At 40.7% G+C, this 141,818-nt stretch overlaps 4 protein-coding genes and 1 pseudogene across 9 annotated transcripts; 1 reads left to right on the top strand and 4 right to left on the bottom strand.

Moving 5' to 3' along the window:
• Window positions 1-35,601: 35,601 nt before the first annotated feature.
• LOC149990513 (protein BEX3-like) lies at window positions 35,602-36,196 on the bottom strand. Its single transcript, XM_090264616.1, has one exon. The coding sequence runs from the start codon at window positions 35,994-35,996 to the stop codon at window positions 35,658-35,660; it is 339 nt and encodes a 112-aa protein (XP_090120742.1). The 5' UTR covers window positions 35,997-36,196; the 3' UTR covers window positions 35,602-35,657.
• Window positions 36,197-43,338: 7,142 nt separating this feature from the next.
• TAF1 (TATA-box binding protein associated factor 1) lies at window positions 43,339-117,415 on the bottom strand. Of its 5 annotated transcripts, none has more exons than XM_090264885.1 (39): window positions 117,258-117,415; window positions 115,971-116,085; window positions 115,741-115,857; window positions 111,016-111,138; window positions 109,680-109,921; window positions 108,956-109,174; window positions 107,253-107,471; window positions 106,708-106,915; window positions 105,037-105,213; window positions 104,564-104,691; window positions 104,359-104,466; window positions 104,059-104,232; window positions 103,188-103,361; window positions 102,855-102,959; window positions 100,775-100,975; window positions 100,467-100,608; window positions 99,940-100,070; window positions 99,218-99,298; window positions 93,239-93,388; window positions 92,928-93,047; window positions 92,466-92,641; window positions 91,679-91,857; window positions 89,736-89,949; window positions 89,096-89,261; window positions 86,207-86,418; window positions 85,158-85,266; window positions 84,838-84,936; window positions 84,355-84,532; window positions 77,998-78,065; window positions 76,479-76,601; window positions 75,626-75,718; window positions 75,463-75,547; window positions 52,235-52,302; window positions 51,784-51,900; window positions 48,306-48,431; window positions 47,151-47,255; window positions 46,727-46,883; window positions 45,720-45,897; window positions 43,339-43,659 (listed from the first exon to the last, which is right to left on the bottom strand). In XM_090264885.1, the coding sequence occupies exons 1-39, from the start codon at window positions 117,372-117,374 to the stop codon at window positions 43,443-43,445; spliced, it is 5,721 nt and encodes a 1,906-aa protein (XP_090121011.1). In that variant the 5' UTR covers window positions 117,375-117,415; the 3' UTR covers window positions 43,339-43,442. The 5 variants fall into 5 exon arrangements, with proteins under 5 accessions (XP_090121011.1, XP_090121015.1, XP_090121012.1 ...); XM_090264889.1 differs by having other exon boundaries at window positions 111,016-111,135; XM_090264886.1 differs by lacking the exon at window positions 47,151-47,255.
• Window positions 52,771-53,826, top strand: LOC149990512 (heterogeneous nuclear ribonucleoprotein A1-like). The gene has a single exon (XM_090263966.1). The coding sequence runs from the start codon at window positions 52,779-52,781 to the stop codon at window positions 53,679-53,681; it is 903 nt and encodes a 300-aa protein (XP_090120092.1). The 5' UTR covers window positions 52,771-52,778; the 3' UTR covers window positions 53,682-53,826.
• On the bottom strand, window positions 107,690-108,097 carry LOC149990511 (small ribosomal subunit protein uS8 pseudogene; annotated as a pseudogene).
• A 3,663-nt stretch (window positions 117,416-121,078) lies between the features above and the next one.
• On the bottom strand, window positions 121,079-132,725 carry LOC149990509 (rho-related GTP-binding protein RhoG-like). 2 transcript variants are annotated; one of them, XM_090264947.1, is made up of 4 exons: window positions 132,593-132,725; window positions 127,566-127,658; window positions 126,602-127,060; window positions 121,079-122,282 (listed from the first exon to the last, which is right to left on the bottom strand). In XM_090264947.1, exons 2-4 carry the CDS (start codon window positions 127,566-127,568, stop codon window positions 122,277-122,279), a joined length of 468 nt encoding a protein of 155 aa, XP_090121073.1. In that variant the 5' UTR covers window positions 127,569-127,658; window positions 132,593-132,725; the 3' UTR covers window positions 121,079-122,276. The 2 variants fall into 2 exon arrangements, with proteins under 2 accessions (XP_090121073.1, XP_090121072.1); XM_090264946.1 differs by lacking the exon at window positions 121,079-122,282 and having other exon boundaries at window positions 126,307-127,060.
• Window positions 132,726-141,818: the final 9,093 nt, after the last annotated feature.

Here is a 141,818-nt window from a genome sequence, read left to right as displayed (position 1 = left end):
CTCACCCTGATGCAGGACAATTCAGTTCCTCCCTGTATGTCTCTGGCATCTTTTGAGCTCCTGACCCAGTGTTGGAGCTCAGAACAAGTGAATCTAAGCCCAGGTGCAGGCCCTTTAAGAAAACTGCCTAGGATTCCAGAAGCCTCATTCCCTGCTTGTTTTTACAGCCAGAAGTTATGGAATCCTGGGCTTGGAGCCTGGCATAAGCCTGGGACCCCTCACTCCTCAGGGAGGACCTCCTCAGCCGAGGTATCCCTCTTAATTTTTATCCGCCACATGTGGGTGTGGAACCAGCATGTTCCACATCTCTGCCCCTCCTACCAGTCTCGAAGTGATTTCTTTTTTAATTCCCTAGTTGCAGGACTTCCATTCAGTCAAATTTCAGGTGTTTCTGAATGATAGTTGTTCTGTAGTTTAGTTGTAGTTTTGATGTGGTTGTAGGAGGAGTCAAGTGCCACATTTACCCACACCGCCATCTTGATTAGAAGTTCAACCTGACCCCTCAATTATTTTAATTTCAATTTTTATGTATTGATTTTTAGAGAAAAACATCAATTTGTTGTTCCACTTATTTATGCATCCATTGATAAATTCTTGTATGTGCCCTGACCAGGGATTGAACCCAGAACCTTGGCATATCAGAATGACATTCATACCAACTAAGCTACCCACCCAGGGCCTCTGTTTTCAATTCCTTTGGATATATACCTAGGAGTGGAACTGCTAAGTCATATAGTAATTTTATTATTAAGAAACATTTGTAGAGACTTCTGGCCAAGATGGAGGCCTAGACTGACACGCTCCGTCTCCCTCCACAACTAAGAAGGGCTACAACTATCGCAAAACCAAAAATAACCAGAAGTTCCAGAAAATAAAGCTACATGGAAGTCCAATGTATGAAGTTATAAACAAGTGGTGCACGTCCAGATGGGTAGGAGGGGCGAAGCCGGGGAGGAGAGGTTAAGTGTGCTGGCAGTGGCAGCAGCAGCGACGAGTGGCAGGACGGCGATAAGCACAAACACCCGTATTTAAGGGGAGGTGAGAAGCGCCTGGGGAGCACCCCTGGATACAGACCAAACCCGTCAGCTCGCGATTCCAACGCCGGGAAAGGCAGACCCCATTGCCTCTGTGAGGGCCAGAAGGCATCGGGATGGAGGAGGAGGCTCCCAGTCTCTCAGCAGAGAGTGAGCAGCAGGAATCCATCTTGGACCTCCGTCCCCACACAAAGCGCCAGTGTGGTGAGAAGGGTTGACCAGTAGAGACGAGTGCACGGGGCTCCACCCCTATAGCATAAGAGGTGTGACAGCCACATCCAGGAAACCAAAGTAAACACGAACTGCCAGGAAACAAAAGTAAACACAAACTGTCAGGATGGCAGTGATCATGATAGAGATCCCAATCATGCAGCTGACCAGACAGCAAATATATGATCTATCAGACCAGCAGATAGGATATCTTTCTGAGGCTCAGTTCAGAGCTCTGGTTATAAGAAGGCTTACAGATCTAACAGTGGATCTTAAACAAGACAGGGAAGGAATGAAGGCTAGCCCTGCTGAAATGAACGAAAATACATACGAAACAAGTGGTGAGGGAAGGAAAACCAGAAATCAAATCAACAAATCAGAACATAGGGAAGGAACAGTCAACCAGTGCAGAAAGAGAAAACAAAAAGTGGGGAAAATGAGGAGAGGCTCAGAAACCTATGGGACAGCTATAAGCAGGCCAACATCCAAATCATAGGGTTGCCAGAAAGTGAAGAAGAAGAACTAGAAATTGAAAAATTATGTGAAAAAATAATGAAGCAGAACTTCCTGAACTTGGGGAAGGAAATAGACTTACAGGTCCAGGAAGCACAGAGAGTTCCAGAAAAACTGGACCCATGGAGAAACACTCCAAGACACATTATAATCAAATTGTCAAAAATTAAAGACAAAGAGAGAATCTTAAAAGCAGCAAGAGAGAAGAGAATTACATACAAAGGGGTCCCAATTAGACTATCAGCTGATTTCTCAAAAGAAACTCTGCAGACAAGAAGGGACTGGCAAGAAATAGTCAAAGTAATGAAAAGCAAAAACCTACAACCACAATTACTCTATCCAGCGAAGCTGTCATTCAGAATAGAAGGGCAGAGAAAGTGCTTCCAGGAAAAAGTAAAACTGAAGGAGTTCATCAGATCCAAACCACTGTTATATGAAATGTTAAAGTAACTTGTTTAGGAGAAAGAGTATCAAAACTATGAACATTAAAATGAAAACTGTATCACAACAACCAACAACAGAAGCTATGGAACCGAAACAAAGGCAAACTAAGTAGGCAACGAGAGTGGAAAAAGAATTATAGGTATGGGGAACATTATGGGGGGAGGTCAGCAGGGAGGAGGAAGTGGGAAAAGGGAGGGAGATGGTACAGGAATTAAGAAGCATAGAAGGAGGGAACGGAGAAAACAGGAAGATGTTGAGAAGAACTATATACACAACCAATGTGCATAGACTAAGGGGGGGGGAACAACTGGAGGAGGGGGTCACTGGGTAGAGGGGAACAAAGGGAAAAGAAATTGGGACAACTGTGACAGCATAATCAATAAAGCATATTAATAAATAAATAAAGATGTAGGAATACAAAAAAGAAAGAAAGAAAGAAACATTTGTAGAACTGTCAAACTGTTTTCCATAGTGGCTGCTCCATTTTACATTCCCACCATCAATGCAGGAAGGTTCCAATTTCCCCACATCTCACCAACACATGTTCCTTTAGAATATATATATATATACGTCCCTGGCTGGTTTGGCTCAGTGGATTGAGCGTCGGCCTGCGAGCTAAGTGTCGCTGGTTCGATCTTCCAGTCAGGGCACATCAGAGAAGGAAAACTCTGACTCCAAAAAACCTCCGCTGCCTTGCGGCATACCTCTTCAGGGGAAAGGCTAAGGGAGTAAACCCCGACAGAAAATCCGGAGCCGGAGTCCCTAAGGCGGTTTGACGTTGTAGTCAACACCGGCAACTCCTGCGGCGCACCTGAAACCAAGCTGTATTGACTCCGTCTTTCCCTTGGATCCTTCAGCTGCGAAGAGAGGGGGGGTCTGCTGCATGGGCAACAGCACACCCTCCATATCACCCTGCCCAGGCTCTGTAGCTTCAGCTCCACTGGAGAGGACACTCCAGCGTCATCGCAAGATGTCGATTCAACACGGGAGGAGACAGATACCGTGTCACTCCCGAGTCGGACTGCACAGCCATTCTCGGCGGTGCAGATAGACTCTTAAGAAGCTACACCATCGTCTCTCGAGACGGACGGCTGCCGCCGATATATATATATATGTGTGTGTGTGTGTGTGTGTGTGTGTGTGTATATATATATATATATATAGCCATCCTAGTGGGTGTAACGTTGCATCTCATTGTGGATTTGATTTGCATTTCCCTAGTGACTAGTGATGTTGAACATCTTTTCAGGTGTTTGTTGGCTGTTTGTGTATCATCTTTGGGGAAATGTCTACTCAATTCCTTTGCTCATTTATTTTAGTAGACTTCATTTTTTTAGTACAGTTTGAGATTTACAGGATAATCAAGCAGATAATATGCAAAGTTCTATATACCCAACCTTCCCTCTCCACGTCCATCTACTTTTATGACATGCAGTTTTCCCAATTATGAACATCTTGCAATAGTGTGATACATTGGTTATAACTAATGAACCAATATTAATGCACTGTTTCAGTATAATAGTATATAGTTTACATTAGGGTTCACTCTTTGTGTTGCACATTCTATGGACCTTGACAATGACATGTGTCCACCATTACAGTAGCATATAGTATAGTTTCACTGCCATGAAAACCACCTGTGCTCCACCTAGTCAAACTTCCCCCACCTTTCCTATGAACCTCTGGCAACCACTGCTCTTTTTATTATCTCCATAGATAAACTTTCCTTTTTCAGCACTTTACTATTTACAGAAAAGCTAAGAAGATAGTACAAAGAGTTCCTATACATATACCCAACACTCACTTTTCCTATTATTAGCATTTTATACTGTATGGTACATTTGTTATAATTAGTGAACGAATTTTGATGCATCATTATTAACCAAAGTCCATACTTTACTCAGATTTCCTTAGTTTTCAGCTGTCTTTTTTGTGTTTCAGAATTCCATCCAGAACATGACATTACAGTTGGTCATCATGTCTTCTTAGGCTCCTCTTGGCTGTGACGGTTTCTCAGACTTCCCTTGTTTTTGATGACCTGAGGAGTGCTTGGTCAGGTATTCTGTAGAACGTCTCTCAATTGGGGTTTTTCTGCTGTTTTTCTCATGATTAGACTGAAATTATAGGTTTTAGGGTAGAAGACCACAAAAGTAAAATGCCATTCTCATCATGTCCTAGGTACGACATAGATTATCAACATAACTTTTCACTGTTGATGTTGGTCTTGATCACCTGCCTGAGATGGTGTTTGTCAGAATTCTCCACTATAAAGGTACTCTTTTTCCACCCTTTGCAAACTGCAGTCACTGGAAGGAAGTCACTGTGCACAGTCAACTTGGGGATGGCAGAGACACACTCATCTACATTCCTAATTAGTCTCAGTCTGCTGCCCAGTAGCACATCATTCCAGGCTCACCACCTGTTCTGAGCCCCAGGGCTGTTATAGAACAGCCTGGGCCTCCTCCAGAGCTTACCTTACCATGGGCTAACTTTTGCCCTGAGGCCCCATTACTGGACTACATCAACTCTTAAAAAAAATTAAATAAGCTTCCTTCTTTGTTGCTTAAAAAAAGAAAAAGAAAATAGAAGTAGAGTAATGCTCTACCTCCCTGAAGGCAGACTCAGGGGGTGTCAGTGACTGAGTGGCATGGCTTTGGGGAGGAGGGCATTCCCCCGAATTTCCAGTGAACCTGACTAGCATCACCCCATCACAAAAGATGACTAAGCCCCACTCTCTGGGTCTTGGTGGCCACACCCTCTCAACTCTCAGTGGCTCCACCCCGCCAAGGTGTGGGCAGCATCTGAGACAGACTGAGCTGTACTGCTCTGGGGCAGGGGAAGAGGGCACACCATCCTATTTCCTCCATGCCTGGCCAGTACCACCCCTCAAGGGAGATCCATTAGCCCCGCCCTCCCAACTCCCAGTGGCCCTGCCCTGCTGAGATCAGCTCCTGGCAGGATCTGGAACAAACTGTGTTGTGTGGCTCTAGAACGGGGGAAATTTTTTTCTTGCATACCCGACCAGTGCAGAGCCTTCCCTTCACATGGCCAAATCTTGATCTGCCTGGGCCTGATAAACTCTGCTGGCCTTGCCCTGAGTACCCCCTGAGACCCTGCCCCACCACAAAGGTGTGCAAGCATCTGGTGGGTGGCAGCTAGACTTTATAAACCTTGAGACATTTGCTGAGTGGCCTCAGACCCAGCATTGCCACCAAGTTTCAACCTGTATAGATCTGATGAACACCTCTTGCCCCTACCTGGTGACTCACTGAGAACCTGTTGCATGCAACTCTAGTATCGCCAGAAGATCTTTCAGTGACTGAGCCTAACAGCATGCTGGCAGACAGAGGCATGTGGAGTTGAACCGCTAGGTTCCTAGGGAATTTTGCTGACATGCCTCAGGCCTGCTGCTGGTAGATGCTGGCCTTGGTGCACACCTTGATCATTCCTGTGCACACCCAAGCCCAGCAGAAGAGTCACCAACTGCAGATCACTATGTAACTCCAAACAGGTTGCCTAGGGCTAAGTCACAGGCAATGTCTGAAACAGGGCTGCACCAGAGTCCCTCTCAAGAGGCCCTAGAACCAACACACCCAGTGGCCAGCTTCAGACCATATCAGAGCAGGATCCAATTAGCTTCCCAAGTGGCACATCCAAAGGGAGATCTCAACAGGCACCAGATCCTGCTGAGGCAAATTCCACTCTGTATGGTCAGCCCCAGTAGAGAAGCTCATGCAATGAGGTATGGGTTGGTCAATCCTCATAGTCAGCCAGCCTGAGGGTTGACCCTACACGTGAACAGACCAATAGCAATTAAGACCCAATTACAACAGGAGGACCCATGTAACCCACACAAAGGACTTTCCTGGAGCTCCCAGTGCAGGTGATCAAGGAGATTGTGCCACAGGGTCCGACAAGACACCTACTACATAAGGGCACCCTTCCAAGACTGGGAGTCATAGCAGATCTACTTAATACATAGAAACAAACACAGGAAGGCTGCCAAAATGAAGAGAAAAAGAAACATGCCCCAAATGGAAGAACAGGAGAAATCCAGCAAAATAGCTAAGTGAAATGGAGGCAAGAAATTTACCAGATATACAGTTCAAAAGAATTGTTATAAGGATGCTCAGAAAACTTAGGCAAAGAATAAATGAAATCCTTGAAAACTTAAACAAAGAGATAGTAAGCACAAAAAGAACATAGAATCCATACAAAAGAACCAGTCAGAAATGAAGAATACAATATCTGAAATGAAAAATATACTAGGAGGAATCAGCAGTAGGTTGGATGAAGCAGAGGATGAGATCAGCAATTGGAAGAACAAGGTTGAAGAAAACACCAAGCAGCAAAAAGAAAAATCAAATTTTAAATACAGTTTGTTTAAGGGACCTTTGGGAAAACATGAGGAATAACAACATCTGCACCATAAGGGTACCGAAAGGAGAAGAGACAGAAAAAGTGTTTAAGAACCTATTTGAAGAAATAATGACTGGCCCTGGCTGGTGTGGCTCAGTTGGTTGAAGAGTCGTCCCATAAACTGAAAGGTTGCAAATTTGATTCCCAGTCAGGGCACATGCCTGGGTTGTCGTTCAGTCCCAGATCAGGGAGTGTACATGAGGCAACTGATTGATTTTTCTCCCTTGTATTGATGTTTCTCTCCCTCTCTCTCTCCCTCCCTTTCCCTCTCACTAAAATCAGTAAGCATGTCCTCTAGTGAGGATTTAAAAAAAAAAAAATGAATGACTGAAAACTTTCTTAACCTAGTGAAAGACACACAAATCCAGAAAGCAGAGTCCCAAACAAGATGAGCCCAAAGAGTCCCACACCAACACACGTCATAATTAAAATGGCAAATATTAAGGACAAAGGAAGAATCTTAAAAGCGGCAAGAGAAAGACAATTACTTACCTAAAAGGGAGCTCCCATAAGACTACCAGTAGATTTCTCAAAAGAAACTTACAGGCAAGAAAGGACTTGCAAGAAGTATTCAAAGTGATGAAAAGCAAGGACTTACAACCAAGATTAGTCTGTCCAACAAAGCTATCATTTAGAATGGAAGGGCAGATGAAGTGCTTCTATACAGAATTTATAAAGAACTTATAAAATTCAGCACCAAAAAACCAAACAATCCAATTAAAAAATGGGCAAAGGGCCTGAATAGACACTTATCCAAAGAGGATATAAAGATGGCAAATAAACATATGAAAAGATGTTCAACATCAGTAATGATCAGAGAAATGCAAGCTAAAATCACAATGAGATACCATCTCACACCTGTCAGAATGACAATCATCACTAAATCATCAAACAACAAGTGCTGGCGAGGATGTGCAGAAAAGGGAACCCTAGTGCACTGTTGGTGGGAATGCAGATTGGTGCAACCACTGTGGAAAGCAGTACGGAGTTACCTCAAAAAATTAAAATTGGGCCCTAGCTGAGTAGCATATTTGGTTGGAGCATCATCCCAAATACGTCAAGGTCATGTGTTCAATCCCCAGTCAGAACACATACAGGAATTAGCCAATGAATGCATGAATAGGTGAAACAACAAAATCTATGTTTCTCTTTCTCTCAAATCAATAAATATAAAAAATTAAAAATGGAACTGCTTTATGACCCAATGATTCCACTTCAGAGTATTTATGTGAAGAAACCAAAAACACTAATTTGAAAGAATATATTCACCCTTATGTTCTTGCAGTATTATTTATAGTAGCCAAGATATGGAAGCATCCCTAGTACCCATTAATAGTGGCCATAAAATGAATGAAATCTTTATTTTTTTATTTTTTTTATTTTTGGTTTTTCAATTACAGTTGTCCCCTTTTCCCCCAATTTCTCTCCCCCACCCAACCCACCCCCTCTCCCGCAATCATATCCCTCCCCGTTGTCCATGTCCATGAGTCTTTCATACAGGCTCTTTAATTAAACCCTTCCCTTACTTATCCCCCTTCTCTCCCTCTCCCCTCCCCCCTATTGACTGCTATTCTGCTCTTTGTTCTATTTAGTTCCTTTGTTTGTGTTGTTCTTTAGTTTCCTGTATTAGGTGATATCATATGGTATTTTTCTTTCTTTGCCTGGCTTATTTCACTAAGCATAATTCTCTCTAGTTCCATCCATGTTGTTGCAAATGGCAGGACTTCCTTCTTTCTTTCTGCTACATAGTATTCCATTGTGTAAATGTACCACAGTTTTTTGATCCACTCATCTACAGATGGGCACTTAGGCTGTTACCAGCACTTAGCTATTGTAAACAGCGCTGCTATGAACATAGGGGTGCATAAGTTCTTTTGAATTGGTGTTTCAAGATTCTTCGGGTATAATCCTAGTAGTGGAGTCTCTGGTTCAAAAGGCAGTTTCATTTTTAATCTTTTGAGGTAATTCCATACTGTTCTCCATAGTGGCTGCACCAGTCTGCATTCCCACCAACAGTGCAGTAGGGTTCCCGTTTCTCCACATCCTCGCCAGCATTTGTTGTTTGTTGATTAGTTGATGATGGCCATTCTGACTGGTGTATAATGGTATCTCATTGTGGTTTTTATTTGCATCTCCCTGATGGCTAATGATGTTGAGCATTTTTTCATGTGTCTATGGACCTTCTGTATGTCCTCTTCGGAGAAGTGTTTGTTCAGGTCCTTTGCCCATTTTTTAATTGGGTTGTTTGTTTTCTTGATGTTGAGTCGTATCAGTTCTTTATATATTTTGGAAATCAGTCCCCTGTCTGTGATGTCATTGGCAAATATGTTTTCCCATATAGTTGGTTTCCTTTTCATCTTGCTGATGTTTTCTTTTGCTGAGCAGAAACTCTTTAGTTTGATGTAATCCTATTTACTTATTTTTTCCTTTATTTCTCTTGCTTTAGGAGATGTATCCATGAAGAAATTGTTACGTGAGATATCTGATATTTTCTTGCCTATGTTTTCCTCTAGGACTTTTATGGTGTCACAGCTTACATTAAAGTCTTTGATACATCTTGAGTTTATTCTCGTGTGTGGTGTAAGTTGGTGGTCTAGTTTGAATGAAATCTTACTATTTGCAACAGCATGGATGGACCTAGAGAGTATTATGCTAAGTGAGATAAGTCAGACAGAGGGAAGACAAATACCATATGACTTCACTTATATGAGGAATCTAAAGAACAAAAATAAATGACCAACAAAACTGAAATAGACTCATTGACACAAAGAGCAGACTGATGGTCGCCAGAGGAAAGGGTGTTTGGGGGACAGAGTGCAAAAGGTGAAGAAATTAAGAAGTACAAATTGGCAGTTACAGAATAGTCACGGGATGTAAGGCACAGCAAAGGGAATACAGTCAATAATATTGTAGTAACTGCATGGTGCCAGGTGGGCACTGGAAATAACAGGGGGATCACTTTGTAAAGTATATAATTGTCTGACCACTATGCTCTACACCTGAAACCAATACAAAATAATACTGAATGTCAACTATAATTGAAGAATAAAACTTAAAAGTTATTTTTTAAAAAGAGAGATTTATTTTAATAAAAAGGCTTACATAATTGTGGGGGGCTGGCTAGGGAAGTCCAAAATTCGTAAGGCAGTCTACGAAGAAGAGCAGGCCGGAAGTCGCAGGCACAGGCTGAAGCTACTGCTCACAGCAGAACTTTATCCTTTTTCGGGGAAGCCTCGGCTCTGTTTGTACGGGCTTTCAACTAACTGGATCAGGCCCACCCAGATTATCTAAATAATCTCTCTTAAAGTCAACTGGTTATGGGCTTTAATTTCATCTACAAAATACCTGCACAGCAACACTAAAATTAGTTTGGTTCAATAACTGCGGTCTGAGGTGTCTAAATTTTATTGGAAATAACTATCTAACAATAAAATAACATAACTGGGCCCTGTAGCCTAGCCACGTTGCCACATGAGAAGACCATCACACAGGAGAAGGAAGAAGAGGGGAGAGAAGAAAAAAGAAGGGAAAGGGAAATAAGCAGGAGGAAGAGGAGGACAATAAGAAGGAGGAAAGGGGGGAGAAAGAGGTGTAGGAAAAAGGGGTGTAGGACAGAGGAGAGGAAAGAAGACAAAGCAGCAGAGGGTTTCCATAACGGAAGCCATGATGATAAGTAGAACGTGAAAAAGATAAGTTGAACCAGACACATTTTGCCACAGATACAAGGCATTCTCCCTGAAGGATTTATATAGACTCACTAGACAAGATGTTTTATCACATCCTCCACAGAAGAAGAAGGAGAATTCCGTAAGCAAAACAAAGAGAAGTAGAAAGAGTTGCCCTTGGCAGCAGTAGCAGAGGTGGATGTGCAAGTGAATGAGCTGCTGCAACAGTGTTCAAGTGATCGCTGGATACAGCTTCCTCATGGCCACTCAAAAGTCATAGTGCCACCAGGCTGCACACCTGAAGCTAATACAAAATGATATTGAATGCAAACTATAACCTAAAATTTAAAAAAAAAAAATTAAATCATAGTGCCATAGTGTTTGACCTAGAAATTCCACTTCAAGGGATGCATTCTGTATTTATTTATTCTCTTTATAGTATATATATATATATATATATATATATATATATATATATATAATTCTTTAGATTCTATAAATATATTTGAATAATGACATGTGTACAAAAATATTCACTGAAACAATTGTTTCCAAGAGCTAAAAATTGGAAGTAACCTAGAACTCCACCAGTAGGAAATTGATTTAAATAAACCATGGTACAGATAGCAGTATAATACTATGTAGCCACAAAAATAATGAGCAACTTGCCTTGGCTGGTGTGTCTCAGTGGATTAAGTGCTGGCCTGTGACCCCAAAGCTCAATGGTTTGATTCCCAGTCAGGGCGCATGCCTGGGTTGTGGGCCTGGTCCCCAGGTGGAGGTGCATGAGAGGCAACCACACATTGATGTTTCTTTCCCTCTCTTTCTCCCTCCCTTCCCCTCTCTCTAAAAATAAGTAAATAAAATTAAATAAAAATAATGAGCAAGTCTGTGGGCTAACTTGGGAAGACCTCCTGCACATGCTGTTAAGTGAAAAAAACAAGGTGTGAAATAGTTGGCATATAATGCTACAATTTGTGTTTTTTTCAAAGAGTACATGGATATATGTTGCTAAATGAATCAAATATTTCTGAAAGAATATATAAGAAACTGATCATTGCAATTACCTCCAGGGAGGGAAGATGAATTGGGGGATAGAGAGGGAAGGGAAACTTACTCTTTACTCTACCTTTTTGTAATGCTGGCTGGTGTGGCTCAGTGGCTTGAGCACTGGCCTGCGAATCAAAAGGTCGCTGATTTGATTCCCAGTCAGGGCACATGCCTGGGTTGCTGGCCAGGTTCCCAGTTGTAGGTGTGTGAGATGCAACCAATTCATGTATCTCTCACATGTTTCCCTCTCTTTCTCACTCCCTTCTGCTCTCTCTAAAAGCAAATAAAATCTTTAAAGAAAACCATATACCTTTTTGGAGACTTTAGTTTTTATACTATATATTATGTATACAAAAATTTAGATACTGTATGTAAAGTAATAGTGAAAGGGGGATGAAGTGCTGTCTTCCCAAACTGAGAATCTGGAAGATGTCGTAGAATTTACAGAGGTGGATTTAACGGGGAGCACACCGGGCGCGCACCCTGGGCTCTGACTTCTGAAGGGCCCTGCAAAACCCCAACTTTACACTTTCTTCTAATGACACCAAGTTTGGTTTCACATGTGCAATTTTAATTATGTACAAGTTTATGATCGGCAGTAAAACCTGATAGTACCTTTATATTCGCTTATTTTCATTATTTCATTACTACGCTGCATACTATACACACACTACGCTGCATAGACCCCGCGCAGCTGCATTACCGCTCATCGGAGCAATAGAATCATATTTGCTGCTTTGTACTTACAAAGGTTCTCCTGCAGGGCAGACTTACCATGTACGCAGGGATGTAAATTAGTTTGTGGATATGTACTTGTTTCATTTACGGTTTTAAAAATAGTTTTCCGTGCGTATAAATAAATATTCAGGTAAATTGAAATTATATTAAAATTAATTCCTATCATTGAAATTATATTAAGATAAAATTAATTCCTGTTGTTATAGTGGCAAGAAAAAAATTTATTTAAATATTTTCACATTTGTAATTTTAATTTCAAGTAAAATTCTATGATTTTTTTTGTTCAAATTCCTGATTGTTACTCCTATTATATGTATACTATCATTAATTATAATTATACTTTTACATATGCTCAACTATTAGTTCAAAACTTTGTGATTATTATGCTATCATTAATTATATTATACATATATTATATTCAAATTTTATTGGAAATAAAACATTAATAGTACATAATACTTTTTATTTATTTAAAAATATGGTTAACATGTATTTTTATTTTCCCTGTCTCTCTCTTTTTTTTAAGGGGCCCAATATTTTCTTCTGCTCCTGGGGCCTCAACCAACCTTAATCCGCCTCTGAGAATCTACCAAACTTTCTGACCCCCGTCTGCTCCCAGTGCCTCAGACACAATTGAATAGCACTTGTACAGGGAACTTTCGAAGCCTGTCTATGAAATGATGCCTTGGCAAAACCTGCAAACCTTGGGCACATTGGGAGGCATTTCCATTTTGGCCTCTAACCGAAAGCAGGGGTTTGGGAAGAGCAGGCAGCATATGAGCAGGGGTGCATGCATAGCTACGTGGTAGGATCAGAGAAAACAATGTGGCCTTTTGGACCATGACTTGAGATATTAGAATGACAGGGTTTTTCTGCTACAGAGAGAGCACAATTCATAAGGGCTAGAGAAAGTATTTACCTAGAGACATTATAATCTGATTCTAGGGATTTTAAACAGAAAACAAGGAGTTAGAAATATGTTCAAGTGAAAATAATATGGATTGTAATAGAACACATTAAGAATGGGATTTGCACTTTCGGATTTCAGCTCTAAGGAGGCGAAGGTGCAACTTACTTTGGTCGTCCTGAATCTGGGTTCATCTGACACCAGCCACCTCCACCATGCTGCTGAAGTTCAACCCCAACAAGATCAAATTCGTATACCTGCGTGCACTGGTGGGAAGTGGGTGCCATATCTGCCCTGGCCCCCAAGATCGGCCCCCTGGGCCTGTCTCCAAAAATGATGGTGATGACATCGCCAAAGCAACTAGTTATGGAAGGCTCTGAGGATTACAGTGAAACTGACCATTAAAAACAGACAGGCCCAGACTGAGGTGGTGTCTTCTGCTTCTGCCCTGGCCGTCAATGCCCTCAAAGAACAGCCATGAGGCAGAAAGAACACAAAAAAAATTAAGCACAGTGGAAATATCACTTTTGATGAGATCGTCAACATTGCCTGACAGATGTGGTGCCAATCTTTAGCTAGAGAACTCTCTGGAACCATTAAAGAGATCCTGGGGACTGCCCTGTCTGTGGGCTGCAATGTTGATGGCCACCACCCTCACGACATCATAAGACACCATCAGCAGTGGAATGCCCAGCTAGTTAAGAACTACAAAGGAAAATATTTCAATTAAAGATCATTTGACAACCAAAAAAAAAAAAAAAAAAGGCATTCGCCCTGGCTGGGTAGCTCAGTTGGTTGGAGCATTGTCCTGTACATTGAAAGGCTGAGGGTTTGATTCCCGGTCAGGATTAATCTAGATGACCATCTGACTCCTGGCTCCCCAATTTCTTGACATCTCAATTGCCATCAATAAAATATGGAACAGCCTGATAGCTATGGGGGAGGGCGGATAATGATGGAAAGAAGGAGAAGGAATTAGTCAAAGAATGTGTATGAATGACCCATGGACATGGACAACAGCATGGGGGATGACTGTGGGAGTGGGGGTTGGGATGGGCGGAGGGAGCCAAAGGGGGAAAATTGGGACAACTGTAATAGAATAACAATAAGAAAAAAGAAAATACCCTAACTTCTTAGTATGACAGGTAGCATCCTTCAAGTATAGTCACGAGCCTACTCTATTTCCTGACATGGCTTCTTAGGTACTTCATATTCCAGCTATAGGAAGTACTTCGCAGTTCTCCAAAGCCAATGCTAACTTGTTCCCCCGGCGCTATACTATTCTCATCCCTCTGTAATGCCAGTTTCCACCCTCACCTAATTCGCCTGTTGAGCAGCCATATGAATGACACATTTAACACTCTACATGTCCATTTCCTAGTCTGCCTTTACTCCAAGAACTTTTAAATTTTTTAAATTTTAATTTAATTTTTGATTTTAGAGAGGGGGGAAGGGAGGGAGAAAGAGAGGGAGAGAAACATCGAGGTGGGAAAGAAACATCGCCCTGACCAGGGATCGAACCCACAAACCAGGCATGTGCCCTGATTGGGAATCAAGCCAGCAAGTTTTCAGTTTGCAGGACACCACCCAATCAACTGAGCCACACCGGCCAGGGTTTTACTCCAGGAACTTTGTTCTCCAATCCATTTCACCCTTCATTCTCAGAGGCCATCCTGTACTTTACTACCCAGAAAAATATGATATATAAAATCTTTTTTTAAATCATTTATTTATTTTTTAGAGGGGAAGAGAGGAAGAAAGGGAGAGAAACACCGATGTGTGAGGGCTTCCTTAATCAGTTGCCTCTAGTGTGCCCCCAACTGAGGACCTGGCCTGCAACCTCAGCATGTGCCCTGACTGGGAAGATATATAAAATCTTAAACCCCAGTCTCACAAAAAGCCAAAGAAGACTTTCCTTTGTGGCCAAGATTGACTAATTTACCCTCCTGCTTGAAACCACAACAACAAATGGACAAACTATATGCAACAGCAGTTTTCAGACATTCAACATCAGGCAGCACATGATACTGATCTAAGAAAGAGGAGAAACCAACAAGATGAGTTTTATGATAGCTAATCTGAGATAGATTCTAAGCCAAAGGGCAGAGAGGTGAAACCCAAGTGAGCCCAGCAGTCTCTCTGAGCTGGGAAGAGTTAGAAGTCCAGGGAGGCCAAGGTTTCTAAAGTTCACGAGGCAAAGTGCTAAAGAATAGAGAGCTGCAAAGAGAGAAACTTCTGGAGATCTGTATCTTCAACTGAGTATTGGTTAGTGAATGTATGAAAAGAAACTACCTAAAGTTGGAGAAAGAACCACCTGAGCGGATTAGAGAAAAATGCTCAAAGCTCACACGGGGACCAGAGTTTGTGTTCCCACCAGCCCAGGTGAGAAAACTTTATAATTTGCAAAACACTGGATGGAATACTGAGAAGGGTTTTTGCCTCAGTAGTGGAGCGAAATTGGCCCGAGACTAAAAGGCTGTTTTGATTCCGGCTTTAAAAAAAGCTTAGGACTTCTGGCCAAGATGGAAGCCTAGACAACCATGCTGCATCTCCCTCCACAACTAAGAAGGAATACAACTACCTCAAAACTAGAGACAACCAGAAGTTCCAGAAAATCAAGCTGCATGGAAGTCCAATAAGCAAAGATATAAAGAAGAAATACTCATCCAGACAGGTAGGAGGGGCGGAGCCGGGGCAGAGTGTAGTGGCGGCAAGAGCAGTGGCGGTGGCAGTGGCAGTGGCAGCGGCAGGCCGGCAGAAAGCGCAGTCAGACGTTTTAAAAGTCAGGAAGGACACCTGGGGAGCGATCCCAGCCCCAGACCAGACCACACAGCTCACGGTCCCAGCACCAGGGAAAATTAAGCCTCATTGCTTCTGACTGTGCAAACCAGTGGGGGTTGGGGCAGAGGCAGAAACTGCCGGTCTCTCAGCAGAGTCTGCTTATTTAAAGGGCCCCCACGGTCCTAGAACGTCCGCATACCCACCCACTCTGAAAACGACAGGCAGGGAAACAGCTGGACAGGCGCCAGTCCCATACGGAAGTGGGAAAAGTGCCTGGAAAAGGGGCGAGTGCTGGGCAGGCGGTATTGTTCCCTCTCAGACCCCTCCCCCACATACAGCGCCACAACGTGGTGAAATGGGTCACCCTGTACTGATGAGTCCCTAAGACTCCACCCCCTATAACGTAAGAGGTGTGACAGCCCTTGCACAAATCACAGAGGCAAACACAGAAAGATGAGGAGACAGAAGCAGGACCCAGAAGCTGGGGAAGATCAAGCTCCCAGTAGTACAACTAAGCAATGAACAGACAGCATGCCTAACGGATGAAGAGATAGATAACTTAACAGAAGCACAGTTTAAGGCACTGGTGATTAGAATGCTCACAACTCTAACAACAAAGATTCAAAAGGACGGGGAAAGAATGAAAGCTATCCTGGCTGAAATTAAGGAAAATCCACATGAAACAAGTGGTGAAGGAAAGGAAACCAGAGTTCAAGTCAACAAATTGGAACATAACGAAGAAACAAACAGTCAACCAGTACAGAAGGAGGAAATGAGAATTTTAAAAAATGAGGAGAGGCTCAGGAACCTCTGGGACAGCTATAAAAGAAGCCAACATTCGAATCATAGGGTTGCCAGAAGGTGAAGAGGGAGACCTATAAATTGAGAAATTATGTGAAAAAATAATGAAGGAAAACTTCCCTAATTTGGGGAAGGAAATGGGCATAGAGGTCCAGGAAGCACAGAGAGTCCCAAACAAACTAGACCCAGGGAGGACCACACCAAGACATATCATAATCAAAATGCCAAAGGTTAAGGATAAAGAGAAAATCTTAAAAGCAGCAAGAGAGAAGAGGAGAATTACTTACAAAGGAGTACCTATAACACTGTCAACTGATTTCTCAAAAGAAACTTTGCAGGCTAGAAGGGACTGGCAAGAAATATTCAATGTGATGAAAAGCAAGGACCTACAACCAATATTACTGCATCCAGCAAAGCTATCATTTAGAATGGAAGGGCAGATAAAGTGCTTCCTAGACAAGGTAAAGCTAAAGGAGTTCATCATCACCAAGCCATTATTATATGAAATGTTAAAGAGACTTATTAAAGAAAAAGAAGATCAAAACTATGAACATTAAAATGACAACAAACTCACAACTATCAACAACTGAATCTAAAAAATAAAAACAAAGTCCTACTAAGCAAACTAGAATAGAAACAGAATCATAGGTATGGGGATCACTGGAGAGTTATCAGCTGGGAAAGGGAAGGGGGAGAAATGGGGAAATGGTGCAGGACTAAGAAGCATAATTGGTTGGTACAAACTAGACAGGGGGAAGTTAAGAATAATATAGGAAAGGGTGAAGCCAAAGAACTTATATGCACAACCCATGGACATGAACTAAGGGGGGTGGGATTGCTGGACGGAAGGGGGGTACTGGGAAGAGGGGAGCAAAGGGAAAAAAATTGGGACTACTGTAACAACATAATCAATAAAATATACTTAAAAGAAACAAGCAAAAAAAATTTTTAAAGTGTCCTGGCTGGGTGGCTCTGTTAGTTGGCATACCATTCCATGCACCAAAAGGGTTTGTGGGTTCAGTTCCTGGTCAGGCACATACCTAGGTTGTGGGTTTTGTGGGTTCGATCCCTGGTCGGGGAGCGTACAGGAAGTAACCAATCAATGTTCCCCTCTCACATTCTCACATCAGTGTTTCTCTCTATCTCTCTCTCTGTCTCTCTTCCTCACTCCTTTCTTCCCTCTCTCCCTCTCTTCCTCTCTAAGGTCAACGAACATATCCTTGGGTGAGGATTTTTAGAAAAAGCTTAAAAGGTAGCCCCAAAAAGGGTCAGTTTCTTTTATTTATTTATTTATTTATTTATTTATTTATTTATTTATTTTTCATTCACACCTATATACCTTTATTTTTTTTAGCCCATAAATTGTTATTTTATTTATTTATTTATTTTTTCTATTACAGTAGTCCCACTTTTTCCTCCATTGCTCTCCTCACATTCCGCCCACCCCCTTCTCCCACAGTCAGTCCCCACCCTGTTACCCCATTGTCCCTGTCCATGGGTCATTTATACTAGTTCCTTGACTAAACCCTTCCCCTTCTTTCCCCCTTCTCCCCTCCCCTCTTTCAAACAGTTTCTAAGTAACTTAACTTTCCAGAACAAAGCTTAAGCACATGTATAGTATATAGTACAAAAATATCCAGCAACCAAAAAGGTAAAATTAACAATGTCTGGCATCCAATAAATTAAAAGGCATGCAAAGAAGCAGGAAAATGTAACCCACAATGAGGAGAAAAATCAATCAATAGAAACAGACCCAGAAATGGCATAGGTGACAAAGTTAGACAAGGACAATAAAACTGTTATTACATAACTATATTTCATATGCTTAAGATGGTAGATCAGAAACTGAGTATATTAAGTACATCCATAGAAGATATTAAAAAGTACAAATCAAGCTTTTAGAGATGAATAACAATATCGAAGACAAAAAATACACTAGATGAGATTATCAGCAAATTAGATACTGCAGAAGAAAAAGATTACTGAACTTGAAGGCCTAATAATAGAAACTAAGTAAAACAGAGCAAAAATAAAAGACTGAAAACAACAAACAGAGCAGAGTATCAGTGAGCCACAGGGCGATGCCAAGCAGCCTTCCATGCATGTGATCAAAGTCTCTAAAGGAAGGAGGATGGAAAAAAATATGATGAAATAATGGACAAATTTTACCCAAATTTGATGAAAACTATCCCAATGAACTCCATTCCAAGTACTAGAAACATGAGGGAAACTACACCATGAAGAAGAGCAAACTAAACCCAAAGCTAGCAGAAGGAAATAAAGATTAGAGAAGAGATACATAAAATAGAGAATAGAAAAACAATAAAGAGATTCCATGAAACCATTAGTTGCTTCTTTGAAAAGATCAACAAAAACTGACAAAACTTTAGCTAGACTAAGAAAAAAAAGAGTGAGAAGGCTCAAATTACTAAAATAAGAAAGATGGGACTTTGCTACAGACTTTGAAGAAGTAAAAAGCATTAAAAGAGACTACTATGAGACACTGTATGCCAACAAATTGGACAATCTAGATAAAAAAAATTGATAGAAACACACTATCAAAACTGAGTCAAAAAAAAAAAAAATCTAACGAGATTGAATCAGTACTCAAAACTTCCCAACAAAGAAAGCCCAGGACCGTATGGCCTCACTGGTGAATTCTAGCAAGTATTTAAAGAATTAACAGAAACACTTCTTAAACTGTTGGGGAAAAATTGAAGACTAGGGAATACTTCCTAAGTCCTACAAAGCCAGCATTACTTGGATACCAAAGCCAGAGAAAGACACTACAAGAAAACTACAGATCAATATTCCTTATGAATATAAACTCAGAAACTGTAACAAAACAATAGAAAGCCAAATTCAGCAGCATATTAAAACGACTATGCATCATGACCAAGTGGGATTTATCCAAGGAATGCCAGAGTGGTTTAACATATGAAAATCAATTACTGTAAAACACCACATTAAGAGAATAAAGAAATAAAGACACATCATCCTCATCTCAATTGATGCAGAAAAGATAATTTGGCAAAATCTAACACCTTTTCATGATAAAAACATTCAATAAATAGAAATAAAACTTCCTCAACATGATAAAGGCAATATTTGAAACACCCACCACTAACATCATACGTAACGGTGAAAAACTAAAAACTCTTTCCCTGAGATCCAGAACAAGGCAAAGATGTCCACTCTCACCACTTCTATCTAACATAGTACTGGAAGTTCTAGTCGGAGCAATCAGACAAGAAAAAGAAGTACAAGGCATTCAAAGTAGAAAGGAAGAAACAAAACTACCTCCATGATAGATGACATGATTTTGTATGGAGGGAAAAAAAAAAACCTAAAGAATCCACACACAAGGTCTCTTGCTGCAGCAATGCGAGTGGGAATCGGGAACCCAATTTGGGAGCCAAGGCCAAGGATTGTTTTTAAGAAAACGGCACACAAGCGGACATATGGGAAATCGCCAGCTTCGATAAGGCCAAGCTGAAGAAGACGGAGACGCAGGAGAACACCCTGCTGACCAGAGACCACGGAACAGAAGCAGAATGGAATTTCCTAAGAACCTGGAGGATTCCCCATCCCCATCATCTTTGGGACCCCAGTTGTGATGCGGAGAAAAAGCTACTTGCAAGATGGACACAAGCGACAAACTGCACTGTGAACCTGGACACTCCGCACCCATGCCGTCGGCCTATGGGATTCTGAGAGGACCCACCCCCCACCAGTTGAACTACCAAATTCCCCGGTTTGCCCTGGGATATCGTAGAAAATTATTTGTATGATTAATAAATACAAAACACACACACAGAGAATCCACACACAAAACTTAAGACATTATGCTAAGTGAAACAAGCCAGTCACAAATGAACAAATACTATAAAATCCTACTCCTAGGAAGTCATAAGAGTAGGCAAATTAGAAAGACAGAAGGTAGAATGGTTGTCACTAGGACCTGAGGTCAGAGGGAAACAGGGAATGATTGCTTAATAGGTACAGAGTTTCTACTTCAAGTGATAAAGGACATTGGAAACAGATAGTGGCAATGATTGCACAACATTCTGGAAGTAATTAGTGCCAGTGAACTGTTTCACTTAAAATGGTTAAAATGGCAAACTTTCTCTATGTGTGTGTATATAATATTTACCACAATTTTTTAAAACCTATGCACCACAACACATCATAATTACATAGCTTACAACCAGTGACAGAATCTTAAAAGGAGCCAGAGGAGTAACGATGTTATGTGCACAGGAATAAAGATAAGAATGACAAGAGATTTCTTGTCAGAAACAAAAACAAAAACAACGCAAACCAAGTTAGTGGAGAAACATCTCTTAAGTACTGAAAGAAAGGAAACACCTGCCACCTAGATTCCATGCTCAGTAGCTATACAAGGGTAGCACAGATCTACACATGATAAAATTGCATAGAACTAAACACGCATACACACACACACACACACACACACAGGAGTATATGTGAAGTGGTGAAATCTGATTAAGGTCTGTGAATTGCATCCAAATCAATTTCCTGGTTGTATAGTGCGACATAGACATTATACAAGATGTTACCATTGGAGGACCTAAGTGAAGGATATTAGGATTTCCGTATTTTTTTTACAACTGCCTGTGAATCTATAGTTCTCTCAAAATAAAAAGTTAAAGCCAAACCATACACTTATTATCTTACTGCTCCTATGGGTCAGGGAACTGGGCACTTGTTTACTTAAGCTCTACAGCTCAGCCTCATCAGGTCGCAGAGTATCAGCCGGGACTGTGTTCAGTTCAAGGTCCAATTAGAGCAACATCTGCTTTCACGCTCACTCCGTGGTTGATAGCAAGATTCAGTTCCCTGTGGACTGTTGGACGGAGGGGCTCAGGTACTTGCCATTTTGGCCTCTCCATAGGGAAGCACACAACAAAGCAGCTGGTTTCCTCTGAGTAATCAAGCAAGAGAGTGCTAAGCAAGATAGAAGTCATGGTCTTTTGTCATTGAGTCTTGGAAGCAACATCCCATCACCTTTGCTGTATTCCATTTGTTAGATCGCTAGGTCCAGCCCACACTAAAGAGGAGGGAATTATACAAAGACAAGAATACCAGGAGGCGGGAATCACTGGAGGCCATCTGTCTACCACAGTAGCTGAAGAAAATACTTTAAAGAATCAATAATAAGGTCATTTGACCCACCAGATATAATTAAATGCAGTAATTAAAAGTTTTATGGTGGTCCAGAAAGAACCCAAAAGATTAAATAGAGTCCAGGAAACGCAAACATTGCTAAGAGCAAAAAATTGGAAAATTCAGTGGCCATCAATAGGATGTTAAAAAATGAGGCAAATGGGAAATGTGAATAAACATTGCTGGATTATATCAATGTCAATATCCTGGTTGTGATATTACAGTTTTGCAAAGTGTCACCGCTGATAGAAACTGGACAAAATGTACAAGAAATCTCTATTTTTTTCTGACAATTATCTCAAAATTTTTTCAATTAAAAAGCAATGAGGGCCCTGGCTGGTGTGGCTCAGTGGATTGAGCGCCAGCCTGCGGACCAAAAGGTTGCCAGTTCGATTCCTGTTCAGGACACGTGCCTGGGTTGTGGACCAGGTCCCCAGTTAGGGATGTGTGAAAGGCAACCAAACAATGTTTCTCTCCCTCTCTTTCTCCCTCCCTTCCCCTCTCTCTAAAAGTAAATAAAGTCTTTTTAAAAATGATGTGTGTGTGTGTAGAGACATTAACAATATTTTAAGTGTAAAAAGAAAGTTGCAGGATAATATGTATAGTATGGACTCTTTTTGATAAAATATGTATTATCTATTACAGAACTTTTATAAAAAATGTATTAAGACTCAGTAAAACAAACATTTATTTCATAAAGTAGAAGAAAATGTCTATTTAAATATCTCTCTACAAACCCCACCAAATCTACTTCGCTTTTGAGGCATAATCATCTCCTAAGATATAAAAATCGGAGTCCTTCTCTACCTTCTCCTCACTCCCATTATTCATTTGGTTACCAACATTCCTAAAGATCTAGTGAATATTTTCCCTTTGTTCTTTATCCTCATTCATTGTTTCTCTCCTGAGTTATTACAACTTTCAAGTTGGTTTCCCTGGCTTCTTATCTGTTGAGATAACTCAGATGTGTGCAGGGAAGAAAGATGTGCAACACCAGGCAATGAGCCATGCTGGCTCTAAATCTGTTTCCCTTTGTCAGATTCACACCTGTGCACTCTCCCTTAAGTTGCACATTGCTATCTGATCCGGTATTGATCAGGAGGCCAAGTTTAGTGTGTTGATCCTGGGAGAAAGCTTCTGCCTTCAGGACATAAGGGACAGCCATAGCGGGTGTCACTACTTCCCCCCTTTTCCCTTCCCCCAACGTGAATATGACTGCTGGAGCTCCAGCAGCCATCCTGTGACCATGGGGCAACAAGCAGGAGGACAAAAGGCCAAACGCTAAAGGAGGGTTGCACATACAGATTGAATTTGTGATGCGATTGCTAAGCCACTGACTAGATAACCAGCAAACAACTACTTGTCCCTGGACTTCTTATGTGAGGATAACAAATTCCTACTTGTTGAAGTGAAGTGGTTATTATGCATTGCCACACAATTTTCACTTTCCTACATAAAACTCACCCATTTCAGGATAGAACCCACTCTTTATGGAATGGCATATGGTGTCCATCAATATTTTGTTCCTGTCTCTTTCCAGATGCACCTTCCACTATGGTCTCAGACACCCCGAATCACCTGCAGAGCCACAGTGAAATATGTTCCCAGGCATCCATTTCTGTGGATGGGCAGTTTGCTCTAGAATGCCTTCCCTGATTTATAAAATTATATAACTCTTTTTCTCTTTCAAATATTAGTTCAATGGTTATGGTCTCTAAAGTCCTCTGAATTTCCCCAGGCACTGTGAGGTGACCCCTCTTTGTCACCATGGTATCTATTCTAAACATTTCACTAAATTAACCTATTAGGTTGTAGATTTTTACTTATCGCTCTCCATTTCCTAGACTAAGGACTACTTGAGCATAAGAATGTTGCCCTAAATGCCAGCATCTAAAGTATATACCCCATGTAACACACACACCCCTTGAGATGCTATCTCCTATCTCTGCTCTCCTTAATACTCAAGTCTCTACTCCCTGTCTTCCCTTCTCACTACCATTCTCTCTTAAAGCAACTTTAATTAGGCTTTTATTGCCACTGAAACTGTTCTTGTCTGTAACACTCTTACCTTTCTTTTGCCCCAGTTCTCAGGCATCATCCTACTGGACCTCTCAGCAGCATTTTACATGTTGATCCTGACTTCTTTTTTGAAATTCTTTATACTTGGCCTCTGGGAAATGTACTCCAATCCCGATTTTCTTCTTCACAGTCTGTTTATTCTCGGGCTTTTTTTTTTTTTCCAAATATATTTTATTGATTATATTGTTACAATAGTTCCGAACTTTTCCCCCTTGCTCCCCTCCGCCCAGCACCACCCCTCCCCCAGCAATCCATGCCCCCAAGTCCATGCCCATGGGTCATACATACAAGCTCTCCAGCTTCACCTTTTCCTATATTATTTAAGTACATTTTATTTATTATATTGTTACAATAGTTCCAATTTTTTCCCGTTTGCTTCCCTCAACCCAGCACGCCCCTCCCCCAGTAACCCCCCCCAAGTCCATGCCCATGGGTCGTACATACAAGTTCTCCCACTTCATCCTTCCATATATTCTTTTAAATAAATAAATGATTATTTTAACAAAGAATAAAAATCCCTCCCTCTCTCAGACTTAAGACCCTTTATAATCTTATAAAGGACAATGGGCGAAGGTCTCGAGCTCCTCTAGCTGCTTCAAGCTGGACATGGTCGTCATCCTACCTACCTTTGGGTCCAGAAATCCCTAATAAGAGTGGGATTGTGGAGGGGAGGGTGGCCTTCCCACATGGGGAAGGATCTTGCAGACTCCAGGTCAGTTCTTCTTGGCCTCTTAAATGAGTCCTCTGCAGCTTCCTGACCTTTATTATTTGTTCAAATTCCCCCAGGACTCGGTCCTTTAACAACTCTTTTTGTCTTTGCACTCAATTCTTAATGACCTCACCTGGGTTTTATTCATTTTTTAAATATTTTATTTATTTACTTATATAGAGAGGGCAAGGCAGGGGTAAAGAAAGGAACAGAAACATCAACGTGCAAGAGAAACATCGATCGGTTGCCTCTTGCGTGCCCCCAACCGGGGACCTGGCCCGCAATCCAGGGCATGTGCCCTGACTGGGAATTGAACCAGTGACTGCTAGATTTGTGGGATGACGCCCAACCCACGGAGCCACACAGGTCAGGGCTCATGTGGTTTTTAAACACCATCCACATGGTAATGATTCCCAAATTCATATCTCTAGCCTCAACCACTTCGACTCCAGACTCATTAGCTGATTGCTTATTCAACATTCTCCACTTGGATGTCTAAGTGGCACCTAACCTTAAACTGGAACTCTTTATTCCCCTCCTCCCAAACCTTCTTTTCCCTCAATGGTCTCCATTTCATTACATAGAATCTCCAGCCTTCGAGTGTCTCAAGCCTGAGAGTCATCCCTGACTCCTCTTTGTCTCATACCTCACATCCAATCCCTCAGCAAATCCTTCAGAATCCATCCATACTCACTTCTCACCACCCCCATTGCTACCAACCTCATCCAAGCCACCACCCTCTCCTGCCTGGATTACTACAGTACAGCCACCTACTAACTAGTCTCCCTGCTTCCATCATTGCCCCCTAGTATTTAATACGAAGCCTAAGTGATCCTTTTTAAAACATAGTCACGTCACTGCATGCTTAAAACCTTCTAATGGCTTCCCATGCCACAAAGAATTACGGAATCTGGTTCCTGGAAACTACTATGAACTCATCTCCTACCACTACCCCCTTGTTCCCACTGCACCAGGCACGATGGCCTCCTGGGTCCTCCTCTAACACACCAGGCACCTCTTCTGTCTGTCTCAGTGTCCTGGGGCTTGCTGTTCTCTCCGCCTGGGATGATCTTCCCCCAGGTAGCCACATGATTTACTCCCTCACTTCATTAAGCTCTCTGTTCAAATGCCACAGTCTCAGAAAGGCCTTCCTTGAACACTCCAAAACATTAGCAACTTGCCCCGCCGACTCTATTTGCTTACCTTACCCTAGTTTTCTTCATAGCATTAATACTTATCATCACCTCCCACATATTTATTGTCTCTCTCCCCCTTCCCCCATAAGAGGAGGAATTTTATTTCATTCAATGCTCTATTCTCAGTTAGATCACTGACTGGCACACAGTTATTCACTCATTTGGTAAATATTTGTTAAATGAATGAATGAATTCTAGTTCTTTGAACAGTGAGTAAATGCATAACTGAATAAATGCATAACTGAGTAAATGTGTATCTCTGTACCCCAGGTACCAATATAGTACCGGGTTCATAGTTGGTAGTGAGTAAATGTTTGTTGAATGAATGAAGTTGAATAAAGTCTGTAAATCTTTTTTTTTAAAGATTTTATTTATTTGTTTTTTAGAGAGAGGGTAAGAGAGGGAGACAGAGAGGCAGAGAAACATTGACACGAGAGAAACGTCAATCGGTTGCCTCATGTACCCGCTCCAACTAGGGACTGAACCCGCAACCCAGGGAATCAAACCAGTGATTTTTCACTTTTCGGAGCAACGTCCAACCAACTGAGCCACACCAGTCAGGGCTGTAAGTCTTTTAAAAATCTTCTTATGATCTCATTTCTCCCTCTAGTTATTACTAACATTCTCATTCTTTCCATAGCCTTTCTCACCTTCTGATCAGTTTTTTACCTTAAAAATCTTTTATGAAATGTATCAGAAATACAAGAGTATATACATACATACTTTTATAATTTAATTATTTGAATCATATATGAAATAATAAAACCATATGAGTATGTGATTCAAAGAACAGTAAAATGAACAGCCATGTATCCACCAATCAACTTGAGAAACAGAATATTACCAGAGACTATGAAGCCCTCTGTATGCCCTTCGGAATTGCATTTCTCTCCTTCTCCATAAGCCATAACTGCTATCAGGAGTTTTGCTCTCACTTGGGTTTTTGAACTTGACATACACTGAATCACACTGTATAAATTTTTCTGAACATGCTCTCTGCACATTTTTTTTTCCCCATGGGATTCACCCATGTTGATATTTGTAGCTGCAGGCATTCCTTTTCACCAATATGTAGTTTTCCGTTTTATGACTATACCACAAGTTATTAAGCAAAATGTCTTGCCAAGGGACACTTGAGCTGCTTCCAGCATTTTGCTATTAAGATCAGGGCTGCTATGAGCGCTCTTGAATTCTTGTATGTATCTTCTGGTACAATTTTGCAAGAACTTTTCCAGTGAATATAGCTAAGGGTAGAATTGCTGAGTCACAGAGTACACAGGTGTACTGCAGAGATACCGTGGGCTCGGTTGCAGAACACGGCAATGAAGGGAGTTGTAATCTTTTTGCTGGTGGAGGATCTTGCCTTCAATTTGTCAAAACCACAACCTCTGTGAAGCGCAATAAAACTAGATATGCCTGGAACCCTGTTCAGACTTACTAAAGGTCAAAATGCATCCAGAGTGATGGTACACTTCTGCAGCAAGCTTTCTATTGCACAACCTCCTCCACAACACTGATATTATCAGAGTTGTTAACATCTGTCAGTGAATCTCCTTGTGGTCAGACTTTGCATTTCCCTGATTAGTGATGAGACTCTTCATCTTTTCATTGCTTATTGGTCATTCCTGTTTCCTCTTTTGTGAAATGCCTGTTCCTGTCATTTGGTCAATTTTCTATTGGGTGGCTTGTCTTTTTCTTACTGATACACAATAGTTTAAAATATATATATTGTTAACCTTTATCAGTTTTATGAATTGCAAATATCTTTTGCCAGACCATGGAGCCTGTTTAAATGATGCCTTTTGATGAGCAGAAGCTGGTTTTTAACATCATCAGATACATAACTTTCTTTTATGGTTTGTGCTTTATACATGTTTGGCCTAAAAAATCCTTCCCTAAACTGAGGTTATAGTAATATTCCCTCATATTTTGTTTTAAAAAGTTAGAATATTTTGCCTAGCACATCTAATGCCTTAATCCACCCAGAATTGCTTTCTGTGCATAGGAGACAGCAATTGCATTCCATTTTTTTTCTTTTTAAAAGATTTTATTTTTATTTTTTGAGGGAGGAGAAGGGAGGGAGAAAGAAGACAGAAACATCAATTGGTTGCCTCTCTGGCGCCCTCAACTGGGGACCTGGCCCGCAACCCAGGCATGTACCCATGACCAGGAATCAAACTGTGGACCTTTCTGTTCTCAGGATAGTTATTCATTCCACTGAGCTACACCAGCCAGGGCCATATTTTTACTATATGGATAACCAGCTGTCCCAGCTCTGCTCACTGAGTGGTCCATCCTTTCCCCAGTGACCTGCAATGTCGCTTCTATCTTCTAGGCTCTCTATTTGGTCCCTTGTTACCTTTGTCTATTCCTGTACCAATGCCAAGCTCTGTTGAGTCCTGCCTCCCAACAAATCTTGATATCTGAAACAGGAAGTTTCAGTCCCTAATCTTGTCTTTTTGGCTATTTTTGGTCCATTTCTCTTCCATACAAAGTTTAGAATTGTTTTCTCAAATTCTATGAAAACCCTTATTGGAATTCTGATGGCAATACATTGGAATACATAGATCAGCTTAGAACATCTTTATAAATTTCCAATATTGGATCTTCCTATGCATGAGTCTGGAATGTCTCCATTTATTTAGGTATTTAATATCTTCCAATAAAATATCATTATTTTCTTCATAAAGGTCTTAAAAATATATTGTCTAAATTTATTCCTAGGTATTTATTATTTTTATTTTAAGTAGCATATATATTTTAAATTATATTTTGTTTGTCCAATAATTCTTCAATTCAGTGCAGCTCTACTTCCTACTCCTACCACTCTACTGATCTCCCAATTGCCAAATTCAATGGATACTCTTTAGTTCTTAGTTGACTTCTCTGTTGCATTTTAAAAATATTTTACTTATTTATTTTTTAGAGAGGGGGAAGAGAGAAAGAGAGTGAGAAAAACATCGATCGGTTGCCTCTCACACGGCCCGAACCAGGGACCTGGCCCTCAACCCAGGCATATGTCCTGTTGGGGAATCAAACTGGCAAGCTTTTGGTCCAGAGGCCAGCGCTCAATCCACTGGGCCACACCAGCCAGGGCTGTGTTGCATTTTAAATACCAATTATTCCTTCATTACTCACACTCTCTTCCACCTCTAGCTTTTTATCAGTACACTCTGAGCTACTCTAGCAATACTTCAGTTCCTGCAACACACCAACCTCTTTTCTGCCTCAGAGTCTTTGTTCTTGCTGTTGCCCTCTGCCTAGAATGCCCTTCCTGTGGCTCCTTGCAAGGCTGACTCTTTCTCACCTCCAAGTCTTAGCTAAAATGCCATCTCCTCATCAGAGGCCTTTCCTGTCTATCCTATCTCAAGTAGGACCATCCGCACCCCAACCAAGCCACAATAACTAATATGTATCACCTTCTTTTATTTCTAACATACTTTATTTGGGTTATTTGTTTACTCTATGTCTCTTTCGCACTAGGATAGAAACTCGATGAGACGAAAAATTTCTGTTGGATTCAGAAATCCCATCTGGAAACACATTTGTTGTGGGGGCAGTGTATCAACCACAAACAACAACTAAACTGGCATTCAAGAGCAAGGGTCCTGGCTTTGAGTTCAAGATGGCGAAGTAGTAAGATCCTGAACTCACCTCCTCTCATTGACACCGAAACTACAACTACATATAGAATGACTACCTCTGAGAATGACCTGAAGACCAGCACAACAGCTTTTCTACAACTACGGATATAAAGAAAAAGCCACATTGAAACAGGAGAGGTAGAGACTATGTCTAGTGAGGACCTACGTGACACCCCACTCCCTATGCAGTGACTCACAAGTGGGAGGGGCATCCAAACTGCAGAGGTCATTCCTGAAGAACAAAAGGTCCAAGTCCTAGCCTGGGGGACCTGAACCAGGAAGAGGAGCCCCCATAACATCTGGCTTTGAAAACTAGTGGGGCTTACATCTGAGAGAGCCAACGGGCCATAGTAAATCCAAGTTGCACTCTTTTTGAGCCCCAGCACAGAGGCAGCAGTTTGAAAAGCACCTAGGTCATACATGAAGGTGATACATTGACTAATTTTAGGGTGTGTACTGAAGGAACAGGGATCTGTTGAAACTTTCTCCTGAGTTAGCAGTGCTGGCAGATGCCATTTCCCTCCCTTTCTTTAACCTAGCTCTTCTGACACTGGCAGGTAACACTTCTGACACTATCCATTAACCTTGCTAACACTGTTCACCCCACCCTGGTATTTCTCTGAGGACCCACCCAGGCTAGCACCCCTCCAAAGTACCTCTTGCCCTGCCACAATCAGTGGGCGGCCTCACGCAGCACCAGCAAACAGAGTGTATCTGCAACAGCAGGGATGGGCTTTGCAACCAGCTGCATAGAAGACTTGCCCTGCATACCAATGAGCCCCCAACAGTTGTGGCCAGGCCTCAAAGCCAGCAGGCCAGGGACCAGCCTCACCTGCCAGTGTGCCCATAGAAGTTGTGGCCCAGCCACAGCAGGAGGCCACATTAGTCCAACCTCTGGAGCACCTAGCTCTGGGGACAAGGGGCATTCCACTACTGGGCCCCACAGGACAACTTCTAAATAAGGCCACTTTTTCAAGTCCAGGAGACCTACCTTATGCACAGAAACAAACAGGCAAAATGAAACAAAAGAATATGTTACAAACAAGAAAACAAACAAACAACAACAACAACAAAACAGGACAAAACCTCAGAAAAAGAACGAAATGAAACTGAGGTAAGCTGTCTACTAGATGAAGAGTTCAAAGTAACAGCCATAAAGATCCTCATCCAACTCTCCAGAAAAATGGATAAACTCAGTGAGAAACTTCAACAGAGATAAAAAATTGTAAGAAAGGACCTATCAGAACTGAAGAATATAACAACTGAAATTAAAAATACACTGCAGGTAATCAACAGCAGATCAGATAACGCAGAAAAATAGATCAGCAACCAGGAAGATGGGATAGTAGAAATCACCCAAATGGAAGATCAAAAAGAAAAAAAGAATTAAAAAGAATGAGAATAGCATGAGAGACACCTTTGGAACAACATCAAGCGTGCTATCATTTGAATCATAGGGGTCCCAGAAAGAGAAGAAATAAAGGGACAGAAAACCTATTTGAAGAAATAATAGCTGAAAAATACCCTAACCTGGTAAAAGTAACAGACACATCCAAGTCCAGGAAGCACAGAGTCCCAAACAAAATGAATCCAAAAAAGACCCACACCAAGACACATTATAATTATAAAAGTTAAAGAGAGAATCTTAAAAGCAGCAAGAGACAACTAATTATATACAAAGAAATGCCCATAAGACTATCAACTAACTTTTCAACAGAAACTTTGCAGGCCACAAGGGAGCAGCATGATATATTCAACATGAAGAAAGGGGAAAACATACAACCAAGAATACTCTACCCAGCAAGGTTATCATTCAGAATTGAAAGGCGATATCAAGATTTTGCCAGACAAGCAAAAGCTAAAGGAGTTTATCAGCACTGAACATGCATTACAAGAAATGTTAAAGGGAATTCTTTAAGGGGAAGAAAAGGCCAAAACTAGAAATAAGAAAATATATGAAAGAAAAACATCTCACAGTAAAGACAAACATATAGTATATAAGATAGGAGACCAACCACTTATAAATGATGAAAACAAAATGGCAATAAGTACAAACCTATCAATAATTACTTAAATGTAAATTGACTAAGTTTTTCCATTAAAAAAAACATAGGGTGACTGAATGGATTAAAAACAAGACCCTTACATATGCCGTCTAGAAGATACTCCAGATGGAAAGACACACACAGACTGAAAGTAAAGGGATGGAAAAAATATTTCATGAAAATGGAAATGAAAAAAAAGCTGGGGGAGCAATACGTATATCAGAAAAAATAGACTTTAAAACAAAGGCTATATCAAGAGACAGAGAAGGACCCAGCAATTCTATTTCTGGGCACTTATCTGAAGAAAATGAAACACTAGTTTGAAAAAATGTGTGCACCCCTATGTTCACTGTGGCATTATTTACAGTAGACAAAATATGGAAGCAACCTAGTTGCTCATCAATAGATGAATGGATAAAGAAGTGGATATATGAGGTCCGTCCAGAAAGTATCCATCCATGTACTATGAAAACTAAAGATGCTTACTGAAGAAGATACAAGATACAAGAAACACTGTAGATAGGAAAATGACACCTCAGACCCCTTCAAAGTAGGCACCTTGGGACCTCACACAGTTCTCCCAATCGCCATCAGCTGCCTCTTCATATTTTCCTGAATCTCATCAACAGTCTGAAATCTCTTCCCTTTTAGAGGTGATTTTAGTTTTGAGAAAACCCAGAGGTCACAGGGCGCTAAATCTGGGCTGTTGGGGGCTGAGTCACCTGGGTGATTTGATGCTTCACCAAAAAACTCTGCACAAGATGTGATGTATGCACAGGAGTATTGTTGTGATGAAGCTGCCAATCGCCAGTTGCCCATAGCTGCGGCCTTCTGAATCACCCAAATAGTTTCCACAAAGTAGAAACCTTACATTTATTTTAGTATTTATATATATTTTAAGGCTTTATAAACCCTTCCCACACGCTTATAAACCGTTCCCAGTCCCTTATTAACCTTTTCCACACTTTTATAAACACTACTTATGTTCCTAAACATATTCCACACTCTTAAACCTACGTAACTTTAACAACATACGTATACAGTACTGCAAAATTTTATATGGGTACTCACCAATGAAGTATACTACAACTTGAATGATGAAGATGATGAATTAGCTGTGCAGTACTGATGACGATGGTGATGAAGATGAGATGAATGTACTGCACAGCAAAGAAGAGCATTACAGCTCTTCTAAAGGCACCACTAGTATCTTCGGGCTCGTCCGTAACTTCTACTTCCACTAAAGGCATAGGCGTAACCGACCTACTCGTTCGAGTAATGAACACAGTTATGGGGAGTTGCTGGCGCTGCTTCTTCTCCTGATTGAGAATGTTTTTGTAAACTGACATGGCACTGTTGACTGAATTTGCAAACTGCAACGAACGAACCATATGCGGGTCCCATTCTTCAGCCACTCGTTGAAGTTCTTTGGCTATTCTGACCATGGTTGCAAGATGATCAAATGTTAAGCCAACCTCTTCTTCAACCCGTTGTTTGTCTTGTTCCTCATCCCCTTCTTCACTTGCTTAGTCAGCTCCTCCAGGTCTTCGTCCGTCAATGATTGAAAGTGCACATCGATCAGGGTATTTACGTCTTCAGTAGTCATGTCACTGAAGCCCTCTCCTCCCAGTATTTTTCTCAGATTCACGGACTTATCCACCGCAGAGTAATGGATTTAATCAGGAGAGAATCCCTTGTAATCATGGACCACTTCTGGCCACAATTTTTTCCAGCTGGCATTCAAAGTCTCACTCTTCATCTCCTTTATGGCCTTTTGAATATTTTGGAGACATGATGCAATTGTGTACTCATGCCAGTACGCCTTTAGCGAGAAGTCTTCATCTGAGTCCATAGCTTCAACGAGGTTTTTGCAGGGTGTTTCGGGTGTAGGGCACCTTAAAAGCGCGAATAACACCTTGATCCATTGGCTGAATGAGCGATGTGGTGTTCAGCGGCAAGAAGTCAATCTGGACGCCATCATACGTCAGGTCGACAGTATGGCCTCCAGCATTGCCCATTATCAGAAGCACTTTGAAATCAAGCCTTTCTCTGCCAGATAAACCTTAACCTCCGGGACAAAACATTGATGAAACCAATCAGTCGTGAGGAGTTTTGTGATCCAAGCCTTAGGGTTGTGCAGCCAGTACACAGGCAACACATTCTAATTTTTGTTTTTTAGGGCCCTTGGGTTCTTGGACTTATAAATAAGCCCTGGCTTTATCATAAAGTCCGTAGCATTTCCACACATGATTAAAGTTACCCTACCTTTTTAGGCCTTGAAACCAGGGGCTTTTGCTTCTTCCTTCATAATGAAAGTGCGAGACGGCATCCGTTTCCAGAATAAGCCCGTTTCATCCATGTTGAAAACTTGTTCAGGCTTATAGCCTCCTTCCTCGATGATGTCTTTGAATGTATTGTTCACATATTCCTCGGCTCCGGCTTTATCTGCAGAGGCAGTCTCTCCGTGCAGAGAAATGCTCTTGAGTCCAAAGCGTTTCTGAAATTTGTCAAACCAGCCCTTGATGGCACTGAATGGGGTTGGTCTGGTTGGAGAAGCACTTGAAGGTCCTGCTTCAGCGTCGTTGTCATCTTCACTCTCATCACTATCGCGATCTTCCCTTTTTGCTGCTAAACGATCGTACAGTTAGTTGCTTGGCCTTCGTCCAGATGGTGTTTGTATTCAGCGAGATATTCTTTTTTCTGCAATCATTTATCCACACGGCTAATGCAGATTCCATCTTCACAATGATCCTATTGCAGGAAGTAACCACCCTCTTTGCTGTTTTGTTGAGTCACTGATGCCGTAGACCTGATATTCTTCTCGTCCTTCTTTATATAGCAAATCGTAGACGCGTTGATCCCATAATGGTGGCCAACAGACACATAGCTTCTCCCTTCCTTCAACATGTTGAGAAGTTCCACCTTCTCTTTTATGGTAAGCATCTTCCTCTGGCACTTAGGTTCACTGCCAGAATCCTTAGAAGATGCAGAATGTTTGGGTGGCATCGTAGGACTTGCAATAAATTCAGTCTTTAAGGAAAATTTCACAAAACACAACAACGCAGAGCAAAACTACCCACAGCGATCAGAGATAGGAGTGAAGTGGACAAGGCGAGATGCTGAACATATGCGCACAGTGCGGGATAGCAGACAGACTGATACTACAGTTACTGAGCCAATCAGTGCCCAGGATACACAAGGCAATGCTCTGGTTGGTCACCTTCCATCAATCAGTCAATCGTGTGCCGTGTACAATCTCATACAGGCAAACGAGCTCAAGCATACATCTCGTTTTTAGTGTAATGTATGTGTTCGTCCGCAAAAAAAAATACATACTGTAAACAGTATACAGTATTTTATTTTGATTTAATACTTTTTATGTTAGAATCATTTATTATATTTTTAAAATATTTTTTGCAAATGTTTAGGCAAAAATCATTAAAATCATAAATCGTCGTCGGCAGCCGTCCGTCTCGAGAGACGATGGTGTAGCTTCCCAAGAGTCCATCTGCACCGCCGAGAATGGCTGCGCAGTCCGACTCGGGAGTGACACGGTATCTGTCTCCTCCCGTGTTGAATCGACATCTTGTGATGACGCTGAAGCTACAGAGCCTGGGCAGGGTGATATGGAGGGTCTGCTGTTGCCCATGCAGCAGACCCCCCCTCTCTTCGCAGCTGAAGGGTCCAGGGGAAAGACGGAGTCGATACAGCTTGGGTTCAGGTGCGCCGCAGGAGTTGCCGGTGTTGACTACAACGTCAAACCGCCTTAGGGACTCCGGCTCCGGATTTTCTGTCGGGGTTTACTCCCTTAGCCTTTCCCCTGAAGAGGTATGCCGCAAGGCAGCGGAGGTTTTTTGGAGTCAGAGTTTTCCTTCTCTGAAAATCATAAATACTATGCATATAAATACATATACAGTAGTACCGCAAAATCCCGCGATACAGCAAAAAATGCAATAAATTAAATATATATATATATATATTTTTTTTTTGCTTTTTCATTGCTTTATTAACTTCACATTTTTCCATGCAAATGGGTGAAACTACTGTTGACAGAAACTTAAAACTGTGTCCCAAGGTAATCTCCAATTAGAAGCTGGTAACACAGAACCCACTTAACACATGGAAGTTACACACAGTTCAGAGCAAACGGATCAGTAAAGGCGTATCAGGAAATGCAAGAAAAAAGAAAACAACAGTAGGAATCACAGTATTAATCTCATGGAAAATGGCAGATATCAAGGCATAAGGCAAAATTCATCATGATGGTCATTGTGATTAGAGAGCTCCCCCATAAGGATACGCAGGCAATTCCTCAACTGCAGCTCCCTAAGTTTTCTCCTGATTTCTCTCATCTCCTCCATGAACACTTCCATATCATCTCCATCTCCACCCATCCCATCATTGACCTGCCTGTTGGGTATGGCCCATCGGAAGTTAGGGGCCAGTCGGCGAGCTTGTCCCCGTCTATTATTTCCTGCTGGCTGGTGGCCTTCATCCCTTTCCAAAGGGCGGTCTTCCTCTCCATTCTGCAGGGGCTGCTCCATTTCTTCATTCTCTTGGTGCATATTTGCCATGACGATATTTTTTTCCTGGTTGTTTTTCTGGGCCTATCCTTGCTGTCTGCTCTTCTGATTCTCGCCTCGAGTGCACCGCTGCGACTCTTGGACCCGCAGACCTGCGCCGCTTTCACGGGCCCAATGCCAGCCCGCCGTGCGTAGAGTAGCGGGGAGCTGGTACCCAGAAGCGAGTGACAACTGCACCGAAGGCTGCGTCGCTCTGCCTAAATATAATATTTTTTAAAATCCCGCGAAACAGTGAGGCCGCAATAAGTGAACCGCAATATAGAGAGGGACTACTATATAGCTTTTTCCTCCCCTTAAAATATTCCTTATTTCATAAGAAAAAAACAAAGGAAGAGTGATGATTCTGTGATTGCTATAACATACCCTCCACCTACTAAAATGTAAGTTTTGCTTACTATTATTTGACCACTCTTTACATATGCAAAGTAAAGCAAAAGTAGGTTTACATTTTTTCTTGTATTATTATTTATTAATTACTGTATTATTTTCCATATCAACAACTGTAAATCTACGTTTGCCCGACCCTGTATTATAGATAGCTGAGTCAAATTTTTGGTTGATAGAGAGTCTTACTTGGACAATATAAGTGAGAGAGAAAACACAAATTTAGAAAAAAAAAGTTTATTTTATTGTAAATAAGAATGAACAGGTATTTTATGAATTGAAGGGCTGTAACATGAAGTTGATTGAAAACACTGGATTCCAAGTTCCCCAAATGTGGAAAATCCAAACCTAGACAGAAAAAATTTAAGATAAATTATTTATAAAGTCTTACATCTATTTAAACCAATTTGCAGAATTTATAATTTGTATGTAATTTAAACTGTCACAGTTTATGCATGACATTTATAAATAGGTGAGATACATAGTATTAAAGGTAATATTTAAAAAATCCTTGACTATTAAGTTATTACAAACCAAAAAGCCAAGGATAAATTCACAATTATTGTATACTTGATAATAAAACATTATAATTCTGTAATTCCTCTAAATAATTTGTTTACCAAAGGATTCTTAATGTTTTCGCTAGTATTACTTTAATGACAATCTGCATCAGACTTATAGGTGTGCATATTAAAAATCCACATTCCAAGCCCAGGAATTTAAATTTTTAATAGACAACCTCTATGCCCATTTTGATGTACACTAGTTTAAGAACAGCTGAGGATAACATCAATTTGGAAATGTAGCTTAATCAGTTTCCCGAACTTCTCAGATAAGAATCACTCAGCCCATCTGTAAAATAGACCTCCAGTCTTCTTTCCTAGAATTGGGGCCTAGGAAGCAATATTTTTAAACAAGCACACCAGTTGTTTGTTCTGAAAGTCACGGAAAACAAATTAGATTTTTAAATTCAGGCAAATATGGTACTGTAATACCTAAGACTCTGGAATTGCAAAAGAAGCTTAAACTACCAATAGGAAAAAACACTTACTATTTTTACACCGATGCGGAAAAAAGCCAACATTTGGAAACACAAACCTGAGATTACTTTCTCAAGCTCCACCCCACTCACAGTGAAAAGTTCCCCACTATTTTTAGGATAAAGACAAAACTCATTAGTGCCCAGAGGCATGGTTTGCCCCCTTCCTACTGCTTACGTGTATCCCACACCCATCTTTCTGGTCTTAATTTAAAGGTGGTCCTTCTCTAGTCCAAGGCTAATCCCTCTATCCTCTGTGCCCCTGAACCAGTTTTCTCATCTGTAAAATGGGAATAATAATACCTTTCTCAGATGGCTCAGGATTAAGTGAAGTCAGAGGCAGCCGCAGTGCATGATGGCTATTATTTAATCAAATCGAGCTGTTTCTACTTGCTCACATTCAATTCTTCAACCCACTCGCCATTTGGTTTCTGCACCCACCATTCCAAAGAAACTGTTTTTTTCAGGCTCATCAACTGCCAAGTCCAAATGACAAATTTTAGTCCCTATCTGACTGACCTTTCTACAAGCACTGGCCCTTGCTGATCACTCCCTCCTTTAGAATTCTCCTTTGCCTCAGCACAGTGGAACCTGGTTTCCTCATACTTCTCTGGCTCGTCTTTTCAAGTATCTTTTGTGGTTCTTTCATTGCTTATCTTTTCAAACTTCTAAAAAACACTAACTTGACCAAAGTATATTCCTATGCCAGTGACAGCCAGTCGGCATGGCCTTCCTGGACCGTGACATTAGCACCCCCACCTTGTACCCTTCACACATCACTGTTTTTTCTTCACGGTACTTGTCACTCTTATTCACTGTCTCTCTCCTCCGCTAAAATTCTAAGCTCCCTGAGGGGAAGGGTGATGTTTTCTTCACTGCTATATTCAGAGCACCTAGAATAATGTCTGGGACCCACTCGACTCAATATTTATTGACTGACTGACTGAAATATCCCCACATTTAATGCATCACATGTACAGTCTGCCCCCTAAATTCTCTCAAGTCTCTGCCTGCTGTTCTTGCCTTACAACTGACTCAACATCCTGCCTGAATGATCGCCACACTATCTCCAGTCCCGTTCTCCTCCAGTCCATATTCCAAATTGCTGCTCACGTCACCCAAGTCCTTCAACAAATCCCTATAACCTTTAGGAGGAAGTCCAAATTCTTGACCAAAGACTGCCAAGCTCTCTCCATGATCTGGACCCTGGCTAATTCTAGTTTCAGTTCTCAGCAGCCTCTTCTGTGTGCGCCACCCTAAACTTTTTAGTCACATGCTCTTTTCTCTGCCCGGAATGATGCCCACTCCTTACCCCCAGTGCCTTGTTACCCTGGTTAACTCATACTAGTCGTCCCTGGGAAGTTCTGTCTCCCAGAGTTCCAGGCTTGTCGGGACACGCCCATGTCTGTACCTTTACAGGACACCGCAGCTATCATTTCACTTGTCGCACTTCTGTGTGGACTCATCCATCTCCAACACTGTATTCAGGCACCCAGCACAGTGCTTGGTACATAGTGGTCAAAAAATGGTTATTGAAAGGAAATTCTCCATTCTGTCTCGTTTATCCAGGTCTTCACCCCAAACTGCTGTACCTTTCCTACCAACTGTGTTGTTAAGTACCTTTGGATAAAAATCACAATAAAGTAAATTGGTACCATTTGAAATGAATGCTCTCTAACCTCACTGGTGCATTCAATACCCAGCAATCCTTTTATGGATCCTTAGCTCCAGCTCCCATTTCCCTCAGTGACCATTAAAAAAAAAGAAACACCTTCAACTTTAACAGAAGGGTTTAACAGTGAAAGGAACAAGCCTTCCCCCTACTTAACTTCACAGGTGGTAACAGTTTGAACTGCATCTTGAAAAATCTTTTCTGTGAACATGCAAACATGGATTTATATCTTCTTTGTCCCCCAGACAAATGAAATTAAATGCTACCTACCTTCTATCACTTATTTTTTCAAGAACATCTTTGAGGGTACAATGCTAAGTGAAATAAGTCAGAAAGAGAACGAGAACTACCATATGATTTTGCTTATATGAGGCATCTAAAAGAAAAATGAACAAAGAAAACATAATCACATAGCCAGAGAACAGATTGGCAGTTACCAGAGGGGAAGGACGCTGGGGGGGGCGGGGTGAGAGGGGTGAAGGGGGTCAATTGCATGAAGATGGCTAGAACTACTTTTGGGGGTGATCACATAAGTGTATATAGATGTTGAATTATGTTGTACACCTGAAACATTATAATAAAAAGAATATCTTTCCATATTAGCACATGTAGATTTTCCTTGTTTTTTTAACAGCAGCATAATTTTTTTTTTTTTACTGAATTTGTGTACTATAATTTAACATCTCTGCTCTACTGATAGACATTTAGCTGGTTTCTGGTCTTTCCTTACTTCCCTCAGTAGTTCAACACTTACTCAAGCTTCCACCCCACCTTCACTTTTCTCACAAGAACTGAAGCTATGAAGCATGAACTCCACCAACCTCCTCTCTCCCTTACCTACACACTGATGTGTAGCTACTTCCATTCCGTTCTCTATCTGAGGGGAAAGATCTCCCCTCCTGCAGGAGGGAATGCTAACTATGATAACTCACATTCCGTCCTGTTTTCACAGAGGTCGTTCCCACAACCATCTTCTCTCGTTTTTTTGTTTTTTTTTCCTCTAAACTCTCTTTCTCTCTGTTGCTTCCTTCTACCCTAAGCCTACATAAGCAGATTTGTCTTCTAACTGAAGACTTTTTTATTCCTCACAGCCTAGCATCCTGAAAGAGTAGTCTATGATCTCCCATCTTTCACCTGCTCCTCACCCTGCTGCAGGCTGATTCCAATCCCACTACTCTAACATCGCTCTTGCTGGCTAATGTCACCGGGGACCTCCACCTTGCCAAAACCCAAAGGCTCTCTCTCAGGATCCATTTTTATTTCACCCTTCTGTGGTATATATGTTGTCCCTTTATGTCTTAAAACTCCTTCCTTGGTTTGATAAATATCACTCTTCAGATTTTCCTTCCATTTCTCACTCCCCACTGCTAAATATCGGTCTTCACCAGAATTCTGTCCTCCATGCCCTTCTGACCCTGCATATGCATCCTCAGTCATCTCCCCTACTCCCAAGGCTGCACAGATCCTAAGCTTTATAACTATCACACTTTTTCAACTTACAGGCTTCCAATCGAGCTTAGCTATTTCTCCTACCCCCACCCACAACCTGTTCACCATTTACCCAGTCACCCAAGTCAGAAATGTAGGTTTCATTTACTTTCCGTTATCCAGTCAGTCACCAAGATGCACTTCTCCTTCCCCCTACTACTGCCAGTGCCTCAGCCACTTTGTCCCCCCCCCCCACATCTCTCCTCTGGCATCACTCCACCTCAGGCCATCCATTTTCACACTGCTGCCAGAGTGATCTCTCTAAAGTGAGCATTTAGCCCTGGCTGGTGTGACTCAGTGGATTGAATGCCAGCCTGCAAGCCTAAAGGTCACCAGTTCGATTCCCAGTCAGGGCACATGCCTGGGTTGCAGGCCGGATCCCCAGTTGGAGGCATGTTAGAGGTAACTGATGGATATGTCTCTCACATATCGATGTTTTTCTCCCTTTCTCCCTCCCTTCCCCTCTAAAAATAAAAACAAAATGACATCTAATCCTGAGCCTTGTAATCACTATACTACTTATTTCCTCTCTATTCCACCTATTCTTCATGTCCCTAAGCATTGTTCTCTCTGCCCAGAATGTCCCCCTCCACTCTTCTCCCCATGACGTCTGGCAAACTCCTCCCTACTCTTCATGATCTATTTCAAGGGTCTCCTCTTGAAGCCTTCCCATTCTTACTCCATAACCAGAGCTGGTAACTCCTTCCTCTCACCACAGAACCTTGTAAATATATATTGCAATGACCACTTTTTATTAAACTTGTTATTCACATACCAACCTCTCATTCTAGACCCAACTTCTCTGCAACCAGAAACTATATCTTACTTCTGTATCAGCATCTAGCAGGCTGCTTGCTAAAAATAGGTGGCTTGATAAATGTTGAATGAATGCATAAATACCCTGTACCCACACTCACTCTCCCAAACCAAAATCCTAAAAGCCATCATCTTCCATTCTTCATCCTCTTCCACATCCAAATGCCCATCAGTCATCAAGCCCTATTGATTCTACTTCCTAAAGATCTCTCAGATTCATGTCGCTTCTCCTGTCTTAAAATGCCACAGCCCTAGTTTGGGCTCCATCACCCCTTACAGTTGCACCCCAGTTCTCAAGCTTAATTCATTTCAGAAGGCTGTTTGAGAGCCAAACTGTTTGAGATGGGAGACGTTTGAGAACCAAGGTTTGACTGCACTTGAACTATATTTGTTCCCCTCCAAACCACTGTCCACACTACTGCTTGATTTAAAAAAAAATTTATTACAAAAAATCATACTTGTAAAAATTCAAACAATACAGAAGTAAAAGCATGATACCCCACCAAGTGTACATGCAACCATATAGCCCCCCCACCTCCAATCCCATTCCCCAGACGTGATCACTGTGAATAGTTTAGCACATACCCTTTTAGACCATTTCCTTTGCACACAAATATATGCAATATAAAAACGTAAATATACATACATGATTTTATCTTTTACAAAAATGATACCGCATTTGTCACACGATTCTTCAATTTCTCCCTTGATTCAATATACATAAAATTTCTAAAAAACAAGCCTGACATATCATTCCATTAGAGCTCATTTCCTAAAATATAAAATTCACATTCATTAGCATCGAAGTCAAAGCTTGCTCCTGATGTGCTTCTTGCTCATCTTTCAGTCTCATCTCCAGCCATTCCAGCATGAAAGGACTGGAACTAAACCCCCTTAAATCCTTTCTGGAACAAGGCAGGTACAAACAAACAAACAAACAAACAAATTAGGAACACACTCTGCCATTTCTAGACTTTGGCCTTTTCATTTTGTGTTACATCCTGCCCCGACTTTCCCATCTGGCAAGCTTCTAATTCTTCAACAATCAGCTTAAAAACTACCTTCAGGAAGATTTCCCTGACTTTTTCAGACATGATCACTCCTCTATTTTCACCTATACTTTATATCTAGCTCTTTAATTGCACTTATCTCACAGAATAAGATTAATGTTTTGATTTTACTCCCGTCCCCCAACTTGATGGCGAGCTCTTTGGGTAAAAGGAGTGTGTCTTATTTAGCTTTGCATCCCAAGGATTTGATAGAGTGCTTATAATGAAGCAGATGTTCAACAACAAATCTGTTGAGAATTTTATGATTCTAGGAACATTTACTGAGTACCTACTATGCACAGAACCATATCCTAAGCATGAAAAGAAACAGAAGACACAGTCTTTGCCCTAAGGAACTTACCATTTTCCTACCATTTCCCCTGGGGTAGGGGGAGAGAACACGTTTACATGGCAACATATCGCTTCTAACATATAGGCTGTTTCAAAGATTGATTGATAATCATTTGCCTCAAACTCATTTAGGAACAAGGCATTGTAAAACCAAATAAATAATAAAAGAATGGACAGTTTGTCCAAAAGGTTGTGTTCAGTGTGGCACAGAGTCCACCAGAAAGAACCCAATTCCCTGTTCCAGCCTGCTAGAAAACTAAGATGATACCATGCTTGGAAAATTTCAAACACACCAAGAGGACATAAAGTTATTAGTCTGTTCATAATTTCTCCACCTTCCCCAGGGAAAAACGATACCAAGAATAGTAAGTGAAGTTAAAGGTGGGCACTAGAGAAGGGGAAGATGCACTATTTTGATTGGTGGTAGGGGGAAAGGGATTTTAATTCGAAGGGTGACATTGCCCCAGGAAGATCAGGAGAGGCAATTAATTCATTATCATTTACTTACTATTCTTCAAAGGCTAAGGTGTTAATCTGGTGATTTCAGGATCAGACACTGTACAAATATTAATATAAACAAATGGAATCACCTACACTGGACAACAGGGAAGGCTGACCAAGGAGGCCCAAAGGAAGCCTCATTCATCAGAGTCCAAGTCACTGTCCCCAGCAATGGAGTAGAAATCCTCACTGTCCTCCTCGTCCTCTGACAGGTGGACCTGGCTTAGTACACTCGGCCCAGAGCGCTGCTCTTCCTCCTCTTCTTCCTCCTCTGATACCTCACACCCACCGATGCTGCTGAAGCTTGTGTCTTGGGTGTTCGACTTGGGATCAGGCTCCTCATAGCTCCCATAACTGAGAAGAGAAACATGTCATCTCTCAAGCTCGGGCACTGTCCTCTAGCTGACCAGTACCACTCTTAATGCCACCAAGGGATGAGCCCATCTCGTCTCCCCTGGACACTAAAATGACTGGTTCTGGACTATTCTACAGGTCCCTGAGAGATAAGTGATCCTGGTCAAAAACATCAACCTGCCAACTGGATATACACAAGAACCTGAAAGAAACTCCCTTGGATCTAAACAACACACTGCCAGCCTGTGTGATCATAAATACTCTGATAAGCCTCACAGTTTCATCTACCACTTATGGCTTCACCCAATTAGTCAACAGTCCTAAACAGTCTACCTCTTCAACACGTCTTGTCTGTGCCCCCTCCTTTCCATCCCTACTCTGCACGCCTTGACTTAGTCCTTTGCTATCCCTGGCCTGCACCACTGACATCAGCCTTCATGCCTCCAGCTTTCCACTATTTCCAATTAATTCTTCACACTTCTGCCAGAGTGTGCTTTATTTTTTTGTTTGTTTGTTTATTCTTACTTTTACCTTAAAATATATACAATAATGTACGTTCACTGATTTTTAAAAATTAGAATATACAACCAGAAAAAAAGAAAAATATCACCAATATCCCCACTACCCAGAGATAATCTTTTGGTATATGACCTTCCAATTTTTGTTCTGCGCACTTCACTTAGATGCTTTAAACATTTTTTATTTACAAAGTTAGAATACGTAACTCTTTACGTACCTGCTTTTTTCACTAATGATTATAATGAACATCTTTAAAAACATACATTTTAATAGCTGTACAGTATTCCACTGTATGGCTGTGACATGATTTATTTAATAGTCTCACTAAGACATTTAAGCTGTCTCCAATTTTCCCACTATTAGAAACAATGTTGTGACAAATATCCTGATTAAAGTGTTTCATTATTCCCATAGAATTTCCTAGACATGAAATTTGGGAGCCAGAGGAGATGCACACTTTCAAAAATTTTGATTTCTGATTTAGCTCGGTTTCTTTCTCTGACCAGCTCCCCTACCCCACTCCTACCCAAGTCCCACAAGAATCTTGTGGTCGTCTGTCATGGCACTTTTCATGTTACACTGTGACTGGTCATCTATTGCCCTGTTTTAGGTTTCCCATTAGAGTGAACTTCTTGGAGAAAGGGACCACAACATAGTCTCTTTTGTACGTGTGATATATATTTGCTGAATAAATACAGAGGTGCTTCCTGGCTACCTCTGGATGGATGTATATATACCTTAAATCCTATGTGTCCAAACACATTTTTTCCTCTTAATACCTGTTCTTCCTCTTTCCTATCTCAGTGACATTCCCTATTATATATCTGATCTCCTTACCTCCTAAATCCAATCTATCTACCCACTAAATAGCTCTTGAATATGCCCCTCTCTCCCCACTCTCTTAACAGATCCTTGCTGAGATCCTTATTGTTGTCCCAGAGTTACTTAACATACAGATGTGATGCTAACTTCCTTTTTCTTAGATAATGATTCCCATTACCCTAAAGCTAAATGTCTTAGTATGCCATTTAACGTCCTTCTGCAATATAAAACGTGCTACTTTAGGAGCCGCAACTCTCAACAACCTCCCTTCTCTCTGGAACATACTTTGTTACATTTCTGTGACTTTGAACATATTATTTCATCTCTAAGGATCGCCTCACTTGCTGCCACTTATCTACTTAGTAGATAAGATTCCTATTCAAAGGCCCAGTTCTGTGAAACTTCTCCATTACTGTCAAGCAGGGTGAGACACTCCCTCCTCAGCGGTGATGTGGCACTTTGTACTGAACTTATGCTATAGCACTTATCGCATTGTACTTGCAATGGTTTCATCTGCATCAGTCTCTTCCACTAGACTGTGAACTTCTCAAGAGCAGGATGTCTTGCTCCTCTGTGTATCCCCGAAGGCCTAGCACAGGGCCCGGCCCTTGTAGGCACTCAGGAAACGTTTGATGGATGCAAGTAATCTGACGCTGGGCCCTCTGACAGCATAGCAGAGCTCTGATGCCATAGCCCTGCAGCATGCTGCTGTCGATTACCTGATGGTGCTATCTTCCAAACCATGAGAAGCCTCCCCACTGGCTCCCGCATAGGACATCATGCTTTCGTCATTCTCCATGCCCATCCTGGTGTTCTCCTGAAGCATGCGGGGCTGTTTGGGCCTTATCCCTCCAGATCCCACATCAGAGTCACTTCCACTTTCACTCAGCTGGATAGCTGTGAAGAGACAGATTCTGAGATAAACTTGACAGAATTATTAGCATCTTTGGCTTGGTCTTCCAAAACTAGTTACCCCTCACGTCTATACAGGCATCTGCCTGGACTCCTCACCTTGGAGCAGGGTCTTGGATAAACACTGGCAAGATCTGTAGTTTAGAAACTGAATCAAAATAATCCCTTTTCCACCTCAGTCCAACCCATCTGTTTTTCTTCTATCATCTCCTCCTGTACTTTTTCCTGCCATTGCCATTGATCCACAAAACATCTCAAAGCAGGATCTTTTTTCTTCATTTTCCTTCCATATATATTGTCGCACAGAACATTTCTTTTCTGTTTTTATGAAATATTCAAATCTAAGGTGCTACTTAGGCACTGCCTTTTCCACTATCATCTTTTGTATCTCCTGTGTTGTATTTCTTCACTTCCTCTAAGGCTAATGAATTTGATCAGCCTATGAGTGAGTCCTCAGTACTCTGAGATCTGTTAGTAGGACACCATTAAATGAGCATATGTCGCCCTGGCTGGTGTGGCTCAGTTGACTGGAGCATTGTCCTGTAACTCAAAAGTTGCTGGTTTCATTCCTGGTCAGGGCACATGCCTGGGTTTCAGGTTTGGTCCCCAGTCGGGGCACGTGTGAGACAACTAGTCAATGTTTCTCTCTCATATCAATGTCCCTCTCTTTCTCTCCCTCCTTTCCCCTCTTTCTAAGGTCAATGAGCATGTCCTCAGGCGAGGGGGGAAAAAAGCATATGTGGCCAAGAGCTTCCTATCCAGTCCTAAGGGTGCTATGATGAGCTACATAACAGAAGCACAGAGCAAGTCTTACTAGAGAATGGATTATCTCCTTCTTCATCACTCCCAGCATCTTCTTCATCATCTTCTCCTTCAGACATAAGCAAATCTTCATACAGGACACTGGCTTGAGGTTGTTGTACAGTTCCTTCCTCTTCATCTACAAGCTCACCATCTGCATCTTCACCTTCCTGGACAAGACCATTTGGGAGTCAGAGTCCCATCAATCACCCAAGTAAGAGACCAGAAGCCACCACCAGCCCCCCTTGCTGCCTCACAAGAAATCAAGTAATTTTAGTGGGTAGACTTGTTTAGCTGGTTCTAAGGATTAAAGTCACACTGGGACTTAGTATAGAGACCCTGTGATATCGCCTTGGGATTTGGCCTGCCCTGTACTGGTGCGGCTCCTAGCATATATAGGTGTAACGTAACCATAAGCTTTCTGTAAGCATACTCACTGGGGCCGGAGTCTTAGGTTTCCCATCCTCCTCCTCATCATCATCATACCCTTCAATATCTACATCAGAGTCTTCCTCGCCCAGCCTACCTTGGCCCTGGCGCATCTGAGTAAGGAACACAAATAGCAAGCACATCACTGAGGGACGTGCCTGTAGGAGGAGTCAGCAAGGGCTCTCACCCAGGACAGATGCTCCTTCCTGACACCCCAGCCACACCCAGAGCTAGTGGAGGCTGTTTACACAGCTCAAGCCGTGTGCATTTCCCCCATTCATTCTTTGGAAATCACTGATAGGGTAAAAAATCCAAATAACAGGAAGGACTTTGGTCTACTCCTATTATATCATCACAATGAAATTCCTCCTTTCTAACCCAAGCTTTCCTTTGCTTGGGTTACTCTTTGGGATAGAAAAACCCTTTTGGGTTTTGCACTTTCCAGTGGAACCCTGACTGAGATCACCTGATAAGATTTCTGATTTCATATCAGAAGTATGTTCTGATACTGCTAGACAAGACTAATTTAAAAATTTTAATATAATTTTATAAATAATTTGAATTTAAATGATAGCATACATATAATACAGCAACAGGGCAATTCTTTTGAACTCTGTCTCTGAATGCAGTTGGGTCTTTTTAGTCACCTGTCAGGCTGCTCTGATGCCTCATATAGCTTTCACATTTGTGCCTTCCCCAAAGTTCTGCTATGCCTGACTCTGTCCACAGGGACAGACTATAGACAGCAATTTTGGTGGACAGACTTGTTTAGCTGGTTCCAAGTCAGACTGGGACTCACTATAGAGACCCTCTGATATTGCCCTGGGATTTGACCTGCCCTATATTGGTGGGGCTCCTATATCATAAAGGTGTAATGTAACCATGAGCCTCCTGGTAAGCATACACGCTGGGGCTGGAGACTTAGGTTTCTCATCCCCCTCCTCATCATCATCATCATACCCCATTATCAGAGTCTTCCTTGCTCAGGCTCTCTCAGCTCTGGTGCGTCATGTGACATGCCACCGCCCCACTTTGAAAACACATTCTTAACCTGCATTCCCAGGGCCAAGGAGCTCAGTTATCCTCGACACATGTCATATATCACCTTGCTCCCTGCTCCAAAGCATACCATCAATCTTACAGAGAGAAAAAGAATGTCCTACCTGTGTCTCCTGCTTTTCTGAAGCGGTAGTGGGAATATCCAGGACAGACATATTGCTCTCATCTTGAAATACAGAGGCATCGCGAGACACACTGAGGGATGTGTTGGTGTCATACAAATCAGGAGGCTGCGACACAAATCATAAACCTTAGCTTCTATTTAGGAAAAGAAATAAGAACTACAGAGAATTCCCCTGTAGAGCACTCACTGAAGAAAAAGATCATGCAGACCAATCCATTTAAAGAGAAACCACAGTTTGAAATAACTTTATGGACAGGGTTTGGGAAATCTTACAAATGTTGTTCATCCTAGCAAAAGAGGCATCTAATGTACAGGATCATTAGATGCCTGAAGCAGAAAAGCATCAAAGTTATAGGACAACTCTATGTACTAACAGCTTTTCTCAGCAATAACCCAGTTTCTTCTAAGCCTTGCTTTATTGTTTTTAGGCCCAGGGCTTCATACCAGTGCTATTTTGATTAGTTTAGAGGCTTCTAATAGGAAATGGGATAAAGAAATTTCAATCCTGAGAGCTCATCAGAGGATGCTATGAGGCAAAATAGTGCGGTAAAAAGCCTCGAGCTTCAGAGTCAACGGTCCTGGGCTTGGGTCCTGGCTCCACCACTTGTTAGCTGAGTAACTTTAACAAATTACTTAATCTCTCCAAGTCCTGGTTTCCTCAACTATAAAACATAAATGATAATGTTTATCTCACAAGGTTGTTGGGACATTGAAGAGATATGTGTAAGTTCCTTACCCAATGCCTGGTATTTAATAAATTACCGATACCTTCTCTTCCCTCTTCCCTCTGCTGAAGAGAACAAGGATTTAGCAAATGGACTTATTTAGTGACAGGAAAGAAGGAAGGACTAGTGAAGAACAAGCTGGAGAAATAGGAAAGCGTCCTCATAGGGCAGAAATATTATGCAGCTATTTAAAAAGTCACGTTTTCGAAGACTAGTTAATGAAATAAAGGCTCTTAATATAACACGACGTGAAAAGAACAAGATCCAAAACCATCTTGACCAATTTCACTTTAAAAGTTTGTCTATAAACACACATGTGAATGCACGTGCAGGCAAACACACACACATCACAGATTTGAAAGAAACACTCCAAAATGTTCACAGTGGTTGGTTCTGAGTAATGAACTTTATTTTAGGTAACTTGTTTTGTCTTTATATTTTCCAATTTTTCCCAATGAATGTGTTACTTTTAGCAACAAAAATCCAACATGTCTCTTTGTGGGTTGTTTTTTTTTAACAAGCAAGGCTGATTGAGAAGAAGGTTCTGGAGTAAGAAAGGCAAAACAGAAATTCAAGGATTACAGAGCAGATAAACTAATTGTGGAACAGAAGAGAAAATCAGGGAATAAGAGGCTGTGTGCGAAAATACAAAGTAAGCAGTTTTAAATAAAGTGTTAAACTGAATGTATAATGCAATACAAGCTAGGTGGAAAGTGGCTGAATGAAAATGACTGACCACCATCATTTAGAGCTAGAAGTAAAGTCTGATTAGCATTATGTTTATATACAACCAGAATTATATTATGATAGGTTAAACTTACACAACCCTCTTTATTAACATTTGAGTTGGAGACTAGTAATGAGTGAGGACAATCACTCAGGCCAATCTTCCTCAGGTTAAGAGGTAATAAACTGGGCTTACTATTTTTAAATTTGTATATATGAGTGAAGGCAATGATAAGAAGGTGAACTGGAATAATGAAGAGGCGCCTCCTACACCCTATTCTTCATAGGACACCCTCTAACTGCACCAAACTACAGCTACTGCTCAGAAGGGAGAATAGCTGCCAGGTTTTTTCAGCCATTGAGATAGCATGAGAGAGGTAGAGAAGAAAGGAAGAAGACTTTTAGGTCTAAGGCTCTGACTCACCAAAGAATGAGGCCTACGATGTCATAGAGAGCAAACCATGTGCCACTTCGTGGCTAGAATCTCCTGAGGAGTGAGGACTAAAACCAGGCTTTAACTTACCGGAAAGCACCTGGTGGAAGCTGTAGGCCTATTAGCAAATTTAGGCAACATCACTCACCTAAGCCCCCTGACCCAATCTGCCCACACACTCCAAAAGCCTTTCCTTGTTCTGGGCCTGAAAAAAGTATCTTAGGGTTCTTTATACATGGCCCCTTAGTAACCTATGTTTTGGGATGAAAGAGAGACAGCAATAATCCAACAGAAATCATATAGTTTGCATTATTAGTTCAGAGCAAAACCTGAGTAAAATGAAGAAAAGTTTTCTAGTGGGAACTGGGAGAATTTTGCATTAAAATGTTTGGTTAAATTTGAAAGGGCCTTTGAAAACTTTGTAGACTACTTTCATACAGATAAGAAAACATTTACTGAATGTCCACTGTGTGGCAGGCAAATTAATTCATTTCATGTTTCTAACAATCTTAAAAAGTACATTTTAGCCTTCGCTGGTGTGGGTCAGTGGATTGAGCGCCGACCTGCAAACCAAAAGGCTGCCAGTTCAATTCCCAGTCGGGGCACATGCCTGGGTTGCAGGCCAGGTCCCCAGTTGGGGCATGTGAGAGGCAACTGATTGCTCAGTCACATTGATGTTTCTCTCTTTCTACTCCCTTCCCCCCTCTCTCTAAAAATAAATGAATGAATAAATAAATCTTTTTTTTAAAGAAAAAAGTACATTTTTTAGAGAAAAGGAAACTGAGTTAGAGAGGTTAGCTTCCCAAGTTCACAAAGCTAGATAGTAGTAGAGTTAAGATTCAAACCCAGGCTTATTTTATGCCAAACTTCATGAACTTTCCACTTTACCATAGTGCCGCCAATATAGAAACCAGGCACCAGCTATATTCTGGTAAGTCCTATTCTTCAAATATGCTATCCCTCTAAAATTATAGCATGGATGAAATATACTCATTATATTCAAGGCTCAGAACAGAAGCACTAAAAATGTCTTCTTAATCCTACTCTCTAGCCTTTGAATATGTAAATTTTAAATTATATATATTACCTGTCATCATTTATGAAGAGACGGAGTCAATCCAGGAAAATGGGCAACATCTGAGCTACACTAGATACCTCTGAGGGAATGAGTAATCAGGCATTTATAAGGCACAGGAACAGTGTGGCCCATGTCTATTACTGAGAAGTCTATACTCGAGGGATGTGCCAGAGCCCGAATTCATAGGCAAGGGAGCTCCAGAGACTCAAGAGGAAGACCCCTGGCCATAGTAGCCAGGAAGCTGGTATTCCTAAACAACTAAGACCCCACCCCACTCATTCATCCCACACCTGCTTCTTCTGAATTCAACAAGGCCACCAAGACCCATGGCCCTCACTCACCTTAGCCTTTGAGAAGACAAGAAAGCACACGAAAGGCATATGAAGAGGAAGGACAGAGAAGAAGGGTATCTCAGTAAATACATCTGTTAATATGCTCCAAATTTCCCAAACCAATAAGAAAACTGTAAGAGGCAGGTCCTAGCCCTCAGACTCACCTGAGGTGTGTAAGGCCCTGGGGTCATTGGGTCCAGGCTGTCTAATTCTGCTTCCTCCAAAGCTGCTTCTTTAGCTGTACAAATATCCTTCTCAAGTTGAGTCAAATGCTCATCATACTGAGAAAGAAAATTAGTGCACTCATTCAACATGAATTTTAGGCACTGGGAATACAACTGTAAACAAAGCAGACCAAAATTCTTATCCTTCATGGAGCTTCTATTCTAGAGGGAGAACACATGTTAATTAAAAGTAAATGATTATATAGTTTGTGAAAAACATTTAATTCTATGTAGGAAAATAAAGCAGGGAAGGAAATAAGGGGTGTGGGGTGAGAGTGGGGAGTAGGATGTTACATTTTAAAATAGGATAGGCAGGAGGTCTCCTCACCCAAGGGAGCAAAGGGATTCCATAAAGCTAGGTCTCAAAGGGACCTCCCTCATTACCACCTACCTCAGTCAATGTCTGATAACAGACGTTCACAATCTCCTGAGCAGTTTTAGTATACTGACTTTCAGATCCTATTAATGAGAAAAGAAAATGTTATTACCTTTGCAGACTTTAGTTCCAGAAATTTATATTCTCTAACTAGCACTGGCACTCCACTACCCCAGACCCACAAAGTCATGTTTCAGCTTTAACTTGGATTCGTGCTTTATTTTTGGAAGTAGAAAATTTCAAATTTATTAAAAAACAGAGGCACCAATAAAATGAACTCCCATGTACCCACTACTTAGTTTCAACGATTATCAACATTTAAACTTGAACTTTCACATGCTTCCCAAATTATTTTGAAGCAAATTCCAGTATTTCATTTCACCCACAAATTATTCAGTATGATAAAAAATAACTATGGTCCTTTCTGTCAGTGGACGCCGCTGAGTAAGCATCGTTCAAGTCTCCTGCCCTGAAGTCGTCATGTCTAAGTCAGAGTCTCCCAAAGAGCCGGAACAGCTACGAAATCTCTTTATTGGAGGTTTGAGCTTTGAAACAACAGATGAGAGTCTTTGAAACAACAGATGAGAGTCTGAGGAGCCATTTTGAGCAATGGGGAACGCTCACAGACTGTGTGGTGATGAGAGATCCAAATACCAAGCACTCCAGAAGCTTTGGGTTTGTCACATACGCCACTGTGGAGGAGGTGGATGCAGCCATGAATGCTAGACCACACAAGGTGGACGGAAGAGTTGTGGAACCAAAGAGGGCTGTCTCAAGAGAAGATTCTCAAAGACCTGGTGCACACTTAACTGTGAAAAAGATTTTTGTCGGTGGTATTAAAGAAGACACTGAGGAACATCACCTAAGAGATTATTTTGAATATGGGAAAATTGAAGTGATTGAAATCATGACTGACCGAGGCAGTGGCAAAAAGAGAGGCTTCGCTTTTGTTACCTTTGATGACCATGACTCTGTAGACAAGATTGTCATTCAGAAATACCATACTGTAAATGGCCACAACTGTGAAGTGAGAAAAGCCCTATCTAAGCAAGAGATGGCTAGTGCTTCATCCAGCCAAAGAGGTCGAAGTGGTTCTGGAAACTTCGGAGGTGGTCGTGGAGGTGGTTTTGGTGGGAATGACAACTTTGGTCGTGGAGGAAACTTCAGTGGTCGAGGTGGCTTTGGTGGTAGCCGTGGTGGTGGTGGATATGGTGGCAGTGGGGATGGCTATAATGGATTTGGTAATGATGGAAGTAATTTTGGAGGTGGCGGAAGCTACAATGATTTTGGCAATTACAACAATCAATCTTCAAATTTTGGACCCATGAAAGGAGGAAACTTTGGAGGCAGAAGCTCTGGCCCTTATGGTGGTGGAGGCCAATACTTTGCCAAACCACGAAACCAAGGTGGCTATGGCGGTTCCAGCAGCAGCAGTAGCTATGGCAGTGGCAGAAGGTTTTAATTACTACCAGGAAACAAAGCTTAGCAGGAGAGGAGAGCCAGAGAAGTGACAGGGAAGCTACAGGTTACAACAGATTTGTGAACTCAGCCAAGCACAGTGGTGGCAGGGCCTAGCTGCTACAAAGAAGACATGTTTTAGACAATACTCATGTGAATGGGCAAAAAACTCGAGGACTGTATTTGTGACTAATTGTATAACAGGTTATTTTAGTTTCTGTTCTGTGGAAAGTGTAAAGCATTCCAAAAAGGGGTTTTTAATGTAGTTTTTTTTTTTCCTTTTTTTTCTTTTTTTTTTTTTGCACCCATGCTGTTGATTGCTAAATGTAATAGTCTGATCATGACGCTGAATAAATGTGTCTTTAAAAAAAAAAAATAATAACTATGTAGAATACTGCAAAACTGTCAAAAAAGACAGAATGTAGAACACCAAGAGCAAATCTTAATGGAAACTATGGGCTTTGGGTGGCAATGTAGGGTCATTGATTGTAACAGATGTATCACTCTAGTGCAGGATGTTGATAATAGGGGAGGCTTTGCATGTGTAGGGACACACATATATTGGAAATCTCTATACCTTTACTTCAATTTTACTCTAAACTGCTCGAAGAAGTCTGTAAAAAACCCAATTATATTACATCTAAAATAATTAACAATTCTTTAACATTATTAAACAGCCAGTCAATGCTCAAATTTCCAAAAATTTCAAATGTTCTTTTACATTTGATTTCTTTGAATCATAATCCAAATAAGGCCCGCACATTGCCTTTGGCTAATGTATCTCTTTAAGACACTCCTACCTATTAGGCGATTCTTAATGAAATTATACAGTTCCCCATGTGGCCTTTGTCACCAGTTACAAACTAGTGTGGCCTGCAGGTCAATCCAGTTTTGTTTGGCCCACAAAAAACAAAAACAAACAAAAAAATCAGCCCTGCTCAGTGTGGTTCAGCTGGCTGGAGTGTCATCCCATGAATTGGAAGGTCATGGGTTTGATGCCTGGTCAGGGCACATGCCTAGACTGTAGGTTTGATCCTCACTCAGGGCGCATACAAGGGGCAACCAATTGATGTTTCTCTCTCACATCAGTATTTCTCTCCCTCTCTCTCTCCCTCCCTTACCCTCGCTCTAAAATCAATAAGCATGTCCTTGGATGAAGATTAAAAAAAAAAAAAAAAATCAGTCCAGTTTGTGAGAATGGATTGAGCTATACATCCATAATACATACTTTTTGTATGTAAATTACGCCTCAATTAAGTTTCTAAAAATCTTAACTTACAACATTTTAACAATCAAGAGATTTCCTATAAAAACCCAAATGTCTAACTTCTCTTAAAAAAATTAAAAGATCTGGGTACTGACCAGGTAGCTCACGATGCACCAGGGTAGTGGGTTCAATCCCAGGTCAGGGAACATACAAGAAGCAACCAGTAAGTGCATAAATAAGTGGAACAACAAATCGATGTTTCTCTCTCTCAAACCAATAAAAAAAAAAGCTCTGGCAACACAGGGGCAACATTCCTACAAGGCACCAGCTGGCTGGAGCTGAGCAGCAGCTGCCCCTTTTAGATAAGGCATATGTTCTCCGGGTTACTGCAGTCCCTAACCAGCTCTGCTTAACTCACTTACGCCTGGCCCCTGAAGGCATCTTGAGTTTTGAATCCCTGACGGAGGCGCTTTATAACACCTTTTATCCTGTTTATTCACCCATTCATTCATCATAAAACATATTTTAGTGCCTTCTATGTGCCAGGTGTTATACACAGAAATGAATGAGATATAGACTATATCCTCAGGAAGCTTACAGTCTAGCAGTGAGATAAGACTATAAACAAATAGGGAAGACTATTCGTGAAAAAATACACGCAAGGTTCAGTAGAGGCAGAGGAGGAAGTGGCCGATTCTGGGAGGTAAAAAGTAAAGAGGAACTACGAAAGGCTTCACAGAGAAGGTGATCTCTTGAGTTAAACCTACTGTTTATCAAGATGTAAAGAATAAAAAATATATACTACAGGAACTATTGTAACAATATAATCAATAAAATATATTTTTAAAAATGTATATATATATATATACTACATGTGCAGGTAAAGCTTTCATGCCATACCTACTCTGATTATTACAAGCTATTATATGAACAAATGTCTCTTTCTGTTAAAACCTCTCACAAGTATACGCTATCTATTCTTTAAAAGATGTAAAAAAAAAGCTGAGTCCTTACACAAACTGTGCCAAATACAAATAAACCAGCAAGAAAACGAAGTCAACCATCAGGATGTTTAGGACACATAAAATACAGCCAGAGCTGGCCCACAATCAAGAATAGTCTGAGTGGTAAGAAGACCACAGCTCAAGTTTCTAGAGCTCTAATCTCCTAGGGCCACCAGCAGGTTGGTCCTCAAAATACTAATGGACGCAAACTTCAAAAATTGTCAGACAAGTTTTCATGTTGACAGTAATGCATGGTGCTAGAGAAAAAGGCTGGACACAGGTTACAGGCCCCCTTCACCAAGCCATGACAACATCAGCTTCTTTGAGTACACTGGCTCTCCTATCTACAAGGACCTGCCTCACGGTTAAAATTTCCGGACTATAAATTAAGAATTCAGCACTTACTCTACTTTGGTTTTTTTTATTTTAAATATTTTATTTATTTTCAGAGAGAGGGGAAGGGAGGGAGAAGAGGGAGAGAAACACTGACGTGTGAGAGAAAGCGAGAAACATGCCTCTCGCTCGCCTCCAACCTGGGACCTGGCCTGCAACCCAGGTACGTGCCCTAAATGGGAATCAAACCAGTGACCTTCTGGTTCAAAGGCCCATGCTCAGGCCACTGAGCCACACACCACCAGCCAGTTTTGAAACCTAAACATAAATCAACCCTTCCACATCTCAATGCTCTCATTTATAACACAGGGAACATTTAATTTTATACAAGTGCAAAGTTTTCTCTCTTATTTTTTGAAGGTAAGACCTCTTTCCCTCCGCTTTTTATATTTTATTTATTTATTTATTTATTTATGGGAATGGAGGGAGAGAGGAGGGAAAGAGGGGGAAGAAGGGGCGGGGAGGGGGACAGAGACAAACATCAATTTGTTGTTCCCCTTACTATGCACTCATTGGTTGCTTCTTGTCTGTGCCCTGACCGGAGAGCAAATCCACAGCCCTGGCATATCAGGACAATGTTCTAACCAAGCGAGCTCCCCAGACAGAGCTTCCCTCCCCATTTTCTTTGCAACACACAACTCTAAAGAAATACTCACCAATACCCCCAGAATATGAAAAAAATTTATCTACGTACATAGCTGTTACACTTGTCTATGTGTTTTGATTAACTGTGTGTTCTCAGTTTCTGACAGTCCATGATCTCAAGAGTTACAAGAGTTTCAGCTATTTAACTTTATTACTTGACTATATGCAAAGTATCATTGAAATATTTTTGGTGAAAGATGGTGGTGGAATTGGCAAACTGCTATTAACATCACCAAAAAAGGACAAAAATACCACGATGTTTTCTTATCTCTACCTACACCAGGAATTTTTGAACAGGATGGTAATGAGAGAGAGAGATCCATGAACCTCCTGAAACTGTGAACAAAATTCTGTATGTAATATACACTTCTCTGGGTACAAAATCTGTTTCTTCATCAGACTCTCAAAAGGGTCCATAACTACTTACATAAAGCTAAATACCTTGCTCTACATTCTGAAGCAATCAGGAGCTTACTGAAAGTAAGATGATCAGCTTTAGGTTTCACAGCTTAGGAAGAAAAAAGTAGTACAGTGTGGAGACATACAAAGATAACTGGGCCACTGTGGGAATAATAAAAATGCTGGGGCTATTGTGGGGGGAAAAGAATAGAAATTGAATTCCAATTTCCCAGTCCCTAAATGGTTACTATACAGAAAATCAGAATTAATTTGTAAACCATAAATTTCAGAATGACATGGAAACGAGTGTGGGAGATTAAGGCCATTTATGAATGACTACTGTGCTCTACAGGAGAATAAGTTACCCATTTACAAAAAGAAATGTTTTTCTGAATATATTTTGCTAAGCCCTGGCTAGGTGGCTCAGTTAAGAGTGTTAACCCATACACCAAAGAGGTTATGAGTTTAATCCCTGGTCAGGGCACATACCTAGGATGCAGGTTCAATCCCTGGTTGGGGTGTGTATGGGAGGCAACCGATCAATATTTCTCACATCGATGTTTCTCTCTCTCTCCCTTCCTTTCTCTCTAAAATCAGTAAACATATCTTCAAGTGAAGATAAAAATAAAATAAATCATGGCAAAGAAACTACAAATCTGTTGAAAAGATATTTATACTTTGCCTCTTTTCAAATAAGGGCTGGCAGTAACTTAATAGTATCATATACAATTCAAATCCAAATGGCCTTAAATAGTAGTAATTCCAATGATAGCTTCAGAAAGTTGATATTCCACTAAAATCAAGAAGATTCCTTTTGTCATTTCTAAATTAATTTACCTCTTAGTGACACGAGGAGAAAAAAAAGATACAAGCTTTGTGTTTCTAATTAGAGAGGGAAAGCAAGTACCATTGCTATCTGAAAGGTTTCAGAGAAAAATACCAGTGAAGTTGGTGAGCAGTCTTGCACAACTAAGGAGAGAAGGTTTGGGATCATTTCTAAACTCACATTTCCTTTGAGAACCTTTCCACAAATACTAAAAATAACCGTCCTCCTAAGAAAATGAGTACTCTGCCAAAACAAGCATAAGTTATTACCTTGCCAGTGAACAGGGTGGGTGATATGCATGTATTCCAATGTGAATCATTAAAATTAAAAAAAAAAAAAAATCTGAGTAGCAAGATAGCTTCAAAAAAATCAGTGCCAGATTTTAAAAGAAAAAAAGAAAAAATATATATATACACAGCTAATTCCTAAAGAAACTAGAATTACTAAATTCAGCTATGCATAGTCAATAGATCCCAAAGAAATAAGCTTGGGCTCTTCCAATTCTTAGATATTTAGCTCAAACTAGGTCCAGGAAAGTTGAAAAGAGAAGTGAATATAATCTTTCAGAGTGTAGGCTAGACTCTTTACATTATGTAGAATGTGGATCAAATGCAAATTAATATGTTTAGTTTCCAAGAGGTTTATCTCTCAAATCAGAGTAACAGAACCCCACTCAGAATCTGGACTATAAACTCAAGAAGCTTGAAACTATTCAGAGGGGAACTGGGGTAATGAATCTCACCGGGCAAGGGTAGGATTTATATTCAGGACCTGTTTGATAAAAAGCTCCCCCAAACCTAAAAATGCTTCTTTTTTAGTTCCAAATGAACCACCATTCTATTTAACAACTCAAAAAAAAATTATATATGTGTGTGTGTGTGTGTATGTAAAATCTCCTTGGCTACACACTCATATCTCTACAACAATTAGAAAAGTAACAATACAGATACTTCAAAACATCTTTTCCTGTAGAGAAAAATGTTTAATAAGGCTTGACTGTTGATTTTTAAGCACTTAATATAAGCCACATATAGTGCCAGGTTCTTGTGATATAAAAATAAAAAACAAAACAGAATGAGCAAATAAAAAAACAAAAGAGAGGTCCTTGTCCTTCATGCCCTTCCTGGTCTCATGGAAGATGTATATACACAAACTCATACTTTCAATAATGTACAAAGTACTAAGGGACTGTAGAGAAAGTAGCAGCTGTGTCATGGAATGAGGCAGTGTTAAAGAACACTTCATTGAAATTGTCCTCCTCAAGCCCACAGTGATATGCTAACTGCCAAATGCAATGAACATTTTTCAGACTCAACTCCAGAAGCCTTGTGTTTTATATACAACTGCCACTCACTTCTTCCTTGAAACTCTGATCCCGTGGCTTCTATAGAGCACTCTCTGCTCTTTCCTGGTATTGCACCTCTTTATCTTGGGTCACTAGTTCATTCAACAGAAACTCGCTGAGTATCTACTATGCCCCAAGTATTATCCTAAGCACTAGGGAAATGAGGCAAACCCAGTCCCTGCCTTTATGGGGCTTACAGCAATCACTTACTAGATTCAGGCCATTTTTCTTTCTCTACTCTTTGCTCAACTTTACATGATACCAACTTTAATAGCTTAGATAGAATAAACAAGGGGGAAGTTAACATTGATTTATATCCCTCATGGTAAGGTTTTATTTTGTTTTTACTGGCACCACAGAGTTGCCTTGAAAATACATTAGAGAACTCCAGGGCTAAAAGAAAGCCTTTTTCCCCCCTGTGTTTCCTTTTGCTTTTAATAAATAATAATCTTTTTCCCCAAATGACATTTTTAAAAATGTGAACTTGGTTGTATTTAGCCTTATTTTCTGGTGTATACTTGTTTACTGGCTTATTATACTATCTCACTCACCACAAGTACGGACTTTAAGTGACACACTTGCCACCTTACACCAGATTGCCATATCACTATCTACTAGCTCAATACGGTACATAAGAGAAGAGGGCTAGTTAAATTATGGACATCAGATGTCTACTCCCCAACAAAGTTAAGGAAACACTGAATTCTCAAACAAGAAAGCAGTATTCTCAATAAGTATCAAATGACAATAACCACTGGGCAATCTACTTCTATTTCAGCCACAGTATTTTTAAAAAAACAAAGTGGAAATCCAATTTAGACACTTTTTCAGAAACACTCATTTAACTCCTTTGCCTTAAATCACATGTGAACAGATTTTACTTAAACAAGATTACATATTTACATGAACGAAAAAACGTCCATATGTATTGTCAAGTGAAAAAAGAAAATTGGAGAACAGAATGTAAACATATGAATTCTTTTGTCAAAAAAGAAAAAATATATGATATGTACAGAAAAAAGGCCAGTGTGTGACAGGCAGGGCGTTCTTTCTGGGCACTATGGGAGGGCTCTGGCGTCCAGGATGGGGTATAGTAACGGATTAATCCAGACACTAGAATTCTGGCAACCTCATGCATCAGAAGAGTGATGACCCTGTAAACAACTGGACTTGAAGGATCAGTAGCAGCAGGTCGTGCATCAGACCAGATGGAAAACATGGTACCCGTTAAGAATCACATCACTGAAGTCACTTTTAATGCAGATGTGCATGCAAGTCTCCAGTGGAACTTTATATACCTCAGCAAAGAGAAATATATGTAGTGTCTGGAGAGACTGCACTGGAGTTTTATAAAGCTAAGAATCCTCCTGACAAGCCAATAATTGGAATTTCTACATACTATAGAATATGATAAAAATACAATAAAACTGTTTAGTACAAAATTTACTACCAGTGTTTTGGTAGGTACTGATTTCTGAAAACTCATTTCTTCTAAACTTCAAACATTTCTTTTTCATTGCTTATAACAACTATGCAGAGGTTTAGAGTCAAACCAAATGGAAATCTGCTTTAAGATTAGAATTTGTTGATTCTCGATTCTTAAAGTGGAACTCATTCTGAGATGAAAAGATGCTGTGCTATTACTCTATTACAGAATTTAAAGATTATGTTTAACAGTATGCTTATTAAAGCCAAGAAATGCACCATTAGCGTCTATTATAGGTAACAGAATAGAAATATTAATAAACAAATACCTTTCTATAACTTCTAGTGCTTCTGTTTTGAAGAACAAAGCCTTAATCCACAAGAGGAAGTAGATATGCCACTGTTTTTCTATACTGATCCTGAATTTGCTGAAGATCCAAGAATGCTGAATGTTGATCTCATCACTTTCTTATACATTTTCTGAAGCAAAAGAGGGGCACAAGTGGCCAGTTTCAGACTATAACTGAAGTCAGCAACTAAGTTGTGCTTCAAATTTGTCACTTTTTTAAAGTATATTTTATTGGTTATGTTGTTACAGTAGTCCCAATTTTTTTCCCTTTGCTCCCCTCTGCCCAGTACCCCCCTTCTCTCTAGCAATCCCACCCCTCCTTAGTTCATGTCCATGGGTCATGCATATAAGTTCTTTGGCTTCATACTTTCTGTATTACAGTAGTCCCTCTCTATATCATGGTTCACTTTTCGTGGCCTCGCTGTATCGCGGAATTTTTTAAAATATTATATTTAATCATTTATTGCAGATTTCTCACTATATCGCAGATTTCGCGATACTGTATACGTATGTTGCTAAAGTTACATAGGTTTAAGAGTGTAGAATAAATGTAAAGTTCCTACTCCATGGGGGGGGGGTCTAGAATGTAATACCCGCGATAAGTGAGTGAATACTGTACTCTTAACATCCCCGTCTATTTTGTACCAACCAACTATGCTTCTTAATCCCTGAACCATTTCCCCATCTCTCCCCCACCCCCCTCCCAGCTGATAACCCTCCAAATGATCCCCATACCTATGACTCTGTTCCTATTCTGGTTTGCTTAGTTGGATTTTGTTTTTCTTTTTTATATTCAGTTGTTGATACTTGTGAGTTTGTTGTCATTTTAATGTTCATAGTTTTGATCTTTTCTTTCTTAAGTAAGTCCCTTTGACATTTCATATAATGGCTTGGTGACGATGAACTCCTTTAGCTTTACCTTGTCTGGGAAGCACTTCATCTGCCCTTCCATTCAAAATGACAGCTTTGCTGGATAGACTAATCTTGGCTATAAGTCCTTGCTTTTCATCACTTTGAATACTTCTTGCCAGTCCCTTCTTGCCTGCAAAGTTTCTTTTGAGAAATCAGATGATAGTCTCATAAGCACCCCTGTGTAGGTAACTCTCTGCTTTTCTCTTGCTGCTTTTAAGGTTCTCCCTTTATCTTGAACCTTTGGCATTTTAATTATGATGTGTCTTGGTGTGGTCCTCCTTGAATCTAGCTTGTTTGGGACTCTGTCCTTCCTGGACTTGTAAGTCTATTTCCTTCGCCAAATTTTGGAAGTTTTCCTTCATTATTTTTTCACTTAAGCTTTCAATTTCTTGCTCTTTCTCTTCTCCTTCTGGCACTTCTATGATATGGATGTTGGCACATTTAAAGTTGTCCCAGAGGTTCCTACGCCTCTCATTTTTTTCAATTCTTGTTTCCTCATTCTGTACTGGTTGACTGTTTTTTCCTTCCTTATGTTCCAAATCATTCATTTTAACCTTGGTTTCCTTCCCTTCACCACTGGATTTTCCTTCGTTTCATTTGGCATAGCCTACACTTCTTCCCTTATGCATCTGCCATACTTAAACAAATCTGTCACGCCTGTGAGCATCTTTATCACCAGTGTTTTGACCTCTGCGTCTGTTCGGTTGGCTATCTCCTCGTCGCTTAGTTCTCCCACTGGAACCTTGATCCATTCCCTCTTTTGGGCCATACTTCTCTGTCTTCTCATCTTGACAGGCTCCTGTGTTTGTTTGCCTCCGTGTCTTAGATAGAGCTGTTGCTCCTGTTACGTTGTAAAGGGCAAAGCCTTAGTGATTTGTCAGTACAGTGTAACCCGTTCCACCACGTTGTGGCACTGTGTGGGGGGCAGGTCTGAAGGAACAATGCCACTTGCTCAGCGCTCACCCCTTTTCCAGGAACTTCTCCCACTTCCTTATGGGGCTGACACCCCTCTAGTTGTTGCCCTGGCCATTATTCCAAGGGTGGGTGGGTCTGGGGATATTCTAGGACCACGGGGGCCCTTTAAACAAGCGGACTCTACTGAGGGACAGGCAATTTCTTCCTCCACCCCAACCCCCACTGGTTTGCACAGTCAGAAGCAATGAGGCTTTATTTTCCCCAGTGCCGGAACCATGAGCTGTGCAGTCTGGTCTCATGCTGGGTGTGCTCCCCAGGTGTCCCTCCCCACTTTTTAAAACATGTGACTGCACTTTCCACTGGCCTACCACTGCAACTGCTGCTGCCACCGCCACACCGCGTCCTCTCTGCCCCAGCTCCGTCCCTCGTACCTGTTGGATGAGTATTTCTTCTTTATATCTTTGTTGGATTTCCATGCAGCTCGATTTTCTGGAACTTCTGGTTGTCTCTAGTTCTGAGGTAGTTGTATTCCTTCTTAGTTGTGGATGGAAACGCAGTGTGTCCGTCTAAGCCTCCATCTCAGCCGGAATCAAATTTGTGATTTTTGAAAAATCATGTATCTTGTCTTTTCAGAAGAAAAACATTCTACAATAATGCATTCCATCATATTTTATGCTTTCTATTTTAAATATTATATACTGATGTTTTTCCTCCCAAACTAATTTGCTCTACTGAAAATAGAGAACAGGTTCCACTTGTCATAAGGAATCCACATGCCTACTTAGAATGTACGACTGTTCAAAATCATACTTTACCAAATAGTATTAAAAGAAACTGCTTTGTTTCGTGAATATGTAGGCATGGACTTGATGGTTCAGCTTAATTCACTAGTCCCCTTCCAAATTATTAGCACTTCATACTTGTTAGCAATAATTTTTTTTAATGCCTCTTGTTGTCCTATACTCTAGGTCAGAACTTCTGACTGTATTTCTTTTTTCAAAGATTGCATTTATTTATTTATTTGTTTATTTATTTTTAGAGACAGGGGAAGGGAGGGAGAAAGAGACGGAGAGATATATCGATTGGTTGCCTCTCTCACGCCCCCAACTGGGGGACCCAGCCTGCAGCCCAGGCATGTGCCCTGACTAGGAATCGAACCAATGACTTTTAGGTTCACAGGCCGGAGCTCAATCCATTGAGCCACACCAGCCAGGGCCTGACTATATTTCTGAAACAGCTGGTTACTACTTTTTTTCCCATTGTGTACAGTCACTGTTTTAAAAACTCAAAATGGAAGAGGAATCACTAAGCCGTAATAGTTTGCCCAAAGATTGTATTTTTATTTTAGATGTGACTATTTTTCCTTTAATATCTAGGGCAATTTACATTCAAAGTACTAATTACTTTGAAATTTTGGTATCCTGAAAATACAAGTATCTACTAGGCTTCTAATATTTCTTGTGATAGTTTCAAGTCCCTGAATGTTAAAATCTAAGTGTGGGAAATGAGAAGATTCCTGATATTAGAAGTTCTGCAATGAACAAATGCTGTATAAAAGATGAGTTGAATTGTTTTAAAGTTAAAAAAAGAAAAGAAAAATGTCTAGAATGCTTCATACAAAACCTGATCCTGGCTACTCTGGAGAATGGGATGGAAGGAGGAAAAGAACAGAGATTTTTCTTTTTTCACTTCATATAATTCTATATGGTTTGGTGTTTTAAAATAAGCATGCAATTTTCTATGATGGAAAATTTTGGTTTAAGCTACATACTTGAACTTCACAGAAATAATTTGACTGGTAAAGATTTTCAAACATTGGTAATTCCCAGTGTTTGGAGAGACTGTAGGAAAAAAGGTCTTCTCCATCACTGTTATATAGGTACAACTTTTTTGGAAACCTTTCACAACACTTATCAAAATTTCTGACAGAAATATACCTACAAGCGCACGATGATGGTATCAATGAAATATAAAATTAGTAAAAAGCTGCTTGTAAATCAGCATTTTAGAAATACTTTATAAATGCCCAACAGAAGAATGACTATATAAATGATGATACATATATATGGAATACATTAACAAAATGACAGATATGTACTAACATAAGACAGAATCAGCAAAGTTGTCATTTCTCCCCAAATTGATCTATAGGCCTAATTCAATTCCTATCAAAATCCAGGCAAAATTTTTTTAGATACAGACAAGATTCCTCTAAAATTTATGTAGAAAGGCAAAAGAAAAAGAACACAATTTAGAAAAAGAATGAAGTCAACTGTAATTAAAAAATGATTTAAAAATGAATAAAGGGAGGGGAAATCACTCTACTTGATTATAAGAGTTACTCTATGATAGTGCGTAAAGGGACACAAAAGATCAGTGGAACAAAATAAACCCAGAAATAGATCCACACACTCAACTGGTTTCTGACAAAGGTGCTAAAAGCAATTCCATGGAGTAAGGACAGTCTTCTCAACAAATAACAATAGAGCAACTGGACATTCACAGGAAAACAAAAAATGAACCTAATCCTCAACGTCACACTGTATATAAAAATTATTTCAAAATGGATCATGGATTTAAATGTAAAACAGTACAACTATAAACTTTTCAAAGAAAATATGCGAGATTCTTTGTGACCCTGCGTTAAGCAAAGAATTCTCAGACGTATACCAGAACAACATAAAAAGAAAAACACTGATATATGGGACTTCATCAAAATTAAACATTTCTGCTCTTCCAAAGATATTGTCAAGAGACTGAAAAGACAAAACACAGACTGGGAGAAAATCTTTGAAAATAATTTATCTAGTAAGTAATGTATACCTAAAATATAAAAAGAGTCCTCAAAACTCATTATTAATAAGAAAACAACACAGTTAAAACCAGGGCCAGGAAATGAACACACACTTCACCAAAGAAAACACACAGATGGCAAATAAACACATGAAAAAATGTGTAACATCAATAGCCATTTGGGAAATGCAAAGTAAAACCACAATGAGCCCTGGCTGGTGTGGCTTAGTGGATTGAGTGCCGGGCCTGTGAACTGAAACATTGCTGGTTTGATTCAAAGTCAGAACACATGCCTGGCCTGTGGGCCAGGTCCCCAGTTGGGGGCCTGCGAGAGGGAACTGATCGATGTACCTCTCGCACCCATGTTTCTCTCCCTCTCTTTCTCCCTCCCTTACCCCACTCTCTAAAAATAAATAAATAAAATCTTTCAAAAAAAAAAAAAAAAAAGAGTACAAATTAAACAAATAAAAAATAGAAAGCCAAAAAAATAGGCTAAAGAATATATAAGTATTTAGTGTATGATAAAGGTAACATTTCAACAAGTAGAAAAGGATAGACTATTCCATAATTAGAACTTGGACACTTTGGCTAATTATTTGAAAGAAAAACTAAGTTAGATATTTACCTTATACCTTACTTTCTATTTTTCAAAATTGATAAGCATGCTAATACTTAAAATATTATAAAAAGGGTGTAGGTAAAAGTAGCGTTACAGTTTTAAGTTCATTCTTGTATTATTACTTATTAATTATTGTATTATTTTCCATCAAAACTGTAAGCCTACTTTTGCCCTACCCTGTACATAAAAATGAAGTTTCTCTGTGTCAGAAAACACTATAAACCAAATTAAAAGGCCTGAGCATGATGGAGTAACTGCTACTGGACTAGTCTTCCCACTGTAACTAGAAAATTGGAAAAAAACATTATGAAACAACTGTTTTCAAACACTGACCAAAGGAAATGGAAATAAAGAAGGGAGCCCTACAACTGTCCATGGCTTTCCACTAAACCCAAGCAAGGCACAGTAGTCTCACTAAACTACAGAAACAGTGTCTTGAAGTCTGAGGAGGCTAAGACAGCCAGAAATGGCATGGCAGAACTGGAGAGAAGGGAGCTCCGTGGAAAAAAACAAGATCCACAGAGAGACTCCCTTGAGCCTTTGGCTAAATACTAAGCTGTACATGTACAGTGATCCCTCACTTATTGTGGGTATTACATTCTAGACCCCCTGCGATGGGTGAAAACCTGTGAAGTAGGAACCTTGGATTTATTTTAGTATTTATATATATTTTAAGGCTTTATAAACCCTTCCCACACACTTATAAACCGTTCCCAGTCCCTTATTAACCTTTCCCACTCCCTGATTACAGAGAAGGAAAACTCTGACTCCAAAAAACCTCCGCTGCCTTGCGGCATACCTCTTCAGGGAAAAGGCTAAGGGAGTAAACCCCGACAGAAAATCCGGAGCCGGAGTCCCTAAGGCGGTTTGACGTTGTAGTCAACACCGGCAACTCCTGCGGCGCACCTGAAGCCAAGCTGTATTGACTCCGTCTTTCCCTTGGACCCTTCAGCTGCGAAGAGAGGGGGGGTCTGCTGCATGGGCAACAGCAGACCCTCCATATCACCCTGCCCAGGCTCTGTAGCTTCAGCTTCACTGGAGAGGACACTCCAGCGTCATCGCAAGATGTCGATTCAACACGGGAGGAGACAGATACCGTGTCACTCCCGAGTTGGACTGCACAGCCATTCTCGGCGGTGCAGATAGACTCTTAAGAAGCTACACCATCGTCTCTCGAGACGGACGGCTGCCGACGACGACGACGACTCCCTGATTAACCTTTTCCACACTTTTATAAACACTACTTATGTTCTTAAACATATTCTACACTCTTAAACCTACGTCACTTTAACATATGTATACAGTACTGCAAATATTAACAATACAGCAAAAAATAATTAAATATAATATTTTTTAAAATTCCACAATACAGTGAGGCCGCAATAAGTGAACCACGATATAGGGAGGGACTACTGTATAGGACAAGACTCCACAAAGGGGCCTATAAACAGAACAGCTATCAGAGCTAACACAGGGTTGGGAGTTAAACAAAAGTGGGAAAACAGCCTTCTTCCAAAAATATTTTGTAAATTTATTTTATATCTAATTTAGATTGTACGGTTCCACTGAGCATTCCAAAACCTCAGGCTGTTTTTATGACATATGACCTACCTATCCTAGATCCACCCTGAAGATGGCTTCTTATATAAGAGTTGATTTTTGAGTTTGAAGAGCACTCGAAGGAGGAACTTCCTAGACAATTCTGTGGGAAAAGAGACCTCATCATGAATAGCTTGGCACCACCTACTGGTATAGACAATGCAGTTCATTTCAAATTTAATCAAAGTAGCACGGTCTCTCTCTGCCTACTTATGACCTTATGGCTTTGTTAAGACTGGCAAAAAGTTTGGGTTGGGTTTTTCAGAAGGGATTTCTTTACCTGTATGACTCTCCTTTCACTGACAAGGAATGTTGCATGCCTTTTGAGACTATTGCAAATAGCTCCAATCCCAAGTTTTTGGTTTCCCTGATTATTAATATTCTTATCTGAACATAAACAGAGGCTCTGAGACGGACTCAGTATCTATGGAGTAGCTGGAGGCATAAGGGTTTGAACTCTATTTAAAAAGTGTGCAGTTGCATCACCACCACCTAAGTACAAGACAGTCCTCTGACATGTACTGCAGACTTCCAGGTGCAGATGCAGGGGTTTTTTGTTTTGTTTTCTTTAAAGATTGTATTTACTTTTAGAGAGCGGGGAAGGGAAGGAGAAAGAGAGAGAAATATCGATGTGTGAGCGATTACATCGATTGTCTCTTGCATGACCCCAGCTGGGGACCTGGCCCACAAGGCAGGCATGTAGCCTGACTGGGAATCAAACCAGTGACCTTCCAATTCACAGGCCAGCACTCAATCCACTGAGCCACACCAGCCAGGGCCGGGTGCCATTTTATATGAAGTGTCCTTATCTTTTCTACTTGTTGTCTAATGACTCTTAATCTTGGTGCTAGGCATTCTAGTTATATATAATATACCTCATGGACTACATATGTGATAATAAAGGATAAGTCAATTAAGGTACATAAAATACTATGGAAATATATGCAGTGTAATATTATATGTGAAGGATTTGAAAGGAAAAGAGTCAAAATAATATTAACTAATGATACCATTCTAGTAGTATTTTGGTCAGTAAAAATATTTTACATAGAAACCGTAAAGCAGGAAATAGACTCAACATGAACTTTACTATGAATTCAAAACAAAGAGGCAGGTTTGTATCTGGCCAAATCAATCAAGTCTGAAGCAAAAGTACTATTATTTTGGTATATTGCCCAATAGTAGGAAACACCCCATATGCACCTTCAACTCCATGATGGATGTCCTTTTAGTACAAAAGATGTCACATTTCACATTATATGACACCACCCAATACTAACAGCCCTAATCAGAAGCTTCCTATACCCCCATGCACTGGTTAAGGGAGGGTGATGTCAGCCTTATAGGCTTCTCCACTGCTGCTACCAAATCATTATTTACTTTCTCTTGGGGAAAAAAAATCCCTACTTTGAGGCTTCTTTTCTTCTATTCCAGAGGTTGATAACCAGCTGTCTTGGAGCCAGATTTGGCCTGCAGATAGCTGTTTTTATTTGGTCCCCAGAATTTAAAAAATTTAAACTATTTGCAATTACGTAAAAATTGGGATGCAAAAATGTCACACACCAATAAATTCCAAACAACAAAAATAAAAATATATCTAGGTTTTCAACTTTACTTGAAACATTAAGATACCTAGCAACACTGGATAGTCATTTCCTAAGGACAACAATCAGAGGAAATCAAGCACACTTCTCTTCAGATGGAATATGTACTTCCAGGTAACTATAATCCACACCTGACCTACTTCACTCATTTATATTACTTGCTCGGCCCCTCCCTGTAGGCCACCTGAGTTTGAGATCTCTACTCTTGGCCTTCACTCAGCATCAGGAATCCACTCACATACACCAAGGGGTTCTGTGCCTGGCACAATCTTCCTTTTGGCTCCAAATCCCTCCAGTAATGGTGGGATACTCTTAATTAATGTTCAGAGGTACTACCCACCCCAAATCCTTGCAAATCTTCATTCTAATGGTTTACATCTTTACTCCCAGCCAAACATATCCATGGCTATATCAAGAAGGTTGTCTTTATCGCAAACTGCTTCGCCTCTAAAAAGTTTCAGTTCCAATATCATTCTTTGCCATCACAGCCCTGTATCTGCACAGTTTTTTCATTCTCTCTGACCTCAAGGACACTTACAGGCCCATTAATTTCAGTCTCCCAATCTATCAAGCCTCTCCTGGTTTTAGTTTCTTCCCTAACTAGCCTCTGTGCTATAAAGCATAGGATCATTGTAATATATATTCCTTCATCAACAATTTACTTGAAGATGGAGATTGGAGGATATAAAATAATTTAGTAAGAAATTTGAAACATGTTCAGGTACTAACAGATAAGCCTAATACAAAATTGGCATGCATTTTAAAGATAAAACATGAATTGCCAAAGAAATTTCAAGCTTTTGTAGAGCTGCTTTGGGATACTCTCCCCAACCAGAGACTATGTAAGTCACAATCCTCTGCTATAAAAAGCCCTTTGGTGACAAAGTATGAGAAGTTCAAACTTCAACCTTATTTTCTTCTTGCTAACACCTTCAATTCTCAATCTTTCTAACACATCAAGAAAACAAAGTCCCAATCCTGAATCAATTCTGTCACCTGCCTTCTCAGTTCCCTAACTTTGTTTGATGAACAATGACAAAGAAAATTACCCAACAATTATGCAACTGTGATACTGCAAATAAAATTAATGGTCTCCAACTTCAGCTGGACCTTCAAAGGCTGCTTAACAGTTCTGAAATGTCCCCAGGTCAGCTCCTTTTCAAATTTCCTACAACAGATCATTCAAACCCTTACCTACATCGCTCTTCAAATTCTCTCTCTTACCATCTCACCCACTCTCAGCATAAGACCCTCTTTCCTACCTTTACAGAGAAAATGAGAGGCAACTAGGCAGAAGCTTTCTCGGTGTCTATTTTCCATAGGGACCTTATCTCATATCCTTATTTTTCTTCTCTTCCACCTACACAAAGGTCCCCTTGGTCCAATTGCCTTAATCCCCTTCAACGATATTGATTACAGTCTTCCTTCTTCCCATCACACGCAAACTTTAGTCTCCGCTTTCTTACTTCCCATTCACTGATGTCCCCTGCAGTCTGGCTTCTGATTCCATCACTTCACTGAAACAGCTTTTCTAATAACCATTCTCTTTGGTCTCCTCAGTAGCACTTGATTTCTTCTTGTAGACATCTTCTTCTCTTGGTTTCCAGGACATTTCTCTCTTCTTGTTTTCCTTCTTTTATTCTAGTCACTCCTTAGTACCCTTCATCTGATCCCTTAAACATAAGACTTGTTGATTCTTCTCTCATCCTATATTCTCTCTTAACTGAACAGTGGTTGTTAACTTCTTTGGGTCCACATACAACTTTGATAATCTGATAAAACTATGGTCTTTCTATCCAAAAAAACATATAGCCATATTTTAATACAGCATCAGAGGGTTCAAGGAATGTACCCTATTCCCTATTCGAACTCACCTACTTACATTTTTACGTGCTGATAATTTGAAAAAAAAAATCCATATTTACAGTATAAACTTCTCTCCTGAGCTTTGAACCTGTATAGTTAACGATCACTGAAGGTTTTCACTCAGGTATCCAGCCTCAATATAAAACACTTCTCTAAAACCACTCCTCCTATATTTCTTATTAGTTGATGGCACCACCAGTTGTCCAAGTCATAATTCTGGATGTCATCTGATTTATCTAGTCTTCCAAAAATGGAAATTTAGGTTTTTTAAAAAAGATTTTTATTTATTTTTAGAGAGGGAGGAAGAGAGGGAGAAAGAGAGGGAGAGAAACATCAATGAGAGGGCAGGGGAGTGCAACGGGGGAAAAACTGGGACAACTGTAAAAGAACAACAATAAAAAAAGGCAAAAAAACATTTTTTTAATGAGGCATAAAGGAATTAGAATAAAAGAGGACTGAAATTTAAAAAAAAGAAACACCAGTTGGTTGGTTGCCTCTTGCACGCCCCAACCAGGAACCTGACCCGCAACCCAGGCACGTGCCCTGACTAGGAATCGAACTAGCAACCTTTTGCTTTGTGGAACAATGCCCACTGGCCAGTACCAAGCCCTCAGTGTTTCTAACTTGGATTGTTGTCAATAGTTTCTTTACTGGTCTCTGTACCTCATTCCTTTTCAATCTAGTCCTCAAATAGTTTCCAGAATGATCTTACTAAATTCCTGATATGGCCCTCTTTCCTTTTAAAGGCTCAGTATGACATACTACACCTTTCATGACTTGGCCCCATCTACCTTTAACAACTAATCTCTTACCACTATAACTAGATCCCAGTCTGCACTCTAGCCAAACTCAACTACTTGCCCTTCCCTATCCAAGGCACTCTCATCTAGTTTTGCATTGGTCCTCTCTGCCTTGAACTTCTTCCCTACCCTTCTCTACTCGACTATTTGCTTAGCACAGTAGGTGATCAATAAAGAATTGCCAGTTACTATGATCATCATCCTTCAAAATTCAGCTCAAAAGTCACTTCCCCTAGGAAGAGTATCCTGCTTTCCATACCAGTAGAAATCTTGGAAAACATACAAAAGATGAACTCTTTATCTCAGAAATAACCACTGTTATCACATTGATGTGTTTCCTTAAATATATATATTAATCCTCACCTAAGGACATGTTTATTGTTTTTAGAGAGATGAAGGGAGAGAGAAACATCGAAGGGAGAGAGAAACAGCAATCGGTTGTCTCCTGTACGTACCCTGACCGGGGACTGAATCCGCAACATAGGTATGCGCCCTGTAACGTTTTGGTGTACAGGATGACACCCCAAATAAACGAGCCATTTGGCCAGAACTATATCTTTCTTTAATAGTATAACTGAGATGAAACAAACAGTTTTGTGTTCTGCTTTTCTCACTTCACATTGCAAGCATTTTTGCCATTTGATTTTTTAAAGAAAAAGAACTTTCAATCTTTATATAATAATCCATCACACAGATGGCACAATAACTAAACATTCCCTTTAATTAGCCATTCAGGTTATTTCTCATTAACATAAATAACATTATCATAAACATCTTTGCATCTCTGATTAGGATATATTATTATCCTATTACCATATACTAAGCACTCACACGCATCATTTTATTTAATCCTCACAATAGCCCTCTGAGAAGGTTACTATTAATTATTCCCTTTTTACAGATGGGAAAGCAAAGGCTAAGTTACTTATGCACAGTCACATTGCTATGGAGCGGCAGGGCCAATATTCAAATTCAAGCCTAGTGGATTATAAAGTCTGTTCACTTAACTATGTTTAAGTCTCTCTCAATGCCGCTAAAGAGCTTTTCAGAAACGTCTTAAAATTTTGTATTGCCAACAGCAATATGCCTCATTAGCATTGAATACATTAAAAAAATGCTTATCTAATAGGTAGAGAAAATGGCACCTTTTTGCCCTGGCTGGTATGGCTTAGTGGATTGAGTGCCAGCACATGAACTGAAAGGGCGCTGGTTCGGTTCCCAGTCAGGGCGCATGCCTGGGTTGCAGGCCAGGTCCCCAGTTGGGGACATGCGAGAGGCAACCAATCAATGTTTCGCTCCTTTTCTTTCTCCCTCCCTTCTCCTCTCTCTGAAAATAAATAAATACAATTGCTTTTTAAAACAAGACAGCTCTTTGGTTCAATTTGCATTTCTTTGGTTACTACGCACAATTGAATATTTACTCATATTCATTAGCTATTTAACTTTTGTCTTCTGTGGTTTGTCCATCTGCCCTCTGCTCATTTTTCAATTAGCATCTTCTGGATTTTTTTGATTGCTTTACATATGAGCTCCTCCTATCTTTAGCCTGCCATCACCAGGCCAAGCAGCCTTTCTTAACACTCTTGCTTGTACATCATCTGTCATAATCATTACTGGATCTCTGTGAGCCTACCAACACTTCTATATTACCAGAATTCTGGCTGATTAGCTTTACGTGTTTCCAGGAGGCAATAATGGAGAGATAACTGACCTGAAAAAGGGCATTTCCATGTTCTAATTTCCAATGAGCAATAAGAAAAGCACGAGGGAGAAAGTACATTCTTTTAACCCAACCCAGATGGAACTAAATTGGAAGACTCATCTCCCACCACTTCCCTTAGTGAAATATATAGGTTCTAGTCAAATACAGTTACACAAACTTGCCCTGTTCTTTCATTCCTCTGTGATACTGAACATTCTGTTCTCTATGCTGAGAATGCCCATTTCCTCATCTGTCTTTCTAGTTGTCCCCTCCCTAACCTCTCCTTCCTCCAATTCTCCATCCCTTCTATCTGGCAAACTTACAGCCATGCTACTCAGGCTGCTGAATAGTGCTAGAGAAAAGTTCTACAATCGTGTGCATTTTTAATTGAGACTTCAGCATGCTAGTCAGTGCTCTCAAATGCCCTTAGCTCCCTCTTCTATTTTGCTTAATGAGTCATATGGGATCATCATTTTGCTGCTAAATTCCTCCAGTGTCCTCCCACTTAGGATAAAGTAAAAACTCTTAAGTATGGCAAATGGCACACAGGCCCTCCACAATTTGACTCCTATAAACCTCTCTACATATAACCAGTCATTCACCAACATGTATACTTAACTGCAACCCCAACGACTTATTTCATAAGCCTATAATGTAATTTCAGTCCTCTGCGCCTTTATATATTACTATTCTCTCTGCCTAGCAGAACCCATTGATCCTTTCGAAAGCTTAAGACCTGTTTCTAGAAAGCTTCTTCTAATCCCAACTCTGAATTAGATACCGTGTTTCTGTGTTTCCTTGGCACTCTGCATGCATCTAGCAACAATATTTAAGTTCCATACTTTTTCTTTTCTGTTTTCCTAACTAAACTATAACCAAGTTGGGGGCAAAAACCATATCTAATTTGACTTTGCATTTGTAGCATCAGTGCCAACACATATTAGGTGCTCAATAAGTTATTCAATCAGTTCATATACTGAGCAAAAACTCCATGCTCTGAGGAAGCTCACCACGGTCTATAAGTCACACATTTCCCTAAGCTCCATCTAAGGCCCTGGGACATAGGTGAGTTTTCATATTATAATTCAAAGTCTAAAGTTACATCTACTTGATTTTTATTCTTTTCTCACTTTTCTGTGCTTCCCAAAGTTCAAAAAAAGTAAATGTACACTGCTTTTTCATCATTCAAAGTTACTAATAAACTTTAAAGAACACATACACTAAAATATGTGCCCACTTTAAAAAAGGCAGAGTAAGACATCTGACTGATTCTGCTGACTATCACTGCTCAAGTCTTCTTTATGCACTTACATTTTAATAATGCTAACTAATGTTAGATGGATAGATTAATGGAAAGAGAAAAAACAAGGAGATAGACCCACCATTGTATTTAACACTGTTGGCCAGGATAAGGTTGACATCATCTAGAAAGCTCTCTCGACTCTGATACTTGTGCTTGGAGATATTCTGTGATTAAAAGAATAAGGCACTCAGATACACAAAGTTACTTAATTCCAAAAAGACATCTTAGATCAAATCACTGACCTTACGTATAGTCTCTAAATCCATTGGACTGACAATTACTTTGTAATAATCTGGAACAAACTTCTTATTAACTGGATGATGAAATGGCCAAGACTAATAAAAAGAAAACATGAGAAATTAAATAAAAACCATTCTTTATATTGGAGATTCTCAACCTTCATTGGGCCACAGATATTCCTAAAACTCCAATGGAACTATAGACCATTTTCCCAGAAAGACACATCATCACACAAAACTCTGTGTGTAACTTGAGAAATTTACGTATCCCTTTAAGGGTTCCCATACCCTGACAGAGTAAGAATCCCTGCTCTGTACTCAGAATTAAAATTTCTTATTCCTTAGTCCCATCCAGAAGTTTTAAACTATTACACATTCACAACATATGCCTACAACACAAAAGAAAACGTAGTTTTGAATTCCTAGGCAGATCCTTGCAGCGAAATGGTACATAGAATCAATACAGTAGCCCTGTCACAGTTACAAAAGACAAAAAAATGAAACAAAAGACAACAAACACTGGGTAATTATAATATTCTCATTTTTCAAGAAGCAACTCTAAATCGAAAGCTTCTCATTAGCTGGCATATTAATTTCTCTCCAGGGCTATTTAGAAGCATTCAAAGCGTGAATGTAAACAATAAGAAGAACCTCTCTATATCCACAGATTCCTGGCGTCTTTGATTTCAATGATAATGTGCGCACAGAGCAAAAAGTCAGTTTTTAAATTTGTATACCAGTTTGAATTGACAAACCCCATCCTCCAGACTCCCTGACATACATACATATCAACACCCTATTGTCCTTACCTTTTCCCTGTACTATCTCCACAATATTTAGCACAGAGATCACTTACATCTGGAACTGCCATCATTTTCTGGGTGACAATATTGTCCAGAATAAAAGAAAATGCCACTTGGTCATCATCATCCAACAAGGGATTGATAGCTTTCTCTAAACGAGCCAATTTGTCTTCTTTCTGTCATGAAACAAAGCAAAAGACAGGCAGTGATTTCCCTGAGTCTGATCACCACCAAAAATTAAGGATGATTTTAAGATTCAGTTGTCTATTGCCCTTGCCTCAAAAAGTCTAAGTATGAATTGTCAGTTATTCAGTTTCAGGCAAAAACTACAGAGAAACAATATTCCAATAAAAGGACCAAAAAGGATGTACCAACCACTCCTTTAGGTATTTTGTGTTCTACTCTTACAGATCACCAAAAATACATCCCTGGGTATCAAAAACTTAGCTTTCTTAACAAAAATACATTAACCAAGTTAGGTTCAAATATCACACTGTTTTTTGCTGTAAAACTATTGCTGAAAACCCTGAAAACATTACTGTTGATTAGTGACTTTTGTGTAAGGGAATCTAACCTAATAAAGTCATTTCACACTGTTTAAGGAAAAAGTTTATGTACCAGTTGCTCCACATACTCACCAACACTTAGTACTGTCAACTTTTTAAGTCTTTTTAAATATTAGCCCTTCTGGTGGGTATGTAGTGGTATTTAATCATGGTTTTAAACTTACACTTCCCCAATGATCAATCAAGTTGAGAATCTTTTCATGTTGACTATCCTCTGTTATGAAGTGTCTAATTCAATACTAGTATCATTATCATTATCATCATTGGATTTTTGTAAACTCGTAAGGTACCATATTTGTTTTTTTGGTAAGAAGATGGAATATAGATAATGTTTTAAAAACCAAAAAGTCCTCCCTGCCAAAACACAGTCTCTTAGCTACAGATGGCTTCCTGGAAAGTCATTTCCTTTGGCCCTTTCTTAAGAAATATGTGGGTTGCCCTAGTTGGTGTGGCTCAGTGGATTGAGCGCCAGCCTGAAAACCAAGGGTTGCCGGTTCAATTTCCGGTCAGGGCACATTCCTGGGTTGCGGGCCAGGCCCCCAGTTGGGGGCATGTGAGAGGCAACTGATCCATGTTTCTCTCCCTCTCTTCTTCCCTCCCTTCTCCTCTCTAAAAATAAATTTTAAAAAATATTAAAAAAAAATAAGCACCCACTCTTCCCTTATCTAAATAAAATTCTTTAAAAAATAAATGAATGAATGAAGAAATAAAATCTTTAAAAGAAGAAAAAGAAATATGTGGGTTCTAGATTTTAATCCTAGCTCTATTATTTAATAGTCATGATGCCCAGGACAAGTCATTTTCTTCTACGGACCTCAGTTTTTCCATCTACAAAAGGAAGGATTGGACTATGTAAATTTCCAAGGTCCTTTCCACACTCTAACATACTAAACATCTGCTCCTTTCACATTTCTCCACTCTTCCTTCTGTTTCATCCCCTACTTCCTCAACCCTGCTACCCACCAACTTCTAATTCCACTACCTTTCTCTCATGTTAAAGTCTTACCTCTTTGAGTTTTTCATCACAGAGATCCAGCATGGATTGAGAGATCTGGGTCAATGAATGCTTCGGCCCTAAATCATAAAGCAACAAGAAGAGATGAAACTGTTGAAAACAGGAGGCAAGAGCCGCCAACACTTCTCCAGACTTTTACCTCATTTATTTAAGCACTGAATATGTGCCAGATACAAGGCTAGCTGCAGGGGTTACACAGATATACCAGTCTTGTCTCCATTTTAGTGCCTAACGAATAGTAGATACACAACAAATAAACTAATTTTAACTCTTCCTTATTTGTGTATATCCACACATAGTAGTACTACAGTTGATACTACCTTTAACAATACCTTGAAAATGATACTGTGGATTGGGAATGACAATTTGTTTAAGGATGGCTAAAGAGATCAATATGTGATTTAAAATCTTTCTACACTTAGCACATAGACTTTGTGACTGCAATTTTTGTTTGCAGAACTCATGGTTTGTAATGTCCTCCCAACATATGGCTAATCTAAAGCCTTTCTCACAAAAGATCCTCCATCCCACCTCAGACTTTAGTTTCCCTGAAATCCATAACAAGACCTTAAGAAAATCCTCAAACTGATTTCCTACACACTCCCTGCTTATGGCTGTCCTAATTTAAACTCACCAGGATATTTAAAACATTTTCATCTAGACAGTAATTCTGACTACTTCCTTACAGTACTTCTTTGCTTATCTTCCTCTGTCTATTCTTTCGTGTAAGTGTTCCGCAGAGCCTAAACCTCAGCTCTTTTCTCAACCACTAATTTATCATTCATTTGTTTATTAATTCAACAAATGTTTAATGATGCGTTTAATGATGAGAACAATGAGAAAATAAGACGTAGTTTCTACCTTAGACAATTCTTGATTTATTCAAAGAGAATGACATGAATATAAATCATTGTAAGACAGATTTTGAGTGCTTAAAGAATCCATGAATGAAATAACAGAATGTATGTAAATATAGACTAAAGAATAAACAAGATCAGCCCTATGCTAGTAACTGTTAAACTGGGTGAATAGGTGCACTAAGATTTATTTACTGTCCTTTCCACTTCTGTATATGCCTAACTTTCCATAAGAAAGCTTTTAAAAGTTGAGCATAAGTGTGAATAGAGTGATGTACTGGTTGCTATAAAATATGGAAGAGTTGCATACAGAATATGTTGTTTTTTACAACAATTAAATCTGCATACTGAGGAGTAGGGAAGGTTGACTGACATTTGAGCAGTGTAATTAATGAAGAGAAGTCCATCAGATAGACAGTAAGGTAGAAAAATATTCCCGAGGGAGGAAAAAGTGTGCAAAGGCATGGAAGTAAGCAAAATTCTTAGAAACATAAAGTAGTCCATTTCACAACAGGATCCAGAAGTAGTTTGATACAACTGGAATACAGGTATGTGTGGAGGAAAAACAGCAAATATAACTTGGAAGGCAGGAGGGGCCATATTGCAAAGGTCTCATAGGCGCTAGAAAGCCACTAAAGATTTAAGCTGGAGGATATTTTTTCAAATTTCTGTTTTAGAAAAAACCCTGTCAGCAGTGAAGAATTAAGGTAAGCAGCATAGGAAAGTTTAGAAGCTATTGCAAGAGGTCAAACAAGAGATGAGAAGGGCTTCAAGTAAGATAGTATAGCAATGAAGCCTGAAAGGAAGGGATGTGTTCCAACGAAACTCAGCCGGTACAATTTATGGGACTTAGTGATCTATGAGAGTGGAAGAGAAAGGATGGACTCAGAAATGACTTAACATTTCTAGGTTGTACAACTAGATGAATGACATTATCAATGTAAATAAGGCAACCATTAGGGCAATGAAAACTGGGTATGTTCAGTAGGCAATTGGATATATGAGTACAGAGTTCAGAAGACAGGTATGGGTTGGAGATAGTGATATCACATATGCTGGCTTCTTAAGTCTTGAGAATGAAGAGGGTAGGGAGGGATTAGATAAAGTACTCCTGGAAAAGAGAGGAAAAAAGTATCAAAGAAGGAAAAAGTATTCAACAGTGCCAAATGCAGCAAAATTCAAGAAAGAAATTTCTAAGCACATGCACAAACACGCAATAACGAAGAGAAATGCTATACAATCTCACTTATATGTGGAACCTAAAAAAAAAAAACAACCCACTTCCGGCCCAAATGGAGGCGTAGACAGACACACTGCATTTCCATCCACAACTAAGAAAGAAAACAACTACCTCAAAACTGGAGACAACCAGAAGTTCCAGAAAACTGAGCTGCATGGAAGACCAACAAAGATATAAAGAAGAAATACTCATCCAGACAGGTAAAAGGGGCGGAGAGGACATGGTGTGGTGGCAGCGGCAGCAGCTGTGGTGGCTGGTGGAAAGTGTCATCACCCATTATAAAAGCTGGAGGGACACCTGGATTGCGATCCCAGCCCCAGACCAAACCATGAGGCTCACGGTCCCAGCACGGGGAAAAATACAGCCTCATTGCTTCTAGCTGTGAAAACCAGTGGGGGTTGGGGCGGAGGAAGAAACTGCTGGTCTCTCAATAGAGTTCGTTTGTTTTAGAGGTCCCCACAGTCCTAGAACATCCACAGACCCACCCATTCTGGCAACCACAACCAGGGCAACAGCTAGAGAGGCGCCAGTCCCATACGGAAGTAGGAGAAGTGCCTGGAAAAGGGCCGAGTGCTGGGCAAGCAGCACTGTTCCCTCTCAGATCCCTCCCATACATACAGCACCACAATGTGGTGAAACAGGTCGCCCAGCACTGTCAAGTACTCTGGCTCCACCCCTTACAACGTAACAGGTGCGTCAGCTCTACCTAAGACACAGGCAAACACAGGACTCTGTAAAGTGGAGGAGACAGAGAAGTATGGCCCAAAAGAGGGAGCGGATCAAGGTTCCAGTGGCAGAACTAAGCGACGAGGAGATAGCCAACCTAAAAGGGTTCAAAACACCGGTGATAAAGATGTTCACCGATTTGACAGATATGCTTGAGTATAGCAATCACATAAGGGAGGAAATGAAGGCTATGCTAAGTGAAACAAAGAAAAATCCCCACAAAACCAATGGTGAAGGGAAGGAAACAGAGGTTCAAATCAACGATTTAGAACGTAAGGAAGAAATAAACAGTCAACCAGTACAGAATAAAGAAACAAGGATTGAAAATAACGAGGAGAGCATTAGGAACCTCTGGGACAACTTTAAATGTACCAACATCCAAATCATAGGGATGCCAGGAGAAGAGGAAGAACAAGAAATTGAAAACTTATGTGAAAAAATAATAAAAAACTTCCAAAATTTGTCAAAGAAAATAGACACACAAGTCCAGGAAGCACAGAGTCCCAAACAAGTTACACCCTAAGAGGACCACACCAAGACACATCATAATTAAAATGCCAAAGGTTCAAGATAAAGCAACAAGAGAAAAGCAGAGAGTTACCTACAAAGGGGTGTTTATAAGACTATCAGCTGATTTCTCAAAAGAAACTTTGCAGGCAAGCAGGAACTGGCAGGAAGTATTCAAAGTAATGAAAAGCAAAGACCTACAACCTAGATTACTCTATCCAGCAAAGCTATCATTTAGAATAAAAAGGCAGATAAAGTGCTTCCCAGACAACGTAAAGCTAAAGGAGTTCATCATCACCAAACCCTTATTATATGAAATGTTAAAGTGACTTATTTAAGAAAAAGAGGGTCAAAACTGTGAACATTAAAATGAAAATAAACTTACAACTAGTAACAACAGAACGTAAAAATATAAAAACAAAAATTCAGCAAACAACTAAATAGGAATAGAATCATAGGTATTAGTATCATTTTGGAGGGTTATCGGCTGGGAGGGGGGAAGGGGGGGAAGTCGGGGAATGGTGCAGGGATTAACAAGTATAACTGGTAGGTACAAAATAGACAGGAGGAAGTTAAGAATAATATGAAAGGGTGAAGCCCAAGAACTTATATGCACGACCCATGGACATGAACTAAGGGGGGCAGGATTGTTTGAGGGAAGGGAGGGTCCTGGGCAGAGCAGAGCAAAGGGAAAAGAAATCGGGACAACTGAAACAGCATAATCAATAAAATATACTAAAAAGAAGGCAAATATGAAGAAACATAACAAAACAAAGACTACCTTTCTAGGCATAAAAAAATAAATAAAAAACCAAACTCATGACAAAAGGTACAAACTTCCATTTATAAGATAAACACACACTAGGGATGTAATGTAAAACATGATAACTATAGTTAACGCTGCCATATAATATGCATGTAAGGCTGGGAAAAATTCTAATTTCTAACAGCTCCACCTAAATGAACCACAGATATCTCCAACTCTGTATTTTCAAAATCAACTCTTTCCCTCCCATTTTCCTTGCAATCTTGTTTTTAAGTATTTATTGTTGCAACCTGAATGACAGTGGGGTCTATCAAATTTATTCTTCACTTTTATGTATCTGGCATGCTGCTAGGCCATCGAAATACAAAAATGAACAAGACATCTCTAGCAAGTCACAAAGTGGTGGGACAATCAGACATATAAATAATTATATATAACAATAAAAGCTATATCAGCTGATTTAATTGTGCTAGAGGTGCACAGAAAACAAAAAATGGATATTCTGGGCAATTTGAATAAGTCTTCATGAAGTGATGGTACGAATTGGTCTGGAAATATGAATGGAAATTCACCAACAGGAAAAAAAGAGCATTCCAAACAGAGGGCAAAGACTGTGCAAAGGTATGAAAAAAATGGCATAGGATGTTCAGTGAAATGTACTGTTGAGTATAGCAGGAGTCTATAGTAGGAATGGGAGCTAGTCATTAAGGATGACACTAGATAAATGGGTCAGGCCTGCTGGTGAAAGGTCTTAAAATCTAGGTACTACTATTGCACCGTGTTTACAGATAAGAAAACTGTGGAGTGCCCTGGCCAGTGTGGCTCAGTAGATGGAGCGTAGGCCTGTGAACCAGAAGGTTGCTGGTTTGATTCCAGTCAGGGCACATGCCTGGGTAACAGGCCATGTCCCCGGTGGGGGGCATCCGAGAGGCAACCAATCGATGTTTGTCTCACACAGCCACGTTTCTCTCTCCCTTTCTCCCTCCTTCCCCTCACTCTGAAAATAAATAAAATCTTTTAAAATTAAAAAAAAAAAACAAAAAACTGAGGAGGCTATGAGCAGTTAAATAGCTTGTCTAAAGAAACTAAATTAGTAAGAGGCAAAGCCATGACTCATACTGTGTCTGTACTCTTAACCTCTACATTTATCTGTGAATCTGTGCTCAAGGATACAATGGAAACCACAAACTTTATCCTTTACATGTAGAAATGGTATTGTTTCACCCCCCTTTAAAGACTCAGGAAGATTTCTTCCTCCTTGCCTTTTCAGCTTTTAAGCAAAGTGGACATATAACATCCTCTATAATAGGTTTGTAGACCAAATAAAAGATTTCACACACAGCAAATATGGTCACAACCACATACTCTGCACAGGTTCCATCCATATTAAGTGTTTCTCCCTTCTTTTTACCCAAGCCCACTCCTTCCTTCCAGGAGTCCCCCATGCAACTGTTTCTTTTTCTTTCTTTCTTTCTTTCTTTCTTTTCTTAATCTTTTTAATATTTTATTTATTTTTAGGCAAAGGGGAAGGGAGGAAGAAAGAGAGGGAGAAAAACATGCAATGTGTGAGAGCCATACCAGCCAGGGTGCAACTATTTCATTTCAACAGATAAGACTCCAAATTCTCCAGAGGATACATTAAAAAGTGGTAATAAAAAGAAGTGATGTATCGCCCTGGCTGGTGTGGCTCAGTAGATTGAGTGCCAGTTTGTGAACCAAAGGATCACCAATTTGATTCCCAGTCAGGGCATATGCCTGCGTTGAGGACAAGGTCGCCAGTTGGGGACGTGTTAGAGGCAACCACATATTGATGTTTCTCTCCCTCTCTTTCTTCTTGCCCTCTCTCTAAAAATAAATTAACGCGATGTACAGTTGACCCTCAAACAACATGGAGATTAGGAGTGTTGGCCACCTAACACAGTTGAAGATCCACATATAACTTCAGTTGAACCCCCGCATATTTGGATTCTCACTGCTAGTTGATTCTTGAACCATGTGGATTTGAACTGCAAGGGGTCAATTGAAAAATTGCATGTAAGTGGACCCACACAATTCAAACCTGTGGTGTTCAAGGGTCAATTGTATATTAAATAACTAAAATATATACTACCTGATTTTCATAAGCCCAAAAGGCACTAATACATGTTAAGACCTTTCAGTCAATTCAACCTAGTCTGAATTTACAACTAGTAAGGGATATAAAGAAGCATCTGAAAGGCGACATCTTCAGTTAAAGAACAGATGATTCTTACCATTGTAGGTTGCACTATTTTTCACAATGAGCTCCAAATGCTCTCTGAACTCTTCCCGAGATGGGTAGAGGCGTTTACGCACATTTTCACGGAGCGTCTGTAAGTCCATTGGTCGAGTGATGATTTTGTAGTAATCTTTTACAACCTTTCCATTCACTGGAGTGTGGAAAGGGTATGTCTGTGCAAACAAGAGCCAGTACCATCCATAAACAAAGAATACTAGCCAGAGCCAATTCCTGAAGATTGTCTCTCATCTTACCTGTCTACCTAGCCACCAACTCTGAAAGGACTCTTTCTAATGGAGCAGGTCTATTTCCTCTACTAAATCGTTAAAAAGAAAAACCCACCCAAAAACTACATCCCAAAGAATTGGGAGTTTCACATACATAGGACTGTACTCTGCTGTCCTCTAACTGAAGTCACAGACAGAACAAAGAAAGAGCCTTGCTATCCCTACTGCAGATGTGAATGCAATGAACTCACATTTGGAAGATCTCTCATGTCATTGATGATAGACTCCAAGATGGATGACAATGTCACCATAGGATCTGTCCGGCGTCGGTGGATGGACTTATGAGGTCTCTAAGGAGAAACAAGGAATCAGAAACATCTGTAGATTAAAAAAACAGTATTTTCTTCTAGCTAGACAAATATAGTTTGGAAGTCTTATAATGAACAGTCCACATAATTTTCAGGGCAAGGGCAAAGGGAGAATCTAAGGCTGTATCAGAACCATGGCTTTGAGGGCTAGGGGAATCAAAGAGACTCTCATCTTGTCAGAAAGAAGCAATGCAAATACTCACATTCAGATAGTCACAGTGAACAGTGGTTCCAACTCGCCGTTTCTTCTTGGGAGGAAGTTGCTGTTTAGGGAACTTGAGAACCAGAGATTTTCTGCGAACCTCGTCGGCACTGTAATCAATAACATTTTCATAGTGCACAGTCCCTATTTCTAGTCCCCAGAAGAAAAGGCAACTAGAGTGAAAAAGTCCCAAGTACCTGACCCTGAACCTGGGGAGGAAAAAGCCAACCAAAGGCCGGACATCCACAATCTAAAGCTCAGATCAGGCCAGGTCTCACAGGATCTCCAAATTAATAAAAAGCTAGGCAAGCCACAACTTCACCTAAATTTCCTATTTAGAAGATAAGGAGACTAGGCTAAATGAATTTCAAGAGTTCTCCTGCCTCTAACATTCTATCTTAGGTTAAAGGGCTAGGAAACTTAACTTACTCAGAATGGAAATAAGGAAAAACTTAAGAACTGATTTTGCAAATAGACAAACAAACTAGTTTGACTTTCCCTCAATCATTACAAGCCGATCCACCCTCTTCCCTTCCACTGTACGGAATCAAGAGAACTGGGAAATTAGAAAATTTCCCTTACCTAATGTGCTTCAAAACATGACTATTACAGTATTAATAAATTAAATCAACAAGGATACAGAAAGAACTCAAAACTTAAAAAGAATTAGAAGCAAATGAACAAACTAGTGTGAATGACCTGTGGACATGGACAACTAAATGGGGATGGCCTGTGGGAGATTGGGGAGGTGGGTGGAGCAGGGGAGAGCAAAGGTGGAAAAAGTGGGACAACTGTAATAGAAAAAAACAATAAATAAATTTTTTTAAAAAAAGAAAACTCAGAGCAAGTGGTAAAACTTAGTAAGTGCCTTACAACAAAGGACTGTAGTTTTCATTACTGTCAACAATTATGGAGGAAAATCCATCAAAGTTCCCATCCCTTCAGTTCCACGACAGATAACATATCACATCCACCCCTGCTACCCATCAATATCACCAACCACCAACAGATCTCTTCCACGGCACTTCCTGCCTGCTTGCTACCCCTTACCTCTCAATTAGCTGTTTCCCTAAGACAATCTTGGTCCCTTCAACCTTGATAAGTTCTTCATTATCATTATGAATGACTGTCTTTTCCAACTCCTCCTCCTGCTCTTCTGTCATGGCAACAGGGTTGGAAGGTGGAGCATTTGTTTGATAATAGAGAGGGCAGAATTTGTTTGTCCTCATATGCCCAATGGCACCACAAGCCCCACATTTGAGCTACAGGAGAAAAAATATTAATGTCAGATGAAATATATACAATTTAAGTAGTTCAGCCTATGACCTTTCCAGAATAAAACTTTCAGTGACATTTTTTTGCATAGAAAAATAAACAAAAGCCTGCTACAAAAGAAACAGGAAATACATACAAGGCAGGATAGAAACAAAGGCAGGCTCAGAACTTTGGTTCAAAAAGAACTGTTAAACAGAAGGTACTGGACAAAAGTGCATGCATGTATAGAAAGGACACATTATAAAAATATAGAGAATAAACATTTCTTTAAATATCAAGTAAGAAAAAAAAGGGAGAGAATTTCTATTCCCAATTTAAGTTATAAACTATGAAAATAGCAAATGCACAGAAGAAAGGCTGTTGGAGGCCCAAGGCTGCATTCCCAGCCCCAAGGAAATGGCTAAATAATAAATACCCTAGGGAGAAAAATCACGATTCAAGGAAAATCACAATGCTCAGTGGTGGACTGTAAAGTAGTGCAGCTAACCATCTTTAAGGTTTCTTTTCATTTAAAATTTGTCTTCATTTGGAAGTTAAACTATGTCTGTGGCATTATCAAAGATGTTTAATTTACAGGCAAGAAGAACGTCAAATGCCTTGCAACTGGATGTCTTTCCGATAAGACAGTCCTACAGATTTAGAGACTTGTTTGTGGGTTATGTTACATAAATTAACATGTGTTTTCTGTTTTCAAAGGGCATAAGCCTACGATCTCATTGCCTGAGTGATTGTCTGTAGGTATAGGCCTCACTTAATCCTTCTGCAGCGCTGCCTCCTGAGACTCAATGGTTTGGCTGAACTAAGTGGCTGGGTTGGTGAAGAATGGGGTGGTCTGTGGGCTTCACTTTAAAACTGGTTTCTCTTTTCTGTCCTAAAGGCTTGGACAGAAAGAGCCCAGAGGCCTGAGAGTAGGGAAACCTAAAATATTTCCCTCAGTCAAAACTAAGTATAATGGGCAAAAGGGTTTTGGACAGGTGAGATGTATGTACCTGGCACACCTTCCTCCAAAGAAGCCCTTCTTTTCCCTAATGTGGGACATTGAAAAATTAATCCCTGCCTTTTGTCATCTAGTGGTTATGGATTGAATGATATCTTTTAACCCTGTTGCCAAATCTGTTGCCTCCAGAATACAAGGATGCCAGCCTGTTAAACCAAGTATGCGGTTGTCTGGGGACAGCCAACTGACCTGGAGTCTGCAAGATCCTTTCCCATGTGGGAAGGCCACCCTCCGCTCCACACCCCGACTCTTATGAGGGATTTCTGGACCCAAGGGTAGGTAGGACGACGACCATGTCCAGCTTGAAGCAGCTAGAGAAACACGAGACCTTCGCCCATTGTCCTTTATAAGATTATAAAGGGTCTTAAGTCTGAGAGGGAGGGATTGTTATTTTTTATTGTTAAAATAATTATTTATTTTTTTAAAAAAAGAAAAATATATGAAAGGGTGAAGCAGGAGAGCTTGTATGTATGACCCATGGGCATGGATTGGGTGGGGGTATTGTTAGGGGAGGGGGGTGCTGGGTGGAGGGGAGCAAAGGGGAAAAAATTGGAACTATTTTAACAATATAATCAATAAAATATACTTTAAAAAAATAATAATAAATACCAAGTTCCCATCTCAGTTTTGCAACTGACTCCATTTTCATCTATAAAATGAGGTCAATACTGTATTGTATTTATGATACAAGGAAGGACTTATGATACAAGAAAGAATATTAAAGTATTTTAAAGCCCTGGCTGCTGTGGCTCAGTGGATTGAGCATCGGCCTGTGAGCCAAGTGTTGCTAGTTCGATTCCCATTCAGGGCACATGACTCGGTTGCACATCAGGTCCCCAGTTGGGGGCACGAGTGAGAGGCAACCACTCAGTGATGTTTCTCTCCCTCTCTTTCTCCTTTTCCCTCTCTCTAAAAACAGATAAATAAAATGAAATAAAGTAACCTTGTTAAAAAATAAATTAATAAAAAAATAAAAATAAATTTGCTCAAAGTTAAACTTTAAAATATATACATATATATATATATTTTTTTAATGAGCTCATGTTAACACCAGTTTAAATTTGTTGAAAATTTTAGTTTATCAAGTGCCTCCTGTGCATTATATCACTTAATACAAGAACCCTGTAAGGGAGGTATCATTTTATAGAAGAGGAACAGGTTTGGAGAGATCAAGGCACAGAGCTATTAAATAGCAAGCAGACCTGAATCCAGGTCTTCTCTTTGCAAGTCCACGGCTCCTTCCACTGTACCACAGTTGTCTCATTTTATGCTGCACGTTACAGTTACACTGCATAGTAATATCTGGAATCCTACCTAAGTTATGCAAAGCAACATGTGTTTTATGTTTCTGTTGCTTCAATACATACAATTTAAAAACAAGATATGTATATATGTACCTGTGTACATAAATGTATATGTAAAAAATCTACCAAACATATCTCAACTCCTAGAAAATATTTCCAATGGATGAAATATGAAATGACACCCAATGGTCTGGGTTTGTCGGTACCAGTCATACTAGTACTGAAAACACTCAAGCAGCTACATCAATTCAGACTAGTTTTTGATGACACTGCCCTCATTCCCAGCAAGAATCCCAATAGCTAAGAGAAAAAGCATGCCTTCTTCCTTTGCTTTGTTAGTTATGATCAGCGCACTATACTTACCTTTAGGTCGGGACGCTCCTTCAATTTTTTTGGCTTTTTCTCAGGAGGACCCTTAAGCTTCTCCTTTTCCTGGTTCCGCTTAAGCCGCCTCAGTTGCTCTTGAATCCTCCGCCGTTCTTTTCGCATCTCTTCTCGATGCTGTTCATCAAAAAGGGCAAATTTCCGACTGCATAACAGTGGGGGGTGGGGGTGGAAATCACAGGACAATAAGCAAACCTAAACCGAAAAGACTGTCCTAATAGCTAAACATCTCTGAATTACAGTAATCCATCTATACTGAAATAAAGGGGGCCACATGGCACTTCCATCTCTCCCGCTCACCAGCCTTCCATTTGTAGAGTGGTACGTCTCTCAGAATGAGAGTAATCCCTAAGATGTTTGCCAGCCAACCAACTAACCAAAATGCAAAGGACCCAGGTAGAACTGAAAACATGCCTTTGTATTGTGTCAGATTTTGGATTCTCCCTGTGATTTGGCTCTATTCAAACCCAAAGAGCTAAAAGGCAAGATGGTTTCCAATTAACAGACCTCCAGGAACAACCGTGCCCAATCCTGTCACTAAAACCAAAGCACTCACCTTTACTTCTGCTCCCCACCAATACCATTCTTATCACAATGGGGAGTGGTGAGTCAAACTCACATGAACTCCTCATCTTTTGTGGTCCGTATGCGCACATAGGCATCTATGACAGCTGGCTTTCGGACTGTCTCACAGCGAACATACTCTTTCCCCTCTTCATCGCGAAATGTACGATAAATCTTGAGACAACGGCCAGTGGCAGAAGAGTTAAGGCTAGTCACAGAAGCTGTGTCATCATCTCTGTGACTGTTTCCTGCTGCTGCTGAGCCTGCTGCTGCAAGGCAGAAAAAGATTTCCACACATTCTCCCTACCACCCAAATGGGCATTTTCTCGGAGTTAAGCAAAAACCTTGAAGCTCTCAACATGCCACAAAACTATAGATCTAACAGAAAGTATAAAAGCCCCCACCAACCCCCAAATACACTGACCTGTCCTTTCCTGGCTTCATTTTACCACTGCTAATGTTCCCATTTTTATAAAGTTCTGGAAGGATCTCAAAGAACTACGTGCTTGTTATAGGGGACAGAAGAGCAGTAGATGCACTGACTCCTCTGAGCGACAGTAAGAAGAAAGTCCAAGCAGAAAGTAGTTGATGAGCAGATTAAAGAACACCATCCAAGCACCCAGGGCGGAAAATGGCACCACAGAAACAAACTGAGAGTCGTAAGGCCTGCAGTATGCTTCTCCAACTTTAACATGAGTAAGAGTCACCTGAGAATCTCGTTAAACTACAGATTCTAATTCAGTAGATTTGGGGTGAGGCCTGAGATTCTGCATTTCTAACAAGCTCTCATGTGACGCTAATACTGCTGATCTGGGACCACACTGCTGAAAAGGCTTCATCACATCTTTACAGGTAGTCAGAATAACAAAATTACACAAAGCTTTTACAGAGAGAAGGAAACAAAGGAAAAGCTATTATGAGTGAGAATAGTCATTCAGTATCTACATCCATGTTTTCAATCGCGTGTTTTAGATGCATAGTGGGAAGGGGACCTCAAAATTTCACACATTACAGCTTCCTGTCTTAATACTGCTTCTTTCTTTAAAATTAACTACTTTAATCAATGGTACTACCATCTTTCTAGCAAGCCCTGAGTGAACTCTTAAGGTCACCTCGGTTTTCCTTCTCTTTTCATTCCCAATGTCCATATCCCAAACCAATTCAAAACTTTATTACCCCCACCCTCAGCTTCTACAATTTTTGGTTATTTAAAACCCTTTTTTAGGGTCTAAGACTCCTTTGAGAATCTGCTGAAATGCATGGATCTTCTCTTCAGAAAAGGCACCCTTGCATAGAATTTTACACATGATTTCAGAGGGATTAAGAACAACCCCCCAAATTCATCCATGGATTCTGTATTAAGAACTCTTACCACCCTGGCTGGTGCAGCTCAGTGGATTGAGCACCAGCCCGTGAACCAAAGGGTTGCTGGTTCAATTTCCAGTCAGGGCACATGCCTGAGTTGTGGGCCAGGTCCCCAGTTGGGGGTACACAACAGGCAACCACACATTGATGTGTCACTCCCACTTTTTCTCCCTCAATTCCCCTCTCTCTAAAAATAAATACAACTGTAATAGAAAAACAATAAATAAATAAGTAGATAGATAGGTAGATAAAAATAAATAAAATATTCTTTTAAAAAATCTAACTGCCAAGGCTCAAACTTGGCTCCATAAGAAAAGAAATTAAAAAAAATTAAAAAATTAAAAAATAAAAAATAAAACTCTTACCTATTCATCTAGGATGAATGGCCAGAAAGCTCACCTGAAGGGCAGGTGATAACACTGGCTTGGCCAGGTCTGGCCCAGACAGAGGCAGCAGCAGATTGGCAGCATCTCTAGAATCCAGTTTTCAGTAATCTCTACCTCATTTACGGGCTCTTCTACACTCATTCCCTACTCCTTCTGCCTATGGTTTTACCTCAGGTATTAGTGTGAAGCTCTATATATTCTTTTAATCCTTCTCTGTTCTCTCTGTCTGTGAAGCCACTAGCCTTACCCAGTAGCATCCGCTGTAGTTCCTTTCGCTCCTGCTCCTCCCGTTCACGTGATAGCTGAGAGCTGGTTTTCTTATTCTGCAACATATTCTCAATGTTCTTTCCCATTTCTTCAAAGTCACTGTCTTCAGCTGAGCTGCTATCTGTGTCAGTTGATAAGACTTCAATCGATGACAAAACCCTAAAAAGAGAAAAAAAAACGTTAAACTAAGATGAGGGGAAATTCAAAAGAGCTGAACAAATATGGTTTTAGGCAAGAGTAGGAAATTGAAAAATGAACTTTAAAAAGGAATATTACTCAAAATCCACTAAGACATGAGACCCTAACAGAAAAGCTTTTACAAAGTGTTCCTAGATGTGTAGTTAACAAGGCAAGTTTGAAATATGAAGTAATACAGCATTTCATATTCAGAATTCCTGGGAAAAGCCTGAGAATAAGCACACTGCTCATTTTTAATAGGGCATTATCATTCTCTCACCAGTATGCCTTCAGAAAAAACACACCTGTCCCTTATCACCACTGTGGTGGTTTCCTGGCACAGGTAGACCACAATAATTGCCATGGAACCAAAGGTCAAACCTAACATCTCTTACCATTCAAAACCTTTGCCAAGTTGCTTTGAAGGGAGTAGGTACTTTAGCAGTATTATGAACAGATACCACCCTGAAATCTAAAATACCTGAGTACCTAACTCATATTATTAGGTGACCTCCTAGTCATTGTAAAATAGTGCCTGGGACCCCACCCCTCTTCCAGCTTGGACTTTCTGCAACACTAAAAGAACACACTTGTTCTGCAGGTCAAAGATGCGCTGACATTCCTCTTTGTAACGTTCTTGATGCTCAGCCACAGAAAACCTTGATCCACGGGCAAATTTACTCATAGGCCCTTCTCCAGAGCGGGCCTGTTCTGTTGACATTGTGCGTACCACATCGATCACTTCCCAGCGGGACAACTTTTTAATCTACAGGAGAGAGACACACACATATACACACACATACACAGTTCATTCAGGGATCTCAAAGAACAAAGCAAGGCACACAGGGAGGTAGACAAAAAAAAAAAAATTCACCCAAAGCAGAATAAACAGAAAGCTTTGGGAAAGCTAACTCCTAAAAAGGTATCCAAGATCCAGTATGCTACAACCTACACCACAAAATTCTTCAGACAGTCCTTACATCTGCCTCCTAGCTTTTCCCTCTTTATACAAAGCCCCTAGGAGGCTCTAAGTTTTCCTTTTCCACACGCACCTCTTCCTCAGGCACACCAAATTTACGTAGAAGTTGCTTAGCATTTTTCAGAGAGAGGCGACGGAGGTCTGCATCTGTTCCTGTCACTGTCTTCTTCACTGGCTGAGGCTCCTTGTCATCCTACCTCAAAGACAAAATAAAACGAAACAGGTAAGAATCCCAGTAAGTTTAACTCATTATAATAGATGCCTATTCTAAGCTCATCCTGTCACCTTAACTGTTTTCCAGATCCTCTATCCCATTCATCTCCGCTACGTAACCTCCGTTTCTTTCTTCGTGGATTCTTGCCTTCTAGAAATTCACAGTCTCACCTTCTGCTGGGTTGGTTTGTTTGGAATCTTCACATAGGAAAATCCTTCACCACACCCTGTGGGATCTGCCACCCCAGTCACCTCCAAGAGACACTTGCCCTTCATGGCAGCAATGAAGGCCCGTGTGGTGTTCCAAGGAGCAGTGCGAACCTGAGGTATAAAAAAAGATCCTAAAGGCTCTGGGAAACTTTGCTGTATATCTAGCCATACTTAGAATGGTTGGAATAATTACAATAATGTACAATTTGATGCTTTCTTAAACTGTCCACAAAGTTCAATAGCTACATAAAGCTACCCAGTGCTTAGCTCACTGTTCTTTCCTACGGTACTTAAATGATGTTATTAAATAGAGGTCAAGTTCCCAGACAGTATGAGGAGGAATATGTGGAACATTGATACCCTGTAGCCCCCTATCCCTTGGGCTTAACTGAGTTTTCATACAGTGTTATCCCCGCCCTCAGGATGTGCAAAGAGGTAAGTTAGATTGATGACTGCATCTGATTGTCCAATTGCTCAAATGACTTTAGAATGACCTATATAGTCTCATAATGAGACGATAAGCATGCTTTACAAAGCACTGAGCCCAAACTCAGCAGCACTAAACCAAAGTCCATTCTACCTCTGCCACTGATTTGGTAAAAAAGGCCTGTCCTCTTCTGGGACCTTAAATTGTGTTTACCAACCCCACAAAATAATCAGGGAATTAAGACAAGGTCAGTCAAGAGTATACATAATTAGCCAGAAAGTGGCCAATTCTCTAGATTCAGAATTCAATCTTGAAGGCCATTCAGACTTCCTAATTTCTGAAATTCTTAGAAATCCAATCATTTTTCACTCCAACCTCAAAAGAAGTGTGCACAAATGATTCTTTACTCATTCTGTCTGACCTCATTTACAATCATTCACTCACTTAATGAGTGATTAATTATGTACCACATGCCAGCACCACTTTTTCAATGACGTCCTATTAGTGAGGAAGAGACAACCAACCAACCAAATCCAACACTGCACGATCAGTGCCACGATAGGAGAGAACAAAGTACTATATGTACATAAAGAAAAGAAGGATGATGATCCAATCTGAATGAAGGGTGAGAATGAGGGCAAGAGTCAGGGAAAGCTTAAGAAAATGTAACTTGTAAGTGAAGGTCACATGGAAGAAGAGTAGAGAGAAAAATATTCTAGGCAGACGGAATAGCAGCTACAAAATCCTAAAAGGCAACAGGAAGAAATTTAGGGAACTGATTGCGTTTCAGTATTATATGTTTGCAGCTTGGAATACAAAATGGGCAATGACAGGACATGAGAGCAGATTACAGTTATATACAAGACCCTGGCTGGTTTGGCTCAGTGGATTGAGCGTTGGCCTGTGAGCTAAGTGTCGCTGGTTCGATCTTCCAGTCAGGGCACATCAGAGAAGGAAAACTCTGACTCCAAAAAACCTCCACTGCCTTGCGGCATACCTCTTCTGGGGAAAGGCTAAGGGAGTAAACCCCGACAGAAAATCCGGAGCCGGAGTCCCTAAGGCGGTTTGACGTTGTAGTCAACACCGGCAACTCCTGCGGCGCACCTGAAGCCAAGCTGTATTGACTCCGTCTTTCCCTTGGATCCTTCAGCTGCGAAGAGAGGGGGGGTCTGCTGCATGGGCAACAGCACACCCTCCATATCACCCTGCCCAGGCTCTGTAGCTTCAGCTCCACTGGAGAGGACACTCCAGCGTCATCGCAAGATGTCGATTCAACACGGGAGGAGACAGATACCGTGTCACTCCCGAGTCGGACTGCACAGCCATTCTCGGCGGTGCAGATAGACTCTTAAGAAGCTACACCATCGTCTCTCGAGACGGACGGCTGCCGACGACAAGACCCAAATCATGTACATCCTTGTAAATCATGTTAAGGACTTCTTCCTGAAAGAAGTAAGGACCCAAAGGCTGTGGCATGATCAATTTTTTTCTTTTAAAAGACCATTAGACTTTTTAAAAAATGGTTCTAGAATAACTGGACATTCATGCCTATGCAAAAAAGAACCTTCATCTATACCATGTGGCCTATATAAAAATTAACTCTAAATGGATCTAAACATAAGATCTAAAACAATATAACTATCAATACACACAACTTGCATGAATCACAACATAATTACAGATTTAAAGAAGAAAGAACACATACTTTCAACAAATGGTGCTGAAGAAACAAAATATTCACATGCAAAATAATGAAATCGAACCTTCACTTTACAACATTTATAAAAATTAACTCAAAATGGATCCAAGATCTAAACATATGAAAAATGTAAAACTCTTTAAAAAAAAACAGAGAGAAATCTTCATGACACTGGATTTGGCAATGATTTCTTGGACATGGAACCAAAAGTACAAGCAACAAAAGTAAAATTAGATAAACTGGATTACATCAAAATAAAAACATTTCTGCATCAAAGGACACAACAGAGTGAAAAGGCAACCTACAAAATGGAAGAAAATATTTGTGTAACATCTAATGAGAGGTTAATATCCAGAACATATGAAGAACTCCAACAACTCAACAACAAAAAACAAACAACCCAATTCAAAAATGGGCAAAGAACTTGAATAGAAGTTCTAACAAGAAGACAGAAGTATCCAACGAGCACATGAAAAGATGCTCAACATCACTAATCATTAGGGAAATGCAAATCAAAACCACAATGAGATACCACCTCACACCCATTAGGATGGCTACTATCAAAAAAACAAATAAAAAAAAAAAACAAATAACAAGTGTTGGCAAAAGTATGAAATAACTGAAACTTTCATACCATTGATAGGAATGTAAAATGGTGTAGCTGCTTTGGAAAACAGTATTGATATTCCTCAAAAAAACTAAAATTAGAACTACCATATGATCCAGTAATCCCACTTCTGGGTATATATGCAAAAGAATTGAAAGCAGGTCTTAAACAGGTATCTGCACACCCACGTACATAGCAGCACTATTCACAATATCCAAGAGATGGAAACACCCATCCGTCAGTGTGAATGAATAAACAAAAAATGAAATATTATTTAGCCTTGAAACGAAGATAATTCTGACATGTAACAACAATGACAAATTTTGAGGATTTTATGCTACAGGAAATAAACAGTAACATAAAAACAAATATTCTATGATTTCACTTTGGTGAAGTACCTAGAGTAGCTAACATACATAGACAGAAAGTAGAATGGTGGCTGCCAGGAGCTGGAGAAGGCAGGACTGGGGAGTTACTGTTTAATGGATACTAGAATGTCAGTTTTATAAGATGAAGAATTCTGTAGATTGGATGTACAACAATGTGAATGCACTAACACTACTGAACTATACACTTAAAAATTAAGATGGTAAATTTTATATTATGTATATTTTACCACAATTAAAAAAAGAAAGAGGCCTGGCTGGAGTAGCTCAGTGGATTAAGCGCCGGCCTACAAACCAAAAGGTCGCTGGTTCGATTCCTAGTCAGGGCACATGCCTGGGTTGCGGGCCAGGTCTCCAGTTGGGGATGTGTACGAGGCAACCGATCAATGTATCTCTTACACACTGATGTTTATCTCCCTCTCTTTCTCCCTCCCTTCTTCTCTCTTTAAAAGTAAATAAATAAAATCTTTAAAACATATATATTTTTAAAAGAAAGAGTGCATACCATATGATTCCATTTATCTAAAATTCTAGAAAATGATAACTAACCTATAGTGACAGAAAGATCAATAGTTGTCAGGGGACAGTGAGGGTAAAGAGAAGAATTTCAAAGGAGCACTAAGAAACTTTTGGGAGTGACAGACACATTCCTTACCTTGTCATGAGAATTTCATAGATAGAAACATACATCAAAACATACCAAATAGACTTCCGGCCAAGATGGAGGCTTAGACGGACACGCTCGGTCTCCCTCTACAACTAAAGAGGATTACAACTACTTCAAAACAAAGGATAACTAGAAATTCCAGAAAATAAAGCTACACGGAAGCCCAACGTATGAAGTTATAAACCAGCGGCGCCCTTTGGGCAGGTAGGACGAGCGAAAGGGGGCGGTGCTGTTTGCGGTCGCACCTGGGACAGCGGCAGGGAGAGCAATCCCAGCGGCAGGGAGAACAATCCCGGCTGCAGTCGAACCCCGGCAGCTCGCGACCCCAACGCTGGGGAAAGCAACCACCACATCGCCTTGAACAGTGAGGCCCAGGGGATGGGAGGACGGATCCCGGTCTCCTAGCGGAATAACTGTGTGAATCCATCTTGGACCCCCGCCCCCAAAGAAAGTGCCACAGGGCTGCGAAATAGGTTGCGGACAGGCGCCTGTCGCTGGGTTGTGACGACAAAGCACCACGGTGCAGCGAGAAAGGTTGCGGATTGCCGCCGGTCGCTGGGTCGTGACGAGTACACATGCACTGCCCCCTATAGCCGGCCCAAGAAAACAAAACGCATCTGTCAAAATGAGGCAGACAACTATAGAAATCCCGGTGGCGCAGCTCACCAGGCAACAGATGAGGAATCTGACAGATGAACAAATAAGAAACCTGTCAGAGGCTCAGTTCAGGGCCATTGTTATCAGGTGGCTTACAGAATTAACAAAAGATCTGGAAAAAGATGAGAAAGAAGCGAAAAACACTCATAACGAAAGGAACAAAACCACATACGAGACAGATTGTGAGGAAAAAAAATCCAGAGTTCATCTCAACAAACCAGAATATAGGGAAGGAACGGGAAGCAACGATGAGAGGATCAGAAACCTCTGGGACAGCTATAAAAGGCCCAACATAAGAATCATTGGCTTGCCAGAGAACAAAGAAGACGAACTAGAAAAATTGAGTGAAAATATAATAAAGGAGAACTTCCCAAACTTGGGGAAGGAAATAGACTTACAGGTCCAGGAAGCACAGAGAATTCCAAAAAAACTGGACCCAGGGAGAACCACTCCAAGACACATTATCATCAAAATGTCAAAAATTAAAGATAAAGAGAGAATCTTAAAAGCAGCAAGAGAGAAGAAAAGAATCATGTACAAAGGGGTCCCAATTAGACTATCAGCTGACTTCTCAAGGGAGACCCTGCAGGCAAGAAGGGACTGGCAAGAAATATTCAAAGTAATGAAAATCCAAAACCTACAACCACGAATACTCTATCCAGCGAAATTGTCATTCAGAATAGAAGGGCAGAGAAAGTGTTTCCAGGACAAAATAAAACTGAAAGAGTTCATTAGATCCAAACCACTGTTATATGAGATGTTAAAGGGACTGGTTTAGAAAAAGGAGGATCAAAACTATGAAATCTAAAATGAAAACTGCATCACAAGAAACAACAGAAGCTAGGGAACTGAAACAAAGGCGAACTAAACAGGCAACGAGAGTGGAAAAAGAACTATAGGTATGGGGAACATATTGGGGGGAGGTCAACAGGGAGGGGGAACGGGGAGAGGGAGGGAGATGATATAGGAATTAAGGATCATGGTAGGAGGGAATGGAATCGACAGAGAGAGGTTGAGAAGAACTGTATGCACAACTAATGGACATGGTCTAAAAGGGGGGGACAACTGGAGGGAGGGGGACCACAAGGTGGAGGGGAGCAGAGGTAAGGGAAATTGGGACAAATGTAATATTATAAACAATAAAACACATTAAAAAAAAAAAAAGAAGAAGTACAAACTGGTAGGCACAAAATGGACAGGGGGATAAGAACAGTATAGGAAATGGAGTAGCCAAAGAACTTATATGCATGACCCATGGACATGAACTAAGGAGTGGGGTTTGCTGGAGGGAAGGGGGTACTGGGTGGAGGGGACAAAGGGGAACAATTGGGACAACTGTAATAGCATAGTCAATAAAATATATTAAAAAAAAAAAAAAAAACATACCAAATAGTATACTTTAAATGTTTATTCTATGTCAATCACATCACAATAGAGCTGTGGGTTTTTTTTAAAGACAAATGAGATGTATTAATAAAAATTAGTGTAAAGCCTTACCTCATCATCAATCTTCATCTGGAAATCTTCCTCATTTTCTTCTTCTGGAGCAAAAAAGGACTTCTCACCATAGCCAGCATCCTAGCAGAGGACAAATCCATCCATAAATCATAAATTAAAAACACAAAGCACAAGTTTCATTGAATATCAAGTACAGAACATCAACGCACATTTTACAATATAGAATGGATTCTATAAAATCTTTGCTGTATCTATCACAATTCTACATCCTTAGGTTATCAGAAGATACAGGAAGCTAAACAGAAATGCTCATTAACTCAGTGGGATAGAGTTGTACTAACTCACCCTAGCTGGATCTTTCATATTTTGGCCTTATAAGGACACTGTGCTTCTTTAGATCACATGTGCAGCATCACCATCATCTCTGCCCATCTGGAAAGCTGTGGTAAACAACTAAGAAATACTTTCCCTGCTTACATACCTGTCTTGTAAAGAACAGTTTAAAGTCACCACCCAATGGATAAGCAGCCATTTTCAAGGCAAAACGATCTGTCTTAAGTCCTTCATTAAGCCTTTCCACTGATATTCAGCTACATGGTAGGTTTTCCCCAGAACCAATGTATCTCATACAGCTAGAATTTTCAAATAACTGGTAATAATCTAATAACCATAATTTCTATAAACCAGTGAGAACAGCCTTTGTCCTGTCTCTCTGAAGAAAGGCCATGGGCACAGGCGATGCCCAAGAGGAAGATGTTCACCTTCAGCCGCTGCTCTGCAGCTATCATGCTATAATAAGCACAGCACTGCTCTGGAGACACCATAGCTCTGATCTCCTCCTCAGTTGGTAAACGGAAATCAGACTTCAGCACCCACCAATTTGAATCCATTCCTAGAAAAGATACAAAGAGAGAATGAGACTATTCTGAATTCCAAAGGCCCCTTTATTGACAGCAGCAGGGATAGCAAGCTAAGACTAAACCAGGCAATGTCCTAGGAGGTACCAGTTAGCCTAGCCACAGTTAGCCTGACTAGCCAAGAAAATCTCCGCTGCTAGGTTTCCTACATCTCATATAAGACGTCCATCAATCATGCTGAATTTCCTGGCAGGCAAAATCAAAAAACAATCAGGGCTTCCATTAAGTGATAGATTTGCTACCTCCTCCTTTTGATGACTATCAATTTCTACTTCTATTTTATTAGCTGTATGCTTATCCTTTAATTGAAAGCTATAATTCCTTTCTTGGAAAGAGGAAGAGAGGACAAATAATTACTCATAACTGACGACCTGTGCGTTTGAAGTCAGCGCAGAGCTTTAGCCTCTTCCGGATGCTGCTTTCTGAATGAGAAGGAAAGGCTTTTTTAATATCTTCCATCCGAATCCGTCTGGGCCGATCAGTACTCTTCCAGAAGAGGCGGTATATAAAAACCTGCCCAACAAACCAAAATTTTTTATGTGGCAAAGTAAAGGATAAAAGTCACCAGGGTCCCTTCCCCTGCTAAGCCCCTATGTGTTTTGATCTTTCCTGATATGCCCCCAAATACACACACCCTTTTATGTGTATCTTGATCCTCTACCTATCCCCTCCTTCTTACCTGGAGAAAGTCTCGAATATGTGTATTGGCCCTTTTGGAGTTGGGCCCAGGAACTTCAAACAAGGGGCACTGCTGGCCAACCACAAAGATATCCACTAATTCCCGAATATAGTAACCTTGCCTTGTCCGAATAATAAGGAAATCAGTTTCTGGCATCTTATGAAGATAAATTGGGGCACGAAAAAGATTGTTCTCAAATGCCTAAAGAAAGTAAAAACATGAAAGTTATATACAGAGAAACCCTAGGAAATTTAATCAACGAATGAAAAGGTAAATCGTGCTAATTTGCTCTCCTTCCCCATTATAGCATCTATCCAGTATTATAAACAAATTATAATATAGAATATCAAATGGGATTAGGCAGGTAATTTTTCCCCACTGGCTATTTTTAAGATTAGGTAATGGGGAAACTACAGGATTTGGATTCAAATGACTTTGACTGCTCTGCTGCTATTCACTGTATGACATCAGATAAGTTAATATCTCTGAGCTTAAATTCCCTCATACACAAAACTGAGATACTTAAAATGCCTGATACCTCACAGGATGGCTATAAAAATTATATATGAAAACCGCTCTAAAAACAAACAAGTACTATACTAGGTACCCTAGACTCCAGAATAGACTGTGACATAATAAAGGAGAGAGCAAGAGATTTGTTAAATAAATTGATTTTAAAAGACTAATGAAGTAAAAAGTGTGCTAGAGAACACATTAAACACACAGGACAAAAACATTCAAGCTTAAGTAGCAGCCAGATGGGAATCACTTGTCACAAGAAACCTGTGATTGTAAGGAGAGACTTATCAGAAAATCAGAAAAATAGACAGAAAGAAGAAAGATCTTCAATATATGGGTATAAAAATTCTAAATGTGATATGTGGAGAAAAAAAATCACATATCTTTTAAAAAAACGATCTTTAAGAGACTACAAAGTAGCCACAAATGATGGGGATGTATTGAAAGAAAACCTCAAAAGGAAGTTAAGGGCAAGAATGCCAGGAACATGCACTGGCTGGTGTGGCTCAGTGGACTGAGCACCAGACTGCAGACCAAAGAGTCACCAGAAACTTTGCAGGCAAGAAGGAACCGGCAAAAAGTATTCAAGGTGATGAAAAGCAAGGACCCTCAACCAAGATTACTCTATCCAGCAAAGCTATCATTTTGAATGGAAGGGCAGATAAAGTGCTTCCCAGACAAGGTAAAGCTAAAGGAGTTCATCATCACCAACCCATTATTATATGAAATGTTAAAGGGACTTATTTAAGAAAAAGAGGATCAAAAGTATAAACATTAAAATGACAATAAACTCACAACTTTCAACAACAGAATCTAAAAAATAAAAACAAAATCCAACTAAGGAAACCAGAATAGGAACAGAATCATAGGTACAGGGATCTTTTGGAGGGTTATCAGCTGGGAGGGGGGAAGGGGGAGAAATGGGGAAATATGGTGCAGGGATTAAGAAGCATAATTGGTAAGAGCAAAATAGACAGGGGCAAGTTAAGAATAATATAGGAAAGGGTGAAGACAAAGAACTTATATGCACGACCCATGGACATGAATTAAGGGGGGGTGGGATTGCTGGAGGGAAGAGGGGTACTGGGTGGAGGGGAGCAAAGGGAAAAGAAATAGGGACAACTGTAACAGCATAATCAATAAAATATACTTAAAAAAAAAAAAAGAGAAAACAACTCTTCACTGTGCCTGGGGACTATAAGGTCCAGGTGTGGTTGAATACTCAAAATGACAACAAATACAGTCAGAACATACCAATTTTACACATAGAAATCAAAATTAACTATAGTGAATTATCAATCCAAGGTTGACTTCCCTGTGCCACCCAGATACTTCTGGACTTCTTACCCAGTGTGTATTTTCAAAAAACTCTTTTAAGTTAAGCTTATGAACAGAACATAATTAGGAGCCAGGTTTTTTTTTAAGATCAAAAAAATTGGAATATGTTGATCTTCCCCATACTTCATAGTATCTCAATCAACTAGAATCGGTCCTTTCTGAGCTAACGAGCTATTCAATGTCCATTTCCGTAGGAACGCATCATAACGGAAGAATACCTCACCTGCAGTAACTGGCCAGGATGGAGAGAACCCAAGAAAGGGGATGTATGGCAGTAAACAGTTTCTCCATATTTACAATCTGGGGCTCCGGGATCTTTTCCAGGTTTCTATAAGGAACACAGCAGACCCAATTACTACCACATAACATAATCAATACACCTGTACAAAATATTACCTTGAGCATGGTATTTTACTAGTATTACAAACTACAAAAAAAGATACCATTCCTTTCTCCCAAGAAATTTATTGTATAAAGACAAAATACATATTCACAGATCATCGCTGTGTATCTAACTATAGCTATATTAATAAAGATTTTCTGAACACAGACTTACCCGCTTATAATAGTTTTTTATTTTTGTTGCCATGCCAACCTGCATCATTAACGGTCCATTTTCCTCACTGTATTCTGCTAGAATAAGATCTCCATCTTTGCCAGTGAGATCCTGAGGTGTGCGCATAAAAAACATCTCTCCACCACCTGAAGCTTGCCTCTCTTGTTCTCTCATCTGCCCAGAAAAAGAGAATACAGTCTAGTTCCTGATAAGGCAATAACTAACTATACATATTGATGCTGTTCATTCTGAGACAATGACACTCAGAACGATTTTACCTTGCATTATTTTCAATTTCATTGCAAAAATTTTTAAACAGATGAACATTTTTTATCTCACATCCTAGATACAAATGTTTACATTTTGTGGTATGTTTTACCTTTAACTATGTCTCTATAGATGTTGCTGCACTACTTTTGAAAGGTGCAGTCACACTCTGGCTGGTGTGGCTCTGTGGATTGAGCACTGGCCTGCAAACCAAAGGTTGTTGGCTAAATCCCCAGTCAGGGCACAGGCCTGGGTTGCGGGCCAAGGCCCTAGCTGAAGGCGTGCAAGAGGCAACCGATCAGTTTATCTCTAACACATTGATGTTTCTTTCCTTCTCTTCTCCCTCCCTTCCCCTCTCTAAAAATAAAAAATAAAGTTTGAGAAAGAAAAAGAAAGCTGCAGTCATCATGACATTTCACACTTAAGTATTTTCACATGAATCTCTCCTAAGAATAAGAATATTCTCCTAAATACCCATTTTATCACATCTGCAAAAAATGAACAATAATTCCCTCATATCATCTAATATCCAGTCCATTTCCCCAATTTACACTTTACTGTTAACTCTCATAGCTCTTTTTTGCTAAACAGGATTCAATCATACCTTAGCCTTCTTTTTTATGTGCTTTAGCAGGGGTTGGACTGAGTGGGGACCTGGCTGAGATAATGCTCCAAAGGAGTACTTCTTCAGAGGTGGGCGATGGAACTGCCGGAGTTTGATCGGCCCCATGTGGGTGGGAAAGAAGGGCTGCCGTAATTCCACAGCAGGAATTGAGTGCTAAGACAGAAAATACAAGGATTCAAATTAAATACAATACTAACTCCAGCCTAGGCAAGTTTTACCCATCTCCTCCACCAGAACAAAGCAGTGGTTTCCACCCACCACAGAAAGAAATGCTCTTACCTGAATAATATTTCCTCCAAAGGTGCCTCTAAGACCCTGTTGCTTGGGGTAGTAATATTCATCATTGGAGAGATTCCATGGATCTTTTACTTCTGGCTGAGACATGTTCTAATGACAGATCATCATAGAAACCTTAGTCAGACTCCCCTTCTCCATTACATTTCTTTATTTGTCTAAATACTAAGACCCTTTTCCCTTCACAGACCTGCTGTGGTTCCTCCTTGATTACTCCCGTTTTCCCTAAGAGAATTCGACTCTTCTTCAGAGAAGATTCCTTTTTACTCTCCTTAGAAGGGGAGTTAGAGGTTGCCTCTTCCTTCTCATCAGGAATCTCTGAGGAGGCAACAAAATAAGAATCCCCTGTCCTAGTGATACCTTTGCAGTTCCGAACCAGAGCTCTCATACCACCCCAGACCAATTCTACTCCACGATTCACCCTACCCTAACAAACTATACTCCTGGCATCTCAAAGGTACTACTTTCCAACACTCCTACATTGTGTTTTCCCTAAACAGTACACAAATACTAGAAACTGGCCACAACTTTGCTCTCTCAAATTGCTACCTAGAATCTTCTGGTCTTGACCTTCCCAACCCTTCTGATTTCTTCCTGCTCCTTGATATTAGCTGCAAGATGTCAATTACGGAGGAGAATCACCGGCCCATGCCAATATCATACCCAAAATGAGGTTCTCATCATTGGGATCAAGTGTCAAAACAGGGGGCTCCAACAGCCGGGGCATGGCCTGAGCATCCCAGATGATATTGTCTTCCCAGCGTCCATATACCAATTCCTCATTGTCAATGGGGAAAATGGAATACCAAGGCTTATCATCATCCAGGGTGGCTATAAAACCTAGTTAAAACAGAAGGAAGAAACACTAACAGACAAAACATTTATTCTCCTTTCAATCCTGATTCTAGCTAACAAAGGAAAAAGGAGCAAATGTTAGCAGAGTTAATCACCTGACTGAAAAGTTACTTACTGAAAAGGAACCTAACAGACACAGTGTATTTCTCATTTTAATACAATGCTACAGACAAAAAAATGTTCACTGTAGCCCTGGCTAATGTGGCTCAGTGGATTGAGTGCCGGCCTTAGGGTTCAATTCCCAGTCAGGGCACATGCCTGGATTGCAGGCCAGGTCCCCAGTTGAGGGGATGTGAGAGGCAACAGGCATGTGTGAGAGGAAACCAACCTCACACCGATGTTTCTCTCCTTCTCTCTTCTTTTTATCTCTCTAAAAATATATAAAATATAAAAGAAAAGCATTGCCTTTTAAAAATGTTTACTGCAGGTCTTTTTTTTTTTTTTTTTGTAATAGTCAAAATATGAATGACCAAATGTTTAATAAGGGACTGGTTAAATTATGGTAATAAATGATATGGTAAAATATGCTAATGACAGTAATAACTATATTATATCAGAAATATAATTACTGGTAAATTATGAACACATCCACATAAGGATACTATACAACCAATAAAGCATTTAAATAAAATGGGAAGAGGAAAAAACTATTTCTTAGGTTTAAAAATAAGACGTTTTTCTTTTTTTTACAAATTATAAAAGTAGTCCAGGTTAACTGAGAAAAATTTGGAAAATAGAGACAAGTATAAAGAAGAAAACTGAAGTCTATGATATTACAAACCAGAAATAAGCATTTTAAACCCTACGGTATATTTTCTTCTAGTCAGCTTTCTATGTTTATACAGTGTTTTTTCACTTACATGAACAGGATATTAAATATGCTACTTCAAAACTTTTTTCCCATTTAAAATGAACTTCCCATGTCATTAAACATTTTTTATGAAGAACTTTTAATGATATGGAATATTTATGTTAAGAGAAAAGCACAGTATACAAACTACCTGTACAGATGAGCTCATCTACATACATACACAGAACATAGAAAATTGAAAACAAAATACACCAAAAAGTTAAAAAGTAATAATAATCTCTGGATAGGATTACTAGTGATATTTGATACTGTATTGCATTTTCAAAGTTTTCTACACAGCATACCTTTCTTGCATATTTAAAAGAAAACGCAAATTCTAGAATGATAAAGACAAAGTAGATTTGGAAACCAAAAGACTATGAAGATAAAGCACTGTTATAGTTCAGACAGATCTTTAACCTCAGAGTGGTTCTCACATTTCTCTAATGAGAAATCAGAGTCCAATCCTGACTTGTTAACAGTGTAATAAAAAATGATTACAGACTAGAATCGGGGCTCAGATCCAAAACGCTTTACTGTCTCTCAGCATCAGAGAAGATGACAGCTGAGCACACTTAGAATCACTGAGATGAAGGGCCATGCTGGACACAGCTGACAGAGAGGCGTACCTTGCTGAACATTGTAAGCCATGGCATTCCTGGTCATGCTGGAAGGAAGCCAGCCCGCCAGGCTTGCACGTTGAGGTTTTGTCCCTTTGTGTTTGACATCCTCCCCGTCCCAGATGATATCATCCTCCCAATGCAGTTGTGTCACCATCAGAAAGTTCTCATCAGCCAGAAGGTCTGTGCCACTGTTTTCCTCAGGTTTCCTCAAGTCCTGTAGAAGTAGGGAAGGAACAACAAATCCCTGAATGGCCACTGGTCAAAGTTCCCACTCCAAACCTCACATCAGATGCATCAAATGTAGTCCATGACTTGAGACAAAAACCTGATAATGGAGGAATATCCATCTCTTCCTACCCCTAATCTAGCGTAGCACTCATTTCACAAATAGAATCCTTACCAGGGCAATATACCATACCAAGCAAAGGCTTAAGACACCTAAATCTCTCACCAAAAAAACCCTACCCAGTATCTTCCCAATTGAAAACTGAAGTAAAACTGATAGGGCCCTGGGCACACTGATTCTTTCCTTACATACCAGTGTTGCTTACCTCCAACATTCTACCTTTTACCACAGGTTCGGATTCCATCTTTTTCAGTTTGAAGCCATAGTCAAACCCACTGCCATCTTCAGGGACACCCAGCATATCATACCACAGTCGGGCAGGCCCATAACGCCACTCAGCCACTCGTGGTTTGGTGTCTGTCACTTTATCTATATCTCCAGTTGACTGGGAAAACTTGGACTCCACAGGAGCCATCATAGTGATCTGCCACAAAACAAGGAAGTAAAAGGGGAGGATGATTTTCTGAACCCAGGCATCCTAAGGCTATAGGGAACTAATAGGCAGGATAACCTAGAGGAGCTAGAAGGATAATCCTTGAACTACACTGAAGTCAGATACAAACAATGAAGGTGTATCATGGCACATTGCCTATCATTTAAACTTTCTTTTTTTTATCCATTGAGCCATTTTATTTGCACATATGTATTACATCCCTAGAAAAAGAATCCCAGGATTTTCCCTCCTGTATGTTTTCGTCTTTCTTCTTCTTCGTGATCCATGATGCCCACTGAGGTTGTCAGTACAATGAAACCAAGCTGACGGGATGGAAGCAGGTTGTTCTGCCGTTTTTCTAGATCTTTGAGTTGCACATCAAATCTGGGGCTGATTACTCCACACTTGTTCAACCTGCCAGTGAGGTTCACAACAATTTTCTCAGTGCTGTGATCATCAATAATTTCAAATTCACCAATGTAGCCATGCTTCATCATCACAGTTAGAAACCGGACAATGACTTTGGAGTACCGCCTGATAAGAACCTGGCGCTTGCCTCCCTTTTCAGCATTGCTGATACTCTTGAGAGCATTGGCCAGGACATTCATGCGCACCATTATGACAGTGTAGAGGCATCAGCTATTCCCTGTAGAAAGTCACAGAGGTTTGCTAAATATGTAAATATGTAGGGGCTTCAGATGTTCTTTGTAAGATGTAGCAGGGAGTTGCTAAAAAGACTTGGAGAGAGGAATGTAGGGAGGAGTAGCAATTGGTGATTTACAAGCTAAAAGCACCACAGCCTCTATCACCTTCCATTTGCTTGTGTCTTGTTTGTAACTGTTGTGAAAAGTTATATTTTACAGAATATCCAGCCCTTTGAAGATAAATTGCTTCGCAGAGATTTCCTCCCTGGCTGAAGAGTTATGCTGCCGGAGATAACTTTATGGCCTTGCGAACTTTTAGCCCTGCGGAACCTCTGGCCTTGAGAACTTTATTTCTGTTTGACACTCCTGCAGCCCTGTCCTGCCATCCCCCTCCCCAATGAGCTGCATCTCACTAAAGAAAGAAAGCCAAATCCTATATAAACCCTTGCCCGAAACCCCAGTCCCCCGTCAGTGCACTATTGAGATAGGGTCTCCGCCCGACCGCCGGCTTAATAAAACTTCGCTTGCTTTAATGCGCTGCTCCAGAGTGTTCAATCTCGCTTATGTAGCCGTAACAACAGCACTGAAAGACGGCGGAAAGAACTAAACTTTCTTATTCACCAGTGCGTATATTACCATCTGCTTGCCCCCAATACTTTTCTTAATTGCACAATAGAGAAGGGAGAGCCATTGGGATTGAACTCATGATTACTTATTGATAATCATCATAGGACTCTGTCTAAGGTATTATTTCCAATTTAGATAATAAGCTAGAGAGAACTCATCTGTCCCCTCTAATAGGTCTTAATCCCAGGTCTCTACTTCACCTACCTCATCATCAGAGAGACATTGCTCTGGAGGTGGCGGTGGAGCATAGTCGTAGTTCCACAGAGACTTCTGGTTGACTTCTAATTCTATTGAATAGTCCATCTCCTGGATCTGCTCTTCCTGTATCAGCTCGCGATGCTTCTTTTTCCTCTTTCTCCGAGCACTCCGCCAAACAGATGGGACATTCTTTCCTGGTCCAAAAAGACGTAGAAAGCGTAACACCTAGAACACAGAACATGTTACTATGTCAAAGACTCAATGTCAGAAAAACAGCAGCATCTGGGTCTGGAAATTCCTTTGAAGGATCTAGCAACCAGCAGGGAGGGATCAAAGAGTGCTGATTTCAGATTTATAAACATCTATCCAAAACGTAAAAAAGTGTCTCAATAATTTGGACTAGTTCTTTTAAAATAACAAACAATTTATAACGAGAACTACATAAATCACATGTGCTACAATGTAGTTTTTTTATTATTTTTCTATTATAGTTGTCTCACAGTTTCCCCCATACCTCCCCCCAACCCCTTCTCCCACAATCAATCCCCACCCCGTTGTCCATGTCCATGAGTCATTTACACTAGTTCCTTGAAACACAACTTTTTTAAAAGACATGATACAATGTAACTGAATTAAAAAAATTTTAGATCTTAATTCAGCATTTTAACAAAACTCAGTATTTAGAAGAGGTCAGTGGTTTTCAATAGAGGTATTCTCCACAGAACGTTACCTTCCCAGGCCGAAATTCTGGGAAAAGTTCTGTGACACTTGGCAACAGCTTGGTGGCATCATGCTGCATAATCCCAGCCAATGGTAGGGTCAGCTTTCCATCCTCAGCTTCTGCCCGTGTTGCTTCCTGAGGTCCCATCTCAGATTCTGAGTCAGAGGAACTACTGAAGTCCACTTTCTCTGAGGCCAAAGAGGAAGGGGCAATGATGGAGGGCAAGATGATGCCTTCTCCATCTTCAGACACTGCAACAAGGAAGAAAAACCCCCTTGGCATGTAACTGTGAGCATATTTCCTCAAATTCAGCCAACACCCACTCCAGGCAATATGCATGGCTCAATGGCAGGGGATATAGTTCCAAGCACCCAGATTGCTAGCAACCCAGAAAATTCATTCCAACTCAGTAGTTCCCATCATCCCCAACTCACCTTGTACTTCGTACCCTAGGGTTGTGATGAGAGAAAACAAACACTATTACTTCATTTACTACTTTCTGTAAGTATGTCAGGTTAAAGGAGTATGACAAACAGCAAAATTATATAACACTTTTATAGCAATCAGGCCTTATCATGTCTGGTTTTAGGACCCAGAGGCTGGAGAATTTTTAAGCCCACAAAATAATGCAATTACTTAGCACAAAGTAAGATCTATGACATGAAGTTAACTGATGCTATTTATTCAACCTGCACGCTAAAAAGAAAATGACTTAAAGCTCTAATAGGAAGAATTTAGGTTAACACAAGCCTCAAAATACAGGAAGATCAAACCAATGCTCTTCCCAATTTACTGTTGCAGACACAGAAATAGGTAAGATGATTCCTGAAGATGCTGCCTTTGAAATCTCAGAATCTGGTAGTTGGCTCTATATGACTTACACACATTCTAGGGTGCCTTACCTATATTTAACCACTTCCTTTCAAGACAATCATCTAAACAGGTAGCTTCCAAATATCAGTATGCAGATGAGTTGCTTCAGAAATTACTTGGGAAATGCCTTGAAATTCCTGGGATCTACCCCAGATCTTCTGAATCACACTTTTCAGGGGTGAGAGTCAGAAATCTGTATCTTTTTAAAGACTTGAGGTAAGTCTGATGGACAGCCAGATTTGAGAACCAGTGACCCAAACGATTTCTTGAGTGCATGCTAAAAGACTGCTGTCAAATGTCTTAAAAGTAAAACTTCCCTTTAATACAAATATTTGAAAATTGTATGAATCACTTCTGGAAGTTGCAGCCTTTCGCAACAACTTAATTTTAATAGCCTCTTATGTGTATCCCAAAAGCCTGAACTTAGGACTGGAACTTACTCCTTATACAAAAGTAGACAGTCCCCGCTTACCACCAGTAATAGCATCCTGGTCCTTATCCTTCTTTAACGGTCCTGGGGGTGGGGGTGGAGGAGGCATCAACTTGCAGTCAATGTCTTCACAATCAGCATCATAGTCATCATCATTATAATCTACTAAAACCAAGAAGATGATCTCCTCAAAATCCAGAATGTCAGAAAACAGCCTTGAACTCCGTTGTCATTCAAGAATTTAAAGTACACATGAAGCACTATGCAAATCCCTCACGGACACACAGAAGATGCAGCTTCTGCCTTCAGAAAGAGATGATGTCATTATATTGCCAAATGCTGCAACACTATGTATACCTTATACAGGAATTGAGGGAGCTCACTAGAACTGCTTCTAACCTCTGCTCCGGCACCTGATCAAGTCCTATGTTATTTTTCATTTTCACCCTGCTCAATCTCATAGTTGAATTTAACATTCTTTCTCTGTCACTTTCCTTTAAGACAGGAAAGTGACAGAGAAAGTCTCACCTCTCAAGTCTTTGACACATCTTTTCTGTTTACCCTCTGCAACTTTTTTTTTCCCAATGGCAACACTCAATACTTGTTCCTGAACACTCTGCTTTTATTCCTCTACACACTCTCCATTACCTTTTCTCAAGAATCACCTTTTCCAGATTTAACCCAAATCTATGTCTTGCTGATTTACCCCCTCTACAAATGCAACGCATGTTCTGCTATCTAAACAACCTCCCCACTCAGATATTCAACAACTGCATCTCATATCATACTGAAATATCCTTTACCTTTTAAAATCCCTTTTGTTACTATCAATACCACCTGCAACCTCATTTTCCCAGCTTCTAACTTTAGTCTCTTGTCTCTTTCATCAGTCTCTTACCTCCAACACACCTTTTCCAATCAATCATCAATAGTCAATATAGCAACTTCCATTTCCTGAGCTCCCATTATGTGCCAGGTATTTGTAGATATTTTATCTATATTCCTCCACATAATGCAACAACGTGGAATTATTCTGAGACATAGAAACTAACGACTTACTCAGGATCATACGGTTTAAGTAACAGAGTTCAAACAAGGACTGTACTCCTCCCAACGTACTTCTTCACTCACCAAGTCCTACTGATCCTTTATCAGCAATTTTCCAGTTTGATGCTGCCTATCATTTTCCACTACTGTCACTCTATTCTAGACCTTGATAATTTTATTTTACATCAAGCCTGCAAGAACAGTTCCTAAGTAACTCTGCCCCTCTACCCTTTTTCTAATAAAAACCCCAAAGGTTCAACTATCTCTTTTCATTTTCATTTAGGGAAGCGACTAACATTAACAGAGATCTATCATGACACTGTATTATGTAGGTGCTTTCACACCACACGATAATGAACTTAAATTCTCACAAAAACCCTATTAATGAGGTAGGTAGTATTACCTTTATTGCAGACAAGAAAGCTGAGGGATTATTACAAATGAGAAGTACAAACCTCAGAGAAATGAGCAAGTTTCCCAAGGTCAAATTGAATAAGAAGCTGGGATTTGAATCTATGACATGCTGACTCCAAAGTTCATTTTCTTTTTTTTAATTGTATTTTTCCATTACTATTTATCCCTGTTATACCCTCTTCTACCTCCACTTCACCCCCCACCAAAGTCCATTTTGTTTTCATTATACCACCCTGCCTCTTATTTAACAATCTATGTTGGTTCACAATCCTTTATGGCATCAAATCCTAATTAATATGTACAAAAAGGTGCTATCAAATTTCTCTATCCTTGGTTCTTGCCATTTGGCAGTATGTGTTCCACTCCTTTTCAAGAAAGTCTGCTGGTTAATCCCCCCACCCCACCCCACCCCCCACACACACACACACTACTTGCTGATTTCTTTTTTTTTTTTATTGTTTTATGAATTTTAATCATAGCAAATGTGTTTTAACAATAGTCATAAAATCAACATTACTACATATACAAAAGATAAGACAGACCAGTTTGGCATACAAAAATACCACATATTAAAATTGGGTTTATTGGAAAAACTCAGGACTTGCTAAGACACCATCTACAATGCTTTTACAACATTCAGATTTATAAACAGCAGCTTGATATCCCCCTCATGAAGTCACTATTTGGCAACATTTAGACAGTACTTTCTACACAGCCTAGCAGCTCATTTATCTGTAGGGCAATTCAACCCTTTAAAAGAAAAGCTCCTAAAATAAATAATCCACATAATTGTAAATGAAACCTGTCATGGACTTGAGTGAATGGCCTCTGAGCAGTATTGATCTAAGCCATCTGACTGGAGTATCAGTTATGTAAGGGGCCAGGCAACCCACCAGTGCAGCCATGAGGGCAGGAACCCTGTGTAGCAGCTGCGTGACTTATGTTGGCGTTCAAAACCACCCAGAGATGAAAGCAGCCTCCCTACCTGTAATTTTCAAGTGAGGCACACAGGAGCAAATGGTGAAGAAAAAAACAGAATAAATGACAACAACCAGGACGGAAACCTAAGTATTCTCGACTGTGTCTTTCCAAAAGTATTTAACCTAGTCAAGTCAGAACACATCAGGCATTGCATTCCATGGCTATGCGGGTGTGAGCAGTCTGTCTATGACTCAGCAACCAACTCTAGAGCAGGCTCTAAAATTGCCCAGTGTGCCGATTAGGCCTCCTTGGACTCTCTCACCCGCTGAGCACATTCCCTATATGTCTTCCACATAAACACCATGAGCTGAATCTGACAGGCCGCACCAAAATGACAAATTGTGCTTGGCCATTACTCCCAACTGTCGTGCTTCAGCTGGTTTCTGCCATGACTGACCTCCAGCTCCCACCCAATCTGCTTTGGAGCTATAATCCCATTACGGATTTCCTTCCTTCTTGTGCCAGTCTTTTCTCACTCTCTGAGCCAATCTATCCATCTTTTGCAATAGACCCAAGGCCACATCTCCACCTCTTCCTCACAGGATCTACTGAATAGTTAGGTTGTACCTCAGCCAGGAAACCTCTTATAGGAATTGTCTGAAGTAAGTGTATGTAAGATACCAGCTCATCCATCCTCCCACTGTTTCAACAGAGATGACATAAACAGCAATACGGTCCCCTTTAAGGGGTGATTTCTATTTTCAAACATTTAGACAAACCATGTTTCCAAACCAAAATGCCCTGCCGCTTCTTCTCCATCAAACTGTGTCTTTCAAAAGTTTACTTAAAATTCACCTTCATGAAGCCTTTTCTAACGACCTCCACCCACTTCAAATTATCCTAAAGAAACAGGAGGAAGCTAAGGACATAGATGAAGGCATCCTCAGAAGACAAAGGAACTTAGAAAAGAACAGAGTGCTGAGACTCTATCTGATGCAGCATCATCCTTTCCAGGTCAGTTCATAAAATCCAACTAGGAAACCCCCACCCACAGACTTGGCCATTCACTCAAGTTTTTACCATCCCCAGCCAAGACAATAAACCCAAACCTGAAAAAATTGCAATATGCTCTGAAAATCAGAACTGCTCCCACTTTTCCCTTAGCCTAAGTCAAGGTTACTCCAAAGTAACAATTATGCTATTTGGGTTAGCTATTTTGGCAACTTCTCAAAAACTAAGTATAACATTCTATAAAGAAACATCAGCTTAGAGCTGGCTGTCTTCTTATAAGTAATTTTGCTTTGCATTCATTTCTCCCACCTTCCCCAAATAACAACAATATTCCTGAAGGTAAGGCCTGTGTCTTCTATTTTTCTGGGCTACTTTTTGAGTATGTGATGCAGTTAATTCTCTTTATACAACCAGCACTCAAATCCATAACTGCCCTGAAGAAATTAAGTTCAAGAACTTACCAAGGTTTTATCTAAATTTTTCAGCAGCCTGAATACTAATTCAAAGAGGTGGACAATAAATAATAATAAACAATGAGCAACTTCATATAAAAGTTTCAAGCAGAGAGGTAGTGTGAAGCTCTGGAAAGAATAAACTATGACCAGTAACTCTATATTGTTGAACAGAGAACTGAGCTCCTCAGAGTCAGAAAATGGATTTTATTATCTTTGTACCATACTACCCATCACAGTTTACAGCACACAACAGGTGTTCAATCAATGTCTAATAAACTGAGTTGCTAAATTATTAGTCAAGGTCTGCCACTAGCTAACTGCAGAACTTTTGATAAAGTTCTACGTTTTATTAAAGTTCTTGAAATGTCAAGTTTTCCTAATCTATGATGAGGTTAAGAATAAATAATAACTAAGACCCCTTCCCCAACTCTGACATTCTACAATGTAACACCTTACATATGTTGTGAGTAAGCATGAGATACATTTTATCAGCACACAAGTGGCGAGTGACCAACAGAAGCTGAGCTAATAAATACATGTGCTCATTTATATGACGTTATAAACTTTATCCTTCTGGAACTACCAATTCCTTGAAAACAAAGACTGCGTTTAAATAGCATCTAAAACGGTGCCCTGAACGCTGCAGCTACTGAAATACCAGATGATGAGAAGGAAAGCATTAGCATCCTTCCTTGCCATTCATCAAGAATTTGGGTTTAACCAAATAATAAAAACCTGAGTATGGTGACATGCTCTGCCCTGGAACACAAAAGAAGACAGCTGCTCTTAGAACTGAGCTCAAAGCAGGGAGAGCAGCACAGAGAGCAGGAACAATGGCAGGAAGCAGGCACAGAAACAAACTGGACCGCACAGCAAGAAAATGCACCGGAATGCTCTGTTGAGGACACCAAAGAATCACCTGAGTGGCAGAGGGACTGAAAGCTCCCCGCTGTGTGCTGGTGTCTTCGACTTTCATCTTCTGCTACCTCGTTGATGTCTGAGTAATCCACAGCATCCTCGGTACTCCTGATCCAACCTATAAATTAAAAGGGGGAGGGGCAGTTAGAGCTGAACACAGAGCAACTAACTGTCACTCATTCCCTTGGGAGGCTCCCCACCATCCGCTTCGTTCTCCATGACCCACTTCACCTTCATCATTCACCAGAGGACTATCACAGTCAGTCAAGTCTTCATTTGCAGTGAGCTCGGTGATCAGGCTGCCAAGACCCAAAGCCCCCAAGCCTGCCAAGTGCTTCTTACACTCCTGAAGAAGGGACAGCACCGGTCAAAGACAACAACTAAACGCAAGCTTCCCACACCGCAATGCTGACTTCCCTGATCCACAAAGATATACACACGAAAACTGACCATGCCTCAATGCTAAAAACGAGCCTCCAACACTTTCAAAGACTCTAAATCTTCCACTGAACTCCACGTTGATCAGACCTTTCTTAACATACGTGCGATCTCATCGCCATACTCTAAAAGTAACGTAAGAAAACTTGCTCCCAAGAACCACCAGGAAGACTAAAGGAATGGGGGCGGAAGTTGTCGGCATAAAGGTTGAGGTAATCCAGGTCACGTTGCATCCGAGAAGTCAAGGCGAGAACTTGATTCCGCTATCTTACGTTATGTGTATGCGTGCGTGCGTATGCGTGTGTGCGTATGCGTGTGCGTGCGTGCGTATGCGTGCGTGCGTATGCGTGTGCGTGCGTGTGCGTGCGTATGCGTGTGTGCATGCGTATGCGTGTGCGCACGTGCGCGCGTATGCGTGTGCGTGCGTGCATGTGCGTGTGCGTGCGTGCGTGCGTGCATGTGTATGCGCGTGCGCACGTACTCACGCTGCACGCAAGGAAGAATACTGCACAGTATCTTCTTCAGGAGAAAAGGAAGGTAAGTGTGAGATGGGGCGTTCCCGCCGAGCACAGGGGAATCGATCTGATGAACACCAGGGACCACCTGGGAAGCCCCGTTAATAAGTGCATCGGGACCACAGCCGCAGGTGTGAACAGTCACTGTTCTAAGAGCTGTGGTCTGGACCACGTGCTTTGTTGCAGATCGCGTTCAATCCTCCCGATCTACAGCCGCCTCAGTGCAGCGATGTCAGAAATGCAGTTTCAAGAATGCTCAAGAAGGTGCTCAGAGCGACGGTTTGCAAGTAATCTCGTTAAAGGTAAGCTGCTCTTTTCTCCTACTGCCAGATCAGAGGGGTTACTTCCAAGCCACTCACAAGCGGCCCTGACCTTCTGGGAGCTTGCCTACCATTGCCTCTGCTCCCCACCCCCGCCCGGAACTGTACGTTACTGCGCGATCTCTACTACGATGGAATCTTGTCTCTTGCTAACAGCGTCCTCTTTCCCCGGTTCTCCACTGTCTTGCACTTCCTCTCCCGCAGTCGCACCACTCCCAGCGCTGTCCCCCAGCCCACCCCCTCACATCATCCAAGACGCTTTCCCCTTCCAGCTGCCCAGCTCCATTGATGTTGCCGAAAAGGAAACCAGTTAAAGAAAAAGGGCCGCGTCCAGAATCTTCATCACTGTCTGTGTCTGACATTATGGCGGGTGCAATATGCGAAAGGGCTACGGGGAACCAGGTATTTGTGCTTACAGCTATCCGGCGGATATACGTATCCATGAATGTCATCCAGAAGGGAGGGACACAAATAATTGACATTCCCCAGCACCTACCGGAAACAAAACGGGGGGTGGGGGAAATGCCCGGAAGAACCGGTCTTCCTACCAAAAACTAAAATTGGGGTTACTACTTTACTAACGGCTTTTGATTCGACCAGATGCCGTCAGGAGGCTGGATATCTGGACAGCGATTGGCCAACAAACACGTTGGGTCCCGCCCCTTTACCCTTACCTACGTACGAGCGTCCGCATGGCACCAGTCGGATGGAGCGGCCTAGGTCACGTGACGGACGTCGGGTTAAACCGTAGGTACCTACGCCACAGGAGACGGACAGAAGGATAACCATCAGAGCCGGTGTTTCTCGTCTGTGCCGGCGCTTCACCCGTCAGTCGCGCAAAGAAACCGACCGTAAACTGCACTGTGTCAGAGCTACCTTGCTATATTGGCTATTTTTAATCGACACTTCACACCAATGGGTTATTTCTTCCGTTTTATTTAGGAAAATGTTAAAACGAGTAAAATGAGCAGCCGACCCCTCACCCTAGATTCACACTTGTTAACGTCTTGCCACCTTTTTTACGGAACCGTTTGAAAATGGGTTACAAACATCATCCTTCTTCAAGTCTTGAAGACATTTTTGTGCACAAGCACTTCACTATCACTTTAAGAATTAACATTAAGCCAGTCTCATTTCATTTATATTCAAATATCCCCTATTGTCCTGTAATCGGAGCATTTTTGCATTTCAATCCACGATCCACTCAATCAAGGTTTACTCATTGCATTTGGTTATCTCCCTTCAGTCGCTTATTCAGCGTTCTACTTTTGTGTTGCATGCCGCCGTATGTTTGGAAAATCCAGGCAAGTTGTATTGAAACTGTTCCAGGCCCTGGTTGCTGTGGCTCAGGGGATTGAGAACCAGCCTCCGAACTGAAAGATCACCGGTTCGATTCCCAGTCAGGGCACATGCCTGGGTTGCAGGCCAGGTCCCCAGTTGGCCGCCGGAGAGGCAACCACACAGTGATGTTTCTCTCCCTTTCCCTTCTCTCTAAAAATCAGTAAATAACATCTTAAAAAAAAAGAAAACCCCTTTTCTTACATCTTTTCTTGCATTTTTTATGTTTTACAATCTAGCACCATCATTATCCTTTTTGATGCTCAAACTGTGCCAGATTTGTCCAATGAGGACCTCTTCAGTCTGGCTCCTTCCTGTGCTTTTGACATGACCCATAAATCTTTGAGCACTTGTTTTCTGGCACAAGATGTTCCAGGCTTACTGTGTATATTCTGTCCAGGACCTGATATTGAGGCAGGATAGTAAGAAGCTAGGAAAATTCCTTGCAAGTGGAATAAGTAAACTGAGACAGATAGCTGAACAATATGGCTGAGACATTTACAGCCAGGTGTGTTTCAGCTCCAGGCCCAGAAAAGCAGCAAAACCAGGTGGGTGATGCCAAGATCAACTGCAATGACTAATGACCTCCTGCCCTGTCATTGACCAATCAGTGGAGAACTGATTACTATTCTGCTGAAACCCTTCCCTGAGACCACCCCCTAGATTCCCTGTAACTAAACATTTACATTAATTTCTGGTTTATCCTTCCTGTGTTTATTATTTTTTATTGAGGTGCAATTGACATATTTCAGGCGTACAACATGATTCAATATTTGTACTTCGTGTTGTTTTGCAAAACTAAGCAAGTGTATATATATATACATATATACATACTTAATTACACGTATATATATATTTAAAAGTTTTATTTTTAAACAGAGGGGAAAGGAGGGAGAAAGGGAGAGACACATCTATGCACAAGAGAAACATTGACGGGTTGTCTCTCATGCACCCCCCAACCTCCCCAAGCGCAGACCTGGCCTGCAACCCAGCCATGTGCCTTGACCGGGAATCAAACTGGCAACTTTCTGGTTTACAGAACGATGCCAATCCACTGAGCCACACCAGTCAGGGCAAGTGTATATTTTTATTTCCCTTTTTTCATTGCACAAAAGGTAGCACACTATATATACTCTTTTCACCTTTTTTCCACTCAATAGCATAGACTGAAAAATCATCCTGTACCACCTCATAGCGCTCTTCCTAATTTTTTTGAAAAGATTTTATTTTGTTTATTTTTAGAGAGGAAGGGAGGGAGAGAAACAGTGTATGGTTGCCTCTTGCATGCTGCCAACTGGGGGCCCGGACTACAACCCAGGCATGTGTCCTGATTGGGAAGCAAACCGGCAACCCTTTTGTTTTGCATGCTGGCACTGAAGCCACCGAGCCACTCCAGCCAGGGCCTTTTTTTTTTTTTAATGGCTTAGTACTTTATTGCATGTATGTCCCAGAGACTGTTTTTAACAGCAGTTACATTTCTAGGCCAGATGATACAGGTCTGCTAAAACCTGCATAGTAGCCGATATTTATGCACTTCAGTAATGAAAAGTTAATAGAATACTATTGCTATACTAGTATTTAGAGACAAAAAAGGCAAGCTGAATTATGTTTTTTAATTTACCTTATACTGCCTCTTGGATGCTTGTGCTGAATGAAAAGCAGATATAATGGAGAGGTAGGTGGAGGCTGTACAATGTGGAAAGGGACTTCAGATACTATAAATATTAAAGATGCCATTTTAACTCAAAATGTAGTTTTATATAGATTTACCATATAACCCAGCAATTCCATTTATAGGTGGAATTTAAAAAGCCCAAGAGAATTAAAAACATGTCCATAGCAGCACAGCCAAAAAGTAGAAACAATCCTATGTCCCTCAACAAGTAGATGAAATATGGTACATCTATATAATGGAATATTATTCCACAATAAAAAGAAATGAAGTGCCCATATCTGCTACAAAGTGGATGAACCTTGAAATCATTGTGCTAAATGAAGGAAGCAAGTTCCAAATGGCCACATATTGTTTGACTCTATTTATATGAAACTTTCAGAAAAAAACAAAGTAAATGAGTGGTGGGCTAGGGATGGCAACCAAGATGAACTGCATGAGGGGTTTCTGGGGTGATTGAAATGTTCAAAGATTAGATGTTAATGATGCATGCACGACTCAGTAAATTTACTAAAAATCATTAAATTGTCATCTTGAACCAGGCGAATTTTACGGTATATAATTATACCTCAATAAAGCTATTTACAAAACAAAACATTGCTTTGCTCTTCCTTACTAGACCATTTAATAGTGCGCCAGCACTATATACAGTTACCAGCCAGGATTAGTTAATCTTTATAACAGAGAATCTTTTCCTGAAATAACTGGGAGAGGTTCCTAGTACAGTAACACCTGTAACACAGTAGGAGTTTGATAATTGTTTACTGAATATAGTGTAATAAATGAGGAAAATCTCTTACAGGGAACTAACCGGTCTGTCATTAGTGAAAACCAGAAAATGAAACTAAATCCCAGAAATAGCTGGGGCAAGGCAGACAATCCCATACACTGATTTGTCTGATGTAGAAAAATAAGTACAGTTACACACAAGTACAATGTTCAATACAATAATTAGTTATTCTATCCTTTGCAAGTTGTAAAGAATTTTGAAACCACTTAAAACAGGGGTGGGGTGGGGAAGGAATTGCTTTTATTTTTAGAAAGCAACAGACACAGTAAAGTCAGAAAAGTTTATTATCATCCATTATGAATAATTTTAAAACAATACTAGCATGTAGTCTTCATACAAATTCCTTTTAGGTATAAAAATAAGGATGTCAGTGTATGCTTAGGAATATCAAATCAATCCAACAACAAAACCCCTCTCTCAGACCTGTGGATCACACCTCTGTTTATGAGAGGACACAAGTTTGCCCAAACCAAACCTAGGCTTACATTTGGGGATTTCCCAGGCAAGAAGAGAGGGAGGCACTATTACATTTTTTAAATTTATTTACTTTTAGAGAGAGGGGAAGGGAGGGAGAAAGGGAGAGAAACGTGGATATGCGAGAGGATCAGTTGCCTCTTGCACATCCCCAACTGGGAACCTGGCCCGCAACCCAGGCATGTGCCCCGACTGAGACTCTGAACTGGCGACCTTTCAATTCACAGGCCGCCACTCAACCCAGCCACGGCTAAAAACCAATTTAAAAGACTTCAGTAGCTTAACAAAAAGCTCCCAGAAACACAGGTGACAGTCATGTTTCTAGCCACTTTCAACCATGAAGTCCTGTGAGCACCCCAGCAGCATCAATCAGAACACCCTGAGACTGCAATATACTTGAGCAATAAGTACTTTCACTTGACTGGCTTTGGAAAAACTCAAGGACTCTATGCAAGGGCAAAGGACACACATGCACACAGGCCAGTTGACTCCTACAGTCACCATAGTTCTACAACAGCAACCTCACGTTCCAAAGCACTTCCTGGGCCCTCATTGAGGGCCACCCTCACTCTTTTCCAGTTGACAATGCTCAAAGAATCCCTGCCACCACCACCCCACAGGAAGCCCTGGGGCACACAGTAGGAAATAGATACAGTACCTTGAAATTGAGATAGAAGGCGCGTGCCAGACAATCAATACTAGCCACCCTCCATCCTCCACAGCTTTAGACAATCAACTTGTGTAGAAATATACACCAACGAAGTAGTGTATGAAGTAGTGTATGAAGTGGAGGGTACCGTGATGAAGGGAAAACAAAACAACACTAGTCCCTGATGAGGGAAAAGGAAAACCAGAAGAAAAGCAGGAAGAATAGAGTTGACATACCCTTTTATCTTCTATCAATACTTGATTTCTCCTTGACCTCCAGGTTCCAGATTCTCCAAGAGGAGGGTCACCAGATTTAGCAAATAAAAATACAGGATGCTTGCACTAAATCTGAATTTCAGATAAACAGCAAATAATGTTTTAGTGTATGTCGCAAATATTGCACGGTACATTACTTACACTAAAAAAGTTATTTGTAAAAACTTTTATTTTAATTAAGTTTATTGGAGTAATATTGGTTAATAACATATAAGTTTCAGGTGTATGACATCTGCATACTCCATTGTGTGCTCACCACCCAGTCTAGTCTCCTTCTGTCATGTAAAATACTACTGTGTTTTTTCTGGCAACCCTACCCAGGAGGTTCAGTTAGCCTGAAGCTACTCTGTTCACGTCTTATATAAGAGCCACAGCAAGACTGTCACAGGGCAAAGCACAGACACTTCACCCACCACAGGGGGAGGCAGGGAGTATAGGTACGTGATCATTTTAGCTGCCAAACGCTCAAAAATCCAATGCTATTTTGGCAGGATGAGAGGGTATTTACAAGGTGAAGTTGTCAATCGCTATCTGCCAGGTGGAGAAGTTTTTCTTCCACATCAAATAAAGAAGGTCAGAAACGTTACAACTATGGAGAAGCAAGCCTACTGGGATGAGGAATCTGACTAATACTGCCCCAGGGCAGGCTGAACAACTCCAGCCCCCCAGGTCTGGAGATCCAACATACTCCAGCTCTCTTAGAGCAACTGAAAGACCTCAAAAGGCACATGAGGCTGAACAAGCACAAACGCACATATACCAAGATGTACAGAGGAGGGAGGAACAGGAAGAGAGCAAGGTAGCCTTTATAGTTAACTCAAGAGGAATGACAGCAAAAGAGAAGCCCTCCGAGGGACTCACAGAACTCCCTCACAAAGACTGGCAAGACATTTTGGTTGGTTGGTTGGTTGGTTGGCTGCTTGCTTGCTTGCTTTTATTTAGGGGGTTAACCTTCAGTGGTATTTCCTAAAATGGAAGGTGACAAAGAGAAAAAAAAAAAAAGCCAGAGAATCCTCAGAGACATAACTCAGCTTCTCAGAGGGATCGTTAATTCCATCAGGCCCATAGTGCTATCAAAATCTCATAACAGATCTGACCATCAGATCCCACATCCAATGCACTGTGACCAAGGGCCAAACCTAGCCTCCTGAGGGTGGAAGAGGAACAATAACAAGTCCATGACTAACTTTCAAAGATGTGAAAAGAACCACATTATGCTTTTTTTCATAGCCTCCTCCATGGGAATTCCTAGTTCCTATTAACCCAGCATCTCTAAAACTGTATTTTCAGATGTTAATAGGTATTACAAAGGACAAAAAAAAAAAAAAAGTTCAGGAAATGTTGCATACTTATTAAAAATTATAAATTCCTGTAGTAGAGAAACCGCTTCAGCTTTTATTTAAATAGCTGGTCCCTGGTTTATTTTACCACATAACATCTAGTCCCATCTCACTGAATTTTGGAAAATACTACTTAACCAGTTTTGCAAAAATGCCTCATCTCAAGAATGGGAAGGATGTGTCAACATTGGGAACATCAAGGTTCACACATAAAGTGGTTTTTAAAAAATGAGTACCAGAGCCTGGCCAAGATGGAGGCGTAGGTAGACTCACTTCGCCTCTTTGCACAACCATAAGGATTACAACCACCTGAAAACAAAACAACAACAAAAAAAAACCATAACTGCCAGAATAACAAACTATATGGAAGTCCACCCAAAGATTTAAAGAAGTAATACTCATCCAGACGGGTAGAAGGAGCGGAGACAGGAAGCTGAGGTGGAGAGGATATAGTGTGAGGAAGGTGAGGGAGACAAGTCATGGCCACCGGCTGAACACATTGTAAAAGCCAGGATAGTCACCTGGGGAGTGAGCAATCCCAGTCCCAGGCCAGCTCACAGAACCTGAAAATAAAGCCTCATAGCTTCTGGCTGTGAAAACCAGAGGGGGCTGGGGCAGCAAAAGAAACTGCCCATCTTCCTGAGAGTCTGTTTAGAGGCCCCCATGGTCCTAGAACCTAGGCACACTCACCCACTCTGGGAACCATCACCAGGGCAACAGCTAGAGGGGCACCAGTCACATATGGGAAGCAGGTGAAGTGACAGAAAAAGGGGCAAGTACTGAGCAAGTGGCATTACAGTATTCCCTCTCTGACCCCTTCCCACATACAGTGCCACCAGGTGGTGAAACGGGTCTAGCAGCACTGACAAATACCTAAGGGAGTGTAAGGGTCTACCTAAGACACAGAGGCAAACACAGCAGCCTGTCAAGTTGAGGAGACAGAGAAGTATGGCCCAAAAGAGGGAGCAGATCAAGGCTCCAGAGGGAGAACTAAGTGACAAGGAGATAGCCAAACTAACATATCCCGAGTTCAAAACACTGGTGATAACAATGCTCACAGAAATGATTAAGTACCACAAACACATAAGGGAAAGTGAAGGCTATACTAAGTGAAATGAAGAAAAATCCACACAAAACCAATGGTGAAGGGAAAGGAGCCAGGGTTCAAATCAACGACATGGAACATAAGGAAGAAATAAACAGTCAACCAGTACAGAATGAAGAAACAAGAATTGAAAAAAATGAGGAGAGCATTGGAAACCTTTGGGACAACTTTGAACGTAATTCTTGGTGTTCTGCTTTGTAGCAGGGTAAAGCACAGCCTGGACAGCTTCCAAAAATACCTCAAGTACCCTATCCTGCATCATAGCAGAACATTCCACATACTTCACAGCCCCCACCTGCTTAGCCAGGTAAGTGCCTTGCTGAGGAGTTGTGGGCACTAGTTTCTGTTCCTTCAGCTTCTCCACTGTCTCACAATCACTCTGACAAGTCCCTCTTGGTGCCTACCAGCATCCAAATCATAGGGGTGCCAGAAGAGGAAGAGCAAGAAATTGAAAACATATTTGAAAAAATAATGAAGGAAAACTTTCCTAATTTGGTGAAGGAAATAGACATACAAGTCCAGGAAGCACAGCGAGTCCCAAACAAGCTAGACCCAAAGAGGACCACACCAAGACACGTCATAATTGAAATGCAAAAGGTTAAATATAAAGAGAGAATCTTAAAAGCAGCAAGAAAAAAGAAGAGTTACCTACAAAGGGGTTCCCATAAGACCATCAGCTGATTTCTCAAAAGAAACTTTGCAGGCATGAAAGGACTGGCAAGAAGTATTCAGTGTGATGAAAGGCAAGGACCTACAACCAAGACTCCTCTATCCAGCAAAGCTATCATTTAGAATGGAAGGGCAGATAAAAGTGCTTCCCAGACAAGGTAAAGCTAAAAGAGTTCATCATCACCAAGCCATTATTATATGAAATGTTAAAAGGACACATTTAAGAAAAAGAAGATGATGAAAACTATGAACACTAAAGTGACAACTCACAACTATCAACAAATGAATCTAAAAAACAAGACAAACCACCAGAACAGGAACAGAACCATAGATACGGAAATCACATGGAGGATTATCAGCTGGGAGGGGGAAGGGGGAAATTAGGGAAGGTGCAGGGACCAAGAAGCATAATTGGTAGGTACAAAATAGACAGGGGGACATTAAGAATAGTAAAGTAAATGGAGAGGCCAAAGAACTTATGTGCATGACCCATGGACATGAACTAAGGGAGGGGGAATTACTGGAGGGAAGGGGATATGGGGTGGAGGGGGGCAAAGGGGAAAAATTGGCACAACTGTTAATAGCATAATCAATAAAATATACTTAAAACATAAGAGTATCAGAAAGTTTAAGTCAATGATTTGAAAACTGGACATCCTTGTCCTTCTGTGAGGCACTTGGCTCAATGTAACTATAGCCATGGAAGCTGAAATTCTATATAAAAGCAGACAGGCAAAAGTCTACTAAGAACACTACGAGACTGCTCTGCTTAGTTGTGGCCTGGCCAGGACAGGAAAGAACAGCGCTTGGTGGTGTGTCCTCTTACCACTTTCATGGGACGCGCGCGCGCACACACACACATGCATGCGCACACACACACATGCATGCACACACGCTCTCACACTCTCTCTCTCTCTCTCTCCCTCCCTCCCTCCCTCCCTCCCTCCCTCCAAAAGGTTCAGACCAAACTGCAAAGCAGCCATGTACAGACTAGTCTGTCTGTCTTTGTTCCCCCAAAAGCCCAGTAACCTGGAGCCTAGGGTTTCCAGGGGAACAAATGGCTCGGTTGGCATTGGTAAATGCTGTCAAAGGAATCCACCTGCCTTTTTCTCTGTGGATGCAGTCCCTAAGTACTACCCTTAAAGCTATAAGAGGACACACTTCTTGGTGTTCTTCTTTGTTACAGGGTAAAGCACAGCCCGGATAGCTTCCAAAAATACCTCACGTACCCCATCCTGCATCAAGGCAGAACATTCTAGATACTTCACAGCCCCCACCTGCTTAGCCAGGGAAGCGCCTTGCTGAGGAGTTGTGGGCACCAGTCTCTGTTCTTTCAGCTTCTTCACTGTCTCACGGTCACTCCGCAAGTCCCTCTTGGTGCCTACCAGCAGAACAGGTACATTGGGGCAATGATGGGACACCTCTGGGTGCCACTTATGCTTCACATTGTCATAGGAGGATGGGCTGCCGATGGAAAAACAAATGACGAATATATTGGTCAAGGGGTAGGAGAGCGTTCTCAGTCGGTCGTATTCTTCTTGACCAGCCGTGTCCCACAGGTTCAGGCTGACGGTCTGGCCATCCACAGATGTCTGGGCGCTATAGTTGTCAAAGACAGTGGGGATATACTCCTCAGGAAAGGTGTTTGTTGTGTAACTGATGAGGAGGCAGGTCTTACCCACTGCCCCATCTCCTACAACCACACATTTGATCGTCTGCATTCTTTCCTTGGAGTCCTACATATAAGAGAGAAATGAAGAGTGTTCCCAGATGCTTGGTTAATGAAGGGAGCTTAAGCTTCATAAACATTTCTCTCTAAGGCAGCGGTTCTCAACCTGTGGGTCGCGACCCCTTTGGGGGTCGAATGACCCTTTCACAGGGGTCGCCTAAGACCATCAGAAAACACATATATAATTACATATTATTTTTGTGCTTAATCACTATGCTTTAATTATGGTCCATCTGTAACAATGAAAATACATCCTGCCTATCAGATATTTACATTACGATCATAACAGTAGCAAAATTACAGTTATGAAGTAGCAACGAAAATAATTTTATGGTTAGGGGTCGCCACAACATGAGGAACTGTATTAAAGGGTCACGGCATTAGGAAAGTTGAGAACCACTGCTCTAAGAAGAAAGAGAAAAGGTGAGACCCACCCTCACCCCCCACTGCCCATCCCCTACACACCATAGAAGAACCAGCTGGGAAAGGTGGTACAGGACAGAAGTTCTTACCATGGACTGCTAGAGGACAGGCTTCAGTGGGTCGTAAAAGCCACCTCTGAAGTTGTATGCAATCGTATATGTATGCGCGTAAGTGATTTTTTTCTGGAAAGAAGATCCAAAGCTGTTATCAGAGTCTTGGAAAGGGCTGTGAGTCCCCAAAAGATTAAAAACCATTCATATCCTGGCTGATATGGCTCAGTGGACTGAGCACTGGCCTGTGAACCAAAGGGTCACCGGTTCGATTCCAAGTCAGGGCACAACCTGGGTTGTGGGCCAGGTCCCCAGTTGGGAGCATGCGATAGGCAACCACACACTGATGTTTCTCTCCCTCTTTTTCTCCCTCCCTTACCCTCTCTCAAAAAGTAAATGAATTTAAAATCTTAAAAAAAAAAGCCCTGGCTGGTGTGGCTCAGTGGATTGAATGTCGGCCTGCAAACTGAGAGGTCACTGGTTCCGTTCCCAGTCAGGGTACATGCATGAGTTGTGGCCAGGTCCCCACTTGGGGGCATGCAAGAGGCAACTGATGATAGATGTTCTCACATAGATGTTTCTTCTCTCCCTCTGTTTCTTCTCTCCCTCTCTTTCTCCCTCCCTTCCCCTCTCTCTGAAAATGAATAAATAAGATCTTAAAAAAAAAAAAAAAAAGTCCAAGCTCTGAGATCAGAACCCCTGGGGTCAAAAACCAGTCCTCTCTTTTCCTAAGCCTGGGAACTTGGGCAAATTTCTAACCTGAGGCTTAAATGAAAGAATGCAAGAGCAGTCATTATTAGTGTCTGCCACATAGGAAGCACTTATTGGGTTTCAGAAACTACTCTGACTTCATAAGTTATTATTCTTCTACTATGCTGCTAGAGAAGGCAGTAGTTCTGTAATGTGATTACAATGCTATACAACCAGGGGTCTCCATCCCTTCCCATCTTCTCTGAGTAAAACTACAGGTCATGGGAGCACCATATTCTTTGTCCATTTCTTCATGAATAAAGTACTTGGCAGTTAATGGCATGGCATGCAGTCCCCAACCAAGGGCTAGTTTCATGGAAGACAATTTTTCCACGGCGGAGTGGGGGAGGGTTGGATAACAGGAGGCGGAGCTCAGATGGTAATGCTACCACCCACCACTCACCCAACTCACCTCCTGCTGTGATCCTAAACAGGCCACAGAGAGAGGATATGCATCTGCTGCCCCCGCATCCGCAGCCTGGGGGTTGGTGACCCCTGGCATAGATGATCTCCAAGAAACATGTTTACTATGAGTTCCCATGTTCAAACACCCATATCAATACCCTGGCAATGCCCTACCTTGTCAGTGACCCAGAGCACTCCAATGTCCTTAGCTTCTTAACTACTGCCCTCCTTTCAGACCCAATCCTTAGTAGCGCTTCTTCAAGTGTCAGATGTAGAAGAAAGGGGATATATTGTCATATGTATTTGATTATAGAAAGAAATTGAGAATTAGTTCTCACCTTGGGAATTTGGGGTAATAGACATATCCCCTACCCCATTGTTTTAGGTCCCTACCAGAGTCAAAAACAAAACAGAACTCCTCTTGAGTCTTGGTAAAGAAGTTGGCCTTCTGAGTATGCTTCACACAGGCCCACTAGGGGTAGCTCTCTTCCCAATTCTGAACACGGCTCCGAAGCCTTTGGTAGCACAGGTCCCACAGCTAATGGTCCAGAGTATAACTCAGGACTAGCAGGCAACCCTCCCAGGGTAGTCACTGACCATCAGCTCTGCCCTTTTCTACCTAGGAATGGGCATAAGGATCCAACACACAAGGTCATGGGAAACAGAGCAAAATTACTACCACATTCTTTAACTTTCCCAGTCTGGAGTCATTTCTTTCTCTTCTGAATTCTCTAGCAATCACTGCTTGTATATCTCATCTTCCCAGCCTCCTCTAGGTATCATCGAGTGTCAAACATCTCAGCTCAAAGTGACTGCTTTCAGGACACCGTTGCATCTCAGGGGGTTGCTGAACCAGAGCAAAGCTGGGGCACAAAAACCACCCTGCACTCCAAACTCAGTTCCTCATCTCTGTAAGTAGGAAAAGGCAACTACCTTCACTTCTACTAATTTATTATCTCCATATACTCTTAGTATATATGATCTGCAGCTGGGCACTCCAGTCACACTGACGGCTGAGGGCCTAGATGATGAAAAGTAGCTAGAACACCTCAGGTCTGAAACAAAACTCCAAACATGCTCACCCACAACAAACTGCCTGCAAAAGGGAGGGTTCAGCACAAGTCCCAGGTACTTCAGGAGGCTGTTTTGTACAACTGACCCATTTGATCAGCCTACGTGTTCATTATACTATTTTATCTCCTTGTGTATATGTTTAAAATTCTGCAAAGTTAAAAAGTTTTAACCAGTATGGCTCAGTGGGTTGGGCATCGTTCCACAAAGTGAAGGGCTGCCGGTTCAATTCCCAGTCAGGGCACATGCCTGGGTTGTGGGTTTGATCCCTGGTTGGGGGCATATGCGAGACACTACTGATCAATGTTTCTCTTTCACATCAATGTTCCTCTCCCTCCCCCTTCCCCTCTCTCTAAAAAGTAAATAAATAAAGCCTTTTTTTAAAAAAAGATGGAAATCTTTTCATGTGCTACATCATAGATGAACCTTGAGGACCTGATGCTAAGTGAAATAAGCCAGTCACAAAATAGCTGAATACTGCATGATTCCAATTATATGAGTTATCTAGAAGAGTGAAACTCATTGAAATAAAAGTAGAGTGAATGGTGGTGGCCAGGGGCTGGAGGAGAGGGAAATGGGGTGTCTACCGCCTTCCAGGTTTTTTAAAAGATTTTATTTATTTTCAGAGAGAGGGGAGGGGAGGGAGAGACAGGAAGAGAAACATTGTTGAGTGAGAGAAACATTAATCCATTGCCTCTCCCTGTCCCCAACCCAGGTCCACTGCAACCCGCACATGTGCTCTGTTGGGGGAATCAAACCTACCACCCTTCCGTTCACAGGCTGGCACTCAATCCACCGAGTCACACTAGCCAGAGATAGTTTCACTTTTGCAAGATGAAAAAATTCTAGAGATCTATTGCACAGCAATGTGAATATAGTTTTTTTTTAAGATTTTTTTTTTTTAATTTTAGAGAGGGGAAGGGAGGAAGAAAAAGGGGAGAGACATCTGTGTGGTTGCCTCTCCCACGCCCCCCGCTGGGGACCCGACCCGCAACCCAGGCACGTGCCCTGACTAGGAATTCAATCTGCAATCCTTTGGTTCTCAGGCCCAGCACTCAATGCACTGAACCACACCAGCCAGGGCAATGTGAATATAGTTAACACTACTGTATTGTACACGTAAAATGGTTAAAAATACTGAAAGTAAAATAATACTTTTTTTTTAAAGTTTGGAAGCGCTGAGAAAAAGATTAGGAGTTAGAAAAGGAAGGCCAGTATTCTGTTTGTCACCTACATGAGAAAAGTTTGTTTACCTCAGTTCCAGCATCCAGCAGAATACTGTCCCCTCCCCATCACCACCAGTAACCACACTGGTGGTGTGATATAGTCCCAAGTACTATATCACGGCAATTAACCGCTAGCAGGGACTCAAAGGGCACAAAGAAAACAAATGGTAGAAGCTAACCGTCTTGTGGTAAAGGCAGGGCTTATAAAAGGGCAAGTACTAGTGCACAGTAATGTGCGGTTCAGAGGGAAAAAAGTTGCCATGGGGAAACAAAGGAAACTAAAAATCGAGTGCCTTCTATAGGCATTGTGTAAAGCAGGGGTCCCCAACCCCCAGGCCACAAGCAAAGGTCGCGGAGCTCCATCCTTTCTCCCCGCCTCCGCCCAATGCCCAGCAGGGGAGAGCGCGAAGCTCACCTGAGCTCGGCCTCCGGCTCCCCCATTCCACAGCGGGGGGGGGGGGGGGCGGGAAGTGAAGCTCACCTGAGCTCTGCCTCCTGTATCCCCCATTGCACAGCGGGGGAGTGAAGTTCGCCTGAGCTCCGCCTCCGGCCCCCCCCCCCATTCCACAGCAGGGAAGTGAAGCTCACCTGAGCTCCGCCTCCTGTCGTGGTTCCCCCACCCTCTCTCTCACGGAACCGGTCCGTAGTGCCAAAAAGATTGGGGAACGCTGGTATAAAGTAATTTGTACCCCTGTCTCTCGTTTTTAACCTCACAGTAGCACTGTCAAGTGGACATCAGAGCAGCTTAGAGATCTTCAGGGTGCCTCTAGGATTAGAAGGTGGGGAACCTGGAACTGCCAACACCCCAGAAGGCTCCCTTCCTGGTTAGTCATTTACTGTTAACCTTGGAATAGTTTCTTCTAAATCTTCCTGTCTCATCTGAGAAAGCATCCTCCTTCACTTGTATAGTCTGCATAGCAGGCACTTTTCTCCTAGGTTGAATAAACAATATAAAGGACCCAGTAACAATGAAGACAAGAATGCAGCTCAAAGTACTACTGTTTCTAGCTCATTCTCCTCCAAGTCCCACCCTTTCAGCAAATCTCAGTCTAATCCACTTGAAATCACTTTCCGAAAACAGAACAATTCCGCAGAAGACACCCCCCCATTTTTATTTACTAGTTTCTGCAACTTAAGTTATCCACTAAATTAGGGGGAGGTTTCTCACATTGAAGACTGATTTCTTCGATTCAGGTGCAGTCGAAGATAATTTCGGATGGCTGGAGCCGAAGGAAGCCGCGCGAACGCTCCGCAACCCGGAGCCAAGCGAACTATCCTGCGCCTGGCAACTTCACCACAGGGGCAATCCCAGTGATCCATCAATAGCCAACGACAAGCCCGCTGGGCATGTCGCTCACTCACATAACTCCTCCACCAAGGGTGGTGGGTTCTGGGACTCCATCTGGACTCTTGAGCCCGGAGCAGAGAGGTGACCCATACTGGACTCACAGAACTGGCTCAGCCTCCGAGGCTACTCACACAGCCCATGCCACCCTCAGATCCCTTCCATCCAAGGAGTGGCTCAGATACTAAGGTCCCAGGGATGGAGAGACTCGACAAAAGAGCAGATGTGGGCCCCGTTTTGGGTGGGGGGTGGGGTTTTCAGTAGATTACCCGGCAAAGTGGTGCTGTCCCACGCGGTTCAACCGGCGCCGGCAGAGCCTCCCGGCGTCTCTCGCTGGGCTCCAAGGGACCGCGGGCTCAGCGCCACATCCGGGCAGCGACCTGAGTCCCACCCCGTCCTCGGACGCAGTCTGAATTCGGAGCCCGGAGACCTCCTGGGAAGTGCAGTCCTGGGACCAGCCTCTCCTGCGCGTCACAGGATCCTAAACCACGCCTCCCGGTAATCGAGGATTGCTTAGATCCTGACCCCAGGACCAGGTCTCGGGTTCGAGGGTCTCCCAGTCTCACCTTTCCCTTGGCAAAGGGAGGCCACCCCTTCTTCCCCAGGCCCCCGTTTTTCCTCGGGACCAATATTAACATACAGAGGCGGTCAGGGCCCCTGGCTGGTGTGGCTCAGCGGATTGAATGCCGGTCTGAGAACCTAAGCATCCCCGGTTCAATTCGTCTGGGCACAGCCTGCGTTGCGGGCCAGGTCCCCAGTTGGGGGCGCGCGAGAGGCAACCAATCTACGTATCTCTCGCACATGGATGTTTCCCTGTCTTTCTCCCTCCCTTCCCTTCTCTCTAAAAATAAACAAATAAAATATTTTTTCTTAAAAAGAGGCGATTAGGGAACTGACAAATGTTAGGAAAGATAGCAGCGATAAAAGAAAATGAGGTAAGTGAGCGAATTGGTGCTGCTCTGTCACCATGAGTTTGTATTTCCCAGAGTTTTATATAAATAGAATCATACAGCATGCACTTTCAAGAACAGCTTTATTGAGATATGAAGCCTCGTATCAAACAATTCCCCATTAAAACTCCCCATTTAAATTCAATGGGTTTTGTATGTTATATAATTAGTTTTTATTATTTTATTTATTTTTAGAGAGAGGGTAAAGGCGTGAGAAAGAGAGGGAGAGAAACATCAATTGGTTGCCTCTCACACATCTCCAACCGGGGACTCAGCCCGCAACCCAGGCATGCACCCTGACTGGGAATCAAACTGCCAAACTTGGTTTGCAGGACAATGCCAAATGCACTGAGCCACATCAGTCAGGGCAAAAAACAAAAACAAAAAACAAACAAAAAAAAACACTCATTTTGTTGCTGGATTGTAAATTAGTATAACTTTTGGAGAGCAATTTGTCAAAAAAAATTTTTAAATAAAAATACCTTTTTTATTGGTAAGTAACAGAAAACCCAACTCCAATAGGCTTAAACAATAAAGAGGATTTATTGGTTCATACAACTACAAATACCAGGGGCACTGAGCCACGCCAGCCAGAGCATATAATTATTTTCTAAACTGTGGTAAATATATATAACAAAATTTGCCATTCTAACCATTTTTAACTGTATAATTCAGTGGCATTAAATACCTCCACAATATTGTGGTACCATCACCTTTGTTTATTTCTAAAGCCTTTTCATCACCCCAAATGGAAATTCTGTACCCATTAAACAAAACTCCACATTCCCTCCTTCCCATTGCCCCTGGAAACCAATTTTTTTTAAAAGACTACTTATTTTCAGAGAGAGGGTAAGGGTGAGAGAGAGAAACATCAGTTGGCTGGCTGCCTCTTGCACGCCCCCCACAGCCCAGGCGTGTGTCCTGACTGGGAATCAAACCAGCAACCTTTCGCTTTGCAGGCCGGCACTCAATCCACTGAGCCACACCAGCCAGGACATGATATGGTTAGGTTTGAGACTGTCACCTTGCTATTTGTTCTCTATTTGTCCCATCTCTTATTTGTTCTCTTTTACTGCCTCCTTTTGAATTAATCAATATTTTTATTCCATTTTATTTCCTTTGTTGACTTGTTAGCTGTACCTCTGTTTTGTTATTTTAGCGGTTACTTGCAGATTTATTTTGTACACCCATAAGTTCTCACAGTCTGCCTTCAAGTGTTATGATACCACTTCACGAAAAATATAAGAACTTTATGTTTCCCTGCCTGGGTAGCTCAGTTGGTTGGAGCATCATTCCATACCAGGGTTTCCAGTTCCCAGTCAGGGCACATGTACAATGAATACATAAATGAGTAGAACAACAAATTGAAGTCTCTCTCAAAAAAAATCTTTTAAAAGAATCTTATGTTAATATATTTCCATTTGTCTCTTCCTGGACTTTATGCTATTGTATGGATGTGCTACAGAAGAACATTTTGGTTGCTTCCAAGTTGGGCCTGTTGTGAATAGAGCACTATAAACATTCGAATGCAGGCTTTCTGTGAACCTAAAGTTTTCAGTTCCTTTGGGTAAATACCAAGGAGTGGGATTGTTAGACCTTTTGGTCAAAGATCTTTTGAAAACACTTTACTGAGATATAATTTACACAATAAACTCACTCATTTAAGTGTACCATGAAGTGACTTTTAGCAACTTTACAAGTGTTGCCAGCGGCGATCTTCACAATCCAATCTGAGAACATTTGCATCACCTAAGACAGGGCCTTCCGGCCCAGTTGCAGTCATTCCCTGTTCCTAACCCCCAGGCAACCACTAATGTACTGATTGTCTTTATGAAGTTTCTTTCCTGGTAACCATTTCACAGGAATAGGGTCACACAATACATCTATTGTCTTTTTTGCATCTGGCTTTTTTTTTTTTTTTTTCACTTAGCATAATGCTGTTGAATTTCCTCCCTGGAGTAGCAGGTATCAGGACTTCATCCCTTTTTATTGCAGAATTGTATGTTTTTTTTCTTTTTAAATCAATTCCTAGATGCCTGACATTTAAAAAGCTCATTTTAAGTTTATAGTTTGATGACTTTTTTTTTCTTTTTATTGAGGGAAAAGGGAGGGAAGGGGAGGAAGGGGAGAGGCAGCTCCCGGACCAACTCAAGGGCCAGTAGGAGCAAGGGGAATGGGGAACGGGGAATGGGGACTCCCGGTCCTCCTCGTGGGCCCGTAAGAGTCCCCTGATGACTTTTGACAAATGTATGTACCCATGTAATTAACTGCCACAATCAAGACATACTTCTATCAGCCCTAAAAGTTCCCTTTTACCCCTTTGCAGTCAATCCCTACCCCCACTAGCCCCAGAGGATGTTTTGCTTTCTGTTACTAAAGATTAATTATGCCTTTCTAGAATTTCATATAAATAGATTCATACAGCATGTGTTCTTTTGTGTCCACTTCTTTTGCTCAGCATAACATTTCTGAGATTTATTTTTATTCCTTAACGCATTTTTAAATATTTATTTATTTATTAGAGAGGGGAAGGAAGGGAGAAAGAGAGGGAGAGAAACATAGATGTGAGAGAGAAACATTGATAGGTTACCTCTCACATATGCCTTAGCTGGGAATCAAACTGACAACTCAGGCATGTGCCCTGACCAGGAATCAAACCCATGACCTTTGGCTTTGTTGGATGACGCTCAACCAACTGAGCCATGCAGGTCAGGGCATTTCTGAAATTTATCATGTTGTTGGGTATAATAGTAGTTCCTTCCTCTTTATTGCTTCAATTGCAAAGATACATAGCAATTTGTTTCCAGTTTGGGGCCATAATGGATAAAGCTGCTATGAATATTGTATATAAGACTTTTTGTGGACATTATGTTTTAATTTCTCTTCAAGAATACCTAGGAGTGGAATTGTTGGGTCTCTGAGTTGGTGTATGTGTGACTTTGTATTTTTCTTGTTCTTTTTTTTTTTTTTTTAACTTTGTATATTTGACCTTATAAGAAACTACTAAATAGTACACCAAAGTGGTTGTACTGTTTTATACTCTAATGCATGAGAGTCCCGGTGGCTCTACATCTGCATCAACACTTAGTTTGTCAGTGTTTTTTATTTTAGCCATTCTAGTAGGTATATAACGTATTTTACGGTGGTTTCTATTTGCATGCTTAATGATTTGAGCAGCTTTTCATTTACTTAATGGCCATTCATATATCTTTCTTTGTGAAGTGCTTATTCAAATCTTTAGCCCATTTTGTGACTGTTTTCTTATCTTGAATTGTAAAAGTTACTTATAGGTTCTGGATACAAGGCCTTTGTTAGACACATATATTGTAAATATTTTCTCCCACTCTGTGGCTTGCCTTTCATTTCCTTAAATGAAGAAGCAGAAGTTTTTAATTCTGATGATGTCCAGTCATATTTTTCTTTTATGCTTAGTGCTTTTCTGGTCCTCTCCTATGTAAGAGATTGCCTATGTTCTTAAATACTTTCTAGCTTTTGTTACTATTATGAATGGAATTTCTTTTTATAACAGTTCCTATCTAGTTATTGCTTATATTTAAGAAAGATATTGATTTTGGTATTATATTTATAAGTGGCCATCTTGCAATATAAATATTTGTCTTTTGTTTGATAACTTGTAAGTTTTCTCAGATTTTCATATCAACTAGAAATAATGACAATTTTGTCTTGACCTTGCCAATGTTTATACCTCTTATTTTGATTTCTCATTTCCCTGTATTGGTTAAGACTTTCAGTATAATTCTAAATGGTAGCTAAATTACCTAGGAAGGTTTGCAATTAGGTTTCGGGAAGTAACAGTGAGAATGGAGAGAAGCTAGAGACAGGACAAAGGAAGATCGATAGAACTTGGTAACTAGCTGAATGGGGGAATGAGAGAGAATTGCAATTTAGAAATAACTAGGACATTAAGTTTAAGAACAGGGAAAATGAAGTTGCCAGTATCAGATGATGAAACGAAGAGAGTTCTTTGGTGGGGGAGATAATAAGTTCAATTTTAGGTATTTAGTTTGAGTTTATAATGGGGCTTTCATGCAGAAGTGTTGTGTGGGCAGTCGGAAATAGAGAACTGGAGTTTGGGCGAGAGGCCTGGGCCAGAAATGAAGATTTTAAGAGTCATCAGCAAAGCTGATAGTTAAAACAATAATGTGAATTAGTTACCTGAAAAAAAGAAAGTTAGAGAAAAAGAGAAAAGAGTTCTGCACTGGGCCTCAAGGATGCAGGTAGGAGGAAGTAGGGAGCCAAGAAAAAAAAACAAATAGAAAAGAAGGATTTAGAACAAAAAAACATCTAGAATTGCTTTAAAAGTTAAAACACCCAACAATGTCAAATAGGAAAAAGAGATTAAAGGGAACAAGGAGTGGAGGAAGCCGATCTTCTCAAATTGTCAATAAAAATAGCCCTAGGTTGAAAACTGCAAAGTGAAACACTTTTGAAATACTAAGAGAAAATGAAACAATGAATAGGTATTAGATGATATTGAGAAATTCTACATTTTATTGTGTGTGATAATGGTATTGTGATTGTATTTAAGATATGAGCCAAAATATTTAAAAGTTAAATTATTTGATACTTAAGATATGCTTTAAAATACTCCAGCAAAATGTTAATAAGGGAGAGGACTAGATCAAACAAAATTAACATGATGTTGTTATTGAACTAGGTGATGGGTACTTGGGGCTTCATTATACTAGTATCTCTCCTCTGCATAAGTTTGAAATTTCCACAATAAAAGGTTTAAAGTGCTGCCTACAGGAAATTCACTTTAACTATAAAGACACAAAGAGGTTGAAGGCAAAGGAGTTGAATAAGATATCCCATGCAAATAGTAACCAAAACAAGGAGCTTGGAGACTTGCTTCAAGGCATGTCATTAGTTTGGCTCAAATAACCTCATAGAAATTCTCAAAAAGAAAAAAGAAAAAAGTAACTGAAAGAGCTGGGTTGACTATATTATCAGACAAAATAGGCTTTAAGTCAAAAAAGGTTACAAGAAACAAAAAAAAAGGACATTACATATTGATAAAAGATTTGATCCAGCAAGAACATATACCATATATTAATCTAACAATGGTCCTAAAATATAAAAAGCAAAAATTAACAGTATTGAAGGGAGAAAGAGAGTTTTACAAAGTCAAAGCCTTCAATAATCTACTTTCAAGAATGAATAGCACAATCAGACAGATCAATGCAGAAACAGAAGACTTGAACAAGAAATAAACCAGATGACTTGTGGCTAGGGGCTTCTGAATAGCCAGGGAATGGGGTGGAGTAGTCAGGGGAACCAACTATGTGATTAGAAGATTAGAACTTTTAGCCGCATCTCTTGACTTCTAGGGAAGAGAGGGGTTAGATACTGACTTAATCACCAGTGTAGCTAGTCTCCTGCATGTAAAGGTTCAGGTTTGATTCCCAGTCACAACATATACCTAGCTAGGTTGGTGTATGGGAGGCAGCCAATCAGTGTTTCTCTCTCACATCGATGTTTCACCTTCTCCCTCTCTCTTCCTCTCCCTCTCTCCCTCTCTCCCTTCCTCCTTCTCTTCCTTTCTCCCTCTTTAAAATCAATGACTGTATCCTCTGGTGAAGACTAAAAATTGTGTGTGTGTGTGTGTGTGTGTGTATGATACCATTCTTTTACTATAAAAATGACAATATCAGAAAGCCTGATCATGTATTGTTCTGTGAAGAGAAAAATACTCATATTTTAAAAAAAGATTTTATTTCTTTATTTTTTCAGAGAAGGTAAGGGAAGAAGAAAGGGAGAGAAACATCCATCGGTTGCCTCTCACATGCCCTCAACCTGGGACCTGGCCCACAACCCAGGCATGCACCCTGACTGGGAATCAAACTGCCAAACTTGGTTTGCAGGACGATGGCAAATGCACTGAGCCACATCAGTCAGGGCAAAAAACAAAAACAAAAAACAAACAAAAAAAAAAAAACACTCATTTTGTTGCTGGATTGTAAATTAGTATAACTTTTGGAGAGCAATTTGTCAAAAAAATTTTTTAAATAAAAATACCTTTTTTATTGGTAAGTAACAGAAAACCCAACTCCAATAGGCTTAAACAATAAAGAGGATTTATTGGTTCATACAACTACAAATACCAGGGGATGAGCAGGCTTTGCAATTGGTTTGATTCTGTGGATCAACAATATCACCAAAGACCTAATTTCCTTCCATCTGTCAGTTCAGCATTCCTCAGTGGAGCTTCGAAGTATATTTGACTCCCTTCTTGGTAGAAAAAGGACTGAAGCATTTGAAGTCTTCACATTAGATACCACACTGTCCAAAAGAGACAAAGCTGGCTTCTGCTACGTCTTTCAGAAGAGCAAAGAAAAAAAACAAACAAAAAACTTCTTCTCTCAAGTACCTCAACAAAACTCCTCTAACATTTCATTAATTTGAATTGGGTCAGTGGCCCATTGCCAAACAATCTCCTTGACAGGATGATGGTATACATTGATTGGCTAAGGCCTGGGTTGCCTAGACCAATCACGAAGGCATGGGGAGATGGACCTACTCTAATTGGGTTACACAGGGAAGTACCACCTGCCAAAAGCTGGTCAATTTCACTCCTTCGAACTTTATGACTGCTAAACAATGGGGAAGCCACAAAAAGAATGTTGGGCAGGGAATCACGTCAGCCACAATACACTTTATTTATTTTTAAAGATTTTATTTATTTATTTTTAGAGAGAGGGGAAGGGAGAGAGAAAGAGTGAGAGAGAAACATCAATGTGTGGTTGCCTCTCACACTCACCAACTGGGGACCTGGCCTACCACCCAGGCATGTGCCCTGACTGAGAATTGAACTAGTGACTTTTTGGTTCGCAGGCCAACACCCAATCCACTGAGCCATACCAGCCAGAGCAGCCACAATATACTTTAATCCAGTAACCATATTTCTAGGAATTTATCTTACAAATATACTGGCACATGTACACAAATAACTATGTTCAAAGAGACAATTTGTAATAACAGGATATTGGAAACAACTGAAATGCCTGGATCTGGTTAAATAAATTATGATGTAGCAATAAGAAAGATTAAGGCAGCTGTAAATGTATTGTTATGACACATTCTCAAAGATACATTAAGTGAAAAAAGCAAAGTGAATAGCCTGCTACCATTTGTGAATAAAAAAAGAAGAGATGGATATATAGATATATTTTTAAGTGAAAAAGGGAAACTTCTGTTTTCACCAATCAACCAGACCAGATATACAGAGATATCCAAACACGTGTGCACACACATGGATACACCCATTTATAATTGTATGTGCATGATTTGTATATAATATATCCAGAAGATACACAAAAAACTGACAATAGTGATGGTTTCTGAAAAGGGAACCAAGGGAACTAGGGAATAGGAGTAGGGGTAGTATATAACTTTCAATGTTTATCTTTTTATATTGCTTGACTTTTTAAACAGGTGTATATATTTTTAGTTAAAAATAAAAATATTTACTAATTACAGGTTTCTATTTTTTACCTGTCAGATTGTCAGAGATAAATATATTTGTTAATAGTCAGCAAGGATGTTGGGAACAAGTCCTCATATATATTGATGATGGGTGTATAAATTTATATACCCTATTTGGAAGGCAATTTGGCAGTACTATATCTATTTAATAATGCACCTAATCTTTTACCTAGCACACATCTAGGATTTTATCCTATTGATATACATATTGGCAAAGATTCATAAATAAACTTACGCACTACAGTAGTGTTTGTAGTAACAAAAGAAAAGAGAGAAACATCAACGTGTGGTTGCCCGCTGTACGCCCCCAGTTGGGGACCTGGCCCACCACCCTGGCATGTGCCCTGACTGGGAATTGAACCAGTGACCCTTTGGTTCACAGGCCGGCGCTCAATCCACTGAGACACACCAGCCAGGGCCTCAAATTTTTTATCTTGTGTTGGTAGTACCTTAAGAATATTTCCCCAGTAGGCTAGGAACAGAATTTTATAACTTGCTAAAGAGTATAGAAAACAGCTACAAGCACCATACTGAGCAGTGAATTACTGGTAGCATTCACCTTGAAATTGGAACAAAACAAAAAACATCTACCTGTTTTTACAACTATTACTCAGCATTTCTCTGCAGCTTCTAGTCAAAACATTAAGAGAGAAGGTTAAAGTTATAAATGTTGTGAAGGAAGAGTAATAAAATGTCCTTGTTTATATATGATATATAGATAATCTAAGAGAACTGAGATACTATTAAAATTAAACAAAAAGTTTATATATTTCTTAAAATTATATTTTATTGATTATGCTATTACAGTTGTCCCAATTTTCCCCCTTTGCTCTCCCTCCACCCAGCACCCCCACTCCCTCAGGCAATCGCCACACCATTGTTCATGTCCATGGGCTATGCTATAAGTTCTTTGGCTTCTCCATTTCCTATACTGTACTTTATATCCCCATGGCTATTCTGTAACTACCTATTTGTACTTCTTAATCCCCTCACCTAGAAGAGTTTAGGTTTTAAATCAATAACTTCTCTATAGAAAAAT

This window comes from Furipterus horrens, unplaced genomic scaffold (assembly GCF_987537825.1).
Source record: "Furipterus horrens unplaced genomic scaffold, mFurHor1.1.pri manual_scaffold_17, whole genome shotgun sequence".
In the NCBI taxonomy this organism is placed as follows: Eukaryota; Metazoa; Chordata; class Mammalia; order Chiroptera; family Furipteridae; genus Furipterus; species Furipterus horrens.
Note: the sequence above shows the minus strand (reverse complement) of the source record. Positions and strands in the feature narration are given on the sequence as shown.

Excerpts from the sequence above, each read along its gene's own strand:
- TAF1 (XM_090264885.1), bottom strand. The coding sequence starts at position 117,374 with ATGTCAGACACAGACAGTGATGAAGATTCTGGACGCGGCCCTTTTTCT. Across the intron at positions 104,233-104,358 it reads TTGGAGGAAATATTATTCAG|CACTCAATTCCTGCTGTGGA; the intron begins GTAAGAGCATTT and ends TTTCTGTCTTAG. Across the intron at positions 47,256-48,305 it reads CAGAAAAGCAGGAGACACAG|ATGCGCCAGGGCCAAGGTAG; the intron begins GTAGGACATTCT and ends TTCCTTACTCAG.
- LOC149990513 (XM_090264616.1), bottom strand. The coding sequence starts at position 35,996 with ATGGCAAATATGCACCAAGAGAATGAAGAAATGGAGCAGCCCCTGCAG.
- LOC149990512 (XM_090263966.1), top strand. The coding sequence starts at position 52,779 with ATGAGAGTCTTTGAAACAACAGATGAGAGTCTGAGGAGCCATTTTGAG.